Here is a 143,838-nt window from a genome sequence, read left to right as displayed (position 1 = left end):
TGGTGTAAGATAAGGGTTTAATTTCAATTTCTTGCATGTGGATAAGTGTTGGCAAGGATGTGAAGTAATTGGAACGCCGGAATGCTGTTATTAAGAAGGCAAGTGTGTGGCCACTATGGAAAATATTAAAAGAAAGTTTTTTCCTCAAAAAATTAATAATAGAAATATCTGGGTGCCTGGGTGGCTCAGTTGGTTGGGTGTCTGACTTGGGCTCAGTTCCCGAGTCCGAGCCCCGTGTCGGGCTCTGTACTGACAGCTCAGAGCCTGTAACCTGCTTTGGATTCCGGGTCTCCCTCTCTCTCTGCCCCTTCCCACTCACATTCTGACTCTCTCTCTCAAAAATAAATAAATATTTTTTAAAAAATTTTTAATAGAAAGACTGTATGATCCATCAATCCCACATCTGAGTATTTATCCAAATATTTGAAATTAGAATATCAAAAAGATACTAGCACTCTAATATTCATTGAAGCACTATTCACAATAGCCAAGATATGGAAACAACCTAAGTATTCATTGAGAGACGAACAGATAAAATGTAGCGTGTACATACAATGGAATACTATTCAGCCTTAAAAAAAGAAGGAAATTCTGTAATATGCAAAAACATGGATGAACCTTGAGGATATTATGCTAAGGGAAATAAGCCAGTCACAGAAAGATTTCACTTTTCTGAGGTCAGTAAAATAGTAAAATTCACAGAAGCAGAGAGTGGAATGGTGTTGCCAGGGACTGGGGGAGGTGGAAATGGAGGTTATTAATCAGTGGGCATAAATTTTCAGTTAAGCAAGATGAATATGGTAGCAAGAGAGCTACTGAACAACATTGTATCGAGTCAGTAATACTGTGTTGTACATTTAAAAATGTGTTAAAAGGATAGATCTCATGTTAAGTGTTCTTACCAAAATAAAATTTGCTTAAATTAATATTACAAAACATGCCATTGAGCTAAGAAAGATGTAAAGGGATGGGAAGCACACATAGTAAGGAAAGAAGATATGGTCTAGAAATTCAAAATTAGTACAGTGAGGGAAGTGGGGAGAAGGAGATAGCAAGTAGCAAGGCCTGGGTTAATGGGGAAGAAGCATCATCAAGAGACTTATGAATGAAAACAGTTCTTAGGAACTAGATGAATGAAAATGAGCAAGATCTGGCCTTTCAGAATTGAAGGGAGAAACAAGCAGGGAAGCTAAGCCTTTCTAAATAACAGGTAAAATTCAACTGAGTAACATTGGTATCAGAGAGACTAATAATTTCCAATGGAGAGATATTGCATTTTCTTATCATACCGTAATTTGATTCAACAAATACTTTTTGGGCATATAATATGTCAGACCCTGGCCTAGGTGCTGAGGATCTAGAAATGAAAGACAAACTCTATGCCCAGAAGGAACTCGTGGACCAGAATAAGATACAGTCAGGTCAGTTGTGCATACGGTTAAGTGCACACCTGTGGGGACGTGTGGAGGGTCGACTCGGTCACCCTACAGGTGCGACTTAGTCAGATGAAGGAAAAGGGGAAGGAGGCTTGGCACCAGGGTCAGTAGAAGTCAAAGCATGGTAGAGAAAGATTAGGTTGAGTTGCTTTAATACATTCATTTCATGAGTGCATATTAATTTTGTCTGTTTCTGAATTAAATGTCAATTATTTATCACCATTAAAGGATGAGACCAGCACTCAGTATCTTGGAGTCAAAAAAGCTGAGTATATTGATTTCTTAGATGCAGGAATGGTTAACTGGTGAGAGATACTCCCAGTGAACACAGCTGACTGATAACTCAGGATCGAGGGCAGGAGCTTATTTTGGTTTAGTGTTGTTACAAAGGTTGCTGTCACCTTTAGAAGGATGGATTGTGTCCATTACAGAGGCAGGAGTGGGTGGAGTCCGTCCTAGCAGAGGGGTCAGTTGAGTGAGTCGGCCTCAGATTGGCTTCCTTTCAGAGTCTGAGGCTCCAGCTGACTGACTGGTTCCAGAGACACATTCACAGAAGCAAGTTGTCATTGATTGATTAACCAGGTTGAAAACCACTTCCGATATTGATTTGTTACCCTGGCTCTAGAAGAGCCAGACTTTTCCTAGGAGTGTGGAAGTTTGATATATTCTCCCCCTCCCCTTCTGGTCTTCTCAGCCCAAGCACAAGGAGAGACCATCAGGGTTGGTCCGGACAATCTCCATTATCGTTGATCCTTCTTGAAGAGAAGGTTTTACTTGTGGATCAGATTTTAATTTACTTGTCGATCAGTATGAATTTGTCCTGTTTTTGTCCTCAAATCATTTGTCAAAACATGTGTTAGGACAGTGGCTGTGTAGATTTAAGACTCTGAATAGGGGCGCCTGGGTGGCGCAGTCGGTTAAGCGTCCGACTTCAGCCAGGTCACGATCTCGCGGTCCGTGAGTTCGAGCCCCGCGTCAGGCTCTGGGCTGATAGCTCAGAGCCTGGAACCTGTTCCCTATTCTGTGTCTCCCTCTCTCTCTGCCCCACCCCCGTTCATGCTCTGTCTTTCTCTGTCCCAAAAATAAATAAACATTGAAAAAAAAAATTTAAAAAAAAAAAAAAAAAAAAAAAAAAAAAAAAGACTCTGAATAAACACGTCAAGCTATGCGATATACAAGTGTGACAAGGTATTACAAGAAGAGAGTGGAAGACACTCTCATGGCACAATTTAGACTTTTCCAGGTCTGACCATCAAAACAAGGCCCAGCAACTCCCTGAGTCTTCCTTAACAGTTCTTAACAGAAATTGTTCTACCTCCCCTGCGATGTTAATCTAGGTACAAAATGAAGTGTCAGCAATGGCACAGACTCTTTTTGGTTAGCAATGGAAAAATCAAGGATTATGCTAATTCATGGCTCTTTGGGCAAAGGAAGTTTAACTGGTTTGTTTACTATTTTCTATATTGACCAAATCGAGGGAGAAATTTCCAAGGATCACTTGAGTTGAGCAGCACGTGGGGATGGGATTGTTACCCTCAGAAATCTGTCCCACCAATGTGGGAAGGGTTTCTATCCCTTCAAACTCTTTACAAGAAGACATAACCCCCAGAGGGTACTGGAGAGTTGTACACCTGGTCTAACTAAAAGACTGATAAAACAGTTGTCCTGGTCCTGGATCAGCATCAAAGAGCCTGGTTCCTACACAGAAAAAAGACGCTGAGTGTTGCAACAGAGACATGATCAGCGCTACTGGGGCTGGAGGTAGATTTGTCTTAAGGGCTCATGATAAACAATCGCTATCACATCCTGTTAAATCACAAAACTCAACCAAGTAAATCTGACGGTCTAACTGGCTTCATTAACCCATTCATGAATTGGGCAGCCCCCACCTAGCAGGTGGAGAGGCGCCAGAGGAGTGGGACTAAACAGAAGGTTGTTACAGCCCAGTGTGGGGACAAGAAAGTTATCAGCAAAAGAAAAGGATTATTTTATGTGAGGCAGCTTTCTGGGGCGGGGGAGAAGCAAAGTGCCCTATCATGGAGATGACCTCATCTTTCCTTGGGGGCCCTGAAAGGACTCCGGTGCAGACTCACTGGCAGGGACTGAAAAATTCTTGACTGACCAGCTAAGACTATATTTCTGGGGGAGGTTGAAACTGCAATTAGATGATGTATAGAGCACTGATGTGAGAACTTGGTCTAAATGACACCATTTTGGGCCTTGTGCTTTTTGTGGGTTGTTTGTTTTAAACAATCTCAAGAAAATTGTTATCCCTCTCTCTCAATGCAGGGACATTTTTTTTTCATTTTTTTTATCGTGTCACTATTGGTAACATCAGTTTGACATATCTGTATGCCATACTTAAAATTCACTGCAAAAGCAATAGTCTGGGAGAGGCAAATTAAAAAGTTAGGATGGCCACCAGCCCTTAGTAAACCAGTAAAGAGGGAAAAATATGGCCAAAGGGATAAAGAAGTACACAAAGAAGAGCCTGACAGTGGTTTTACTAAAGTCTTGTCTGTCCTGATGGTCTGAGTCTAAGTGATGCAGTTGAGTGGTGGTGGGGGTCCGGAGCTGACGGCCGAGAAAGAATTCTTGAGACGTCTTTGGTGCAACAAGGTGATTTTATTAAAAGCACAGGGGCAGGACCCATGGGCAGAAAGCTGCTCTGAGGTTATGATGGGTGACTGATTATAAACCTTCAGTTTGGGAGGGGGTTAAGGACAGCGAGAGTCTCTAAGGAATTTTGGAAGCAAGGTTTCCAGGACCTTGAGGGGCTAGCTGTTGTTAGGAAAAGGTCATTTATTACTGTTTAGTAAAAGTTCAGTCATGAGACCTTCAGATGTATGTCGGGGGCCATAAGCTTGGAGGATGATTGCCAACATATATGGGGAAGCGGGTAGAGATAAAGGAAATTTCCAAAGGAATATTTATATGTGAAAGTAGACTTACAGGATGCTGGGGGGGGGGGGGGGTTGGGTGTCGACATAATGTTAAGCTAAGGTTGCCTTTTGGCCTGAGCAAAGTGTCACCATCATCGAGGCAGCCGAGCTCCTAGAGGGAGGTCACTCTGCCTGTTTCAAGGACTTGCCAATGGGCTGCAGGCAGTAAGGGAATTTTTCATTTGCCTTTGTTTCCCACATCCTAAGGATGCTCCAAGGAGTAAATGCTTCTGGGGGTTGTCTGGAGAATTTCCCTTTAAGATCCCCAGTGGCTGGGTGTCCGGTCCTCCTGCTCTTTCTCTTTAAGAACATTCAGCCCATCTTAGAGATCTTCTAAATCAGCAATTTTTTAATTCCATTTTATTTTTCTGAGACTCCTGTTTCCACTCTGAGTCCGTTTACAAAGAGAGAGGACAAGGCTTACTTTACCCTAAATTGTTTGGAAGTTTCCTAAAATTTTTTTCCAACTCTCCTATTGATTCGCCTTTATTGTGTGGACAATTTTGCTATTACTCATCCGGCACTATTTAGGTAATTACGTGGACAAAGCCCCTATCCACAAAAAGTTTATTACCTTACTTGTGGAGTAAAATATACCTTTAAATAAGTAGATAATCCCCCTTGTCAGTCTATGCTCTGAGTGGTGCCAAAACTGTTTCCCAGGCATTGGAAAAGGAAAGAGTCTACAAAGTTACATTTGCCAAATAACTGGTGCGGGCACCTTTAAGTGCCAACATCTGATAACATTTTTAACTAGACAGAAAATGTTTTAGGTTATCACACTTTTCTCTGCCTCCTGAAGAAATTTCTTTGAAGGAAAGTAATTTGTGTCGAAGAATCACTAAATGCTGGTGCTTTGCATGTGTTGTCCGAGTTCTCACAATGTCCTACAAAGGTAACGTCTCTGCTTATTGTTATTGTACAAGTAGTGCGATTAAATCTAGGGTTCAAACCCAAATCTTCCCCATGTCAAGGTTAAAATAACTTGTACAGATCATCATGAGGAACATCAAAAAGTGTACCACTCTGTACGTGAGTGCCGTACAAATTGGCTGTGAATTAGGTAGGACCGTCCACCCCCCGAGCTAGAAGGCCAGCAGGTGCTATGTTGTGATGGTCCTTCCTTTCCTTCCCACTGCTCCGGTGCCGCTTCTTCCCCTCTCCTTGCCTTCCCCAAGTTGTGCCTGAAGATTGCTCGGGCAGACGATTGTGCGTTCACACAGATTGTGCGGCTGTGGACCTTTAACAATGTCTCCAGTTTTCTTCAGAATAGAATTCAAGGTCTCCGTCACAGCACTGCCATTCACTTCTCTTTACTTTGTTCAGCGTTGGTATTTGTGTTCTGGGCCGTGACTTGACATCTGGCTTCCTGTTAAATGAGGGGTTAGCGTGTCAGGTTAACTGGAGCCCTAGGGGCCTGAAAGTCCCAATAAGCATCTAACCACCCTGGGGAGAGATTTAGGCCAGGGGCGGGGGGGGGGGGGGGGGGGGTGGGCGGCATCTGGCTCATTTGATTAATGGCCCTTGCCTTTACTTTTTTATACTTTTACAAATCTGAGTTAATGCCATCTGTACAAAGATTTCCCAGGTTTCTTCTTTACCTCAAATAAGCCGTATAAAGGAAAGGTCCTTCTGCAGACAAATCCTATTTCTGCAACTTATTAATGCCATGCCATTTTGAGCAAGTTGCTTAACTGTTAGTCCATTTTCTTCATAAAATAAGGATAATAATAATACACCGTCATCTCATGCAGTCATGAAGCTTGAGAGTATTATGTCAGATGAGGAATACTGTGCCTGGCACATATATAAGTGCACAAGAAATAAGAGTTATAATGATAATTATTATTATTACTCGTAATAAGTGACAATTAACACTTTGGTCCCCAAAATGCTCAGCCCAGTCCTCCTAACCTCAGTAGCCTGAGCTGTCCCAGCTCCTCGGCTGACAGGTCTCTGTGCTGTGGCCGCAGGGCCCAGCTGGGGAACCATCTGGGTGCTGGGATCACTCTGCCCTCACGCATTGGGGTCAGAGGTCTGTTTCTGTCCACTTTTCTCATTCCCTCCCATTGTAAATACACACCAAACACACACTGCGTGTCCATCCAGCCTGCTTTTCTGTGTGGAGCAGGGACACATTTTCATGTGAGGGGCTCTTGGAGAATCCTGTCCAGAATGTATTCTTTCCATTTACATTACTGCACGTTGTGGCTGAGGCTGACCTCAAGGTCTGATAGGTGTTGTCAAGATTTCAGAATATTGGCTTCAGTTAACATCTGTGCTAAATTTTTGCATAAGTGTCTTGCCACAGATAATGAGTTGAATTTAGACGAAAATGGCTCCTGGAATGATGGCAAACTAGCCAAGAGGCATATTAGTCAGACACTGGATAGTTTTTCCTGGAAATCTATAAATTGCATTCTTAAAATAAAAATACAGGAAAAGATATGGCCAGATTGTTTGCTTAAGTGACTCCACTGTCCACTCAGTTACATGTGTATTTGGTCAGTTTTGCACACTGTCTTTGGCTCTTCTGTTGAATAACTTCCTGGAGAGCTTTAAATAATTGAAAGAGTCTATGTAAGCCTTATGAGTAAATGACACCCTATTGAAAGCCCAGGTATTTAAAACTGGCTGATTTTCATTTTGGCTTTTTTTCTGAGGGCTTCTGTGGAGCGTAACCATTTTTGTGCAGGAAGGAGCGGGCTGTGGGCTCGATGGCAGAACCATTTGAAACCCTCTGGGAAGAGAGCAGAGGGTGCTGTTTAAAGCCTTGCATTTTAAAATGCTGTTTAAAGCCATGCATTTTAAAGTGCTTTATTTTTCAAGAACAATCTTTTGTCATTTGTACTATGAATGCTCATTATAAGAGATAGTTAAGCTACTTTAATCCAAAATACATCCTAATCTGCCAGAAAATGTTCTTTAAACAGGCAGCCTTAAAATTTTAGGTGAACCTATCCCATCACTGTGAGAAAATGTTAACTCCTTGTTTTCAAGGTTTAAACTCATATTTTTATGAGTAATAAAGGAGGAGATGAATTAAATGCAGGCTCCTATTAGTAAAGTTTTGAGAAAGATGGAATCTTCCAGGCTCCACCTCATTAATCCCTGGTTATGAGCTCTTGTTGGGTGTCTGCATGACCAAAAAAAAAAAAAAAAAAAAAAAAATGATTTTAAATATGGTACCAGGAGTTGTCTTTGAGAAAGAGTTTTTGTGAAATAAACTAGCAAGCATTTTAGCTCTCCTGCTCTTAGTTAGGCTTTTGAATAAATTATGCTTGATTCTGAAATGGCAATGGATACTCACAAATATGGGATTCTGGCAAGTGTTTTTAAAAAGTCAGAAGTTGCTTCAGCTCGATGGGTCAGGAAACTCAAATATAGAAAGTGAGCACCCGCGTCTATTTGTGGAAAGGTTTGGACCTTTCCCAACCTGACCCCAGCCTGCCTGTGAAGCCTCATCCCCTCCAGCCTCTCCCCTCCCAGCCCCACAAAACTCAAACCCCAGCCACAGCAACAGTCATTTCCTGTCCACACCTCCATTGTGTACCTGTGGCTACTCTCCTCCCTCTGCTTCTACTGCCTCCTCCTTTGTTTCCCTACCTCCTACACATCCTTCAACACCTGGCAAGAAATGCCCTTCCCCTTGGTGGCTGTGTGGCCACTAGGTCCGGGTTCCCCACAGCATGCTGCTCTGTGGCTGTCATTGCCATCATCACGCTATACTCAGACAGACTAGGGGAAGAGACCTTGGCTCATTCGTGTCCACATCTCTTCCAAGAGCCAGCCCAGGGCCTGGCTTCTGTGACAGCGGCTTGATATACACTAGTTTACCGAGCTGACTTCCCTCATCTCTGTAGCCCGTCGTTTTCTCCCATCGTATGAAAAGCCACAAAAACAATCAGTTCCGGGTATCGTGGAGAATTTTTTAAAGTAGGACTCTTGGGGAGCCTGGATGGCTCAGTCGGTTGAGCATCCAACTTGGGCTCAGGTCATGATCTCACAGCTCGTGAGTTCGAGCCCCACGTCCGGCTCGGTGCTGACAGCTCAGGGCCTGGAGCCTGCTTCGGATTCTGTGTCTCCTTCTCTCTCTGCCCCTCCCCCGCTCATGCTCTGTCTCTCTCTCTCTCTCTCTGTGTCAAAAATAAGTAAACATTAAAAAAAAAATTTAAAGTAGGACTCTTCATTTTCCTGTCTGGGGAGCCAGCTAACAAGAAGTCTTCCCACACAGCTGATGTCCCAAACCACCAGGTATCACTTTCTCCAGGAGACCACTCTGTACCTCACTGGCTCGCTGAGGCAGCCATACTGTGCAGTCTCTCAGCTGGAGTGCCAGCGAGGGTGACACGGGAAGTCACACAGAAGGTTTCAGTCACTAGAGTAAATGCACTTCAGAGATCACGCTAGAGGTGAATGCTTTTATCAGATGGAAGCACTAAGTTTTATTATGGTAAGATTTTGCCTTTATCTTTCTTCAGATACAATTTGAAGCAACTTTTTAAAAGAGAGAAGTGGTCCTCAAATTACCTCAGTTATTCGTCAAAATGGCAGGTCCCTAGCCCTCACCCTTGGCAGGTTCTGAGCTAGTAGGTCTGAAGTGGGACTTAGGAATCTGAATTGCAGGAAGCATCCAGGCAGTTCTGGAATGACTCGTCGTAGAACTACCCTTTGAGAAATACAAATATGGTGAGGACAGAGAAGAGATAGTATCGTTTGGGTTGGAGTATCATATGCCCAGAATATTTACTGAGCGTGCATCACACAGGCCAGGCCCTGAGGCAGCTCTTGGAAGAGCTGCAGAGAAGAATGGAACCGCATCCCTTCCCCCGGGACAGCACTGTCTAGTCAGGTGTTCTCAGAGCATGTCAAGGTTATTTGGTCAAAGCATCCTGGCCGTCATAAGTTATCAAGCAGGCTGTCAGTGTGTTCTGATCTAATTCCAGAGTGTTCTGGACTGGGACATTTCTGAAGTCCAAGTGGCTCCCAAATTACAACTTAGCTATAGTAATTTTTATCACTGATATCCTGAAAGTTCACAGAAAGTTGGCAGTCCCGCATTTCTTTGTGGCAGTTAGTTAGAAATTATATTTTATGTGTATATTTAATTTATATGTTTATAATATATATTTTATTTATATATACTTATTTATTCAATCCATGTATAATTATAATGCTATGTGACTTGTGATTTCATATTTGCCTTTGGTTTCCCAGTAGACTGTGTCTTTTTTTTTCTTTAATTTTTTTTTTTACATTTACTTATTTTTGAGAGACAGAGAGAGACAGAGCACAAGCAGGGGAGGGGCAGAGAGAGAAGGAGACACAGAATCTGAAGCAGGCTCCAGGCTCCGAGCTAACAGCACAGAGCCCAACGCGGGGCTCGAACTCCCAAACTATGAGATCATAACCTGAGCCGAAGTCAGACGCTCAACCGACTGAACCACCCAGGCGCCCCCCCCCCACAGCCCCCAGTAGACTGTGTCTTAAGGACAAAAAAAAAAAAAGGTTCTTAAACGTATTATTCTCAGATACCTAGTATAAATACAAAGTGGATATCCAGAATATACTTATAAATTGCTTAAAATTAACTATAAATTTAAAGCACTTTTTTACTCTGAAGTCAAAATTGGAAGCTTCTCCAATGTGAAAGCCCCTGATGAGCAGTGGTGATAATGTTCTTGAAAGTGAGTAATATCTCTGGAGACTGTTGTCTTGGCCCCTGATTTAGCATAGTGTTCCACAGCCAAAGGGCTGTGCACCTAGACGTTCTATGCTTTGCTTCTATGAAAAGAGGTAAATTGCTAAAAGCCACACCAACAGCAAAGATTTGTTCATGAAAGCAAATCTTGGGTCTGTTTTTGCGCAGCCTAATGAATAGAGTCATCTCTGTATCTATGGCATATTATGACAAGTTGTATTGTTACTCCTGAGTCCTTGAGAAAATGTTTAATTACATTTGGTATCTTCAGTTCACTAAGGCAGAGAATAACATATGTTTTAAAACATAAAAGAGTAGAATGTGTTATCTTCAACGAGTTTATCCTGATTCATATATGCGATCATTTTTTTATCACTCCGATTCTCTACAAGTTCTTGGGTAAATATGGAAATGAGCACAAATTATGGTTTTCTGCAAATCATTTTATTTACACATGAGATAAACATGCCACACCCTTATTATGGCCTTTTTTCTTCAATAGTTACTCGACAAATATTGCCAAGATCCTCTAGGAAAAAAAGCATTATTCTTAGCACCTCAGAGAATATAGCAATACGCATACCTTGCCTTCAAGGATTTACATCCTGTGTGTTTACATTTTTCAGCCGGGGAATATATCTGATTCATAGTCCTCACCTCAGAGAAGTATTAGCAGAGTGTGGGCTCGTGTCCTGTCAGGTCAGGTCCAGCCCAGATTAAGAGAAGTTAACTGATGTAGGCAGGCTGACCCGGGGGAAGAGCTGAGCCCAACAACAACAGACTCACACCCACAATTTCTCTCAATACTTGGGCGGACATTCCTGTATCCTTAAGAAGACGATTTTTATAAACTGACAGGAAGTGAATTTTCAGCCCTTTGGACTCAGGGCTTGCCACATTCTGGGAAGCCAGTCATCGCTTTTTGTTTTGACAAAATGTGTAAGAAAAAAGATACCTGGGATGAGGGTGAGGAGCGGATCCATTTCTGCATTTAGTTAAATGTTTATTTCGTAACTATCTGTAAAAAGTGTTGAGGATACAGATGTGACCTAGACATTCTTCTGCCCTCAAGTGACTTACAACCTAATCTAATAGGGAAACATACATAAAGATAAATAAGAACAATATATGTTATATATAGAATCTGATTTCGGTTCAAAGGACAGTGGAAGCCCAAAGAAAGGAATGGCCAATTTTATGTAGAGACATGAAAGATTTTTTTTTAAGATTTTTTTATTCTTAAGTAATCTCTACACCCACCATGGGGCTCGAACTCACAACCCCGAGATCAAGAGTTGTGTGCTCTACCAACTGAGCCAGCCAGACACCCCTAGACATGAAAGATTTATTGATGGTGACTATTGAGCTGAGCCTTAAAAGAGAAGTAGGAGTTTTTGAAGTGGAGGAGGAGGACAAGGAGGGAGAGGAAGGAGGGGAGGAGGAGGAAGAGAGGCCGTTCTAGGCAGAGATCAGCCTAAGCAAAGGCCAAGAGCTACATAGCCTCACCTGTTTGGGGAGCTGCAAGCAGCCCAGCATGCCTGGAGCATGAGGTGATAGGAAGGCGTAGCACCAGGCAGTGGCTGGGTCATCAAAGCTTGTGTACCTTACAGGGAAGGGGTACATAGGAGACGTGTTGAGGAGGTACCACCAACGGAATTGGGTGACGGGTGAGATACAGAGGTTGCTGAATCAAGGAGGACAGTGGTGATATTCATCTGAGGCTGAGCCCTGTCACCCCTGACCTGGTGTGACATCTCTAGGTCACCTGCTAAGCTTGCTCCTACCCACCATTCCCAGGCTCTCTCTGGTTCTCCCCATAGGGACTCAGCCTTCAGACCTGTCAAGCCTGCAGAACAAGCTAGTGAAGAGGTGTGGGGAAGGAAGGAAGGAAGGAAGGAAGGAAGGAAGGAAGGAAGGAGGCAAGGAAGGAAGGAAGGAGGGAGGGAGGGAGGGGGGAGGAAGGGAGGGAGGGAAGGAAGGAAAGAAAGAAAGAAAGAAAGAAAGAGGACCCCAGGGCTTGAAAGAACTGCTGGGGTCAGGCCACGTATTTGAATATGTCTCACATATGCAAATCCACTGACTCCCAGGACTGGGTCCAGTAAAGCCCAGGGATTATCAGAATCAGGTGGGACAGCAATTTTGTAATTGCAGCTTATCTGGCACCCGAGGGCTCAGTGCCAGAACTTACTATTCAGCTGCCTACATTTCCAGTGGGAAGTGTATTTCTCTCTCTCTCTCTCTCTCTCTCAATGTGGAAATGTATTGTTTTTTAATTTTTTTTAGGTTATTCATTTATTTTAAAAGAAACAGACACAGCACAAGTCGGGGAGGAGCAGAGAGACAGGAGAGAGAATCCCAAGCAGGCTCTATGCTGGCAGTGCAGAGCCCAAGGCGGGGCTTGAACCCATGAGACTGTGACATCATGACCTGACCTGAAACCAAGAGTCTGACACTTAACAGACTGAGCCACGCAGGTGTCCCTGGAAATGTATTTCTAATTCCAGTGGAAATGTAAGACATTTCAAACACATGATTTGCCCTCAAGCAAAATCAAGCTTTTCACAATCAAGAACTTTTCAGCTCTTTCATTTGATTTTCAAGCTAATATGTTTTGAGGAGCAAATTAAATGCAGACAGATGATTGTTTTCTTAGCCTGGTGAGAAAAAAACTGGCAAAGGACAGTAAAGGGTTAGCAGGTGAAGAGAATGGCTTTATTACAAGTGAGGACTGTCAGACCATGTTCTGGGAGCCAAGGCACAACACAGATAAGCAGTGCCTGGCATCACACGGAATTTTGTGAACGGCAGATAAGCCTGCTTTCAACCCAGTCCTCAAGGACTTTTTTCTCAAAATACCCAAGATGCCTGTGTTAGACTAAGAAAGGAACAAGATCACATCTCCTAGGGTCTTAGGCTCCAAATCGGGAACTCTAAAATGAGAGTAGAAAAAAACTCGGAGAGCAGACAACTCAAGTGAGAACAAAATCGTCACAGGCATTCTATCAGCAGTGAATAGATCGCATTTGACACACAAGTCAGAAAGTAGCCCATCCACTCAGACGGGTGGGCCAGCTTCGCTCCTAGAAACCTGCTCACTGCAAAATCCTTTTCTGGCTTTTAGGATGTCACTTGATAGCCCCTGCCTCTCTCAGACATTCATGACCAAATGAATTCCTCTAAATCTTGTCAGGGAGCTTTTCTCCTCATGATGGCTGAGATGATGGCTCAGCCTACTTTGCAGCCCCCTGACCTCCTGAAGACGAAACTTTTAAGAGAGATTTGACCACACAGTCAAATCAACCATAGACGTAGCAAATAGTTAAATTGAGAAGAAGCAAACATAAGATTTCAGCAACTTCGGTGACCACTGGCTTACTTACCCAACATTGCAGAACATGCAGGAGAAAGAATTCACACTGCCTGCCAGCCACTTTGTTTACATACAGTACAGGAGAATAAAGAAAATTCCCATAGGAATGCCTGTGAATAGATACACAGCAAACGCAAGTACCTCCTTACCCCTCTTCCCCTTTACATAGTTATATAATAACGTAATCGTTGCCACAACTTATGACATTGGTATTATTATCCTTAATGTACAGACGAGAAAACTGAGGCTTGGGGAAATCATATTGACCCAAGTTACCAGCTAGTAAGTGGCGACCCAAGCATGTAAACCAGAGTCTGGCTGTTTCCAAAAGCCCACGTGTTTTTCCTGCGTCACAAGGGAGCTTACGACACCAAAGATATTTACTAAAGCTTGTTTCTAAAGCGTCTTTAGCAACGCAAGTAACTTTGGGAGCTTGTCAGAGCCATTACACAATCCCCTTCCTCTTTTGGATCCAGCCCAGGGAAGAATAGAGTAAGTCTGCCACCTGAAGGCTACCCGTCAGGGCAGATGCTGGGAGCCAGCCCCATTGCAGGCAGGGTGCTGTGGACAGGGAGTCCTTGGAGGGGGTCAGAGAAGTGCTACTCCCCTCTGCCCTCAGCCACCTCCCCGCCAGGCCACAGAAGAGAAGGAATCTGTAGCAGCCAAACCCAAGAAGAGCGGGTCTTCATTTTTGTAGAAACAAAAACGAGGAGAGGCAGAAACTGTCCTCTTCTATAATTTCCACCCACTGAAAAAACCCTAAGGAGTATAGTTTGCACTTGAGGTCGATTTGGGGGTGACTCCCAAAGCTGATTTCTATTCATTTGCCTGTTTTGAATAAAGAAAAGTCAGGCTGAGAGGTTCTGATAGCATATAAATTAAAGATATGGAGGTATCTCATTGAAATTCTAAAGATGTGCTGATCCTACCCTAGATTTCTCTCATCAAAAGAGTTCTCTTGTGGTGCTGCTGCTGACTTATTAATAAAGATCACGCTTTTATTTGATTATTTATCTAATCAGGATTCACCTTCAGTTTAAGCTCATTAAGTCTGCTGTTACAGAGTGACGCTCTAAGTGTACTTGATGGTGGGATTACATCCAAGTGAGACAGGGAACATATTCACGCGTTAATGGTCAGGAGCAAAGACAATGTCCCGTAAGCCATGTGGCACCCGCGAGCAGAGCGTGCACGCGGTCTGCCAACCAAACAGAAAGGGCACATGTCTCCAAGAGCAGAGTGAGGGCTGCACGCGATAATTAAGTGCACTTAGTACCAGAATAACAAAAATGGCAAGCGCTCCGATTATTCCAAAAACCAAGAGAATACTACCATTCTTCATACACATTATGTTGGGAAAGCTTTTCGAATGGGCTCTTAGTGAAACTTCTAAGTTCTGTTCAGGATGCTGGGTTCTCCGCCTGCCCCCAGCCTGACTCTCAGTGGCTCACATTTAACCTGCTTGCTTCCACTTGTTCATAAGTTTTCCAAAGTGGTTGTAATATAAACCAGCCTAATAATACCTCTCCTGGGTCTTTGCAGAGCAGGTAACTAAGTCGTCTCGTTCTTACCTGATGAGTAGTTGCCAGGTTTAGCTGCTGGTGATAAATCCTCTTCTTGAAGGCCGTCTTGCCCCACACATAGCAAATTCCACTTCTTGTTGGCCTAAGACACCTCTGACTACCACAGTGCCACGCTGAAAGAGGGCCCGTGAACAGCAGAGCCGTGCAGTTAGCCAAGGCCAGCACGTCCCCTCCTTGGAAACGCTGCGGCCCAGACTTGGCACTGGAATAGGCTAAATTATTTATCTGGTCGGATACGAGAGAAAGCAACTAGGAGCTTCCTGAGCTGATAGTCTCTGTCCCTGGATTCATACTGAGACAGGAAACAGGCCAGGCTCCATCAGCAAAGAGGGGGGATAAAAAAAATGGAATCTTCCTCCAAAGTCCTCTGCCATCACCTCTCCTGCCTGGCGTAGGTCCCGACCAGGGTGAAAATAATCTGTTCCCATCAATCTCCTTGAATTCTTTGAGCACTGGGTGTGAGGCACTGTGAGATATGAGGTGTAAAAAGCAACCTTTGCCCTCAGTGAGCTTATGATACATCCACGTGGACAGAGAAAGCAGAGGAAGAGTTAAATTTCTCATTCATTCATTCATTCATTCCAGGCACCCATGTGTCAGACACTGTGCTAGGTATGAAGAAAGACTGAAAAAAAACAGGCGGTGATGAAAATACCATCTGACTAGCACAACGATGGGCAAAAGGTGTGAAGTAACAGTGAAAGAAAAAATGCCATGAAATGGTATCTGATTAAATTCTCAGTAAGTGGTACGTGAGGTAAATGCCAGGAGATCAGAGCAGCTCAGTTTAGGTTTTTTGATACTGCTGTAAACAACACAGCCAAGCCTCAGCCAACACGACTCTTCTGGACCCCCGAAACAGGAAGGAGATTGGTCATGTAGAGCAGGGTTGTCAGATTGGGTCAGGATGGAAGGAGGTCACCCATGAGAGGAGTGTCTGTCCTTCCGGGAAATTCACCTCTGCCTCAGGAGCCATCCTTCAGGTCAAGAAACATGGCCCTGGCGGCAAAGACCTTTCACTGTGGGACTTCGGAGGAGAGAAAAAAAAAAGATCACCTACAAACGAGTGTTTCTTATTACAGTATATTAGAAATTCTTCTACGATTACTTTTCCCATGAAGGGCTGGACTTAAAATTATAACTATGTAAATGATATATCTGTTACTTGTCACAGACTCTGGACCTCTGAGTCTAATTTGTATCTCTTCTAAGTTACCTGTCATGATGTTGTCTACCTATTTATTTGCATACATGACCCTTTGTGTCTCGTTAATTTCATTTAAAAATTTTTTAAGGTTTATTTTATTTTTTAAGAGAGAGACAGAGCATGGGCAGGGGAGGAGCAGAGAGAGAGAGGAGACATAATCTGAAGCAGGCTCCAGGCTCTGAGCTGACAGCACAGAGCCCAATGTGGGACTCCAACCCACGAACCATGAGATCATGACCTGAGCCGAAGTTGGACATTTAACCCACTGAGCCACCCAGGTGCCCCTCCACCTCATTAATTTCTTACGAGCAAGAAACATGCCTTATTCATTTCCCTAAACTTCTTATAATTTAGCACATTGCCTTGATAAAATAGGCAACCAGTGAATAGCTGTTGAATGACCTGTATCATCCAAAAATGGAACAAGCCCTGGGCATTTGGGTATGGAGCCTTTCTTTGACCTCAAACTTGAAATTCATTAAAGGAGAGCCCTTCCCTCATGGGGAAAAGTTCATGCAACTTAAGAAGAGAGGAAGAGACAAGCTTACAATGATGAAGAATGGAAAGGATGCATCCCTACTAGCAGATTAGTGAAATCATTGCTAACAATCAACAGAAAGACAGATGTCAGAGTTGAGTTACCCTCACATTCAAACCTGAAATTCTTATTCTAAGGGCGATGCTCATTGTGTGAACCAGTGTTGGAAGTTGTAGAACATAAAAGGGAATCAGCCTCATGCATAGCACAAATATACAGAACACTATGAATAAAAATGATGTTAACTTTGGGTATGGAGTACGGAGCAGACATCACTATTGCTTGGAAATTATCTGAGGGGCACCTGGGTAGCTCAGTCGGTTCAGCATCAGACTTTGACTCAGGTCATGATCTCATGGTTCATGAATTCGAGCCCCGCGTCGGACTCTGTGCTGACAACTCAGAGCCTGGAGCCTGCTTCAGATTCTGTGTCTCTCTTTCTCTCTGCCCCTCCCCTGCTCGTGCTCTCTCTGTCAAAAATAAACATTAAAAAAAAAAAAAAAGATGGGGTGCCTGGGTGGCTCAGTCAGTTAGGTGTCTGATTTTGACTCAAGTCATGATCTTACGGTTCATGGGTTTGAGCTGCACATTGGGCTCCGGGCTGACGGCTCAGAGCCTGGAACCTGCTCCCGATTCTGTGTCTCCCTCTCTCTCTGCCCCTCCCCCGCTGGCACTCTGTCTCCCTCTCTCTAAAAAAATAAACATAGAAAGAAAGAAAGAAAGAAAGAAAGAAAGAAAGAAAAAGAAAAGAAAGAAAGAAAGAAAGAAAGAAAGAAAGAAAGAAAGAAAATGAAAGGAAAGAAAGAAAGAAAGAGCAAGCAAAGGAAAGAAATTATCTGAGAAGTAGCACCAAGCAAGGAAAAGTCAAAGGCCTGTAAATATGTGATACAAACTGTAGCAGGAAGAGGGTGCTAACCACGATGAAGGTGCAGTTCTTGGTAATCTCATTTCTGTGTATCATTCTCTGTAGGTGGAATTGGCTGTGTAGGTCGAGACAAAGGCCAGGTTCGAAAGTGCCTCGATGTGGTAGAGATCTATAACCCTGATGGGGACTTCTGGAGAGAGGGCCCACCTATGCCAAGCCCCCTGCTCTCCCTTCGAACCAATTCTACCAACGCAGGAGCAGTGGATGGGAAGCTCTATGTCTGCGGGGGATTCCACGGAGCAGGTACCAATCCAATTTTAAATGTTTTATCACCTCCGCTGGTGTTGGCTTTAAACTCCCTTAACTGACCCAGCCCCCAAAGGATAATCCAGACAGCAGGGTGAGCCCGGGAAGAAGCCTGGCCTTCAGAATTCAGTGGCCTGGAGCCTCTCACCGAAGCTCTGAACTGGGTTTTCACAGCTGCAAAATGGAACCGCCACCCCCACAGGCTATTTTAAGAGTTAAATGAGATCCAGTTTATAATGTGTCTAGCCTACAGCAGTCACTCAGTAAATATTAGCCGAATATGAGGAGAGGAGAAGTGGGAGAGCAAGTCTAAGGCCCGACTGCAGGGCTAACAAGAGATTTGAGAACGTGAAGACCAGGCAGAAATAGAGCCATGGCCGGACTGTTGGGTTTCGTCACTGTCTTTAATGACCAAGAGATCCCACCCTCAGAGGACACTCTTATTCGTCCTCCACGACTACCACTTGAAATCAATTGCTTGAAAGCATTTCTAAATACACACGTATTTATTACCACACTTAGTTCCCACGTACCAGATTGTAACGTCACTGCAAAGCACAGTATGGATTTAGAATTTTTAATGTAACAGAAATTGTTGAAATAGGCACCAATCTCATAAGCAACTGTCTCCAAGGTTATTTCGCCACACCAGTAAATACGGCAGAATGCAGGTATATTGAAATGACGAACTGTTCAATTCTAACCTCACTGATAGAAGCGCTAGGCCAGTATATATCCATGAAAAGCATGCCTCCAGAGCACTTAAAACTTTGGAAGGGGGCCAGATTAAAATAAAGCTGACACTGCAGCAGAGCAAAGCCTTTTATAAGCCCACCTTCATTTTTAATGCACATAATTAGACGTAAGTTAAGAATGAAGTTTTCATTACCAACCACGAGAGGAGATGGATAGACTGAATACAACAAGTGGGCCTTATTTGCCCCTTGATTCAAACAAATCTCCTGTAAAGAGATATTTTTCTGGGCGCCTGGGTGGCTCAGTCGGTTAAGCGTCCGACTTCAGCTCAGGTCATGATCTCTCGGTCCGTGAGTTCGAGCCCCGGGTCGGGCTCTGTGCTGACAGCTCAGAGCCTGAAGCCTGCTTGGATTCTATGTCTCCCTCTCTCTCTGCCCCTCCCCCATTCACGCTCTGTCTCTCTCTCTCTCTCTCTCTCTCTGTCAAAAATAAATAAACATTAAAAAAAATTTTTTTTTAAAAAGGATATTTTTCAGATAATCTGGAAAATGTTAATATGGACTGGAGAATTAGATGGTATTCGGGAATTGTTAATTGTTCGGTTATGATAATAATGGCCTCGTGGTTTTATATAAAGGAGAAAGGAAAAAAGAGAAATGTTAACAATTAGAGATCATCTAGAAGTATTTATGGGTGTCAGTGATATGCTGTCTGAAATTGGCTTTAATCTACTCCAGCAAAGACTTTTTAAAAAGTGATTGGGGTGAGAGGGGTGAGAACAGATTTTATAGCATTGGTAAAATGTTGCTAATTGGCAAAGCTCGATAATGGATACACTGGGGTGTTATTTTACTACTTTCGTGTATGTTTGAGTATTCCCATAATAAAAAGCTTTAATTTTCCTTTCTCTGTCTGTTCTTCAGAGGACTTTCCAAAGAGGTTTTTAAAAAAGTTCTTTTAATATCTTTTATGTTAAACTGCACATGCTTGTGTCATCTATCACAGTAGCCAAGAACCCTGGCTCAGGAAGGAGATGTATAAGTGCCCCCAGGTTCAAGCTCTGTGTGTAAGAAGGATACGAGTACGGAGTCAGGAGAGAGATTCCAGCTGCTGGATCCACACACCCACCAGGGCTCTCCTCCCACTGGGATCACAGGCCTCCTCTTCATCCCCTGGCTTTTGGCTTTCTCTTCACCAGGAGAATACAAAGGATGGCCTCAGAACATCCAGAGGGGTGGGTGGCAGTTAGTGTCTGAAGACCGAGAAGATAATTCTGTTTTGTCTCCTTTCTTTATCTTTTCATTCCTTGTATAATATTGACTTAGAGAACTGATAACCTCCAACTTTTCAAACGGTCTATCCTCATACTATGAGCCAACCTCTTTTCTTGGTACTACAGGGGACTAATAATGCTCTCAGCCAGAGGGAAAGGGATTTACCATATGAGCTCTCAAAGTCCATTTTAATTATTTGGTCCTAACATGATGGATTGTCTGGGATTAGCTGAATGAATCATTCCTGGGGTTTATGAAAAATAGAGCAATTGTATAATAGCATGCCCGTTATGAACCAGAAACTTCAGCATCAGATCTAAAAACAGGCACTGGATTTCCTCTCCTTGTGTGACACAAACCTAGTCATTCCATTTATTTATTCAGAAAACCACAGTCAAGCAACAAATGTCTCATAATCTGTGTAGTTGATTCAGGAAAAAGGCGATTGAAACATGAAGCTGAGACCATGAAGACTGGCTGGAAGCAAGGAGGAGCCAGTCTCCTGCCCCACTCTCAGTAGTGACACAGAGGCCCTGCTCACCCCAGTGGAGACCGAAGCTGAGGCCGGGAGTGGAGGGCAAACACTCGCTACTAAAACAGGCAGGCTGAGCGAAAATTGCACACTGAATATTGAGACACCACCTTTCTTCCCTCCCTGGCTCCCAGAATGTGGGCAGCCTTAGCCTCCAGCAGGGGGCCAGAAGACTTGTCTTCAGGACCTGACCAGCCCCAAAATAGAGCATAAGTCAAGTCACCCTGTGGAGAACCTCACAGAGAAAGTTTCCATGGCATTCCATGGCATCCCACTCTTTTTTTTTTTTTTTGAGAGGAGAGACAGAGACAGAGACAGAGAGCACCAACAGAGGAAGGGCAGAGAGAGAGAGAGAGAGAGAGAATCCCAAACAGACCCCACGCCCCGTGCAGAGCCCGACACGGGGCTCAATCTCGTGATTTGAGATCATGACCTGAGCCAAAACCAAGAGTCAGATGCTTAACCAACTGAGCCACCCAGGTGCCCCTATAGCAGCAGTATTTTTAACAGCCCAAAAGTAGAAACAACCCAAGTGTCTATCAACTAATGAATGCACAAAGGAAATACGGTACATTCACACAATGGAATATTATTTGACACTAAAAAGGAATGGAGTCCTAACATATACTACAACATAAATGAACCTTGAAAACATTATGCTAAGTAAAAGAAAGCCATCACAGATGACCCTGTACGGTTCCATTTCTGTGAAATGTGCAGAATAGGCAAATGCATAAAGATAGAAAGTGGATTTGTGCTTGTCAGGGGGAATCAGGAACAAGAAATGACTGCCAGTGGGTACGGGGTACAAGGTTTCTTTTTGAGGTGACAAAAATGTTTTGAAATTAGATGCTGGTGATGGTTGCATAGCTCTGTGAATACACTAAAATACACTGAATCACACATTTTTTAAAGATGAATTGTATGGCATGTAGATCATATCTCAATAATGCTGTTATTAAGGAAAAAGAGGCTCTTCCTCTCTCTCCCCCCAAAGTAATTGGCTCTTGTGTTTGACACTAATAAGGAGAATTAGCTGAACTGCCCACAGGAGAGTGCAGTGGAGGGGAGGGAGTTCTTTGTGCGGAAGAGGCAGAAATGGCTCTATCCCGGGACAGAAATGTTAAGTTTCCAGAGACAGAGAGACAGTGGTGGCAGGTGACACCTAGTGGCGGGAACTTATTCCTGCTCATAAAAGCCTCCAGGAGGAGATGGCATCGTGGCCTTAGGAACTTGCAAAGGATCCCTGTGTCGATGACACAGAAATCCTGCCTTTTTGAGAAAGCGCCAGCAGGAGAGGGACAGAGAGAGGGGGACAGAAGATCCGAAGCGTGTTCTGCGCTGACAGCAGTGAGTCCGATGCAGGGCTCGAATTCCGAACCGTGAGATCATGTCCCGAGCCAAAGTGGGACTCTCAACTCACTGAGCCACCCAGGCACCCCCAGAAGTCCTACCTTTCGAGGGACCAAGTGAGCTTGGAGAGGAAGCATCCCGTGTTTTCTAGCTCCAGTGAGCACCCAGGATTCTTGAATATCCCGGGAGTAGGGGCTGCTCCCAGGGTTCAGCTGGCTTCCTGCTGACAGAGCCCCCACTTTGGCTCTTGTTCCAGCTACTAGCTCTTTGAGACTCGCCTGCATCTTCCTCCCAGCCTCTGGTTTTAGTGTGTTTCCCCCTAAGTCTCTGGGGCAGGGTCCCCTCACCTTTTACCACTACAGCAGCCAGTTGGCACCTGCACTTATTTGCAGTCTGTAGCTACTCTTGCAATCCTTCCAAGGTAACATAGGAATGCCTTGAGCGAGCTGAGGGAGTGCACCTCTTCTCCACTTTGGCTCCATGCTGGCTGCCAGAGTGGGTAGAGCTCTGGGCAGAGAGTTTCTTCCAGAGTCCAGCCGTAAGGCCCTTCTGCTTCCAGTCCCCCTTAACCCACCTGACTCATTTGCACCATCTTCCCTGGATAATTCTAGGGGAGCCATGAAGCTGCCCCTTCTCTGCCCAGGACCAGAGAAGCTCTCTGCCTTTTCCCTGTCCCTGGCAGGAATTTCTCGCAAACCACCCCTCTGTCTTCTCTCATTCAGCACGGGGCCCAGCCCTAAAGGGAGAAAGGCTGCTGAGGACAAACTTGAGTAATCAAAAAGAGGAACCGCGTTGGGAAGTATTTCAAAAAATTAATTACCTCACTAACAAATGTAGAATCAAATGGACATCTAAGACTTACCTGGTGTTGACTTTGCGAGGAGCCGTTGTGAGCACTTTGCATATGTTAATTTATACAAATCTCACCGTGACCTGTCTGTGAGGTAGATGTCATTACCTTTACAGACCACTGGAGAAACAAGCCACCTAAAGAGGTCACACAGAGGGTACGTGTTGATTCTGGGATTCAAAATTCAGATAGTCTGGCCCCACCATTTGTATTGTGTTTTTTTAACCAGGAAGCTAAATTGTCTCTCCATGCCAGACAAGTTAAATCAGAATATTTGGGTCTGGGGCCTAGACATCAATATTTTTTTTAATTTTTTTTTCAACGTTTATTTATTTTGGGGACAGAGAGAGACAGAGCATGAACGGGCGAGGGGCAGAGAGAGAGGGAGACACAGAATCGGAAACAGGCTCCCGGCTCTGAGCCATCAGCCCAGAGCCCAACGCGGGGCTCGAACTCGCGGACCGTGAGATCGTGACCTGGCTGAAGTCGGACGCTTAACCGACTGCGCCACCCAGGCGCCCCAAGACATCAATATTTTTTAAAAGCTCTTCAGGGCGCCTGGGTGGTTCAGTCGGTTGAGCGTCCGACTTCGGCTCGGGTCACGATCTCGCGGTCCGTGAGTTCGAGCCCCGCGTCGGGCTCTGGGCTGATGGCTCAGAGCCTGGAGCCTGCTTCTGACTCTGTGTCTCCCTCTCTCTCTGCCCCTCCCCCATTCATGCTCTGTCTCTCTCTGTCTCAAAAATAAATAAACATTAAAAAAAAAATTTAAAAGCTCTTCAAAAAAACAACAAAAAAAAAGAGGTTAGAGTGGAAGAGAGCCAAAGCATAAGAGACTCTTAAAAACTGAGAACAAACTGAGGGTTGATGGGGGGTGGGAGGGGAGGGTGGGTGATGGGTATTGAGGAGGGCACCTTTTGGGATGAGCACTGGGTGTTGTATGGAAACCAATTTGACAATAAACTTCATATATTGAAAAAAATAAAAAATAAAAAAAATAAAAGCTCTTCAGATTGTTCTAATATGCAGTGGTTCAAATGAGAACCACTGCCCTGGCTGATGTCCATTGTTCATTCATTCAACAAACCTTTATTGAATGACTTCTAGATAAGCCCTAGAGAACCAATATATGCAGTCCCAGCCCTGAAGGGGCTAAGCGAGGACCAAATAGGAAGTTGCTACCTTAGTAGAACAATGCTTTCAGTCAGAGGCTTAGAAAGTAGCTGTGCTCCTTAGAGAAATAGCCGGTTCCAGGTGTGGAGCATAAAAATGGTGAGCTGAGCTTGGGATGTCCTGTTATACCAGAAAGCAGGTGAACTATCAAAGACTTAAGGGAGTCCCATCAAAAGACAGACAAGCCAGTGTAAAAGGGCAGTCCGTGGCCAAATTTGAAATAACTTGAATATCAAAAATCATAATTGACTATAATTGATTGAATGAATAATAAATGTAGAAGGAATGATAGAAGACTACATATAATAATTGGTTCTGGCAAACCATCAGCAGATGCTAAAAGCATTGATTGAAAGGTTATGAAGAACAGGATATGTACATGACACCAAAGTATTAGCCTAATAATACGAATAATACCAATACTAACCACAATTCTAATTAATACTAATTACAATGAGGAAAAATATATACTCTTACAGTGGTGAAATTGGATGGCTACCGTTGCAACCAAATAATCATCATTTAAAATGGGATAATTTTATAGTACAGTTGATCCTTAAACAATGTGGAGTTAGGGTACCAACCCCCCATGCAGTCAAAAATCCACATATAACTTCTGACTCTCCAAAAACCTAACTAGTAGCCTACACTCTTGACCAGAAGCCTTACTGATAACATAAGCAGTCAATTAACACATATTATGTATATGTGTTATATGCTAAAATAATTGTATTAAGATAAGCTACAGAAAATAAAATGTTAAGAAATCATAATAAGGAGAAGATACATTTATAGTACTTGCTATACTTATTGAAACAAGTCTGCATATAAGTAGTCCCATGCAATTCAAACCCAGGTTGTTCAAGAATGAGTGTATTTTCTTTCTGTGTAATACAGTGGGAAGGATTCTTGCCCACCTATCACCACCAAAATGATTAACTCCTGTGTAATCAAGCCTCTAAACTTCCAATCTATAGGGAATACAAGGGAGAAGAACAGGTTAAATGACCCTATGAGAAACAGAAAAATTCAGAATGTAGACATTCAACAAGAAAACTGGCCCAGATACTCAAAAAAGTTAATGTCATGGGGAAAAAAAGATGGTTCCATCCTAAGTGAAAAGAGATCAGAGGGACATAAAAACCAAATACAAAATGTGAGCATTTATTGGATTCTGATTGAAAAGAACGACAATGTAGACATTTTGGGGAAATCAGAACACGGACAGAATATTACTTAATGGGATAGAATTAATGTTTTTTCATAGGTATAATGGTATTGTAATTATGTAAAGGAATATCTTTATTCTTAGAAGAAGCGTGAAGGGGTGAAGTGTCATGTCTGCAACTAATTTTTAAGGGTTTCAGAAAAAGAAAGTGCGTGTTCATGTGTACACATGAGGGAGGCAGTAAAAATATGGAAAAAATGTTAGCTACTACTGAATCCGGATGTAAAGTCTGAAGGTATTCATTGTACTCTTCTTTCAACTGTTTCAAATTTCTCAAAATAGAAAGTTGAGAAAGGAACAAACAACTTTGGTCACAACTACAGGATGAAATTCTGTTTTATCCCAGGACTATCAACAGAGAGAGATACACTGTGATTGAATTTGTCTGTTTTACTATTGCTATTTCAGTCCTCCCTGGAAAAGTTGTACTGAACTTGTGATACCCTGAAGGAGAGTTGCTACCTCTGGTTTTTGCTCCACATACACCACATATTTATACTGTATATGTCATATATGCCATTTGTATTCCAAAAACAATGGAGACAATTTAAAGGATAAGTGTAGGTGCAATGAAACTACAAACATGCTTAGTAATAAGTAGAGGGGGTAATTTTATCAGAAAACCTAAGTTAAGAAAAATTTCCAGAACTTAGTTCAGCTTCTTGGCCACCAAGGCAAAGAAGGAAAAATGATGGTTTCTGAAGCTCCTATTGATAGAGGCATGTAAGTGCCTCCTTCTACTGCTTCTCATCCAAGTCTGCCTGAATCTTTAATCTAATGGGAGTTCTCTGTGTTTCATGGACTTTAATATCTGTGCCCTTCCCCAGATTAGGAACGTTTTCAGCTATAATTCGGTCACATTAACCTTCTGACCCTTTTTGTCTCTTCATCTTCTGGGACTCCTATGATACAAATGGTATTCCTCTTTAATAAGTTGCTGACTTCTCTAAGTCATGTATCGTGATCTTTTGCCTTTGTTTCCCTCTTTTTTTTTCTGCCTCATTATTTTCCATAATTTTATCGTCTGTATCGCTGATTCGCTGCTCTGCTTCATCCGTTCTTGCTGTTTCAGCATCCATTCGAGATTGCATCTTGGTTGCAGCATTTTTAATTTTGGCCTGACTAGACTTTAGTTCTTTTATCCCCGGAGAAAGGGATTCTCTGGTGTCTTCTGTGCTTTTTTCAACCTCAGCTACTATTATTACTATTTAAAATCATGGTTTTAAACTCTAGTTCAGACATCTTATGTATATCTGTGCTGATTAAACCCCTGACCGTCATTTCTTCTTGTTCTTTCTTTAGGAGTGAATTCCTCTGTCTTGTCATTTTGGAGGAAGAAAAAAATTAGTAACATAAACATTTTTTAATTTAAAACAAAACAAAAAAAAGTCAAATAAAGGAAGCTAGATCCTAGGTGTATTTCAGTTTGCTTGTTGAGGGAAGTGTGCCATGACTGACGGAGTCCTTTGTCTCTGACTACAGTTTCATGTCCTCTGCCAGAATCCTTTGTCTCCACCCAGAGTGACAAGATAATAAACTGCCTGCCTGATGAAGTGAAGCCAGGTTAATGATTCAGGCTCTGTCCTGACTTATTTTCTTTCTCTTCCACTTGTGCCCTTCCCAGAGACCTTCCATGATACAGGGCAAGATGGTGCAACAGCCATCAATTTTACCCTGTTCTGCCTCTCCAGTCATCCAGCACTGTTCTCTAGATGCTAGAGCAATGGAGTGGGCCTCAGTTCATGTTCAGGCCATCAGAAAGGTAATATCCTCCAACTGGTGTGACCTCCTGTCACTAGAGAGTGAGAGGCTGACATGTCATCCTGAAATCCTGGGGTTACACCACATCAGCTCCTGTCCTGACTAAGGGACTAACTCCTTGTTCCACATCAGCTTTTCTTTCCACACCATTTGGCTTAATTTTCCAATTAAGTTTCCAATTAATAAAAATAATCATCTGCCTTAGGTTGAGCTCCTCCAAAATATATGCTGAGACAGGATTTGAGTTTACATAGTTCTGGGAAGCATTAAGAGAGGAAAAAGATGGGAAAGTAGGGGGCCACAAGGGAAAATTAACTGACAGGTTACCGCCTTGGGCCACTGGCATTCAATCCCATTCGAAAACTTAGAGACAGTGTGGAACAGCCTCTGGGCTGTTCCTTACCAGAGGGTGCAGAATCTGAGGTATTTATCCTCAGATTGACTTCTTGGCACTCCCAACTTGCCGCACTTGAGTGGAGAGAAAATCCTCAGGCAAAAAGAGTAGCAGGTGGATGTAATCAGCGTGTTCTGGAACAATGATCACAGAGGGGATATGGCTGACAGCTGATATGTCAGTGATATTACTGACAGAGTTTTCTACACCAGCCTAACCACCCACCTTTAAACAAAGAGGGTTTATTACTTTTAACTAAAAAGATGCATCTGAGCAGATTCAGCTTCTGGTGATTTTAGCCGACTGTCACTGTTTTCATCTTGCACCAGCTTCTTCTTACCATGTAATCACTGGGTTCGCATTCTTTTTTCTAGAACACATCCAAGAATAGGAATGCAGCCTCTATGCTCTGTGCTGAGCTGGCATACAGATCTATATATGTTTTATAAGTTTTTGCAAGCTTTAAAGATTGACATTGATTTGTAAGCATGACATAAAATTTTCTCTCCAATCTCAGCAAGCTGGGAAAGGCTGGGGAAGACTGCTATCAGCTGGACTGCAGGTAGCAGAAAGGCCTAGGATCAGTTACTGCCATTTGCAACATAGATATCACAATGCCCATGACAGAACAGAATTTGGGAAACTGTTGTTTTTTGTTTTTTGTTTTTCAAATTTTTAGTTAAATTCAAGTTAGTTAACATATAGTGTAATATTGGTTTCAGGAGAAGAATCTAGTGATTCATCACTCACATACAACACCCAGTGTTCATCCCAACAATTGCCCTCTTTAATGCCCGTCACCCATTTAGCCCATCCCCCACCCACCTTCCTCCATTAACCCTCAGTTTGTTCTCTACAGTTAAGAGTCTCTTGTGGTTTGCTTCCCTCTCTCTTTTTTTCCCCTTCCCATATGTTCATCTGTTTTGTTTCTTAAATTGAACATATCTGAAAAAGGGTTAGTATGCACAATCTATAAAGAACTTATTAAACTCAATATCCAAAAAACAAATAATCCAGTTAAGAAATGGGCAGAAGACATGAATAGACATTTTTCCAAAGAAGAGAACTCTGTTCTTTTTAAAACTCACTTGGAGACAACTTCAAACTTACAGAAAAGTTGCAAAAATAAAAATAGCATACTGAGTACGCAGATTCACCTGTCACTAACACATTGTCCCTTTTGCTTTATTTAGCATGTGCTTAGTAATTGAATCCATCTGGCCATAGTTATGTATATATTCATACATGCTGACAGATACATAACTTTCTTCTCATCATATGCGAGTAAGTTGCAAACATCATGCCCTTTAGCCCTAAATACTGGAGTGTGTGGAATACGAAGAATAAAATATTCTCTTACATAACCACAATATAACTAACAATTTTAGGAATTTTAACATTAATTCCATCCTTTTATTTTCTTCTTAGTATTCTAATTTTGTCAATTGACCTAATAATGTCCTTCATAGAATTTTTTCCTCTCGACACTAAAAGCAGGTATTGCATTTTGTTGATATGTCTCTTCAGTTTCCTTAAATCTGAAATATTTCTACATACATTATTTTGCCTCTTATAACATTGATATTTTAAAGTGATGCAATCTTCCCCCTTTTTAAATAAAACATTCCTCTTCTGAGATCCAGCTGATGTTTCCTTGTGCTCAAACTCAGGTAATGCTTTTCTGGCTAAAATATTACATATCCACTATGTCCTTCTCAGGGCATGACAAAAAGAGGCAAGTCAAGTCCATTACCCCTCACTGGCAGTGAAGTTTTTATTTACCTGCTCAAGATATTGTCTAATTTCTCCAATGTATAATTCCTATTTTTCCCTTGCAACTAATGAGCAATGTGTGAGGAGATGCTTTAAAACCACACATTTAAATTTTTTCACTTAACAGTATCTCCCAGAAATCACTCCATATCAGGTAATAGAGATCATCCTTGCTCATTTTTACTGGCTAGTGTTCCATTGTGTTTATGTATCATAGGAACTCTGTTCTTTATTCTTTGCTAAGGCAACTCCCCAACATCTCTTTGGACCAAAAGCTAGGGCCATCTGCCTGATTTTAACAACAGATTGTAAACTGGGTTCCAGTCAAGATCAAGTAAGTGCCTTTCACCCTGTCTCTCCCACTGAATGCAAGCAATATCCCTGGGTAGAATGCATGGAGCAGCTACCTGAGAACTCTTGAAACTAAATGGTCATGAGCAAATTGGGGAAGAGAACCAGAACTTGCAATACTACCAAATCAGTAAGTTCCTCATTTGTTTCCCTTGTTACCCACTGGCCAAGACTCAAAAGCAATCTGAAACCTGGAACCTTGCACCAAGTGTGGAGAGAAAGAGCTCTAAGAGAAGCCCTTTATTTCTGTTTCAAGGAACAAGAAAGAGGACCCCATGGGTTAGAGGAAGTGGGGGATTTTTTCTGCTTCATTTTCCCTTCTCTCCCACCCCAGCCTTCAGGCAATGCCTGGTGGTGCCTGGCAGCTGCAGGGTCTGGGCTGGCATCCTTCTCTCCTGACCAGGGAACTTTGGTCCCAAGTATGTGAGGAAAGACCCCAATGCTTTTCTCTCTCAATCTACCGGTCACTTAGACCTGGAGGCAAACACATTCGAGGAACGTGTGCTGCAGAGCCAGGAATCTAAAGCCCCAGCTTTATAGTCAGAAGGCCAGAAAGGAGAACAAGGGAATCCCTAGGGGCAGAAAAGTGTCAGGAAGATTGCAGATAGGAGTGATCTAAAGAAAATGATCCCATAGCTTTGGGCTTTTGGCTCAGAGGAAGGGAAGGTGCAACTATCTTTCATCAACCCAAATCTGGGTTCATCTGATACCAGCCACCTCCACCACACCACCTAAGTTCAACACCAACAAGATCAAAGTCATATACCTGAGGTGCATGGGTGGGGCAGTCAGTGCCACATCTTCCCTGCCCCAGAAGATCAACCCACTGCATCTGTCTCCATAAAAGTTTGGTGATGACATTGACAAGGCAACCAGTGGTTGAAAGGGTCTGGGGATCACAGTGAAACTGACAGGCCCAGATTGAAGTGGGAACTTCCACGGCTGCCCCGATTACCAAAGCCCTCAAGGAACCAGCAAGAGACAGAAAGAAGCAGAAAAACATTAAGCACAATGGAAATATCACTTTTGATGAGATTGTCAACATTTCTCAACAGATACAGCACCAAGCTTTAGCCAGAGAACTCTCTGGAACCATTAAAGATATCCTGGGGACTGCCCAGTGTGTGGGCTACAGTGTTGATGTCATCAATAGTGGTGCGGTGGAATGCCCAGCTAGTTAAGGAAAAAAAAAAGGTCCCGTGAAGTTGGTTATGAACTCCTGAGCTCATGCCCAAGGTGCACATGGATGATTTAGCCATATATTTTGGTATACCAAAGTCTTTGAAAACTGATCTGAATAGTAAACCACTGCTCAGTTACTGCACAGCCACTGCATGGGCACACAGATGGAGAGAGCCCAGTAACATTGCAAGGGCTTTGAAAACTGAGCTGACACCAGGAGCATAGCCTGCAAAAGATAGATGGGAACATATCTCACTGGGTTAGTTTTCTGCTTAAAAAAAAATCAATATTTTTCCACAGGATTTAAACAACACCCAGAATCATACAATATTCACAATGCCTACATGTAATTCAAAATTACTTGACATACCAAAAACCAAGAAAATATCAATGTCTCACAAGGGAGAAGACAAGAGAAGATACCAACTCTGAGATGGCACGGATTTTGTCTTTTGGGGTTTTTTTGAAATACTTTTTTAAGTTTATTTATTTATTGAGAGAGAGAAAGAGTGAGCAAGCCAGCGAGGGGCAGAGAAAGCGGGAGAGAGAGAATCCCAAGCAGACTCCATGCTGTCAGCACAGAGCCCAATGTGGGGTTTGATCCCACAAACCGTGAGATGATGACCTGAGCCAAATCCAAGGTCATACACTTAACCAACTGAGCCACCCAGGCACCCCAAGATTTTGAAATAACTAGACAGATGCTTTAAAGCAATTATAATAATGGGGCTCCAAGAAGGAAGAGTGACTACTTTTGAAAGGTATGTAAAGATAGGAAGTCTCAGTAGAGAAGTAGAAGTTATTTTTTTAAAAAGAACCAAATGGAAATTTTGGAACTGGAAAATGAAATAGCAAATAGATTACTCAATGGTGTTAATATCACAGTGGAAATGACAGGAAAAAATGAGAAGTGAGTACATTTGAAGGTAATAAATAAAACTTACCCAATCGGAGTAACAAAGAGAAAAAATTGAAAAAGAAAAGTGAACAGAGCCCTGGGGACCTATGAGACAATATTAAAAGATCTAATACTCATGTCATGATCCCAAAAAGAAAGGAGAAAAATATGGGTGAATAAAAAATATTTAAAAGAATAATGGCTGAAAACTTGCCAAAATTGGCCAACTAAATACACTTACAGATTCAAGAAACTCAGCAAACTAAAAACAAGATAAACACAAGAAAACTTACACCCAGACACATCATAAGCAAACTTCCAAAACCTAAAGATAGAGGAAAAGATCTTGAAGAAGCCAGAGAAGAACAAAAGATAACATATGAGAGGAAAGTATTAGAATGGGTGTGAATTTCTCAAACCAGGCCAGAAGGAAGCAGAACAAAAACTTTAAGCTCTGAAAAAAAAAAGGAATCACCTGGAATTGTACATTCAGTAAAAATATCCTTCAGGAATGAGGGCAAAATTAAGGTAAGACATTCTCTGATGGAGAGGAACTAAGAGTTTCTTGCCAACAGACCTCTAAAAAAGAAAGCTGAAGCAAATTCCTCAGATTGAAGGCAAATGATGTAGAGAAAGTTGGAACCTCAGGAATCAAGGAAGAGCAACAGAAATGGTAAATACGTGGATATTCGTATAATCGACTGCTTTTCTCCTCTTCAGTTCTTTAGAATATGTTTGACAGTTGGCAGAAAAGATTTTTACATTGTCTGACAGCGTTTTCTTTTTTTTTAAGTTTTTATTTTAATTCCAGTTAGTTAACATAGTGTTATATTACTTTCAGGTGTACAACACAGTGATTCAACAATTCTGTACACCACTCGGTGCTCATCACAAGTGCACTTCTGAATCCCTGTCACCCATTTAACCCATCCCCCCACCGACCTCCCCTCTGGTACCCATCAGTTTGTTCTCTCTATATATAGACATATAGGAACAAAACAAATGAGCAAAGGGGAAATACATATTATATATATTATATATATAAATTCTTAAATATATATTTAAATATATATTTATATATAAATTTTAAATTTATATATTAAATACAGAGAGAGATTTCTTAAATTCCACATATAAATGAAATTATATGGTATTTGTCTTTCTCTGATTGACTTATTTCACTTAGCATAGTACACTCTAGCTTCATCCATGTCATTGCAAATGGCGAGATTTCATTGTTTTTTATGGATGAATAATATTTCAGGTGTACATTCATATATACATGTGAAGTACATTGAAGGTAATAAATATATAATATATATAATATCCATTCATCAATTAATGGACATTTGGGCTGCTTCCATATCTTGGCTATTGTAAATAGTGCTACTATAAACATAAGGGTGCATGTTTCCCTTTGAATTAATGTTCTTGTATTTTGGGGGTAAATACCCAGTAGTGTGGGTGCTGGGTGATAAGGCAGTTCTATTTTTTATTTATTGTTTTAATATTTATTTATTTTTGAGACAGATACAGAGACAGAGAAAGAGCACAAGTAGGGGAGGGGTAGAGAGAGGGAGACAAAGAATCCGAAGCAGGCTCCAGGCTCTGAGCTGTCAGCACAGAGCCTGATGTGGGGCTTGAACTCACAAACCGCAAGATCATGACCTGAGCTGAAGTTGGACACCCAACCAACTGAGCCACCCAGGCGCCCCCAAGATAGTTCAATTTTTGACGTTTTGAGGAACCACCATACTGTTTTCCACAGCAGCTGCACCACTCTGCATTCCCACTAGCAGTGCATGAGTGTTCCTTTTTCTCCACATGTTGCCAATACCTATTGGTTCTTGGGTTTTTGATTTTAGCCATTCTGACAGGTGTGAGGTAATAGATATCTCATTGTAGTTTTGACTTGCATTCACTGATAAGCGATGATGAGCATTTTCCCATGCGCCTGTTGGCTATCTAGGTATCTTCTTTGGAGAAATGTCTGTCCATGTCTTCTGCCCGTTTTTCAGTTGGATTATTTGGTTTTTGGGTGTTGAGTTTTATAAGTTCTTTATATATTTTGGATACTAACCCTTTATTGGATATGCCATTTGCAAATATCTTCTCCCATTCCAAGGGTTGCCTTTTAGTTTTGTTGATTGTTTCCTTCACTGTACAGAAGCTTTTTATTTTGATGTAGTCCTAATAGTTTATTTTTGCTTTTGTTTCTCTTGCCTCTGGAGACTTCTTTCTTCTAGAAAGAAGTTGCTACAACCAATGGTCTGATAGTGTTTTCAGTGTATGTTAATGTTACACAGAGAGGACCATTTCCCCAATGGTAGGGAGAGGAACTACATGGTTCCTATGTTCCACTTGAAATGATAATATACTAATCTGTTAAAAGTTAAGTATATGTATTGTAATCCTTAGAACTGCTCAAAAAACTATTTTAAAAAAGTGTGTAAAAACTCAAGATAAATTAAAATGGATATTAAAAATGTTCAGAGAATACAAAAAGAAGGAAAGAGAAAATCAAGGTACAAAAATAAAAGGAATCATAAAATAGTGACCTAAATCTAAACATATCAATACTTACATAAATATAATGGTCTTTATCAGGTAATTTCATCTCATAGACCTTCCACCTCTGCTTAAAGAAAGTGTAATCTCATTTAAAAAAATAAAAAAGATGTCTTCCTCTTGGGAACATGAAACTCAAAATATTTTCTTGAAAGAATCATTTCCTATTTTAACTCCTCCATGTAACTTTAAGCATAAAATGAATTCTATATTTCTTATACATAAACCCAGAATACTTAGTAGGAGTTCATTTACAAACCATTACATAGAATGTCAATTATCACTTGATCAAAAGGGGTTTTACATATCCATTTCTACAACTTGGTGGAAAATATAAAATCTTTGATTAACTAATTGAATTTATAGACAGAGAAAGAACGTGACCATGCAACATGATTTTATGATTACACTGATATCTCTAGAGGGCTATAGAGAACCATTGCTTCCCCGTCCACCTCCTTTGCAGACAGACAACTACGTATACTCAGCCATTCATTTGGGGTTTTTTTCCCCCATTTGAATGGACTCTTGGCTTCTTCCACTAGCTGAAGCCATCAGCCGCTGGTTATGCCTATTTGTGACATTTATGACCCTCCTCTTCCTGATTGAGTCAGGGGCAGTTAAGTGGCTCCTTCCACTGATATGTGGCCCCTTCACCACTAGGGTCCCCTCAGCGGAGGACAAACCAATTTAGCCTGGGGTCCATTACTCATTTTATGATTTATTATTTATTCACATACCCCTTCATTCAAAATGAAATAGAATTTGAGATGGCTTATAGAGATGCATACAACGCAAGAAGATAGAAATTAAAGTAAATCAGGTAATTGAATGAAAGGAAAATGAAAATAGAAAAAGAAAATCAAGCAAGATGAGGTGATGTCAGTACATAAAGGTGCCCGAAGTTCTTTTGCCCTGGCTATGTCTGGACTGCCAATTTATCTCTGATCTCACTAGAGGCCAGAGCAGAAAGGAAAGCACTCCCTGTCAGAGATGTGCAGTACCCTCACGGGAAGAACAAGCTACTGCTTAGAACGTACACATCTTTTAAACATGGGAGAAACTTCTCCCCATAGCCTCATATAGAGTAGTGGGAAATGCCCCCCAGCAATGCTCCCATAATGAATAAAATGGCAAGTTAGCATCTCACTGAAGAGTAAGTCAAAAGAAAACAACTCTACAAAGGTCTAAAATATTCTAAGTTTTTGGCTTTCTGGTAGTCTGATTGAATTCAAGGATGAAATTAAAAATTTTTTTTAATGTTTATTTATTTTTGAGACAGAGAGCATGAATGGGGGAGGGTCAGAGAGAGAGGGAGACACAGAATCTGAAGCAGGCTCCAGGCTCTGAGCTGTCAGCACAGAGTCCGACGTGGGGCTCGAACTCACGGACCATGAGATCATGACCTGAACTGAAGTCAGACGCTTAACCGACTGAGCCACCCAGGTGCCCCTCAAGGATGAAATTTAGACTGAAGTGTGCTTCTCAAATTTTTCCACTGATGTACCACCAACGACAGACAGCACCCCCCCTAAAATACATAGGGGTGCAATCCAAGGCAGTCTACCACATAGATGGAATTTCTTTGACAGCTCATTATTTATCTCAAAACTTCTATTTACTTCATGTAAAATAATGTTTCAGACCACTTACTCTTGGAAGTGTCAGGATGCAGGGAGAGTTTCTTGACTCCTTTAATAATTAAGTGTGTTTATTTTTGGAATATTAGCTGAATTGAAAAAAGCTGACATTGAGTTCAACCTCCAGTTTCTTTATCCTTGTTAGTGTGATAATGTTTCCAGAACCCAAACTCTCATAAATAGATAAGTACAAATGCCAACCCCTGATTCCTTGCTTTATGAGCTCTGTTAGCAGAAATTTAGGACAGCATCCAGGATGGCCCCACCAGAACGTGTGGCCCTGCCCAGGTGATTCTGGGGTGGGGGAGGGGAGGGGCAGCATGGCAGGGGTCTGTGCTCTTCCTGAGAGTTCAAGCCCCCCACAAGCATGCCTGTTTTCTAGAACACTAGTTCAGAGCTTTCATACTCAAGAGAGCTTACTGGCTGTATTCTTCACTTCCTTGCCACTGATGCAGTAATTTTCATTCCATATAAATAAAGTAAGAGATTTCTAGAGAAGCTGGTAATAGGCATACATGGTTTTTTTAAAAATGTCTCCCCAATAAACACTGCAATGAGCAGAAGGAAGCAAAATTAGTGAAGAAAACTGTCTACTTGGAAATTGTAAAAGGTCCCAGCCTGCATTAAGTTTCAGAAGGACACCAGAAGCCTTCACCCAGCTAAAAAAAAGCAAAAAAAAAACAAAAAAAAACAAAACAGTAAGCCAGATGTGGCAACGGTAAAAGACACATTCCAAGACAATGGTAGTAAGATGGAGAAGGCCATTTCATCTCAATAGGAGTAACAAGCAAGAAGATGGAACATTGTACTGGACACCTGTCATGTTTTAGGGGCTGACAGCATTTCCAGCAGCAGTGCCCACAGCCACAGCAGCCAGCCGTGTGAAGGAGCAGTGGTAGTGCTCTCCCCTGACAGGGCCTCCTGCCAAGCCTCCAGCTCTCCTCAATCTGTTGACCTACCTTCCTTGCAATAAATCCCCATTTTTGGAAAGCCAGCCCAATTTGGTTTCTGCTGTGGCTACCAAGAACCTGAACTGACACAAAGGGCATGACCCTTTTGTGTTTAACAACTTTGAAATATACATACCAGAAATGTATACAAATCATAAGACAAATGGATAAATCCACAAAATCTGCATGGACTTTAAGATACCTTTCTCATAAATGGACAGATCAAATAGGTATTGAAAAAAAGAAATCAAGGCAAAAAGAGATTTAGAGCTTTGTGTTAATTTAAGCTAAGTACAATTAAATAAGAATTCAAAATCAGTTCCTCAGTCCCACTAGCAATATTTCAAATTATTCAATACCACATGTGTCTAAAGGTTGCTGTGTTGGACAGCATGGATTATAAAACATTTCCTTCATCACAGTAAGTTCTACTGGACAGAATTAGTATAAAGAAAATGTGATACATACACACACACACACACACACACACACACACACACACTGGAATATTATTCGACCATGAAAAAGAAGGAAATCCTGCCATTTGCCACAACAAGGATGAACTGGGAAGACAACATGCTAAATGGAATAATCTGGACACACACAAAAAACCAAATACTATACCATCTCACTTATATGTGGAATCTAAAATAGTGATGTTCACAGATGTGGAGTGTGGAATGGTGGTTGCCAGGGACTTGGGGTGGGGAGACTGATGATGTTGGTCAAATGCTTTCAGTTATAAGATGAGTAAGTTCTGAGAATCTAACGTACAGCATGGTGACTACAATTAGCAATACTGTATTGTACACTTGAAATGTGCTTTAGTGTTCTCACTACACACATGCACACACACACAAAGGTAACTGTGTGGTGACGGATGTGTTAATTCACTTGATTGTGGTATTCATCTCACAATGTATACCTTAAACATATATAATTTTTGTCAATTAGCCTCAGTAAAGCTGGAAAAAATCTTCACCTTTACACCGAATTTTGTATTTGTAATTTTGTGATATTTTCCTTAAAGAGGACCACCAAATTTATATAAGCTTTAGGTCCCACTCATTGTCCTCATCAATATACTGTGGAAAATACAGTGATACCACGATGTCCCCCTTCATTCAATAGAGCTTAGTAGTTACGAGCACAGGTTTTGAGAACTGCGTATCTGGGTGCATATTCCGGGTCTGACACTTCTAACTGTATGCCTGTAGCCACAGCATTTAATTGCTGTAAGTTTTTCCAAATCTGTAAACCTGGAATAACAAGAGTACTGGCTCACAGGCTTACTATGAGGATGATATAACACAGTGTCTCAAATGCAGCCAGCACATAGTGAGCACAGTAGACAGTACACATACAATAAATATCAGTTTTTTACTATTTTCTGGTGTTTGGGGAGTGAAGAGTCTTTCAAGAAATGCAGGTGAAAAAAAGACATTTTCAGGGAAATGAAAGCTGAAGGGTTTGCAGTAGACCTCCTCTAAAGTATGTACTTTATCACAGTATATACTTTATCATACATTATCATAGATGAAGTCTAAGATGCAAAAAATAATGAAGAGCAATGAAAGTGTAAATATGTGGGTTAATTCTAAATGAGCATTTACTGTATAAAACAATAATGATAATGTCTTGCACAGTTAAAAGATATGTAGAATTTAAATGCACACCAACAGTTGCTAATAAATTGGGAGGGCAGTAAATATAATTAAACTATTCTAAAGCCCTCCAAGAAGAGGGTCAAGCATTGATTATCTTTAGGTCTTGATAAGTTGAGTATGCATGTTTTACTTTCTAGGATAAACACCAAAAAAAAAAAAAAAGAAGAAGAAGAAGAAGAAGAAGAAGAAGAAAGAAAGAAACAGGGTTTATAACTTCTGAATCAGTAGAGGGAAGGAAATGGAATAATAAAAAATACTCAGCCAATCTAAAAGATGGCATTAAAAGAGAAAAGAAAGAATAAGTGAGACAAGGACAATCCACAAATTAGGTGGTAGATTTAAATCAAAATAGATCAGTAATTACATTAAATATAAATGGATTAAATACTCCAGTTAAAAGACAAAGATCATTAGAATGGTTCTTGAAATCTGACTTTTTAGTATTTATCATATCAGTCAAAAGACTGCTGATGGAACTTATTCTAGAGTAAGAAGATCACTCATAATAATAAATTTATAAATGGTAAAATTTATATGTACTTAATAGCAGACTCAAAATGTGTATACTAAAAATTGACAGAACTAAAAGGAGAAACAGACAAATCCATAATCTTAGCAGAATATTTTAACAAAACTCTTTCAGTACCTGGAAGAACAAGCCCACAAAAATCAGTAAATACATGGAAGTGTTAGCTAACATGACCCAATGAGTGTATATGGGACATTGCACCAACTACAAGATACACATCCTTTACAGGCACATACGGACCATTTTCAAAAATTGATAATATGCCAGTATTGGGCACTTTTGTATATATTATCTCCTCTGATCATCATAAAATTATGAAATAGTCATCCAGACCAGGAATCTTCCATCTGCCCCTCCAGACTCACCCTGCCCCATTCTCTGTCATGCTCTACATCCTGCGAAGCTGACGTATACTGGGTGCATTCACAGACACCTTTCTCCTCTGGCTTCTGGTTGGGTTCAGCCAATGGGAGGCAAGAGCAGAGATTGTTGGGTGAAAGGAGGGTAGAGTCAGGGCATTTCCTGTCCCTGCCTCCTCCCTGTGGGGTTGCTGAGGATGATTGCTCCATCTTCCCCACCTATGTCTGCTGCAACCAGGCTGCACTCTCCAGACAGCTGCCCTCCCCAAGTCCAGTCCCTATTCCTCCCCTTGCTGCCTCTCAGGTCTAGGGGTGGTAATAGCCCTTGATGTTCTTAGCCCTGGAGGATTGTGCCATCCCTTGTGGGTCTTCTTGAACCCTGCCCACACCTTTCCAACAGACCCTTCACTAAATTCTCTTCAATCATCCAGATAGGGTGAGCCATCTGTTTCCTGCAAGGACCGTGGCTTAGTATTAGCATCCCTGTCTGCCTTTATGGAAACATAAACTCAGGGAGGTCAGCAACTCATACAAGGTCACAAGCTGTATCTCCCCTACAGGTGTAGAAATATGACAATTTCATCTGTAGCTCCCAACATTAATAAATTAGCAAATGTAGACAGTAGTCTACAGTAGTCTGTTAGTATGTCAAATAATTTCTGAATGTGAGTTGTAACATGGCCTTTGTTAGTTTCTTAAATGTCAGGGGCATTGTGCCTTCCATGTAAAGTATGTTTATTCAGTTGTTTTTTCATTTTGGTACTGATGCCTTTTAGAGGAAGTTGTTAAATAGAGTGAAAATGGCCTCTGAATTTAATACCCCCATGATATTTTTGTCTTCCTACCTTGCTATTTTTCAGATCGACATGAAGTTATCTCCAAAGAAATACTGGAGCTAGACCCATGGGAAAACCAGTGGAATGTTGTAGCCATTGATGTCCTCATGCATGACAGTTATGATGTCTGCCTGGTGGCCAGGATGAACCCCCGAGACCTCATCCCCCCACCTTCAGATTTGGTGGAAGAAGGCAATGAGCACTGAAGTCAGTGTTTGCTGTAGGACCTCCTGCTACGTCTGCACAGGAGGCATTAGGAATGGAGAGAGCAACAGGCCCCAGCCAGTCACCCTGGACATGTGTGTTGCAGGCATAGTGGTCCATGTGCATAGCAGCGTGTGCTTGGTGCTGTGATAGGGAGTGAGCAGAGTCTGTGCTCAGGGACCTCCAGTCGGCTAGGATGGACAAGACATTACAAGGCCAAGTGTGGCGACAGCACAGGAAGAACACAGGGTGAGTGCCATAGGAATAGGGTGATGGAGGGACCTCATGCTGCTGGGACTCAAGGACTGCACTGTCAAGGAGCAGGCCTTTCACCAGGGCCTCGGAGGATGAGGAAGAAGCAGTCCCATGGGTCCAGCTGATGGGGACATCACAGAAACAGCTGAGCAAAGGCCCAGAACTGGGTCAGGTTGCCGGGGCCATAGGCTCTGCTACTAAGGTTGGAAAAGAAGGTTACAGATAAGTGACCAACACCTGGAAAAGCAAGGACTGTGGACCTGGTCTCTGAGCAGGGGAGTTATCTCAACATCCTGTGATGTTAAAGGAAGACTTCTCTCTCTGCTCTGTTCTGGTTTCAGTCTTACAAAGGCTTTCTATTCTCGTGTATGATACTCTTCTACTGCAACAACATTGCCCAAAACGGGGCTAGCCGTGGACCACAAGTTGCCAACAGCTCAGACACTCAAGCCCAACCACAGTGAGCAGAGAGGAACTCCACCCTGGGCCAGGGCAGTGCCAGGGACAGAGATGGGGAGCCCTGCTACCCTGGCCCACTCAGGTTGGCACACAGTGCCCTGGACAACACTTATCCAAGCTGCCCTTGGCCGGCTCTCAAGTGCATATGACCTTCTGGACACTGGCCCTGGCTGCATGCAACTGGCCTAGGCCACCCATAGTCCAGGCCCTGGAGTGAAGGAGAGAGGAAGCATATCCTTTTGGCTACCTGCCGCCTGCCCTCTTACCCAGCCTTTGCAATATCTTCCCCAAGACTGGAAGGTAGGGATGGAGCTGCCTGCTTCAGCTCCCGGTTGAGCATCATCAGAAAACAGGTACTCCCAAGATATGCTTTAGGGCTGACATGTAAATGACACGTGGGAAATCCATCTATTTTCCTGGCCATCCAAACTCTTGGAAGCACAATGGATTCAAAGAATGCATTTTGGTAGCTTCTCCAGAGTGTCCCAGTGCACGGGACTCTTGCTTACACAGGAGTGGTCAGCAAATTCCCTAGAATTTTCCCAGAAGGAGACAATGCTAGATCGAGATGGCTCTTCTCTGGTGCAGAGCTATGTGGCCGTGATGCCCATCAGCCCATGTCGCCAGATTCCAGTGAGAGGCTACACCAGGCAGAAGAGCCAGGTCCATGGAAACTGGAGCCAGTTGGAAACCTGCTTCTGCCACCACCCAGAGGGTCCACTTAGACCAGCACAGGTTGTCCCCAAGTAGGCCAGGCTCTAGGAGGGCAGGGGCCGTGTCTGTCACTTTGCACTTTGCAACTGTGCTACTCGAAGCCCACGGTGAGCAAAGTGTGCTTGTAGGCAGTGAGGCGCAAACACATTCTCTGTGTTTATACAGAGGGTTCTAAGAACACTACTCACGTGAGTTCAAATGAGCTGATCCTTCTCCACAATCTGTGGATTATTTTTCTTGCTGCAAAGGCAGAGCAGTTCTGGGAGTGGGCAGTGCTGGCCATGGAAGCCATGGTTGCAGAGAGCCCCCCACAGGTCTGTTTCCCCAACTTCCTCTTAGCAGAACCACAGTGCCTGCTGCACACACACACTAGAAGCTGCCACATTTCCGCGTGTCAAGGAGGCCTGGTCGGCACGTCGTGATCCGTCTTCTAGAGGCACTGGGTTCAAGATCTCGGCCCTGGTGCCAGCGTTGCTACTTAGCCAGCCGTGTGATCTTGGCCAAAAATAACCTTTTCTAAAGCCTCATTTTCCCCAAATGAAGGATGGGAAGAAAAATCATTTCTAGGTGGTGTGAGGACCGAGTGAGAAAGTGCTGAGCACAGTCCCTGTTCGATACTAAGACAATAAACATCCTTCACCTGCCATTATTTCTAGTAGCATCGTCATTGTAGTCTGCATTTCCCAAAGCATGGTGCCCACAACAACCAGTACTTGAGTGGACTCGTGGGATTATAGGGGAGCCGTGCATGTGGTGTGGGGGGGTTCTTAGCTCCCCAGACCCAGCCACTCAGGCCCTCCAGGTGGTGTGCAGGTAAACAAGCAAGCCTTCGCTTTAGTGTCTATTTTAAGCCCGAGGTGCTTTTTGTCTGACTTTCATATTTGTAATTAAAAATAAGATGTCTCTGCCCTCCTGTTGGCAGATATTGTCAGAGATTCAGCTTTGAATTCCTACCGCTCCTTTCCTCATCTCAGCTGATGGCTGTCCCAGTATCTCAGTGGAGGACTCTCAGAAAACATGGACTCTTCGTGAGGCAGGACTTCCGGACACTGAGCAGCACACCATAGCAGGGAAATGATCCGGAGGCTGAGGCTGGCAAGAGGTGGCAGCCGTCAGCCCAGCCCCGTCTGGTCTGCATCTGCCAAGAAAGCGCCACTGTTCTCACTGATCGACTTTATGATGAGCAAATGCTTTCAGTTTGAACTTACAAAATAAAAATGTACGATAATGAACAATCACTTTTATTGTTTTTCATATTGCAATTCCATGTAGATTTCTCTTGAAGAAGGGACTCCTGTGCCCAGCAAGTACTGAGCATCCTGGGGAGGGCAGGGAGGGATGTCCCGCCAGAAGATCACGGGGAGCAAGCAAGGCCCAGAGGCCAGGACGTGTGAGGTGGGAAGGGGGGCAGGAGGTGACCCTGCTTCCAGGACAGTTGAAACACAGGAGGATGTCAGGAAAAAGAGATGAGGCCAATCACGAAAGGCCTTGAATGCCACACCAAAGAGTCAGTCGCTGCCTTGGCACCTTGGTTTCAGGCAAGGAAGTCCTTCAGGAACAACCCTCCAGGGTGCAGTGTGGATGGGCAGGGTGAGAGCAGACACGGGCAGGAGTCCCTGTCACCGAAGCTGAACTAACCTGGTAACCGCAAGGTTAGGACAGCAAGTCCATTGCACAGAAGCAGAGGGTGTGTGTGGTTTGCTAGCAGATTCAGAGAGCAGGGAGATGCTGGGAGCTTTACCACAGGAGAATGGCCAGTCACCCAAAACCAAAACCCAGAAAACGTTTTCAGGGGTCCTGCCCCCTCCACCAGTGACCCTTAAAGACAGCCACCAACCAGATGGCTTCAGCCGTTCACACCGGGCCCAGCCGGGAGTCATCAAGAGAGAAAAGAGGGTTTGGGGTGTAGTTGACTCATCCCACTTCTTTGCCAGCCCTAGCGGCCCCAGCTGGCCCCATCTTTGTTTGCAACAACAAGGAGGCTGTCCCAGCTCATCAGGAAGTCCTGCATGAAGCGGTCACAGAAGCCACTGCTTGTACCATAGCTAGCTTAACAGGCCATGTAGAATAGTCTCGGCCAAAGGGATCTAGAGGGACATCTCTGGAGGGACTTTTGGAAGGGTTTTCTCTGCCAAGTCTTTTCAAGTCTGTGTGCCACTGGGGCTGCAGCCACTGCCCTGCGGTGACAAGGAGACAAACAGAGACAGCTGCAGTTGACCCACAGATGGGGACAAGCCGGGGGCATGGAGAGACCCAGGTCCTGGATAACACGCTGAAGCCACGGAATGAACCAGCCATGGGACTTTTTGCCACATGCCACTTGTTTCGATAAATGTTCCCTAAGTTCAGACTTCCCTGAGTTCCTTGCAGCCCAAGATTTCCCAACACTCCAACCCTCCCCCACCAAAGCCACTTGCTCTTGGGGTGACATTTGCTAGCCCCGCCCAAGGGGAGGACTCAAACAGTCCAGTTGCTGGGATATCTGAGAGTGTCTTCATTCCCTCTGTGAGGGGAGTTCTGCATGCCTGGCCGATGGTTTCCGAGCTATCTCTCCAGTATTTTCCTCTCAAAACTCCAGTGTTTTTGTTTCCTACTAATCCCACCCGCCACCTGTTTTTGTGAATAAAATGTTCTGGGGGCACAGCCACACTCACCACGTACGTTTTGTCTACGGCTTTCCGGCTGCAGCAGCAGACCCAAGGAGCTGCGATGGAGACCTCCGGCCCGTGAAGCCCAGAATATTTACCATCTGGTCCTTCACAGAAAAGGTTTGCCAACTTCCAGTGCCTTCCATTAGATTCCCTTGACAAGAAATACTGAGCTAAGGAAATACATCCATTATAAAGGAAAATAGATGCCTAGTCTTTTGTTTTCACATACATACCATGGTTCTCTTCCATTCTGCTTTTACTCAGCAATATGGCTAAAAGAGAGGGTTTCACTTTCTTTTTTATGGGCCATATCGCACCTTATCACAGGTGTGACCTAATTTCTCTAACAGATCACCCAGGGATGGGGATTTCACAGTTGTTCCCTCCAGCTGTTACTTGAAGGGGTAGGGATCTGACCTGCTCTATTGCTGTGAGCTGTGGCACTCAATTCCAGACTGGCGGTTGTTTGGAAAGTGGGCTTTGCACGGCACTTAGGTTCTCTGTGGAGGCCGGGAGCCTGGGAGACAGATGCAGGGGCGTGCCCGGCTGTGCTGCATGTGGTCTCAAGCCACTCAGTGGCATCTGGGCTTATGGAGAGACATGACAGGTAGCAGCCAAGTTACGAAGCAGAGTGGATTCATGCAAAGGCTGGTCTGAGCCACACTGAAGGGCTCACGAGGAGGGCACCCAGTCAGCACCGAGAGGGGCACCTGATGTGTGAGCGTGGTCGCAGCCCACGTGGGAGGCCAGGCACCTCCCTCAGCATTGAAAGACCCAGCAGTGGGTCATCTCCAAGGGCCAGTGCAGCACAGGAAAAATGAGGTCAGAAAGAGCAACCGAAGCTTCTGGTGCCACACCAAACCTGGGGCTCTTCACCCCCAAGGGCACTTCCTTTGAGTCAGAGGCATGGTCTAAGGCCCAGCAGTGGCAATGATCGCCGGTTTCTCTGCCTTTGCAATGCTGTGGGTCTCCAGAACCATATTCTAAGGGGAGCAAGCCGACTCTGTGTCTGTAGCATCTGAGGGGCGGGACCTGAGAGGATGGACGAGGGAGAGGGCAGGATCAGGACATCCCATGGCACAGATCTGACAGCTCTGGCCCAGATGGAGCCACTCTCCCCCTTTCTCCACTTGGCACATTGGAGGGCTCAGCCCTGAGCTAGCGGGAGGCCCCTTGCCACCAAGGAGCTACTCAGAGGGGAGCCGTGCGAGGAAGATCAGAACTCACCCGCAGTGGGGAACCTGGTCTTTCTCACTTTTCTTGAGCCAGGGCTGAGCTGGGCAGAGATCCGTGATGCAGGGCCCTGCCCTCCACAAGTTCACGTTCTAGAGGAGAGACGAATGCATATACAGCAAAGGACATCTTATGAGGGGTTGGAGTCTACACATTTTGCACTCACTCTGCCCAAGTGGTTTCCAATCATTATGTGCACAACTTTCAGCCGGAAAAAAAGTCACTGGCTGGCTCAGTGGGTAGAGCACGTGACTCTTGATCTCAGGGTTGTGAGTTCTAGCCCCACATTGGGCATAGAGATTAGTTAAAATACCAGCACACATACTCTCTGATCGCCACCAAGCCCTACCAAAAAAAGTTTTCTGTCTCAAAAGCAGACCCACGCAAGCACCACCTTGCTGGCCTCTCTCATGGCCCAGAACCCCAGGTGCAGGTAGCTGGGTGCAGAGAAAGCGGGGCCAACCAGTTCCCATCCCAGCCCCCACGCCCTGCTGTGTGACCTTGGGCACCCCTCATCCCCTCTCCTACCTTTCTGGTCCCTACCTAGACAGTGGGACTAATCATTTCTACTCCACTTGCAGGGTGTTGGAAAATCGAATGAAGTGATTCTCCCCCCTTGGAGGAGAAAATTTCGTAACCTGGGGGAGTGACCCTGGGGCCTCTCTCTACCCACAGCTCTCCAGGGCCACATCCCACACCACCCACCTTATGTGACCTGAAACCTCTCTGCCTCAGTTTCTCGGTCTGAGAAAAGAAGGGTGAGAAAGAACAGCATCGGTCTCAGGATAGCTGTGAAGACCAGACGTTTGGACCAGACCGTTGTTCAGAGCTATGAAGAGATTAGAACAGTCTTCTGTTGCTCTGATTTCTCCAGCTCCCCCCACAGCACCAAGAACTCTTCACTCTTTTGACACACTCTTGCTGAGTATCTACCATGGTCCATGCACTGCTCTGGGAACTCCCCTCTTCAGTCTCTCCAGAACATAGAAAGCTAAGCCAAAGGAAAAAAATAAATAAAAATCAGGGCACCATTAACCCCGGAGAGGAAAGCTAGCCACACCTTACCAAGGCTCAGCTATGACTGGTGTTTACATCAGTTTACAAGAACGCAAAGCCTGAGCTGGAATTAATGACTAGGAAGGAAATAGGGGCAGGGACATGGGTGAGGACAGGGACGAAAGATCCTCAACAAGCAGGTACCCTCCACTCCTATGCCGGGTGTTCTCCATTATTGCAGGAAAGGGCCTTCCATGCCCGAGTCACTGAAGAGCCTCGGCAGGGCAGCGCCTGGTTCTCAGGAGCTAATGGACCCACAGTTTGGAGGCCCTTGAACCAGCAAAACTCAGAGCTGGCCTGGACGCACCACAGGCCCAACCTCTCACCCGCCAGAAGGGGGACCCCAGGCCCAAGCTGGGAAGGACTCTTGCAAGGCCACACCAGGAGCTCGTGGCAGAACCAAACACGACCCACTCAGCTGACCCCGGTCCCCTCCCCACTCGCTCTTGTGCATGCACGTGGTGGAGAACGTCACTGCTTAAAGACCACGAAACAGCACCAGGTGTGGCCCTCGGGGCCTCTCTGCGCCTCTGTTGCCCCATCTGTAAAATGGGGGTATAGTAGTATGCAACCCTTAGGGTATGGGGGTTAAAAGCACGCATGTAGATGAAGCGCCTAGGGGAATATTGGCTCACCTAAAAGTTAGGGGTCTGCATTACCATTAATTATTGTTGATTCCTCTACCAGGAAGAGACAATCTCTGTGGTGCAATGTCAAGTGAAAAAGGCAAGATGGAGAACTAAGTATATAACCTGGTTCCATTGGCGGGATGTGGACAAGGCCATGAGCACCACCATACATGTCTGTGTCCATGTATGCATGTGTGTGAGTGTTTATGAGAATGTTATGTGTGTATGCAGACGCATGTGTATATGTGTATAAGAGCGTGTGTGCCTATAATGTGTGTATGGCGGTGTGTGAGTGTGTATATATGTATGAGTGTGCCCTGTAAGGGTGAATACAAACCTAAAACTAGAGAAATTGAGTCTTATCTGGTGCATGACAGGAAAACCAGACCCTCTCCCACACTTCAGCATTTCCTTTAGAAAAGTTGACATTGTAAATGCTATATCTCTGTCTCCCTGAGATGTATGTAAACCTCTCTCTTTTTTTTAAGTTTATTTATTTAGAGAGAGAGAGAGCAAGAAAGCAGGGGACAGAGAGAGAGGGAGAGAGAGAATCCTAAGCAGGCTCCACACTGCCAGCACGGAGCCCCACGTGGGGCTCGAACTCACAAACTGTGAGTTCATGACCTGAGCCCAAATCAAGAGTTGGACACCCAACCAACTGAGCCACCCAGGTGCCTGGTATGTCACTCTCTTTTAAAGTTTAATAAGGGGGTGCCTGGATGGCTCAGTTGGTTGAGCATAAGACTCCTGATTTCTGCTCAGGTCATGATCTCAGAGATCATGAGATTGAGTCCTGCATCAGGCTCTGCACTGACAGCATGGAGCCTGCTTGGGATTCTCTCTCTCTCTCTCTCTCTCTCTCTCTCTTTCTCTCGAAAATTAAAAAAAAAAAAAAGCTAAATAAGGAGGCACCTACCTGGCTCAGTCAGAAGAGCATGTGACTCTTTTTTTTTTTTTTTTTTTTTTTCAACGTGTATTTATTTTTTTGGGACAGAGAGAGACAGAGCATGAACGGGCGAGGGGCAGAGAGAGAGGGAGACACAGAATCGGAAACAGGCTCCAGGCTCTGAGCCATCAGCCCAGAGCCCGACGCGGGGCTCGAACTCACGGACCACGAGATCGTGACCTGGCCGAAGTCTGACGCTTAACCGACTGCGCCACCCAGGCGCCCCTGAGCATGTGACTCTTAATCACAGGGTTGTGAGTTCGAGCCCCACATTGGGTGTAGAGATGACAAAAAAAAAATAAATAAAATAAACTTTTTAAAAATAGATAAAAGCTAAATAAGCTTCTTGATGGTTTTGCATCCTGGGACTGGCTTTCTCAGAGTCAAGCCTCCCTCTCTAAAATGTAAACATTCAGAAGGTTGGTGCCTGTCCCCCCTCTTGCCAGGTCCCAGGACGCAACTGCCTGCTTGTCAAAGGATGGGAGGAATTTCACTTTTCCTCTGGGTAAAGACAACTAGCACGTGGGCAATGGCTTGTGTCTGCCAGGCTGTATAAAAAGGTAAGCTGTCGTTTTCTTCTTTGCAACCTCTTTAGCGGATTACCCATGATGCATGCAGTCTGGTTCAATGCTTATTCAATAACAAAACTGTTTTCTTTCTCTTCTATCTTCGTGGAGAGGTTTTCTGGGTTGGCAAGAGATTTTAATTATTTTCCCAGCGGTATGTGCATGTGTATACGACTGAGTGTGTGTGTATACATGTGTGTGTGCCTGGGTGTATATGTAGGCATTGGAGGGTGTGGGGGTATATAGCAAGATTCCTAAGAAGCTGGTACACTGCACCCCTCCAGGACTCTGGAACTGGGAGACTGGGGTCAGACAGGGAAGGGAGAAACCAAATTTTTTTTTTAATTTTGTTTTAACGTTTACTCATTTTTGAGAGAACAGAGCGTGAGCTGGGGAGGAGCAGAGAGAGAGAGAGAGACATAGAATCCAAAGCAGGCTCCAGACTGAGCTGTCAGCACAGAGCCCGAGCCGGGGCTGGAACTCATGGACCACAGGATCACGACCTGAGCCGAAGTCAGATGCTTAACCAACCGAGTCACCCAGGTGCCCCTGAAACCAAATTTTTTCTATATACTCTGTGTGGCAATTGAACTAAGCACATGCATTGTCTTTCAGAAAAAGACATAATTTCCAGTCACTTTGCACTGTCTGCAGGAGGGTTTTCTCTATATGACTAATGACAGTTAACCCAACCACAGCTCCCTACGGGCCCTACATCCTTCAGTCATTTAACCTCCAAAGCACTTGGCAGACCTGCCAGCCAATCGCTGCTGCTGTGATCACTCCCATTTTAGAGACAGGAAAGTGCTGTGATCACTCCCATTTTAGAGACAGGAAAGTTGATGCTTGTCCAAAGTCAGGGGGGTGGGGGCACACCGGGGTGGGGAGTCACACCCAGACCTGTCTCTGTGTGCCAACCACGTGCCCAGTGTCCCTCCAGCGCAGGGGTCCGAGTGGCGGCACCCACAGCTGGTCCCTGGGGACCTACAGCCCTCAGTCCTGCGTCCCTGGCTCTCTCCCCTGGGAGCCACCCGGCCAGACACCCCCCCCCCCCCCCCCCCCCGTCAGGGCTTTCGTCTCGCAGGATTCCGCCGCCCCCGCCCAGCCCCAGTCTCGCCTGCAGCGGCTGCGGCTGCGGGTCAGACAGGACCCGGGTCAGACAGGCGGGGTGTGAAACTCAGGGCAGTCAGGACTCAACGGCCAAGAACACTGATTACATCAGGCTCCCCCGAGGAAGGAGGTCGAGCTGCCAAACGGATTGCTCTTTGGTCCACTTAAACCCAGGAAGGATGAAGGATGGTAGCAAATGGAGCGGGAAAACAGGGCCACCTGGAAAACGGCCTTGGACCTGGTGGCTCCAGCCGCAGCCTTCGGGTCACTGTCCCGTGGACAAGGGCTGCCCCGCCCAGGCGTCAGGTGCCAGCTAGCCAGGGCCGCCTCCTTCAGCGCCACCATCAGGGGGGCTCACCCTGCTTTTAGGGTCAAGGCCACGCCCCTCCTGGGGCGCCAGCCCCGACCCACCCTCCTTGCCCCTCTCCCGGAGGCCGCGTTTCCCAACGTTGCGGCCGCGAACTGGCGAGGATGTCAGGGAAGCAGCTCCTCCCCCTGGTGGCCGGACCCGACAACTGCCTGCGTTGAGGCGGTGGGCCCCCGCCCTGCCCCCGGGACCAGGCTCGCTCCCCAGGCCCTAGCAGGGCCTGCTCCCGACACAACCCGGACAGCAGGGATCCGGAGATGCAGGAACCGCATCGGCAAAGTCCCTTAGACCTGGTTTAGAAACAGGGTACCTAAAGAAGGTCTACAAAACGATAAGCAAAAAAAAGCAGGGGGGGGGGGGGGGAGATGAGCAGCCGAGAAGACACCACTCCTCACCCCTCCTTTGGCAGAAAGCAGACAAGAGCGCCGTCCTGACCCGGCCTGGCCGGGACCCTCTGCCGCGTGGAGCACCTCAAGGCAGCCTCTTTGGAGAATGGCTTGGCATTACTTGGTAAAGCTGAAGGTGCAAACGCCCTGCCGCCCTCGCAGATGCAGAGGGAAGAAACCCTTGCCCCCAGGCCAAGGGAGGTGTAGGCATCCGCGCCAGGCATTCACAGCAGCGTTTTCTGTAATAACTGGGAAGGTGTCAGAAAATGAACCCAGCGCCCCTCAACAGAAGAATGGATGGCTACTCTAGGTGCATTCGTGCAACGGAACCATCTGCAGAAATTAGAACAAACCAGAATATACACATCTGTGTGGATAAATCTCAGAAACATAACATTGAATGACAACAAGCATGTAGCCAGATTATAGATCCCGCATGAAACCACAGGGTAAAACATGCGAAATGATGCTGTGTATGAGTTAGAGATGTGTACGGATGTAATAAAGTAAATAACGTGGATGACAAAGATTCACAATGACCTCAGACAGGGTTATGTGTAGGAAGAGAGAGAAATGCGATGGAGAAAGGCCCAAAGCTGACTTCGGTTTCATCAGAATGTCTCCAGGACCTCAAGGATTCCCAACCAAGTAGAAGGCAACATCAGGATTTGTTCTAGCCCTGTGATCTTCACACAGATATCTGTTACATTGTTCTCTATTCTTTCCTACATGTTTCCAATATATTTTATAAAGAGCCACACAGCACTCCATGGTTCTAACCCCAGCTCCCGCACCACTGGCTGTGTGGCCTTGGCCCAGTCACTTAACCTGTCTGAATCTGAGCTTCCTTATCTGTATCAGGAAAATAGTAAGAGCTACCCTGTCAGGAGAAATGAAGGAGTCGGGGCCTGGGTGGCTCAGTCAGTTAAGTGTCCAACTCTTGACTTTGGCTCAGGTCATGATCTCATGGTTCATGGGTATGAGCCCCACATTGGGCTCTACACTGACAGTGCAGATATATATATATATATATATATATCATATATATATATATATATATCGTGAGATATATATATATGATATATATATATGATATATATGATATATATATATCATATATATCATATATATATATCATATATATATCATATATCATATATATATATATATCACGATATATTTCCATTCTGCCATCAATCAACACATAGTTTCCAGTTTGGGAAACTGTTATGAAGGGTGCTATGAACACTTTGTCCATGTCCTTTGGTGAACATATGCAATCATTTCTCTTGAGTATCTTCCTAGGAGTGGAATCTCTGAGTCGTAGCATAGGTGTATGTGTAGCTTAAGGTAAACTGTTTTCCAAAACGGTCACACCAATTTCCACACCCATCAACAATGTACCAGAGGTCCTATGGCTCCATGAGCTCACTGTCCCTTGCTGTTATCAGACTTGTTCATTAGCTAGTCTGGCACATGAGTGGTGATAAGGCAGCTTTGAAAAACCTAGCTCCATGCCAAAACACACATAATCCAATTTTTAAAATGGGCAGAAGACATACATAACATTTCTCCAAAGAAGACATACATGTGGCCAACAGACACATGAAAAGATGCTCATCATCACTCATTATCAAGGAAATATAAATCAAAACTACAATGAGAGACCACCTCACACCTGTCAGAATGGCTAAAACCAACAACACAAGAAACAACAGGTGTTGGTGAGGATGTAGAGAAAAAGGAACTCTTGTGCACTGCGGGTGGGAGTGCAAACTGGCGTAGCCACTCTGGAAAACAGTATGGAGGTTCCTCAAAAAATTAAAAATAGAATTACTTTATGATCCAGTAACTGCAGTACTGGGTATTTACCCAAAGACAACAAAAACACTAACTCAAAAAGATATATGTACTTTAAAAAATTTTTTTCCAATGTTTATTTTTGAGAGATAGAAAGACAGAGTGTGACCAGGGTAGGGGCAGAGAGAGAGACATACACAGAGGAAAAAGGTTCCAGCCTCTGAGCTGTCAGCACAGAGCCCGACGTGGAGCTCGAACTCACGAGCGGTGAGATCATGACCTGAGCTGAAGTCGGATGCTTAATTGACTGACCCACCCGGGCACCCCCAGACTCTTAATTGCAGAAAACAAACCGGCAGCTACCAGAGGGGAGGTGAATGGGGGGATGGGTTAAATGAGTGATGGGGATTCAGGAGTGCACTTGTCATGATGAGCCATCGAGTGATGTATGGAACTGTTAAATCAATGTATTGTACACCTGAAACTAATATGACACGATATTAAATATTAAATATTAAATATTAAATATGAAACTAATATGACACGATATTTAAATACCAGTATAGTATTTAAAATTAAATTTAATTAAATGTTTAAAAATAGCTCCATAACATGTCAAAGGTCACAAGGAGCCCCCTAAAAAAAGGCCCCATTGTCCAAAGATGGGAATATTTGAGCATTAAAAAGAATTATTATAATTGATTAAAACCCATCAAATAAAAATTCACAAGTTTATAAGCATAATCAAAATAAGGGAAAGCAAAAATAAATCTAATTTGCCACTATTGAGTATCAACTCCTTATTCTCAAAATTATTACGGGGCATAATTAAGCGTGATTCCCGACTTACCGGTACAAACTGGAATTCCGGGTTACCAAGGGACTCCAGCTGATGTGGGAAAGCTCTTCTGTGCAGAAGCATTCCATTTATAAATGTGGAAGTAGGGACAGCTTTAAAATCACAATTGAAATAACTGATCCGGGCTACAATCATCAATGAATGCCAAAGCCGTGGGGTGATAGCCACAGGCTGACAAAGTCTCATCCCCTAGGGAAAAATCCAGAGGAAAAATATACCTTATAAGGGAGAGCAAGCTGTCATTATCTGGACCCACTTATCAGTAAGAGCAAAACAAGCAGACATTCTGTGCCATCTGACATGATACGGAATGAAGTACCCAGCACCACCTGTGAAGGATTCTTGCCAAAAATGTTGTAACTACATCCAATACATCCTTCAATATTACTTTAAGTTGTTAGGAAACAAAAAATGGAGAAGCAGTTAATACAATACCTCAGGGGAGCAAGCAGATCAATCCAGAGAAAGGGACTTTCTACAGGAAAACTGGCCCCATCTCTTCCACGGGTCCGTGGCACAGGGAAAACTACAAGGAGGAGGGGCTTGAATCCCTTCACTGATTGTTCTCTCGTCCACGGCAGCCCTCTGGCATCCTTGCCCACCCAGGCTGAACTTCTCAGAGGTAAATACGAGTTGGCCCCGTGGATCTTCAAAAACAGTTTTGGAAGTATGAGTCATTGCTGGTGGAACACTTCATTTATCCCTAACATGAGAGAATAAAGATTTTCTAGTAAGCATAATTCCTAGGCCAACAGTATTCAACTGTCATGCTGGAAAATGCATTAAGTCACATATGTGACTTGATCAGAGTAAAGTGCACTGTGAGAGGTCTGTCAGTAATGATTTGCTTTATTTAAATCAGATCAAACTCATCATTTGCACTTTAAAAGTGGCTTCTTGGGAGGGAATGAAGGTGTTACAGGGAGTACCAGGAAGGTACAAGCAAGACACTGCATACAACCCAAGGGACTGCTTGCAATAGAACTACTACCGGTCAGAGACATCCCAGCAGAGAACAACATTGGGACTAGCTGTTCTGGGGGTTCAGGGTTTATCCTGTGATCAACACACTTTTGTATAACGGGACTTGAATATATGCAAAATACACCTTACAATCCCCTGTAAGAAGGACTAACTACTGTACCAAACTGAAAGCCCCCTTTTAGGTCTCGTGGTCATCACTGTGACTGTCATATGCTTCCTTATGCTTGCCTGGGGCTTAGCTCGCTCTCACTTTTCTGTCTTTCCCTCAGAACGGATCATCTCAATTGTTCTATCTTTATGTTTGTTGATTCTTCCTCCCACCTGTTGAAATCTGTTATTGAGCTCCTCTGGTGGAGTTTTCATTTCTGTTACTGTATTTGTTTTTTTACTCTGTAATTTCTATGTTTGTAATTTGTAGCTCTTTATTGGTATTTTCTATTTGGTAAGACAGTGTTCGCATACTTTCCTTTAATTCTTCATACATGCTTTAACTCTTTGTACATGTTTTGGAAAAGCACATTTAAAGTTTTTGTGTAAGGAGGCATTCAGATGGATAAAAAAAAAACACAGGAAAAGATGCTCAACATCACTCATCATCAGGGAAATACAAATCAAAACCACAATGAGATACCACCTCATATCTGTCAGGATGACTAAAATTAACAACACAGGAAACAACAGGTGTTGGCAAGGATGCGGAGAAACGGGAACCCTCTTGCACTGTTGGTGGGAATGCAAACTGGTGCAGCCACTCTGGAAAACAGTATGGAGTTTCCTCAAAAAGTTAAAAATAGAATTACCCAATGATCCAGCAATTGCACTACTAGGTATTTACCCAAAGAATTCAAAAATAGAGATTTGAAGAGGCACAAACACCCCAGTGTTTATAGCAGCATTATTAACAATAGCCAAACTATGGAAAGAGCCCAAGTGTCCATCAACTGATGAATGGATAAAGAAGATGTGGTGTGTGCGTGTGTGTGTGTGTGTGTGTGTGTGTGTGTGTGTGTGATGGAATATTACTGAGCCATGAAAAAGAATGAAATCTTACCATTTGAAACAACATGGATGGAGCTAGAGTGTATTATGCTAAGCGAAATCAGTTACAGAAAGACAAATACCATATGATTTCCCTCATAGTTGGAATTTAGGAATCAAAACAGATGAACATATGGGAAGGGGAAAACAGAGAGAGGGAAGCAAACCATAAGAGACTCTTAATGGTAGACAACAGACTGAGGGTTGATGGAGAGAGGTGGGTGGGGGATGGGTGAAATGAGATGATGGGTATTAAGGAGGGCACTTGTTTTGATGCCCTTCTCATGTGTTATATGTAAGTGATGAATCACTAAATTCTACTCTTGAAACCAATATTACACTATATGTTAACTAACTAGAATTTAAATTAAAATTGGGAGGAAAAAAATTAAAACATAAAAAGAACCCTTACCTCACACTTCACACTGTACATAAAATCATTTTCCAGTGGGTCAAAGACCTAACTACAAAACATAAAACAATAAAAATTCAAAATGTAAGAGAAAATCTTCATTCTTTTGAGGTATGCAAATAATTTTTTAAACACTAAACTTACAGAAGTACAGAAACACGAACTATAATATAGAAGATTTATAAATTCTTCTTCATTGAATTTAAGAACTTCTCTGTTTATTAGCAGATATCACCAAGAAGTGAAAACTCAAGTCACAGAACAGAATTATGTTCACAATAATAGAGCCAAAAATAAGGAAATCCTGCAAATTAACAAGAAAAAACAACCCTGAAAATTTCATGTAAAAAAGACCAACGATTTGGACAGACATTTCATAACCAGATAGTAAACCCATGAAAGGGTGATCAACATCATTAGCCATCTAGGCTAGTGCAAATTAAAAGTACAATGAGAGATCACAACATGACCACTAGAATGAATACAATTTAAATGAGAAAAAAGGTAAAACCAAGGGTAGACAACCGTACAGATCAACAGAAACTCTCGTTCACTGCTCATGGGAGTATAAACTTCTGGAATCACTTTGGAAGTCTGTTTGGCAGTGTGACATGACCATATGATAAGCGATTCCATTGCTAGATACCAATGAAAAAGCATAGATATATGCAGCAAAAGACATGTACAAGTGGGTTCATAGCAACACTGTCCAATATAGTAAAAGATGAAAAGCAAACCAAATGTTCCACAACAATAAAATGAATAAGAAATTGTGCTATATTGTACAATAGAATACTACCAGTAGCGAAAAAGAACAAGGTCTTACTACATGGAGCATGGATGAACATCACAGGTGCAATGTTGAATGAGAGAGCAGAGACAAGAGAATACATATTGTTTAATTCTATCTACATGAAATTCTAAAAGAAGTAAAACTAATATATAGTGATAGAAGTCAAAATAGTGGTTCTATTTGGTGAGAAAGTCATGACTGGGAGGGTGCATAAGAGAGGCTTCTGGATGTTGGTGAATTAGATCTGATCATGGTTAACAAGTGTGTATGTAAGTAAAATTTATTGAGCTGGCACAGATTTGTGTATCTTATAGTATGTATGCTGTATCTTACTAATAAAGCAAACACACGGACAGGAGCACCTGAGTAGCTCAGTTGGTTGAGCACCAGACTTCGGCTCAGGTCATGGTCTCACGGTCTGTGAGTTCAAGCCTAGTGTCGGGTTCTGTGCTGACAGCTCAGAGCCTGGAGCCTGCTTCAGATTCTGTGTCTCCCTTTCTGTCTCTGCCCCACCCCTGCTCATGCTCTGTCTCTCTCTGTGTCTCAAAAATAAATAAATGTTAAAAAAAGTTTTAAAGTAAACACACTGACAAATAAATGAATCATTTAAACATACATACATACATACATACATACATGTCATTGTGTATTAAGTCCAACATCTAGGCTTCCTCAAGAACAGCTTTTATGGATTGCTTCTACTTACCATGTATGGGTCATATTTTCTTTCTTTCTCTCTTTCTTTCTTTCTTTCTTTCTCTTTTTTTCTTCCTTTTTTGGGGGGCATGTTTTCAAATCCACATTGAAAACTGGACATCTTAAACAATATAATAGGGCAACTCTGGAAGCCGATTTTGTCCCCTCCCTAGGGCTTACTTTTATCATTGTTATTGTTTGTTTGCTTAGTGATTTATTTGGACTAATTCTGTATCCTTTGCTGTGTGTGGCCACCGAAGTCTCTGCTGAGTTAGGTTAGTGATCACCTAATGATAAGATGGAGATTTCCTTAAACACAGGAGACCAATATTCTCCTAACATACACGGAGGGGTTCACTGCCTGAGCAAACCCTCAACACTCAGCTAGTCAGTAGAGCCTCCAGGTCCGCCCCATGTTAGAGTCTTTGCTGGGCACATGCATAGCCGTAAGCATGTGTGTGCTCAACCCATGCATGTGGCCTTCTAGATTTCAGGAATGTTTTAGAGCTCTTCGGAGCTGCTATGGATGCCCATTCTCCAGTTCTGCCTTTTAACCTTTTTGGCTAACTTATTGTCTCAAGCATTATTTGCTACTTCAGGCAGTTGTGAAGGCAAGTTGAACCCTTGCCTACACCTTTGCCTGCACGTGTTATTGGCAAATGCCCCTGGGGAAAAGGCTTTTTTGCACTAGGTGAATTCTGAGCTCCAAATCAAGTCAAATAAAGTGGGGTCTTGCAAGTGGGGTCTTCCAGAGACCCTCCGGACAAGTCAAGTAGTGCCAGTTCTCTTGGAATGGGGCTTTGAAGCAGCTCCACCCCGCTCTGCACCCTCTAGTGACTGCCAGGCCATCGGTTTTCGCCATTTGCACCTGCTGCTCTTCCGGAGGTACCGCAGAGCTGGGGGCTGTGGGGAGAGGACAGGGCAGGTTCAAACACCACAAAGTTCACCACTTTCATCATGATTCTGCTGTTGTTCTTGAATCAATGCTCACCAGATTGCCGCAAGGCTTTGGCTACCCTTCAGAGCTCTGAATAAGTCGATTTTTTTTTTAAAATCATTTTTGGCAGTTTTCTTGTTTCTTTTATGAAGGAGAAAATGGGCGAGGTCCTCACTCTGCCAACTGCACTGACATCAACAGCAGTCCAGTTTTAACTACTGTGGGTATTGTTTTTTCAGGCAATGTCAGGTTGGTAAAGGGGACAGGAAATGATCAGAGAAAGACACTGGCACCAAGAGGAAGTGAGAGGTGCCACAGCAAGAAAAGGCAGAAATATCACCCTGGGCCAGCAGTGGAGGGGGAGGAGGGGGCATAATAAATGGCTCCTATCTGTCAATTGCCCTTGAACCTACTCTTATTTCACCCCAGCTGTATTAGTTTGTTAAGACTGCCATAACAAAACGTCACAGACCGTGTGGCTTGAACAACAGACATTTACTTCTCACAGTTCTGGAGGGTGGAAATCTAAAATTAAGAGGCTGACAGAGTTGGTTTCCTCTAAGGCCTCTCTCCTGGGTTTGCAGATGGCTGCCCTCCTGCTGCCTCTTCACGTACATGACCATCCTTCTAGGCATATTCATCCCTGATGTTTCTGTGTGTCCACATGTCCTCTTCTTAAAAGGACACCAGTTGGATGTTAGATGAGGTCCCCCCCTCATGGCTTCATTTTAACTCATTAACACTTTCGAGGTCTTATCTCCAAGTACAGTCACTTTCTGAGGTCCTAGGGGTTGGTCAGTGCTTCCGCATAAGAATTTTGTAGGGAAGGATAGTCTTGTCAACCAATGGTGCTGGGCCAATTGGACATCCACATGCAAAGCAATAAAGTTGGATCCCCACCTCACACCATATACAGAAATTAACTCAAAATGGATCTAAGAGCTAAAGCTATAAAACTCTTAGTAGAAAATGGCTGTAAATCTTCTTGACCTTAGATGAGGAAATAATTTCTTACGATATCCAAAACACAAGCAACAAAAGAAAAACAGATAATTGGATTTCTTCAAAAGTAAAAACTTTTGTGCTTCAAAGGTGACCATTAAGAAAGTGAAAGGACAGGGGCACTGGGTGGCTCAGTCAGTTGAGTATTCAATTTCAGCTGAGGTCATGATCTCCCAGTTTGTAAGTTCGAGCTCCACATCGGGCTCGCTGCTGTCAGCGTGGAGCCTGCTTTGGATCCTCTGCCCCCTCTCTGCCTGCCCCTCCCCTGCTCTCTCTCTCTCTCTCAAAAATAAAATTAACATTAAAAAAAAAAATAAAGTGAAAGGGCAGTGCTCAGAATGGGAGAAAATATTTATAAATCATATATTTGCTAAGGGACTCATACCCAAAATATATGTTAAAACTCTTGCAACTCAACAGTAGAAAGGCAATTCTATTTAAAAGCGGGCAAAATGGGGCGCCTGGGTGGCGCAGTCGGTTAAGCGTCCGACTTCAGCCAGGTCACGATCTCACGGTCCGTGAGTTCGAGCCCCGCGTCGGGCTCTGGGCTGATGGCTCAGAGCCTGGAGCCTGTTTCCGATTCTGTGTCTCCCTCTCTCTCTGCCCCTCCCCCGTTCATGCTCTGTCTCTCTCTGTCCCAAAAATAAATAAACGTTGAAAAAAAAAATTAAAAAAAAAAAAAAAAAAGCGGGCAAAGAATTTGAATAGACATCCTCCAGGTAAAATATATGCAGGACCAATAAGTATTAAAAAGAAAATTCTCAACATCATTAAAGATGCTCACTTCATGAGCCATCAGAAACGGAAATCAAAACCTCAACCAGATACCACTTCACTCTAAGATGACAATTAAAAAACAACAGACGATAACAAGCACTGGGGAGGATGTGGAGAAATTAGACCCTTGTATGCAGCTGCCAGGAATGTAAAATGGGGTAGCTGCTTTGGAACACAGTTCGGCAATTCCCCAAATAGTTCAACATAATGGTACCATATGATGTAGCAATGCCACACTATGTATACATAACCAAGAGAACTGACAACAAATACTGACACAGAAACCTATACGTGAGTTGTCGTAACAGCATTATTCATAGCAGTCACAAAGTAGAAGGAATTCAACATCCACCGACTAATGAAAAGGTGAAAAGTGCTATTAAATACCAGACAACGGACTATTATTTAGCCATAGAAAGGTATGGAATACTGATGCAGGCTCCACCATGGATGAACCCTGAAGACATTATGCTAAGTGAAATAAGCCAGTTACAAAAGACCACATATTATATAATTCTACTTAAACAAAGTATCCAGAAAATGTAAATCCTTAAAGACAGACCAGGTGGTCGCCAGTGGCTGGGAGTTAGGGGTAAGGGTGGTAGAATGGGGATCGACAGCTAATGGGGGTGGGGTTTCTGTTGGGGGTGATGAAAACGTTCTGAAATCAGATAATGATGTTTGTGCAAACATGCAAATATACCAAAGCCTCTGAGTTGTACACCTTACGTGGTTGAATTTTATGGTATTTGAATTGCATCTCAGAAAACAACTACATACGACCGTACCTCTAGAAAAGCAAATAGGTTCTGAAATGATTCTTTCAAGAGTAAAGTGAGCCCCAGGACGCCTGTGAGGGCCATCTGGGAGTCTCCTTTGATTTACTCTCAGCTGTTCTCTTGAGAGCTGAGGTTGCCATTAAGTTCCCTGAACAAGCGAGGAGTCATGCTGAGCATTTTGTAAGACTGATGTTGAGCACCACGCACAGCCTGCTGGCCTTGACCTGACAGACGGCCAGCAGGTGCTTCCCCAAAGCTAAACATCGAAGGCCACTGAAAACCACTGCGAGTTTTGGCAAAACCTCTCATGAAAGCCTATCAAATAAAAAATTGGGTTTATTTGTGATCTATAAAATATTTTCTTTCTTTTTAAAAAATATTTTAAAGTTATTTATTTTGAGAGAGGGAGAGCATGCACGCATATGAGAGTGCAGAGGAGGAGCAGAGAGAGTGGGAGAGAATCCCAGGCAGGCTCCACTCTGTCAGCGCAGAGCCTGATGCAGGGCTTGAACTCAGGAAACGTGAGAACATGACCTAAGCTGAAATCAAGAGCTGGACACTTAACCAACTGAGCCACTCAGGCGCCCCTAAAATATTTTCTTAAAAAATATCTCAAATTTATTGTTTTGAAGTAAACAAATTTGTGAGGACTCATGGCCTTCGGAGAGGTGTTAATCAAAACCTTTTTAAGAGACAGAAGACAACTAACTCTCTAACTCTCTCAACTAACTCTGAGGCCAACGTGGTTGGAGCAAAAGTGCTTGAAGTCCTTTCCAGAATTACAAGCATGTATTTTCACATGAAAAATCCAAGAAACGGCACCATCTGACTTTGACAGGACCCTGGAAGATACTTCTGCTACCATATCCCGAGCATTATCCACTGAGTAAATAAATAAACCGCATCGTTCCAAAGCTTGTCGATCTGACACATTTCACGATTGCTATAATTGCTTCAAATTATTTGGAGGAGGTAGAAGATGCTCCAGACTGTTTATGTTTCTGTCCCTTTCCTAAAGGCTAGGGATAGTAAATGAGTCAGCTGGCAATATTCTCAGCTCCAGGGTTCTGGTAGGCGTTTTTTATTGGGGGCGGGGAGGGGAGGTTGGAGATGGTTTTACAAAATGAAATGGTCTGTCCTCTCCCTCTGCCTCCCCTCCAGTCCCCTCAGTGGAGGACTGTACTCATTGTGGATCCTGAGATTATGCTTATAATGCCACAGCAAGGTATCTCCGAAGGGTACAGTTTCCATTGGTTCGTGTCACTTAGTCGTTAAATGACATTAGGCAAGTTCCTTAACCTAAGTTACAAAGGTCTTTGTAAAATGGGTTAACAATACCATCTTCACAGGACCAATGAGGACTGACTTAGTACCTGTAAATAGGACTGCTGCATTGCCACCCCCAGGGGGCGCCATCCTCATTGGAGTCTGTGATTGGCCAGATGGGGAGCTGTGCAGCCCAGTCTGTGTGGGCTTGTGAGACAGTCCTATCTAACAATGCATATGGTGCACAGCAAACAATAGGTGCTAACAAGTGTGATAATTATTAACTCACTTTTTTTTTTTTTGCAAGAAAGGTGAACTTGCCCCTGGATGCTTCAAAGAGGCTTGAATTAATAGCAAAAAGGAAATTTGCAAACGTTAGGCCGTCCAGGCCCATTATTTTGTTAGGTGTCCTCACCTGTGTTATTCCACTTGACCTTCACAACAAACCCATAAGAACATTAGCATCTCTCTCTGATTAAAAACTGAAACTCAGATTTTAAATAACTTATGTGACTATCAAATATTTGAACCAGAATGGGAATGTGAGTCTGTTGGACTCCATATCCAATGCTCGTTCCAGTGGCAGGTTGTGGACAGGTAGGGATATGCATATTTTTTGGCTCACCCAGGATCTATTCCTCCTTCTTCTGGAAGGGGCACCCTGATTTTCCACGATACAACCACCCTTCGAACATTGTCCATCCATTATGGTTTGGATGAGATTAATCTCAGGCCTGACCAATCAGTTTATTTCATCCCATATAGTCACAGGGACAGCTCAGGGATGCACACCTGGTCCAAATCAATCCAATGATACTCAAACCCAGGACTTTTGTAAGAACTGTGGGAAAGAGAGAATCTCTCCTTCTGGGGGACTTGAACCGGGAAGCCTGGAACTTTGGAGAATCAGTCTAAGGCGGAAGCCTATATATAAAAGACAGCAGAGAAGAGGTGGAGAGAAATTGAGTCTGATGACATTTTTTGAGCCCTTAGACTCACCTATGGTTAGATGTACATCAGCTAAAAAATTCCAGGATTGTTTATTTTTTCCAATGTATTCAAACTGGGTATTTTTTTTGTCATATACAGCTAAGCCAAGAGGGTGAGGAAATTAATGCAAGGGATTCTTAAATCCACTGAAGCACCCAGCCTTGTCTGTGAACAATTTGTTGACAATGTTAATTGTGAGCGGTAGGAATAAGGATGTTTGTTTCATTTTTGCATGCCTTTTTCAACTTGACAAAAAGATTAGAGAGGTTGGGGCGCTTGGGTGGCTCAGTCGGTTGAGCGTCCGGCTTCGGCTCAGGTCATGATCTCACAGTTTGTGGGTTTGAGCCCCGTGTCAGGCTCTGTGCTGACAGCTCAGAGCCTGGAGCCTGCTTTGGAATCTGTGTCTCCCTCTCTCTCTGCTCCTCCCCTGCTCATGCTGTCTCTCTCTCTCCTTCAAAAATAAATAAAAACATTAAAAAAAATTTTTTTAAATAAAAAGAAGAGGCAACACAAATTGCATTTAAAAGTAAAATTTTTAAACATAATAAAATAAAATAAAAACAGAAAGGAACAATTTCCCCCACAGAAGAGAGAAAAAGAACAAATTCCGTTTGGTAGCTCTCCAATCTAAAACCTAATTCCTAGACTTCTCTCTGATGGTAATTCCTATATTAACATCCTATGCTCAGGCTGTCTCCCAATATCCATTCTCCCTTTCTTCCACGGTAATTCTGATTTTTAGCCAGCACATAACGTTTCAAGATAGAGACTACATTTCCCAGCCTGCTTTTCAGATAAGTGTGGTCATATGACTAGGTGATAGCCAATGGGATATGAGCAGAAGTAATGTGCTCACCTTCCAGGTTGTGTGTTAAAAGGAAGGGCATGCCAAAACGTAGACACAGTGGTGTGCCATGATGGATTTTGTAGGCAAGGACACCACCCTAAAGGGAGAGAAGTGATAAGATATGCAGAACTTGAGTTCTATACTGCTACCCAGACTTCCTCTGGTTTATTGTACTGTGTTTTTTTCGGACTCTGCAGCAACAGCCAAATTTACATCCTAAGTAGTACATCAACAAACTTGCCAAAATAACACGCCCCCTCCACTCAGCCTTTCTACTTCTTGAACTACTGCTCTTCCTCCTCGCTACCCTTAAACATGGGTGGCGCTCTCACTTTCAAGGTCTTTCCTTAAATCTGGTTTCTCTCCATGTTTCCTTCCTTGGAAATCTCATCTACTGTCATTGAAGAGGACTTCAAACCTTTCTAAACCTAACCCATCTCTCAGCATCAGTTCTGCTTATCAGACCTCTCTTCCCTGATGCATTACCAGCACATCAAACTCTGTATGTTTAAAATCAAGCCCACAGTTCTCCCTCTCCTTCATACACACACTCACCACAGAGCTAAGGGTAGACAACTCATTCTGTTCCTGATTCCTCTGATTTAGTAAATGGAGTAGATGACACCACCATCCAGCCAGTAGCCCAGGCTTAAAACTCTAAAGCAGGGGCCACAATTTCAAAGGCTTATGGGAACTGAAGAGTTCATGACCAACCTAAAAAGAGCAACCACTATGTGGCTGAGTTCTCACTTGTAGGAATGTAGGCACAATGTTGTAAGGTCTTCTGATTTTTCAAAGTAAAAATTTAATTTTATGCTTTATGTACTCTCCCTATATTTATTTAAAAAATAACAACAAAAGCTATCTTCCACAGAAATATTGAACTAGCAATATTAATATATGGATCAATATGTAAATGAAAAACTTAAAACACATCTTACGCTATTTTCTAGATAAACAATATGTATTATAAAATGGCTAGTTAAATAATAAAATTGTAGCAAAAATAATTCATCAGATCATTCCAGTAAGGGTAAATCATTTGTTTATATTTGGAAATTATTTATCTTTTGATGCAGCTGTCACTAAATTCTGTCATGATTTGACATAGGGAGCGACATCAAATTCTTCCAACAACTTCCTCATTAAATTGATAACCACTAGATGAGTTTTTTAAGTAGCCAATCTTTCTTCACATCAGTGACAGTGTTGAATTCTCAGCTTCTGATGAATAGCAATTATATTTAAACATTTTCCAGACTTATACTCTGAGGCTTTTACATATTCAATATTTCTATTATTGACTAAATCACAAAAATCATTTATTGAAATGCCTTTTAACCAGTTGGCTTAATTTACTACTTCTTGTTCACCCTCAATCTGCAGAACTGCATAAACCAGTTGGCCAAATTTCAGAACTCAGTAAATTGAAGCAATCAGAAAGTTCATTACATTTTTCACTTTTGTCCTCAAATACGTTTTCATACTATCTGTGGGACAATCTTATAGTTTTTTTTATTGAAATTGATTATTTAGTTTCAAACAGTATATCTATTTTTTTCGTGTCTGTATCTTCCACATCTGTTTCACAATTTCCTTTATTTGTTTATGTTATGGACTGAATGTGTCTTCCCCAAATTCATACTAAAGTCTTGTCCCAGGGCGCCTGGGTGGCTCAGTCGGTTGAGTGTCTGACTTCAGCTCAGGTTATGATCCTGCAGTTTGTGGGTTCGAGCCCTGTTTTGGGTTCTGTGCTGACAGCTCAAAGCCTGGAGCCTGCTTTGGATTCTGTGTCTCCCTCTTCCTCTGCCCCTCCCCTGTTAACGCTCTGTCTCTCTCTCTCAAAAATGAATAAATGTTTAAAGAATTAAAAAAAAAAAAGCCATGCCCCCCCCCACCACCAATGTGATAATTAGAATTAGATAAAGTCACAGGGTGGGAATCATAACGAATAATGCTCTTATAAGAGTCACTAGAGAGCTTGCTTCCTCTGCTCTGCTCTCTACCACGTGGGGACACAAAGAAAAGTCTGTGGTCTGCAACCCAGAAGAGGGTTTGTACCAGAACCCACCCTGTGCTGACACCGTAATCTGACTTCTAGCCTCCAGAACTGTGAGAAGTTTCTGTTGTTTATAAGTAACCAGTCTTTCATATTTTATCATAGCAGCCCAAACAGACTAAACAGTTTACATACGTTCAGCTGTTTCATTTATGGAGTTCATTAAAATATCAGCTACAATAATGAAATCACTTTTCTCATTAAACTGAAATGAATTTTGACATTCCCATGAAAATATCATTTATTAAGGCCAACATGCTTAAAACATGTTTTTGAAACAGTTAACCACTCCGTTTGTTTCTGACAGTGAACAAACGTATACACAACTTACTGATTCCCAAACTGCTTTTGAAGTTCTAGGGCTTCAAGCTGTCTATCAAGGTTCCATTTTCACTCTGTAATTTGCAGTTCTTTCTGATCTTTATTTGATGTGTGATAGTAAATATAGTGCATCAAGCAAAATATGAGAATTACTTGACTTGCATCTTGTATATTGCTTTATCCAAAATTAATTAAATTTGGTAACTTAGTGCCAAGTTAATACATCCAAATTTTTTCTAAACTTTTGGCTGAAACCCCAGACCCTCTAATATTACACTAGTACTTTTTGTACAAAATCCAATGGCTTTTTTTTAATTGCTGCCAAATACTCCAATGACATTTTTATGGAAACATTTTTCAGTGAAATACAATTTTTCTTACCTACGAACAAAGTTCTTTACATTGTATTAAGTGTGGCTCACATCATAAGGTCAACAAAAACCATCATCTTCAAAATCTTGAAATTTGTATTTTAAGCAAATTATTGAAACACTTTAAGTAAAACAAATGAAGTTTCTTTTTTTCAAAATATTTTTTTTTATTTTTGAGACAGAGAGAGACAGAGCATGAACGGGGGAGGAGCAGAGAGAGAGGGAGACACAGAATCGGAAGCAGGCTCCAGGCTCTGAGCCATCAGCCCAGAGCCCGACGCAGGGCTCGAACTCACGGACCGCGAGATCGTGACCTGAGCTGAAGTTGGACGCTTAACCAACTGAGCCACCCAGGAGCCCCTCAAAATATTTTTTTAATGTTTATTTACTTTTGAGAGACAGAGCATGAGCAGGGGAGGGGCAGAGAGAGAGAGGGAGACACAGAATCCAAAGCAGGCTCCAGGCTCTGAGCCATCGGCATAGAGCCCAACGCAGGGCTCAAACACATGACCTGCGAGATCATGACCTGAGCCAAAGTCAGACACTCAACCAAATGAGCCACCCAGGGGCCCCCAAATGAAGTTTCTTTGATGGTGATTTAAAACGATCTGCCTGGGGCGCCTGGGTGGCTCAGGCGGCTGGGTGCCCAACTTCAGCTGAGGTCATGATATCGCTGTTCCCGAGCTGGAGCCCCACGTCTGGCTCTGTACGGACAGCTCAGAGCCTGGAGTCTGTTTTGGATTCTGTGTGTCTCTCTCTGCCCATCCCTGCTTGTGCTCTGCCTCTCTCACTCTCAAAAATAATAAAATAAACATTAAAAAAAGAAAGAAAAGCCTCCGACTTCAGCTCAAGTCGTGATCTCACGGTTCTGAGTTCAAGCCCCACATTGGGCTCTCTGCTGTCAGCAGGGAACCCACTTCAGATTCTCTTCCCCCCCCCCCCCCGCCCCTCTGCTGGCTCTCCCTCTCTCTCAAAAATAAATAAAAACAGGGGCGCCTGGGTGGCTCAGTCGGTTGAGCCTCCGACTTTAGCTCAGGTCATGATCTCACAGCTCATGAGTTCAAGCCCCACGTCAGGCTCTGTTCTGACAGCTCGGAGCCTGGAGCCTGCTTCAGTTCTGTGCCTCCCTCTCTCTCTGCCCCAACCCACTCACATTCTGTCTCTGCCTCCATCAAAAATAAATAAACATTTTTTTTTAAATTTAAAGGAAAAATAAATAAATAAAAACATTAAAAATATATATAAATAGGGGCACCTGGGTGGCTCAGTCGGTTAAGCATCCGACTTGGGCTCAGGGCATGAACTCGCTTTTGTGAGTTCGAGCCCCGTGTCAGGCTCTGTACTGACAGCTCAGAGCCTGGGGCCTGCTTCGGAATCTGTGTCTCCCTCTCTCTCTGCTCCTCCCCTGCTCATGCTCTCTCTCAAAAACAAAGATTAAAAAATTTTTTGTTAATATATATAAATAAAAAAATAAAACGCTCTGCCTTGGGGGAGAGGCTAGAGGTTGAAATCAATTTGCAACGGCTGATGATTCAATCAATTATGCCTATGTAATGTAGCCTCCATAAAACCCAAGAGGACAGGGTTTGGAGAGCTTCCCTGTTGGTGAACACATGCAGATTTGGAGAGAATGGCCCACCTGGAGAGGGCACAGAATCTCTGAGCCCTTCCCACATACTTTGCCCCGTGTGTCTCTCCCATCTGGCTTTTCCTGAGTACACTTTTTATAATAAACCGGTAATCTAGTAAGTAAAAAATTAAGTGCACTGCCTTCATTTATGTTTGTCAAAAAGTTGTTTTCTCATTTAGGTACATCTATGTTTTGTAACGAGTGGGTCCATGGTACCCATGTCCATATCAATAGCAGTCCTTTAGAAGTCCTATTAGGGGTGCCTGGGTGGCTCAGTCGGTTTAGTGGCCCCCGTGAGTTCGAGCCCTCGTGTTGGGCTCTGTGCTGACAACTCAGAGCCTGGAGCCTGCTTCAGATTCTGTGTTTCTGTCTCTCTCTCTGCCCCTCCTCTGCTCAAACTCTGTCTCTCTCTCTGTCAGAAATAAATTTTAAAAATTAAAAAAAAGTTCTAAATATTTTCATAAAAATGCCCAATTATATAGTACCAAAGATTTCACTTGAACAAGTTTTAACAGCATCCTGCTGAAATACACTTGCTTAGTACTTTAATGTTTCAACACATAACTTTCGAGCACTATTTGCATCCAACATTTCTGTCACCAACAAGAAGTCATATTCTTGCTTGGAAAAAAAAAATCAAGTTCTTTTTCACTCCAGAACTATAGATTTTATATGATAAAGTTTATTTAATACAAGTTTCATTTTGTGCAGATTCTCATACAGCATCGAAACAAGTCTCAGGCTGGGATTCACTGCTCTTAGAATTCCTTCTTCTGCAGATGGACAAGATTCATGTTTATTATATTTAAAATAAATATATTTAAAAATGTATCCAGATTTTTTTGTCTGTTTATTCTAGGTATTTTTTAGTATTTTATACTAAAATCTTACATGTATAAATACGAGACGCTGCACAGCTACTACTTTGAAAACAATCACAAAGTGCCAACAATAAGATTATTTTAACTAGTGATTCTCCTAAAGCAATTAGCGTTTTGTTAACATAAGTAACTCAGCCAGTTCCTTCAGTGACACAGGCCAAACTATGTCATGACTATTTCTCAGATGTAGTTACATCAGGAGGCCCATTTTCAATGGTACTAATACCCTAAAACTGTCACCAATGAGTTTATATTAAATTTATATTAACTAACTATAACACATCACAATTAGTACAATACAATTTACCCTTATGTATTTCAATATTAAAGAAAAATTTTTAATGTTTATTTAAAACATTAAAGCATGAATGGGAGCAGGGGGCAGAGAGAGAGGGAGACGCAGAATCTGAAGCAGGCTCCAGGCTCCAAGCTTCAGCACAAAGTCTGACGCAGGGCTCGAACTCATGAACCGTGAGATCATGACCTGAGCTGAAGTTAGATGCTTAACTGACTGAGCCGCCCAGGCACCCCTTGTCTTTCAATAATTTAACCATCAGTGTGGTACAGGGTGCGGGCTGGCTAAACCAGCTCTGGCCTATCTCCTGGATTTAGACCAGGAGCTGCCAGTTTTAGCATTTGGCCGCCACCCCAGAAAAGACTATCAATGGCTCCTTGATTGGAAGATGAGGCTGCATTTCAGAAGCACCTCTGAGAGTCGTGCATGGTCACTTTTTTGTGTGGGGGGATGGATATCAAGTGATGTCACACCTGGACCACTTCACTAATAATTGAAGTCACCTGCCTGCCTCTTGCAGTCATTGTAATTTGCCACCCCCGGGTTAGGTTCTCAAAAAAAGACTTCCTGTCCCAGCAAAATTGCTGAGGCAAGAATTTGCAAATCTTGGCTGAGTGGGGAGGGAGGGGGGAAAGAGAAATAGCAACCCTAAATTAATATTACAAAAATGCATCTTGCCACATCTGCACCTCTAACTTATACCAGGTCCAGGTCACGATTTAGCTCACTGAAACCCTCCCTAACCCCCAGCCAGCATAGCCCATCTCCTCTTCCTCTAAATGATCACAGCATAAAGTCTCTCCCTCAGTGCTACCCTTTGAGTATACATGGCTCGGAAATAAATTCCAAACTCCCCATCTAGCATACCTTGCCCCACCCATTATCCTCCAACGCACATTAAGTCATATTGTTTCCCTTCATATAGCCTTTGCTCCAAACAGGACATTTTCCCCTATAGATCTTTAAGGCAGTCACACCGCCATGCCTTGCTCACAAAGGTTTTCTCAACCTGGCGCACTCTCCTCCCTCATTTCTCATCGGCAGTATCCCTCAAGGTGTGGCACAAAAGCCTCCTCTGGGAGGCCCCCCTGGATTCCCTAGCAGGCCAAACCATTTCCTGAGCTTCCCAGTTCTTCTCTGACCCTCTGTCTCTCCAGGAACTCCTCCCATTCGTCCTGAGATTGCAGGGACCCGACAGGAATCATTTCTGGGACCCTGTGCCCAAGCAGGCCTCCGGGTTTGCTAAATGACTCAACAAACGAGGGTGTGCCTACGGCCCCACCAGCCGGGTAACCTAGTAGGAGTCGGGCACTGCGGTCTACGCCGGGACACGGCTCCTGATTAAAGGAGGTTACGCTCTATTCATTAATTCAGAATTATAAGTGCTATGAAGGGTATAGAAGTGACCTGGGACTTCGCCTTGCTCACAGGGTTGCGGCGCAGACGGGTTCTACCCTTTGCCTCAGTTTCTCCATCAGCCGAACCCGCCGTCCCCCCCCCCCCCCCCCCCCGCCCTGTCACTTTGCAAGGTCTGCGCAGCCGCACGTTCCCAATCCCGGCGTGCCCCACCCAACCCCGCCGGCGGGCGCCCTCTTCCCGGCAGGCCCCGGGAGCCCCGCTGTATGCCGGGAATTGTGGTCTTGGCGGAGGCGGTGCGGCGCCACGGCGCGTGGCAGGAAGCGGAAGCGGCCTGCGACCCGCCCCCGGCCCCGCCCCGCGCCGCGCCGCGCCGCTCGCCGCGGTGCTAGCACTGACGTGTCTCTCGGCGAAGGTGCTGCGCTCCGTAGCGGGCTGGGCCGCGGGCAGTGTCACCTCACTCGGAGTGGAGCGGAGCAGAAGCGGGACCCGGAGCCTGAACAGCCGCCGCCATGGCGAGTGAGTCCCTCGGGGCAGCCGCGGCAAAGCCGGGAAGGATCAGATCGCCCTTCCCCTCACCGGTCCGGGCGAGCGCCCACCCCCCGGGCCCTCCCGGGTCCCCTCAGAACGAGGCCCGCGTCCCCTGGCCCCCTCGGTGGTCCCCGCGCGCGGTCTGCTCCCCTAGTCCCTGCTCCAACTCGTGCTGGGCAGAAGGCTTCCCCAGGGAGCACAGGAGGTTTTTACGTGCCCTAACTCTGCTTTTGTTTCTCCCATCAAAGTCAAATTTCTGGAAGTCATCAAGCCCTTCTGTGTCATCCTGCCGGAAATTCAGAAGCCGGAGAGGAAGGTAAGTTCCCCGTATCGCCGTCAAAGAAGGTTTCGTGAAACTGGGCGCTTGAAGTTTACAGTACAATTAAAAATGGCTTCAACACGCCAGATGGAAACTCTGTCTCCTGTTCCTTCCTCCTGGAGTGTAGTTGTGTGTACTCCTGAGCTTTGTTGAAAGGTGACCGGGTTGTGTGGGAGTTTGCACCGAAATCAAGTCGTGCTTTATTTGGAGCATCTCTAGGGAACAAAGCCTTCGGTTTGCTCTGTCCCAAAAAGGGATCTCGGCTGTGAATGTATAAGGCCTCGAAAGCCTCAGGATATTCGGACTGGGTTACCCACCCTTCCTTCTTCACCTCCACCAGGAGCACTTTATGGTTGGTGTTTTCCTAGGAGAAGATCTTAGTATGCATGTGCTAAAAGAGGCTAAGAGCGGTCTCTTTTCCCCATATAGATGAGTTTGTATGTAGACTGTCACAGCATTGAGGGGGGGGAAAGGCGTTTTAGGAACCCTACTTTTTACGGCAGACACGTTAAAGATAAAATGTAGAGAAGATAAAAATGTAGACCCTTTATCAGAATTTCTGCTCCTGCACAGCAACAGCCCAGGATAGCGAGTGTGGCCACTGTTAGTAAAGCTGTTAAACAATGAGACAGTTTTATTTAGATTCTTGCATTGAAAAGAATGAATAGTGAAATATTTTTGTTTTTAGATTCTTTTCAGACTGTTGCTCATGCATTCACGTGTATGTGTGTGTAATTGACAGCAGCGTGGACACTTACTCTTGGAGTCTCCTTTTTTTTTTTTTTTTTTCTTCTAATCATTTTGTGTAAGAGTGCTCCATATGCGTGCTGCCTTCAGGGGGCAGAATGTAAAGGTGTCCCCTCCACCCCACCCTCCTGGCCTAGTAGAAAGGGTATGGCTCTGGAGGCCGACAAGCTTCGGACCTACCCTTCACAAACCTCTTAAAAGCTGTCCATCCTTGGCCTTGTGACTAAGTGTGGTAGATGGAGCAGTGGAAATACATGCAAGGAGTAGCAGTGGCTCAGGAAGGATTAACTGTGGAAGATGTGGTTTCTGATGGTGGTTTTAGTGGAAGAATAGAAGTTTTTTTGAGGAGAGGAGAAGGAATTCCAGGCATAAGGAATATATGGTGTGCAAAGACCAGGAAGACGAGCAGGTGGGAGGGTGTTAGCTATAGATCCACATTGCTAGAACATAAAAGATGGTGGGGAGCAGTGGAAGGGCCAGATGATTAGAAACTTGCTCTGGAAGTAGGTAGAGAGGAGAGTGGTCTAGAGGCTTTTGCAATAGAGGGTGTGTGGGGTGGGCTAGGAGACAGGGTTTCAAGAGGCTGTTTCAAAGGTCAGGTAGATAGGACTGGGATAAGTGCTTTTGAAGTTTTGCTGTTGAATTTGGCTGCGTCCAGGAGAGGAGACTTGGTTATTAAGAAATGAGGAGTCGGGGCACCTCGGTGGCTCACTCGGTTAAGCGTCCGACTTCGGCTCAGGTCACGATCTCGTGGTCCGCGAGTTCGAGCCCCGCGTCGGGCTCTGGGCTGATGGCTCAGAGCCTGGAGCCTGCTTCCGATTCTGTGTTTCCCTCTCTCTCTGCCCCTCCCCCGTTCATGCTGTGTCTCTCTCTGTCTCAAAAATAAATAAACGTTAAAAAAAAAAATTAAAAAAAAAAAAAGAAATGAGGAGTCGGGGCACCTGGGTGGCTCAGTTGGTTGAGCGACCGACTTTGGCTCAGGTCATGATCTCACAGTCCGTGAGTTCGAGCCCTGCGTCGGGCTCTGTGCGGACAGCTCAGAGCCTGGAGCCTGTTTCAGATTCTGTGTCTCCCTCTCTCTGACCTTCCCCCGTTCATGCTCTGTCTCTCTCTGTCTCAAAAAAATAAATAAACGTTAAAAAATTTTTTTTTTTTTAAAATGAGGAGTCTTCTAAAAATTATCTACTCTTTTTTTCCCTTAAAGAATCATTTCAGTACAAGCATGTTGCATTCCTAGTTAGCCTGAAGGGATGTCGCCTTCCCTTGGCCTAATTTCTTGGTGCAGCGAGGTGCCAGGTGGGCAGGGGAGCATTCTCAGGAGGAAGAAGTGTTCTGGGAATTCAGCTCAGCTTCATGTGGAGCGTGAGACACTGTATGCCCATCACCTTTGTGCTGCGACCTCGTTGGGGCCTGCCAAAAGGGGTAGTCCAGGAAGACCGCAGCTTCTGTTCAGACCAGAGAGCCAGACTCTGACTCGGAGCTCGCTTAGGCTTGACTTCTCTTCCCCTCCGGTTGAAAAGTAGGTTTTCAGAACACAATTCTGTTCACTTAACACTGTTGCTCGCAAAGTATTTTCCCTATCAGAATCCTCAGCTCACGCAATAGTTATGGTGTTTTTCAAGCCCTTTGAAACCTTTCTTGCAGTATAGGCAGCAAGTACTAGGGAAGGCAGTTGTAGAGGCAGAACACCTGGAAAAGCTGCCACTACTTTGTACCAGAGGGACCTTGGGGTGGTGGGTTCTAAACTCTCTAATGATACTTACAAGTTATCTATGAAATGATTCCTAATAGTCACCTGTCCTACCTGTGTACCCAAGGAAATGTGAAAAAGTCTTAAATAGGTGCCATTAGTAGGCAGTGAGTAGGTTAGAGGTGTCTTCCCCCCAGTATTGTTTATTACACTGTTTTACGCTTAATTCATAGCAAATACACTGTTGAACGATCACAAATTGCAAATTAGTTACCTACAGAATTGCAAGATTTTATCAATTACAAAAGCTTTTCGAATGAGAATTGATTGTTCACTGGTTGTAAGGGCGTGTCTGGTTTCGGAATCCCTTTCTGTCGCAACAGTCTTTGATCTTGGGTCTAATCCTAAAGTGTCAATGCTGGTGGTTAAGAGCACGGTTTTGCACTCAAACTCACTTCAGCTGTGGGATTTGGGACAAATTAGCTTTCCTAAGACTCCGTTTTCTCATATGATAAAGACAATAATGCCATGTGGTAAGAGGATCAAATGAGATAGTACATCTGAAGGTCTCTGTATAAGTGTCTTGTACGTAGAAAGCATGCAGTACACGTGCTTATGTTTTATGTTTGGCACGTAGTTTGGAGGGTTCAGCGCTCACTTGTCTGGTGAACCAAGAAAGGGGTCCGAGTAGAGGTCACTTCTATTAATTTGCTTATGAAAATACCTTCTTGCCTGAATTCATTTTCTTCCATTACAGATTCAGTTTAAGGAGAAAGTGCTGTGGACCGCAATCACCCTCTTTATCTTCTTAGTATGCTGCCAGGTAAGCACAGCTCACGTCCCAGAATTGGAGTGGGGATGAGAGCAGGCTGGGGCTAAGTGTGCTGACTCCTTCTCTCCACTTGTTTCCAGATTCCCCTGTTCGGAATCATGTCTTCAGATTCAGCTGACCCTTTCTATTGGATGAGAGTGATTCTGGCCTCTAACAGAGGTAGGACCCTGGCCACCTGCACTTCCCTGCAGTGTAGACCTGCCTGGCCTCCCTCAGTTAAATGACAGGCTTTGGCTTTATGCGGAATTCAGAGGGCTTCAGAGCGTTGGGGAAGAATGTTGGCGTGCTGTGCTGAATAGCCTTAGCAAATGCCAAATTCCGCACCGAGGCCTAATGTCACATTCGGAATTGTATTTGAATGCAACACAAAACCTGTACTAACAAGATTAGTCTAGGTCGTAGAGGATAAAAAACCATGGAAGAACTAGAATGTGTTTTAAACAGCTGAAATGGCGACATTTGTACCAGTCTTTCTCCTGTTTTGATAACATTCTTTGGAATATGTCATTTATTTCCCTGCAACATTTTTTTTCGTATGTATAGGTTACATGTATGTGTCAAAGAAAATACATAACGGTGTTTTGTGTACTTGAACCCATTACCTATGGGGGGAGGATTTTGAACACTTATGTTGATACTGCTTTTGATTAATTCATTTTTTAAATACAGTTCAAATTAAGTTCAAATTCCTTGGAAGTGTAGCTCATTTTAGCATAATGGAAGTAGACGTTTATTCCCATCTAGATACAGTGGTACAGACCTTCTTTCCAAACTCTGGAAATTATTTGAATGTTATCCTGTTTTTATTAACTGATGAAGAGACGAACCTTTCTTATCTCTGTAAAGCCAGAATGAATCTGTTTATGGTGAATTCAGATGCATTCATCTGTTTAAATGCCACGTGACTTCCTAAACAGAATAAGATGTTGCCTGACAGACTGAATGGAACGAATTGAATCACACTCTCATCATTGATATTGGGGGATTATTCTCGAAATTAACTGCCACTAGCAAACTGAAACACATTGTATACGGTGTTCACAGTCAAATTTTGTTCATTCAGTTATTAATAATTGGTTGCTTTTCCAAGCTCATACTGGCTGTGTTTTGCCTCCCCCTTCCTTCAAGGCACATTGATGGAGCTGGGTATCTCTCCCATTGTCACCTCCGGCCTCATCATGCAGCTCTTGGCTGGTGCCAAAATAATTGAAGTCGGTGACACCCCAAAAGACCGAGCTCTCTTCAATGGAGCCCAAAAGCGTAAGTGAGATTTTGAGTAATGTTCAGATGTCTGTAGTTGGGAATTCAAATTTTCTATAAACAGGTTTACAAAAAAAAAAAAACAACAGGTATTTTTGTACGAGGTAACCTCCTTGGCCCACCACCTTGTTAGGCTTTGTTAGTGAGAGAGAGCACTTGGATGGGTGGGATGAGGCAGGGGAAAGCAATGTCACAGGCCCCAGACACCATGTGATCAAGTGGAAGGAGTGGGGCTTGGAGGTCTCACTCTTCCTTACCACTTAACCACTTCGAAGGAGATACTTCAGAGCTGTTGTAAGAATTCAGTTGAACAGTGTGTGTAAAACCTCTCTCAGTGCCTGGCACACAATAGTTATTCTACAAGTGTTGTTTTCCTTCCTCTGGGAGTTTGAAAGGATTGAACTTAGGGGAAAAGGATCCTCTCAGTCCAACTCTGCTATTTCCTAGCTCTGTGGCCTCGCACAAAGTTAGGTGACAGCTCTGAAGTCTCAGTTTTTTCATCTGTAAAAGTAAGCAGAATATTGGTGTTTGCTTTATGGCAAATAACGTGTTACTAGCAACAGTTAGTGGGCCTCAGAATTAACCACATTCAGCCTCTGAAGTGGAATGTGTTAACTAGGAAACGACGTTTACAGTTTCCTCTGCAGCCATATTTCTTCCACACCAGCATGTTTTACAGATCTTAAGTTAGGAGGTTAAGTGACTGAACAAGAAAGACTAAGCTAATTCGGACATGTCAGTTTCAGACACAAATCAGGATTGAAAAGGATATACATAAATATTTTTCAAAAGTACAAACCAGCTGTTTTCTCTTCAGTCTTGGACAATTTTTTGAAATTTTTCTGTCTTAAGACTTCAGTTTTATTAGGCACTTTTAAAAAAGTCCAATGGAAACTATATCTGATAGGTACTTTGAAATAAAATTGTATTTTATGTGCAAACTAAGCAGAAAAGGGAAATTGAGTCCCAAACCCATTTGGTTTCATGGAACCAATAAAAACAAATGGATTCCATTGTGCCTAACAATGGAGTGTCATGAGGTACAAGAAACAAACGCGTCTGCATACAAAAAGAAAAGTGTCTTAGGCCAGAAGACCTTTGTGGCAGAGGAAACCGGTAACTAAATTGATGGCACTGTGAAGTTTTTCCTTAAAAAACACATGAACTACAAACTGGGAAGGGGTCACTTTATTCCAGAGTTAATATTCAGTGTTTTGGACTCAGACCCAGATGAGCCTGGAGAAGGCCCGGGCATGTACTTCAGTTAAGGAGCTCTCCCAAGCCCCAGCGACCTACCCTGAGTTCGGGTGCTTCAGGTCAGCACCATCACCAAATCAGGTGTCTCTGGATGTCATCTCCCCTGATTCCCTGACACCTTTTTATCAAGAACTAGATTTGTCACGTTTCAACTTTTCTCCTGCCCTCACTGAAAGGAAAGTGAATTTAGGAGAAGCTGAAATTGACGAGCCTGCGTGCTTTTGTTAGAAGGCATTTGAATTACCTTGTGCTTTGGCCATGGGGCTGTTGAGTGTTTCCTGGACCAATCTCCTTGCAGGCAGTATCCATATTCTTCCTCTCCACCTTTGTCTTCCGCTGTGCCTGGCACAGAGTTGGTGTTTAGTAACTGTTCTCTCCTGGACCATGCAATTTCCCACTTTGAACACCGTTTTCTTTTCATTTCCAGTATTCGGCATGATCATTACTATCGGCCAGTCCATCGTGTATGTGATGACAGGAATGTACGGAGACCCTTCTGAGATGGGTGCTGGAATCTGCCTGTTAATCACCATCCAGGTAATTGCTACTCTGACATATGCCCCCTTTGGAGTAGTCCCTCACACACACTTAGACTTCCCACGTGACAAATCTGAGGCATGCCTAAAATAAGCAGGAGAGGAAGCCGGAGCCCCTGTGTTGGCCTTTCTGAGTTCACCGGAGGAAGTCTGTACTCTCCGAGGCCTACTCTGCCTTTAGCATTTATATCAGGGAAGGTCGTTACTGCAGAAGGAGAGAACTATGCCCATGAAGAACAGAAGTGCGTAGTCTGTTTGGATTTTTAATTTTTTTTTTTTCTTTTTTAAATTTTCACAGCTCTTCGTCGCTGGCTTAATTGTCTTACTTTTGGATGAACTTCTGCAAAAAGGGTATGGCCTGGGCTCTGGGATTTCCCTCTTCATTGCCACTAACATCTGCGAGACCATTGTGTGGAAGGCGTTCAGCCCCACCACTGTGAACACCGGCCGAGGTAAGAGCCCTGGCCTTCTCTGGGGATAGGGTTCAGTAAAAAGTACCAATGTGTGCAAAGCAGGAAACAGTAGTCCCCCCGCTTCCAAGGAAAAATTTTCGGTTTTAGGTACATCTCTTCTGATTTTTCTCTGTGGATCTGCAGAGTTGTTTTCGTTGGTTTGGTTTGCTTTGGTTTGGTTTAGAGTAACCTCTATCTGTAGAAATTTTTAAACACAGATAGGTTTGTGCTCATAAACACAAGTAATTTGCCTTTTTCATGTGAGCGTTTCATGGACATTTGCCATGCTGGAATAAATAGCTCTGGCTCATTTTCCTTGGCACAGTGTGGACTTCTGTTGCGAGGATAAAGCAACACTTGTCATAACCAGTTTTTTTCTGATGGACACTGAGGTTGTTTCCAGTTCTACTGTTGTTACAGCACATCCACACACATTCATCTTGACGTATCTTGGTAGTTGCTCACAGTGAATACGTTTTTAAAAATGAAATTACTAAACTAGTGCACTTGGTCATGCAAAGGGCAGTTTTGTGAGAGAGGTCTGAACTTGGAGCTCACCGGGGTTTAAATCCTGGCTGTTGCTGGTAGTAGTAAGTGGCCATGGGTGCCAAGATTAAGTGAGAAATAACATGAACTCAGTGATATGTGGCTCAAAGTAGGTGCATATTGCATATAGGTGTTCCACGTTATACCTATAAAGAATGGAAATCTTGTTACAGGCAGTGTTTTTAACAAAACTTCTAAACATTTAGGGAAGTTTAGAAAAGGAAACTTCCTAGAAAAGGAAAATCAAGTTTTTTTCATCACTAAATATGCTGTTCACTTGGGAGAGTCCCATGAGAAAATATTCATGCATATTTGAGTATTTTTCTTTGAACTGACTGCTGGAAACAGTCCCTGGCCTCCAGAGACCACATGGTCTCATTTGTGAGACTGAAAGTAGGTCCCTGGACAAATGAGGGCCACTTGCATCCCATAGATTACAAGGAAAAGAGTGTAACTGGACATAGGAAATGTCAGAAGGGCCTCAGGAGTACAGGAGCAGACTTGATTCCTCCCTGGGCACTTCCCGGAATTTTAGGAAATTCAGGGCAGATTAGGAGAAGCTGGAAGGTGGGAAGGAGGTCAGGGTTTTTCAGGAATGGGTGTGAAAAGGCAGGACGGTGAAGGGATAGTAGAAGCCACCAGCCAGGGCTTTCTGGCCACTGTGCCACCCTCTATTCAGGAGCAGGCCATGAGGCACTGAGAGTTGGGGTGTGGAAGGAATGATTCACCCTGGACTGGGGGAGACGGGCAGAGAGCAAAGCCAGGGAGCTAATCAGTCCTTCAGCTTTGATGAGCCAACCTGTCGTAGAAAACATTGAGCGAGGGCACGAGGAGAACAGCATGTAAGAGGTGGGACAATGGAGGTTCTTTCAAGGGTGACGGAAAATTGTGAAGCAAAGTCGGGTTTGTTTCTGGTTTTAAAATAAAAGTGTCATGCTGTCAGCTGGTAGTTTTGGGACCGAGCTGGAGAGACGATGCAGCCAGGAAGGGTCACTCCACAGCCACGTGTGTAGGCGGTGAGTGTCACCGTGGGAGCCATGGGGTGAAGGGAACAGGAGAGGGGGTTCATGAGGACTGGACCCTGGAGGAGGGCACAGGTCACAGAGGTCACAGGACTGAGAAGGCAGCATGGCGGCACATCTGAAACTGTTGGGCACATGGAAATAGGTTACTTACGGTGACCCTCTCAGGTCTGGGAGAATAACCATTCCGTGGGCAAGTGGGGACAGCACAAATGGGATTAGCAGGGACCATGAAGGTACAAAACTGCCTGTGCCCTCGAAGTGACACTTCGCCCTTGGAAACCCGGTCTTGTTCCCAGAGATTCAGCAGGTAACGAATTTTAAGAAATGATTGTATTAAAAATTAGGAGAACTACAGCTTAACCCTGGCATCACCCTTCACTGAGAAAGTATTGGCCAGGCATCTATTAAGGACCAGGCGCTGTTCTAGGCACTGGGAATATGAAGGGAGCCGAGTACTGTGTAGGTTAGGTGTTGGGACAGGTACCTTGGGGAAAAACAAGGCAGAGGAAAAAGATGGAAATGCCAGGAAGGTTGTCGCAGGGTTAGTCTGGGTGATCAAGAAGATTCCCCCACCCCCACCATGTCCATCCTCCCAACCCTCCGTTGGAACAAAGTCCTTTAGAGGGGAGGGAGCCCCGTGACTGTGGGGGAAGAATGTCCCATGTGGAGGGAACGAGCAGCTACAAAGGCCCTAAGGTGGGAATGTAGCCGGTGTTCCAGGTCAGCTGGCGCAGAATGAAGAAGGGGGAGAGGAGTCAGAGTTGAGATCAGAGGTGTGGGGGTGGGGCAGTATTGACAGAGGGCAGAGGGTGTTCCCCCTTCCTGGGCAGCTGGAGTGTCCTCTGTGAAGTACGCGCTTGTCCTGGCTCCAGCTTTAAGATCCCTGAACTCTGTGCCCTAGGAAGATGGGCCAGTCACATGACTGAGGACGGCATCATAGGGTGAGGGGAGGAATTCCTGACAGTTGGGAACAAGTGTTGCTTCCATAGAAGCTACATCCAGAAGGTCAGTGGTGATGCCCATTAGATGGTTGACCTAAAATGTCGTCTCAGAACAGTCCAGGAGAAGCCAGAGGGAGACGCGACGTGTGGCACCAGTCACCACGCGTCAGAAACTTGAGCAAACGCTGTCGCAGCACAGGACCAAGGCGCACCACATGCCACTGTTCCCAGTATCCGCTACCGGTCCTCGGAGACCGTGGCCTGGATGTGGTACTAGCTTTGTGCATGAGTGCCAGACGTCTGTCACAGGATAGTTAGACTGTCCTGGGTCAGCAGTGGTCAGTCACAGTAATGCAATGCTCCCGTTTCTGGCGTTAGCTTTTGTGTGTTCAGTTTATGTAAATTTCCTGAAAATGTATACACCCCTAGGCCTTGCCGCTGCCCCGTGCACCCAGGCCCTCTCATTTGCCCCTGTGCTGCCTGCTCCTCAGGTCAGGTGCCCACGCTTGCTCTTTTCCTTCGGTGTCGGGGTAAGCTCAGTCTGCCTCGGGGCCTTGGTTTCTTGGCCCTGTGACCGGGCTGCCTCCTTCCACACCCTCTCAGGGTAAGGCGTGAACTCGGATTCGGATCCGCCATGTGGTAGGCACACGTGTGGTCCTTTCCGCTCAGCCGTCCGTGTAGGGAGCAGAGTCCGAGCCCTGCCTTGTCAGGGCCAGCCTGCTCCTCGTGCTGCCGGCGTCTCCAGGAGGAGGATCTGACAGTTGGGAGGCCACTCTGCAGTGGAGACCCCTTCAGCGGGAGTTCAGCAGACCCTGCCGGTGTGATTTCGTAATCGATCATCATGCCAGGCATCTGGTAGCCATTGACTCCTATATGTCGAAGACTTGAGATCAGTTAAGTCAAAAGGTAGAATGGCCCATTTCTGCAGGTTACAGGATGAGAGAGGTGTGAGAGAACTCTCTCCCTGTGGTTATAGGAGCAGGCACTGCGAATGGTAGGGCTTACTCTTATTGGCTACCAAGATCCTTAGAGCCAAATTTAGTTGGTGGTTTGTTTCTTTACCACATGCGTCCTCTCCTTCGCCAACAGGAATGGAATTCGAAGGTGCCATCATCGCACTGTTCCATCTGCTGGCCACACGCACTGACAAGGTCCGAGCCCTTCGAGAGGCCTTCTACCGCCAGAATCTCCCCAACCTCATGAATCTGATTGCCACCATCTTCGTCTTCGCAGTGGTGATCTATTTCCAGGTGCGTCTAGATCCGGCCACGGCAAGTTTTGATGGACTGCATTTAAGTTTCAGAGCGCCTTGGTGTGCGTGTCCCCCATCCACACCCCAGGGTGGCGCACATCCCATTGCGTCGCACTGAAATGAGATGGCGTTTGAAGGGCACGCGTTCCATGTGAGCGGCACAGGTTCCTCCCACTGAGTCAGAACTTGACTGCGCTAAACACAGTTTAGGCAGAACGCTCCTGAAATCGTGTTCCCTTGGGTCGGGCCTGTCAGCAGACAGAGAAGATCTATCTTTAGGTTCTTAGTTCAGGGGAAATGAGAAGTAACCAAGCTCTAAAACCTCGTCTGTGTGTTACCCAAAGGTTGTGTAGTAATTGCAGGCAGTAGCCTCATCTTGGAAAAGGCCTTCCTCTTACCTTCCAAATTATCAGTCTGTGTCACACGCGTCTGCACGAGGGACTTGAACTGCTGGGGGTCAGGTTAATCTTTTTATTTTTTGATTGGCTGCTTTGTATTCTGGTATTTATCGATAAGGAGGGACAACAGTTGAGGAAGCAGTCGAAAGGGTATTTAAACCAGGCAAATGCTTTTTCTGAGGGCTTAACAGTTCTGGTCCTTCAGCTGAGACTCAGAAGCCTCGTTACTAACAAGTGGACTTATTGGGGGCTTGGCAACTACTTGCACTTGGAGTGTGAACATTTTATTTGAAATCGTATGTATTCTGAGCCCTGTTCTAGGCACTGGGAGTTTGTGAAAACAATAGAAAAGAAACCCTTTCTCTTCTCAGGGGTTTCAGAGGGAGAGGCTGAATTCCTAGAAGAGCTTAGCTTTTCTGTTTATGATCAGAAATGTCCTAAAAGGCTGTTGTGGGGAGTGAGGCAGAGGCCGTGGTGGCCACAGAAAGCACAGGTGAGGGAGGCGCCCCTGGGACTCAGGCGCACGTCTCTCTGGATTCTCTCTGAATCCTGCAGAGAGGTGAATGTGACGTGCTGGACTTTGGTTTTTGACAAAAGTGGGATTATTTCACTCTGCTGGGGTTTGGTGCGTGTTTACGCCAGTGTTTCTAGGAACCTTCCGTTCAGGTGCCCCCAGGTGGGGAGGCGGGTAAGGCAGGGCCACAAGAGCCCCGGAACCCATGCTCCGGGCCGGCTCTCTCGAGGCTGTCCCCGGCTGCGCCATGCCGGGCCGTCCTGGGCAACCGGCCGGATGAGGCTCTGAGGGCCATTTCGCTCTGTTTGGCTCTTCAGGGCTTCCGCGTGGACCTGCCCATCAAGTCGGCCCGGTACCGAGGCCAGTACAACACGTACCCTATCAAGCTCTTCTACACCTCCAACATCCCCATCATCCTGCAGTCCGCCCTCGTGTCCAACCTGTACGTCATCTCCCAGATGCTGTCCGCCCGCTTCAGTGGCAACCTGCTGGTCAGCCTCCTGGGCACTTGGTCTGTAAGTACAGCTGCTCGAAGCAGTCTGTGTCAGTGCTGTGGCAAGTGGCAGTGTGTGCGTCCGTGTGTCTTGCTCTTGACCAAATATGTCACCCAGAGGTTTTTCCTAATCGTGCCTTTTACAAATTCAGCGCGTTAAATTTTCTTGTCCGTGCGTGAACCGCACTGCGGGCACTTGAGCAAAACTGCCTTCCGTCTGCTCGGAACTATTTGTGTCTTGATGCTAAGGTATGACAAGGTGGCACCCATAGGTTTTCCGCGTATTCTTTCCAGGATACTTCTTCCGGGGGTCCCGCACGTGCTTATCCGGTTGGTGGCCTGTGCTATTACCTGTCCCCTCCAGAGTCTTTCGGCTCCGTGCTAGAAGACCCCGTCCATGCCGTGGTGTACATAGTGTTCATGCTCGGCTCGTGTGCGTTCTTCTCCAAAACTTGGATTGAGGTCTCGGGCTCCTCCGCCAAAGATGTGAGTAGAAGTTACAGTAGGGTGCTGGACAAGCGGTTAAATGGGGAAGCAGTGGCCGTCACCCCTTAGTGGCATACAGAGTCTCCACTCCTCACCTCTTCCTGAGAGAGCGGTCTGTGAATGCCTGCATACCCCTTGTCCTATTGCGGGGCAATTGTGAAGCGTTGATGGCCAGAGATAAAGCCCAAAAGTAAATGAGCACTCGGTTTGGGAAGCTGGAGCCAAACTGTGGGACTTGCCTTTGCAGCAGGTGTCAGGGTTACCCGTGTGAGCGCTGAGGGGGGTGGAAACGGAAAGCGGTGAGGGCCGAGTGCCGCCAGGAGACTGCTGCCTTCCCTTCAATTTCAAGTTTAGAGTTTAACGTTGTCTCTTTGGTGGGCGTCACACAGGTTGCAAAGCAGCTAAAGGAGCAGCAGATGGTGATGAGGGGCCACCGAGAGACTTCCATGGTCCATGAGCTCAATCGGTGAGTGCTGGCCCCAGGTCCCCAGACTCTGTGTTTGTGGTTTCCTTACACACTCAGCATCCTGATCAGGCTTAGGGATTTCGGGTTTATTAACTCTTACCCTTGGGTAATGGGATAGGAAAGACCCCTGCGTCTGTAACTGTGAGCTTGCCAGCTGCTGGAGACCGGAAATAGAAAAAGTAAGTGCGTGTAGCCCCTCTCCTCGGAGAAGGAGCCACCAGGGAGCAAGGCAGCGGCACACGGCCCCACCGTCACAGGACAGTGAGCTGGCCACTGGGGCACGGGAACCCCGCTTATGCTCTGAGTGCAGATGAGGGCCAAGGTGGAGGTGAGGCTAACAAGGCCACACAGGGAAGGGGCAGCACCCCGGGTCCCTTCAGGAAGCTCAGCGCTGGAGGCAGACCCACCAGAGGGAGGTGAGGCTGACTGAGAGGCCGCTGTGGGAGTTTGGGTGAGCATGGCGGCACGGGGTCCCGAGTGCCGCAGGGACTTGGGGACGTGGAGGAGAGGCTGGCTGCAGCGCTCGGTAACCAGCTGCAGGAGGAGGGTGTGGGCGTTTGGGGTTGGAGAAAGCTCCAGGCTGGCCCCTAGGGTGCTTAGGCATCACCGTGCTGTCTGCACTCCCTCTTCATAGACAGGCGGTTACAGTGTGAGCTGTCTCTGGGGGCTGCACGGGTGTCTCAAGCTTTTCAAGCCATTAGCCTCTGTTGTGAGTTATTACTTCTTCCAATGCCTCTGGGAAGCAGCCGTGCACAGTACACGAATGAAGGAGGCTGTGTTCCTGGAAAACCGTTCACAGAATGAGGTGGCCGACAAGGTTTGTCCTGTGGCCGGTAGCTTGCTCACCTCACCTAAAGGAAGCAACCACAGGGGAAGCCAGTGCTGCAAGTTTCGGATTGTTTCCAGATCTCTAGCAGGGCAGATCTCTGAGCCCTCTGCATTGATGTCACTGTTCAGTCATAATAGGTTGCAAGCCACGTGGGAAATTTTAAATTTTCTAGCGGCCACCTGAAAAAAGTAAGAATATACCTGAAACTAATAAAATGTCGTATGTAGACTATATCTTAAAAAGAAACTGGTGAAATGAAATTTCATGGTATATTTTATTTAATCCAGTTATGTTCAGAATATCATTTTGTAACTTGCAGTTAACATAAGAAAAAGCATATTGAGATTTTACGTTCTTGTCTTCAAAACCTCACGTGAGGCCTTTACCATCTCGATCTGGACTAGTCCCGTTTCACGAGCCATACACGGCACTCACTGGACAGCACAGCCCCAGTCTAGACCAACAAGCCATGACGTAGGTGAAGGTTCAAGGAGGTAGTGGAGTAGCCTCTAAGGAGTCAGGGTCTTGAATCAGAGGTGGGCATGTCGGATGGCCCGGCCGGGGGACTCTGCATGGTGCCACGTGGCTGACCGGCCCCCCCTGCTCCCCAGGTACATCCCCACCGCCGCAGCCTTCGGCGGGCTGTGCATCGGGGCCCTCTCCGTCCTGGCCGACTTCCTGGGCGCCATCGGGTCTGGAACCGGGATCTTGCTCGCGGTCACGATCATCTACCAGTACTTTGAAATCTTCGTGAAGGAGCAGAGCGAGGTCGGCAGCATGGGGGCCCTTCTGTTCTGAGCCCTGTCTCCCCGGACCAGGGAGAGGGGCCGTGCACGGAATTGTGGGGGAAGGGAACAGCGAGACCTCACCGTGGGGTGCTCATCACAGGGAGTGCTGCTACGGCACCGGGACTTTTGTTTAATAATGGTTTTGAATTTCATATTCTTTCATTCCACTTTGTAAAGTGCTAGAATTTTTCCAGTTTGAAATTTTGCTTTTTATTCTGGCATTGGCAGAAAGAACGGTAGAACTGAGGTTTTATTGAGCTGACTGCCAGAGGTGGGGGTGGTAAGTGACCGTCCCCAAGTGTCCATGTAACTTTTGTTGTAACCTTTGCACCTGCTCAGTGCCGTAGGCGGCTGCAGTGGTCTGAGCTGTTCCCCCACCAAGGGAATGTCCTGTTGGTTAGAAGCACAAACCCTGTGGCAGTGTCTACGTCGTGGCCACAGGGCACGAGGCTGAGAGCAAATCATGTTTTCTGGAGGACTCACTAGTGAGTCCCTTTCACAATCAGGGGTGGGAATATCTGGCTTAAAACTGTTTTTCTGGAAGACACAATTGTCTTCCTTTTTTGTAAGTAGTTTTTTAGGACCAAGCTTCTTCCAAAAGAAACGGATGGATTTTCCAGAAGACGCTCTTGGGCCGTCTGTTAATTTTTCTGCATGTGCCTGTTGGCTCTTCTCATTGACTGTTCTAGTCGGGCTTTGAGGCTGAAAAGCACAGAGTCGGCTTGGCTCCACCATGTCTGTCTGTAGTCGGTTTGTGTCCCCTGATCGAGCGGGGCCAGGAGTCACCAGCTTTTATGGCGTTGTGGCTGACCCAAGCCAGGTGGACGTTGCATAGAGGTCCCTTGGAGTGATGTGTGTCTGTCCAGTCCTTCTGGTTGTCGCCGGACGGGCCTCCCGCTCACCCCTAGGGAGACGCACACAGACGTGGAAAGGCAGCAGCTTGGCTGTCGCAGCACCGCTGCCTTCCAGGCTGAGGACTTCCTATCATGTTTTTAGCACTTTTTTAATTGTGCCTGGGACCAAATGCATGTAAAGTAAGTGACTAGATGCCACCCGTCTCCTGTCGACTTCCATCGGGACCACCCAGCAGAGAGGAGGACTCGGGCCTCAGATCCATGATGAGATCCGGGTCAGAGGGCTTCGGGTTTTTGGTGTTTGGGTTTCGTTTTGTTTTGTTTTTTTGTAAGTGGCTCCAGTGTGTTTGGAATGAAAAGACTCACAATTATGTCTAAATTAAGTTCTGTTTGCAGTAACAGAGGACCTAGATTTTAGGAATTGGAACCTTTTCTGAGGCCTTTAGGAAGGCTCCTCAGGGGACAGGCTGTGCTTGGCAGCAGGGACAGCAGAGTCGGGCACCGCAACCCTGAGGGGTTCTCACCGGAAGACGCCCCAGTTCTAAAAAGGGAGCACCTGGGGCCCTGCGGAAGGAGACGCCCCACCAGCAGCAGGCACACAGCGGCCTTCGAAGCACAGAGCCATGGTCATGACTCAGCAGAGGTGACAGGGCCGGCGCCCGTCTGAGTCGGAGTCCTAGGAGACCTCACTAGCAGCGCTAACCAGGAAACAAACCGACCGAGGGACAAAAAGCGACTTGCCTAAAGCCACCCGGCAAGCCAGCGGCAGAACCAGGATGGGCGCGGCAGGTCTGTCGACCCCCAGTCCAGGGCATACCACCATATCACACGTGGCCTTGTCAGACCTAGTCCTGAGCAGAGACTCCATGCCTCCCCGCGACACACAGTCTGCGCGAACCCCTGCGTGGCAACGCCGGGAGCGCCCGCCTCGTGGGTGGGGCCCCGTGGGGCTCGTGCTCTGTGGTCCATGATCATGGTGGGTGGGGGCCGACCCCAGCTTCCAGGGGACTGTCACTGTGGACGCCGTAATGGCATAACTGAGTTAAGGTGAATAAGTGACAAATAAAGCCAACTTTTTACAAGCCACTTGGTCACGTTCTCTTGGTTTACAGTTCCCAGGAAGGCCGGCGAGAGAAGAGCTGGGTGCCCTTCGGGTGTGTGTGAGGCGTGGTTGAGTCCTGGTTTTGCACAGGGTGCCCCAGTCTCCACTAGACGGAAGTCCCTCCCCGGGCGGGCGTAGCCCCTGGGAAACGTGCTTCTCCTGGGGGTGTGTCAGCTGCACGCCCAGGGTTTTGGTGAAGAGAAACACGGGTGAAGTGCCGGGTCCTCCCAGAAGTGAGGGAGTAGACGGGTGTCACCCCTGTGAATGCAGCCCATCACGCCGTACCCACGCAGCGCCCTCCCGGCCTGTCCAGGCCAAGGGGTACTGTTGCCCTAGGCTGTGACGGCAGACATCGCTATACATCCAGCCACTGATCAGCCGGACCTGTAGCTAAGCCAGGAGGGTCTCCACCCTGTCCTGGACCCCAGCATGACGCGGATGGCGGGGGCCGACATGATGACTGCTCCCGTGGGATGGGCGTGGGGAAGTCTTCCCGAGGGATTCCACCCTGAGGAGAATAGCGCATGTTCCCAGGGTGATGTGAAAGGAAAACTTCCCACTTGCCTGCCTGGTTTTGAAGCTGACAAGCTTCTCCTGGACGGTGCCTCACCCCGAACCCTCTGCCACCACCACCGGCCTGGTGCTGCCTCAGTGACTCTCGAGTGACCGGTGGGCAGGACCCTTTCTCCTTAGCTGGGCTCCAGCCTCAGTGTTCCAAGGACAACCTTAGACTTTGTCTTGGAAAACTGATTTCTGGGGCACCTGGGTGGCTCAGTCGGTTAAGTGTCCAACTCTCAATCCCAGCTCAGGTCTTAATCTTTGGGTCATGAGTTCAAGCCCCACATGGGGCTTCACGCTGGATGTGGAGCCTACTTTAAAAAAAAAAAAAAAAAACAGAGAACTTCCGATTTCTGAGATGGGCTTGGGCCAGGGCAGGATGTCCCTCTGGGACCCCTGGAGGGACAGGTGTTGGAGCCTGACCCTGCAGAAGCCCCCTGTCAGAGCTGGGCTGAGGCTGCGCCCAAGATGGGGTGTGTGGCCAACCTGCCCTGTGTTCCCTCCAGACTGCTGGCTGCCGGAATGGGCTGAGACCCCCGATGGGAGCCAGGCAAGCAGGTAGGGTCCCCGGCTGTGACATCCAGAAACTCAAGTCAGAGAAGCTCCCGCCCCCAGAGAGGCACTGCACCCTCTCTCGCTGCCTGGGCGATTTGGCTGGGCCTGTGACCAGACCGGCCTCAACCTGGGAGCCGAACAAGCGGAGCCCATGTTGGAGCAGCCGTGTATGTGGCTCGGGGTGCCAGGCTCTGCCTCGGCTCACGTGACGCCAGGCGGGACCCTTGTGCCAGGAACTGTCCAGCAGCGCCTCCTTCTAACCGCCTGGTAACGCCTTCTTTTCCCCGTGGGGCTGGTGCTGTGCTAGCCCCCTTACACGTGATCTCATTCTCTGCCCCTCGACCCGGTCAAGGCCTGGGAGGGAGAGAAACAGTTTGCCCCATTTGGTGCAGAAACTGAGCTCAGGGAAATAGAGTGTGACCCGAAGCCACACGGCCACTCTGTGGCAGAGCCAAGACTGAAAGCCCAAGGCGCCGTTCTTGCCCCAAGTTCCTGCTTGGCTGCTGGGCCTGCCCGCCTGTGGGTTCCTCTGCGAGGGGCATAGTTGGAACCAGGGATGGGGGGCTTCGGGAAACCTGCTGCGCTCCTGGGAGCTTCCCCCTGCTGGGAACCTGTGCAGACCCTGCCCTTGGCTGGGCCAAGAAGCCCGTGTATAGTGGGGAAGACAGGTGAGCATCCTGTCTCTGCCCCAAGAGGATAGCCATTTCCTAGGGAAGAGCACAGCTTCCCGACATGAGGCCCCAGGGGTGGGCAGGTGACCCCTGTCCAAGGCTCAGCAAAAGCCCTAGTACGAACTATAATATCCACCAGTACCTGGTTCTGGAAAGTCCCAGGAGTGCCCCCTGGTGGCGATGCCCACCTTGCCCCACTGCCCCAAACTTTCTGGGACTTTCCATCACTCTGCTCCAGAACCTTTGGCCAGCACACGTCCACATCGCCCACTCCTTTCCATTTGAAGCACATTATCGAGCCCCCGGGGGTAAATGGGGCAGGGGTTGATTCTATGCTCAGAAAGCTCACCCCCCCAGTGACAGGTTCTGCAACATCTGCCTAGCTTCTGGGCTCTCCCCAGTTTCCCTCAGTTTTTGTCTGCCTGACAAACTCCTGTTCATCCTTCAAAGCCCAGCTCAATGAAGCTAGAAACCTTGGAATGCCCATCGGAATGGGACTGGATAAATTACAGCCCCTCCCTCCCATGGAACGGAACTAGGAGAAAAGTCTATATATGGTCTTAGAGGAATCTCCAAGATGTGCCCTTGAGGGAGAAAAAAAAAAAAAACCCTAGAAGCAGCAGTAGCATATGTCACTATTTGTATTCTAAAAGTTGGGTCAGGGGTGGAGCGTCTGGGTGGCTCCGTTGGCTAAGCGTCTGACTTCGGCTCAGGTCATGTCTCCAGGTTCGACAGTTTGAGCCCCGTAGAGTTTGAGCCTCTGTTGTCAGCCTGGATCCTCTGTTTCCCCCTCTCTGTCTCTCTGCCCCCTTCCACTTATGCTCGCTATCTCTCAAAAATAAATAAACTTTTTTAAAGGTTGGTGGGGGGTTAAAAAGCACACTGTGCATCAGGAACAGGTCTAGCAATTTCTCATGAATCTGCACCCAGCTGCTCCACTCCCGGGTATTTACGCAAGAGACATAAAAATCTATGTCTACACAAAGACTTTTATGCAAGAATGTCTGGGGCACCTGGCTGGCCCAGTCGGTAAAGCATGTGACTCTTGATCTCTGGGTTAATTCAAGCACATTAGGTGCAGAGACTACTTAAAAATAAAACAATCAGGGGCGCCTGGGTGGCTCAGTCTGTTCAGCATCTGACCTGGATTTCAGCTCAAGTCATGATCTCACTTTCGTGAGATCAAGCCCTGTGTCAGGCTTCATGCTGGACATGAAACCTGCTTGGGACTCTCCCCCTCTCTCTCCCTCTGTACCCCCCCCCACCCCCGTCCTGCTTTCTCACTCCCCAAAAAATACATATATTTTTAAAAATAAAAAATAAGACTATATACATCACATGCACGTTCTGTACTGCCATTCACTATTTTGTGAGAATATATTTGCTGAACATTGGAAAAGAGAATTAAAGGCAACTCTTTTTTTTTTTAAACGTTCATCACAGCTGATTCATAGTAGCTGAAATGTAAGATTGGGCCAAACAGCCAACGGCAGGTAGGTGGACGAGGAAACAGTAGTACACTCATACAGTGGCATCTCCAGGAATCAAAAGAACAGTGATAGCACAGCCTGCACGAATCTCAGAAGCGTGGATCTGTTTGAAGCGGACTCAAACGAGTCACAAGAGAATGCAATCACACTTTTAAGTACTACCCCATTTTTAAGTCCGAGAGCAGGCAGAGCTGATCTATGGTGAGAAAAACCAGAACAGCGTTGTTTTTCTCTAGCGTGTTGGAGTCGGCCTGGCCTCAGCCTCCATTGCAGGGAGCCTGCTTGGAGGCTCAGGGTCCGCTCTCATCTCCGACCCTAAGACCAGGTTTGGCCACGCCCCGTGGGCGGGGCGCTGGGAGCAGGGCGGGCACACGGGAGGCAGGCGCTGTGCGCTTCTGACCGCGCGGGGGCGCTGTGGCTTCGCAGTCACGGGCTTCGCGCCGCCGTGGGGAGGCGGTCAAGACCCCCGGGAAGCGACAAGGTAGAGGGACTGGCACTGTCCTCGCAGTCGCTCGCCTCTGGGACACCGCCGCCCACCGGATAGGCCGCAGCCGGGCCCCTCGCCCTTCCCCTCGCCTCGCCCGCGCTGTGCTCAGCCACTCGGGCTTCCCGCCTACTACCCGCCTCTCCCCCATCCCGGCCTGGGGCCGCTGGCCTCCCCTGCGCTCCCGTCGCTTCCTCTGGGAAGCCCTCCAGACGCCTGCCTGAGCACCTGACTTACGGCTCCTTTCTGTCAGTTTGTCAATGGGTGGGTAGGCTGGCGTCTGTCTCCGAGGCTGACCGTCCCAGGCAGCCTGGCTCTTTCCCCAGCAGAGGCCTGGGGACGGGTCACCTCGGTGGGCATCTGTGGACTTTGGCGCTGGCGGTCCGCAGGCTCTACTCAGTCACCTGGTGTGGCACGGGCGGGGCAGACGGGGTGAACCCAGGACGCCGGGCTGGCGAGAGGGCAGGGGTCAGGGAGCTGGTGGGACACCACCCGCGAGCCTTGTGATCTGTCCCCTGGGCCGTGGGGATCTATGAAAGGGTTTTGAGTAGGGGCCTGACTGGTTCAGGTCTGGAGTTTCCAAAGATGGCTGGGACAGTGGGGACAGGCCTGCAAAGGCCCAGGAGGCTGGTGGCCCTGGTGGCAGAGGCCTGGAGGAGTCTGAGAGCAGAGGTCACATTAGCTGTCCCCCCTACTCTCGGCCCTCCCCGCGCTGTCAGACCCGCACTCCGCCACCCCCTCGGTGACCCCTGTGCCCCAGTGTGAGAGGGCGGTGTGCTGTGCGCGAGACCCGCCGCAGGTGGCACGGCGGGCTTGGCGGGCCCCTGGGGGCACCCCCGCCGCCGGCGCGTCCCTCCGCTGCGGGGTCCGCGCGCCCGCGCCCTGGCGCCCTCCCCGCCGCTGCCCGCGTCCCCATTAATCACGCGGCGCTGACGGCGCCGATCTGCGCGCGGGCGGCGTGACGGGGACGGTGACGGCGGGTGACGGAGCGGGCAATCCGCGGGCGCCCATCGGCCCATCTTATCGCGCCGGCCCAGCCGCCGCCCGCCGCGCGCCGCCCATTGATCGCGCCGGGCCGGGGCCGGGGGTCAGCGCGGGCCGGGCCGGCCTGACAGCCGCATCCATCGCCGCCCAGACGCGCGCTGATGGCGGCACGGGCGGCGCGGCCCGGCCATTAATCACCGCGCCTGCCGCCGAGTGACGGGGAGGGGCGACAGGGCCAGCCGGGCCGACAGCCAGCCCCCGCGGCCGGCCCACCCCTTCCCCACCACCCGGCCCTGCTGCGCGCCTCTCCCCGCACCCTGGGCTGCCCGGTGACCCTGCCCGGGCCTCCGGCTGGTCCCTAGGGGGCTGCTGGCCGCGGGATAAATGGGAGGGGGGAGGGGTATGGAGTGGGGAGCGCCGAGCAGGTGCGCCCAGGTGGACCCTGCTCTGCTCCTGGGCTACGCGGCCTCCCAGAGACCAAAAGGGAGGGCTGACCTGTCCTGACAGCCGCCAGTGCTTGGCTGGAATCAGGAGGCAGCCATTTCTGCCCTCTGGCTGCTCCAGCCCTGGCTGGGCCTCTGGGGGTGCAGGGCCCAGGGGCCCAGTGAGGGGCAGCACAGGCTTCGGGAAGTTGTGAACACTGAGGAAAAAGCTCCTGCCTTTGCAGGTTTCCAGAGCCCTGAGCAGGGCTTGTCCTTCCGGGCCTAACAGAAGAGTCCAGCCACCTGGGATTTCTAGGCCTTGCCAAGGGCCTGCTCCTCGGATAGGGAGGGGCAGAGCCTAGCCAGCTTCTGCCTCCCGTTGGGCAAAACCGTGACCTTCTCTTCTCCCAGGAGATAGGGAGGGATCCGGCGCTCCTTCTGAATTTTACTTACCTGGAGCGCCCGATGCAGCCACACATCACTTAACCATGTCCCCACATCCATCGATGGGACACGGCTGCCCCCATCTCATAGATGCGGAAGCCAAAGCTCAAGGACCAGAGGGACCACCCCCATCGGGACCAAGGGCCTTACCCAATCAAAAACACATCCCTGTGCATCATGCCCCCAGACCCAGATGCTCTGGACTCCCACCTGTCACCTGACCGGGATCCCTCAAGAGCTGCTCGGGCCGGACCAGCTGCCCAGGCTCTGGGGGCCGCCGAGGACTGCTGGGTGACCAACGTCTGCTGCTTTCCTGGCAGAAGCCTGCTGACGCTGGGCTCAGACATGGGGGCCACCAGGGAGTCCACCCCCCACCGCTGTGCAGCTCTGTTTTGCTTCTTGTTTGCTAACCAAGAAGTCACTTTCTGGTGTGACACCATCTATCTGTTCAGTCCTTAAAAAACATGATATCCTACGAACGAATGTAGGAAGCGCACCCTAAGAGGTGTGTGTGGCCGGGGCAAAGGCATGTGGGCTGAGAAAATGGAGGGGGACAAGGGGACTTCCCAGACAAGGGACGCTCTGTCTTTCAGGAGCCCTTCCAGCTCTCACATGCATCTCTGCATCTCAAGGGCCATTAGCTCCCATCGGGGAGCTGGGATTTACATGCCAACAACTTCCCCTCAGCCACCCAATCAACTTGGGCAAGCCGGGAGGCCCCCAGGAGAGCCTGGGCCCAGGGCTCTGAATATCAGCCGACCAGCCCCCCACCCTGCCTCACTTTAATATTACAACAATTTTTCACACCGGAGCTGAAATAGTGCAAAAAATGGGGCTGCTGTAATTGTTGTTAGATTGTGTGTCAGCCTGATAAGATGTAACAAATATTTTCCTCCCCACCAGGGTCTGTTTCCCTCTTGGTAATGGATGGAGAAACTTCTCATAGTCGGCGAGGGATCGGTCGTAAAAACTTCGCCTGGAAGATTAATGTAACAATCACGGGCCTTGCTGGAAAAAAATAGGAGGAAAATTAAAATAACCCAACCTTCGTACCTATCCAGAACCATCTCCCTTACTGGAGCACAGATGAGGGAGGTGGGCTAGCTCCCTGGGTGGCTCCAAGGCCAAGATACCTGAGGAGAGGAAGGCTGTGACACCACCCCCCCCCCCCCCCGCACCCCCCACTCCTCAGCGCTCTGGCCATCGGGGGTTCCCTGAGCAGTGGGGAGGGAGCTGTCCTAACCCGGTCCTGAGAGGTTTGTCAGCACTGCTGCTCCTTAAACACTGGAAAAGGTTTGGGGGCCAGGGGAGGAGGTCCTGCAGGGGCAGAGCCTGCTCTCGGCCTCTGGGACATCTGAGGCAAGTCACTGTCCTCACACCGGACCCTGCTTGCCTCACCTGCCTGGTACAGAGGTCAGATCTTGGAGGCCTCCCCAACAACTCCACACGGAGCAAGGTGGTTAGCCCACGGGGGTTAGGAGCACGGACTCAGGCCAGTCTGACCGCAAATCCCGGTTCCACCTCTTCCAGGCTGGGCTACAGTAAGAACGTGGATGGAAATGGAAAACAGTTACACGGGCTCCAGTACTAAATAGCTCTTGCCACACCTTAGGTGTCATTTTTTTTTCTAACGTGCCTTGAGTTGGGAGGCCAGAGACACAGGCACAAGGTCAGAGGATATAGGCCGCAGGGACAAGGCGCAGCACTCAGCCCCGACTTCTGGAAGCCTCTCGCCACCTCCCGCCAAAGCCCTTGTCCTCACCCGCCCTCCCCCCCCTCCAAGGTGGCACCTCCCTCTGGGCCAGGCCCACCACTCTGGCAACAGGGACCAGCTGGGGCCTTCTCGGGGCGTGAGTGTGGCCAGGGGACCCTCGGAGGGTTAGATGAACTCCCACACAAGACCTCAGCCCTCCTGCCCTCAGTGTCCCGGACATTTTCAGGTGGAGATCACTCGCGGGAAAACAGTTGTGCCTGCCCCACAGGGCCCTCATGGCTAAGTGGGATTAAAGCCCTGATTGGATCAACATTCCCATCATGGTTGGTCCTCTCTCTGGCGTGTATGAGCACGGAGACATGGGGCACCTGGGTGGCTCAGTCGGTTAAGTGTCGACTTCGGCTCAGGTCATGATCTCGTCGTGGTCTGTGAGTTGGAGCCCCGCACCGGGCCCTGCACTGACAGCTCCGAGCCTGGAGCCTGCTTCGGATTCTGCGTCTCCCTCTCTCTCTGCCCCTCCCCCACTTGCGCTCTGTCTCTCTCTCAAAAATAAATAAACGTTTAAAAAATAAAAAAAGGAGCACGCAGACCCCGCCCGTGTCGGGAACCACTTCAGTGGCTAAGCTGGCAGACGAGGACCAGGCTGGGCAGGCAGAGTGTTGTGCTCATCCTACCAGGCGAGAACATTCCACCGAGGTATCTACCAGGGCTGCCATTTCCCCTTCCTCTCAAGGGGCGAAAGCCCCACTCGGTGCACTAACGTGTCAAAGGGACACAGGAGCCCACCGAAAGAGCTCTCAACGGTCGAAGCCGGACCAGTGTAACAGAATAAGTAACGTGGTATTGGATTATAACCCCAAGTATAGATGAATATCCCTCCCCGATCCACACCGATATACAGGATTGAGTAAACACGCAAGTGGGAGAGAATGGGGGAGAACAGGTATCTCCCATGCAGAATTCCAGATCATCTCTGTAGATCCCCAGCCCTCGAGGAGGTGGAGCAGCCCCCCTCCCCTCCACTTCCAGGTGGGCTGCACTTAGTGACTCCTTCCAAAGAGGACGATATAGAAGAGGGATGAGACAAAGGTGACAAACATGACCGGAGCCAGGTGACTGCCGGGAACGGCCCTGCACCTCCGTGGTCTTCCACAGAGTGATGGTGAGAAAACCTCAGACAAACGCGGAGGGCTGATTGACACAACGCCTGAGCGGCACCCCTCAACCTGTCACGGTCGGCAAAATCAGAGAATAGGTAAGAAACCGTCACAGCCAACAGGGGCTGAAGGAGGTGGGCCGGCTAAATGTAGTGTGGTGTCCTGGGTGGGATCCTGGGACAGACAAGGCCATTCCTTAACCCAGGAAATTTGAGCAGGGCAGGACAATGCGAGCCAATACTGGCACAGCAGATGTGACAAAGGAACCACACCAGCACTGTGGAACGTTAACAATGAGGGAAGCGGTGTGCGGCACACGGGAACCTCCTGCACTGTCTTCACAACATTCTGGAAATCTAAAACTGTTCTAAAACACAAAGTTTATTTTTAAAAAATTCAGAGAGAGACACGGCATCAAAATAACCTACAAGGGTTTATTAGAAAACATTCCAGGTGAAGCAGGGTTCCTTCAAAGCAACCACAGAAGTTATGATAACTTAAAAAGAAACACTTTCCACGCTGAACTGATGTCGTTCCCGACCGCGGCTGAGTGGGGACAGAGCCCAAGCGCAGGGCGGCCTCCCGCCAGACCCAAGGCCAGGCTCGCCCGGAGTGTCTCGCAGCCAACTCGGCCGTCTCACTTCATGTACTTATCCTGCTGGTCAGCCAGGATTTTGGCCGAGGACTTGGCATCATAGAAGAGCTCACTGATCTCCTCCACGTGCTCTTTCTCGATACTGTCCTTCCCATTGATCTTGGCCAGCAAGTTGGCCGGGGTCAGCAGCTGCACCGAGTACCTAGAGTGACAGGGGCCGGGGCAGGAGTGAGACGGGGCCACATCAGAGGAGGGCCACAAGCCACAAGCCACATCCCAGCCCCCAAATCTGTCACAGTCTGAAAGTTCTCAGACAGGCTATAACTGCGCTGCTACTCGAAAGAGCACAGGGGCGCTTGGCTGGCTCAGTCGGTGGTGCGAGACTCTTGATCTCAGGGTTGTGAGTTCGAGCCCCGCACTGGGTATAAAGATTCCTTAAAACTAAAATCTTTGAGAAAAATAAAAGGGACCACAAACTGTGGTGGACACAGGTGCAGGCGAGGAATGCTAAGGCCCAGACTGGACACTGGACATGGCAGACGGCAGGCAAATGAGCACACAGTCAACCAAAAGCATGTTCCCCAAGCAAAGGCACAAAAATCCTGGAGTTAAGTACCGCTCCACCCAAAGAAAACATCTTGAAGTTCTGCTTCAACCTCCGAGCAAGGAACAGACTCAAAGGGAAACGGGGACTGGCTGGGAGCTGTGAGGTCGTGATTTCTCAAGCAGTCGGGACACCAAGAGGGACATCGTCCACAGGCAGGTGGCTCTGGGCCACTGGCGAACAGTCAGGAGAGCAATCTGTGTCCATGCTCGTCCTTCCCCCTCCCCTGCACCCGCCACCCCCTGCCCACCACAGCCTGGAGAACAGAGCCAGGGGGAGGGGTCAAGCGGGGCCTGGCCAGTGAGCCCTCTGCCTCGGACCCTGGTCTCCGGACTGTCCATCTCCTCCACTAAGGGAGCTGGCAAGCTCTCCACACAGGGGAGCATCCACTGTAGGACAAAGGGACCTAACCTGTCACTCTAGCTTTATGGGCGCCGTCACTTAAATGTTCCGCGTTCTAAATCGCAGTGCCCAGGACGAGACCCATCACAGCAGTGAGAGCAGACGTGGTCCTGTGCCCTTGTGAGGGACCCATCAGTATGTCTCAGAATGGGCCCTACGGAGGCTCCACAGGGCAGATGGGCGGGGAGTAGCTCCGGGCAGACGTGCTCACCTCAGAGTCGTCTTGGTGCCAATCTCTCCCAGGTGGTTCAGCGCCTCCTCACTGATGTTGATCCCTTCTGTCTGGGCTCGGATTTTAATAATCTTTTGGAGGAGAAAGACCATGATCAATAGTGACTGACCTCAAGTGTCCCCTTTATCAAGTGCTTTAAAAACAATCTTGTCCAGCGTGTCTTGCCTGGCATCAACCGTGCCGAAGAGGCCCAAATCTGGGCTGGAAGGGCAGAGAGCTGGCCTCCACCCTGGGCTGCTGGCCCTGCATACCTCCGGGGTGCAGTGTTCACGGTGACCAGATGGCGGCTGGTACCCTTGGAGGTGTGGGCTAGGTAGCTCGGCTCCTACCTCCCCACCCTCCTCGCGGCAGTCCCCAAACCTAGAGAACGTGGGCCTCTCCGACACCTGCCCAGGCTCCCTCAAGGGCTCTAACCTTCCTCCCCAGCATGGGTACCACCACCTATAAGCACTCAGGCAAGAGGAGACATTTTTTATTTGTTTGATAAATACGATGGTTAAATAAATCAAAAAAGTTACTTTTAAAGATTTACCAGCCCTCATAACATCACTGGGAGATATCTAATCTATCACAGAGAGGCTGACGCTTGTTGCGGTTGGAAGATCCTGGTGAAGTTGGAGGGGAGGCAGGCTGGCGGCGCGGCCGCTGGAGTACAAGTGGCCCCGGCATCCTGCAGGCGCACCGGCGCTGAGTGATAAGGGGCAGCTGGGATAATGATGTTGTGTGTTGGGGAGCCGAGATAACTCGAGGACTTCGAGCCTCATATAATACAGGAATTTTTCACTTTGGCAGCTTCGTAAACAAGATATCAAGAAGCCCTTGTTTAAATTAAAGCCATAAAAACACCCGAGGTAGAGGCATAGGAAATGGGAAAGACTGAGCCCCCGGCTCAAGCCCTGCATGGGGAAGAGAGGGACCCGGGGTTTAGGAGCCGGGCTCTTCAGACTGGCCTCACAGCTCCCGGGCAGAGACCCGCAGAGGCAGGCAGCTCAGCGTCGGGGACCCCGGGGAGGGCACCCAGCACGTCGGCTGCCGTGAACGGGACGAGTCCTGCTCGGTAGGACAGCCAGGCCCTGCACAACTGGACCAGGGCAAGAGCCAAGGTGGACGAGACCGCGTGAGCCAGGGCCGGTGGCCTGTCTGTTGCACGCCACCAGTGCCACCGGGGCGGAGGGCAGGGAAGTTTCATTTTGTCAGGAGAGACTCAGAACTTAGACTTCTGTGTGAAATGTTCTGATGTCTAAATGTGGGCAACCTGTTCGAATAATTCACAAACACGGCCCCGGCCGTGTAGAATTCTTCTGTTCAGCCAGTGAGCGGGCTGCCAGTGTGACCTCTGTCAAAAGACTCTTAGCTTGTGCAGGAGGAGCTCCACCGTCCACCGTCTAGGGTGTGAAGCTAAAGGCACCGGGCAGAGGGAAGTAACCGGATAGGCAGAAGGGTGGCTGGCAAAGGAGCAGGGAGAGAGATCCTGCTCCTGGCTCCGACCACAGGACGCCCCTCCGACCACAACAGCCAGAGCCAGACAGATTTGTGCAAGAGGGCTTCTCACTGACAGCTGGGGATTAAGGAAACCTCCAGGTCCTGCCAAGAAAAACGTCCCCTGGGGGCCTTCGGAAACTCTAGGGAGATGCAAATGTTGAATCCTGGAGCCCGCTCAAGGTGAGAGCTTCAGACCAGAGCATCCGGCTGTCAGCAAGCCCCACGGCATTGGACGTCGGGCCTCGGGAATGTCAGGGACGCTCTGCTCTCACTCTCTCTCGAGAGCAGGTCAGAGCAATCCCAAGCGCTCCTGTTGCAGACTGCTCGGAAACGGACAGTTCATAAATTAGATCTTTAATCATTTAATAACCTGCAGGGATAGTTTATGAGGGTGTCGGCACTGATGGCAGGGTACACAAGTTACATTTACTTTGTTTTTTTAAAAACCCACCCCAGGCTCCCGTAAAAATGCTGAGGTTATCCCTTGAACCCACAAGAACAAAGCAGTGCGCGTCCCGGCAGTTAGTCTGACCTCTGCTCACCCCAGAGAGAGAGCCTGAGAAGAGGCTCTCCTGGCTGAGCCAAGAGGGAACCAGCCCTCTGGAGGAGCCAGAGGCATGGGGTGGAACGTTTCCGGAGAGCCCAGACCACGTGCTCCACGGTGAGCTGGCTCCACGTGAGGTCCTACCTCTGAAGCTCATCTCTGTGACCTGGGGATGCTCGCTGTTCCCGAGCCCCGAAGCCTGGTTACTGAGAGCTGTTGTGAGGACCCTGGCAGGTGACTGTGAAGTCCCCGCAAGCTGTTAACAGCCATGATAGTAACCGCAGTGGAGCGGGGCGGCCGGCCCCATCCCTTCCCTCAGTCAGCCTCGCTGTCTCACTCACTCCTCACGACAACCTTGAAAAGAGACAGCAGACCTTGTGCCAACTGCTCTAGTCACTCAGCCAGGAAGTACTGCCAGCGTGTGGGCTGCCTCCCTGGCACGATGACGCGGTGCCCCCGTCCCCAGGGTAAGGATGGGGGCGCGACCGGCTTCTCCTTTGCTTTTGCCTCTGCTTCTGTTCAGTGAATGCCTTGGCTTCAACCCGGCACTCGTCCAAGGGCTGGAGACCATGATTTGATGACAAGGCCCCCAGCCACGGACACCGTCCCCTACACAGCGTGCCAGCCGCTGCTCTGCACCCCTGTCAGTGCTGGTCACGAGGAGGTCTCTGGCTCCCGAGTCTCCACGGCACTCACGGGCGCCGTCGACCACAAACACCAGCAGGGCTGGGCCCCTCGGGCCACGGCAAGCGGAGTGCTGCCAGGGAACGCCAGGAGAGGCCTTCAGAGCTCCAAAGGGAAAGGCCCTGCCGACAAACTGCCACAGGGAAGCCACCCCCAACCGGGACCTTTCTAGCACGTGGGAGCTGGTGGCACAGTGATGAAGACCAGGGGCTTCCAGACCAGGCAGCCTGGACTCCAGTCTGTCAGTCCTGTCACCCACTGGCCACTGACAAGCTCTATGAGCTTGGGTGGCTTAGTCAGCCTCGGTCTCTGGGTCCTCACCTTTAAGAATGACAGTGTAATAACTCTCCCACCTCACAGGTACCGGGGATCAAACGGAAGCGTGTTGGCTAAGTGTGTCCATGGGCTCAGCATGACATCTAACAAAGGGGGCCTGCGCTCTGTGAGAGGAGAGGGTCCAGGCAGGGCCTGTGGAGACACACACTGGTGCAGCCCTGGTCCACACGGACCCACAGTGAGGGACCTACACCAGCAGTAGGACCATCTGGGGCAAGGGCGGGCAGAGCAGGGCAAGAGCACAGCCGCGCTGCCCCGGTGGGCTACCAACCTAGGCCACAGGCTGCCACTGAGCACGTGGCCTGGGCTCTGCAGGGTACTGGCTGGCTCTGCATGTTGGACTTGTCACCCAGGGACTGAGCCATCCGCAGGAAGCAAGGGTGACCAATGACTACCTGGAAGTACGCATAAGGGGACTAGAAATTCTAAGTGTAAAGTGCCTGGGCACGTGGCGCCCCAGGTCCAGATCAAGCACGAGGTAGTCCCTGTGCAGAGAGCCGGGGCAGTGCCCTTTGGGGTAAGGCCCAATCTCAGACACCCATGTCATTTTCCACCCCCAGGTCTAACGCAAATTTGGCTCACGTGGAATGTCGAGCATACACTCTGTGTTAGGTACACTTCCTTCAGCCTCATATAGGCTGCTTTTAGGACCTCCACTCCCAGGGGCCCCTTGAAGCTGTGTGACCCTGCTTCACCAGCTCTCTAGGCCTCCGCAGCAGCCTCAGGCACAGCCTCCAAAGCCCCCAGGACGGCTACCACTAGTCACGTGGGTGGCAGCAGATACGCTCTCGCCCCCCTCCAGCTTCTGTGCCCTGCTGGAGCCAGCCTGTGTGGGTCCTGGTGGGACAGAGCTCTTGGCTTCGCCTACTCAACAGAAGAAGCCTTGGAGGGGGCGTGGCCTAGATAGCAAGAGGCTACCACAAAATCATATTTTATTGCCTCTTTCCTAGAGCTGGTAGCTTCCCTAAAGGCTTGTCATCAAGTTGATTTTTTCACTATCCCTTTCCTAAAGTTTATCAGAAGGGATATGATAGAAGAGACAACAGCCAAGACCCACAGGCAGCTAGGGTTTGGGAACACCTCAAGCAATGTCTCGTTAGCCCCCCGTTAGCCCACCCATCTTTCAGACGTGAGGACTGAAGCTCTGGAGTACTGTGACTTGCCCAAGGCCAGGAGCTAAGTGCCGGGACGGTGGTGGGAGCCAGGTGCGCTCCGTGAATACCTTTCTACACAGCATCAGGGATGCTGGGGCAAATGAGGGGAGAAGACTGTGGAGAGGGGGAAGGGGGACTCACCTGTTTCATTTCCTGTGGGGTGTACAGCATGGTCCGGATGATCATCACGCGGTCCAGAAGGTCAAGGGGGATGCCGTGAGGAGAGGTGATGTCCTCAGTACCCCTGCAAGGACCAAAATGATCACATCACCCGGGCCTCTCTGAGACCAGAAACTAGACACCGGAAACATGGCTGAGGTGCTCACAATGAAAGAGCAGCCAATTCACATCCTGGGCCGAGCCGCGACCACAGAATAAATTAACTAACATTCAGGTGGTGTCAAAAACAGCTTCGTTATTTTAGCAAATATCAGTATCATAGGATATTTGGGGAAGAGAAGAAAAAGACACCTAAAATCCTATTAAAAATATTCATATAGATATTTACCAAATTTTCATATACATGCCTTTATAAATTACGCTAAGTATGTAGATTTTTGTTTTGGTTTTGCCCACACTGCTTCTGTCTTAATAACCTATCAAGTATTTTACTTAACCCAACCTGTTGGGGATTTAGCTGGTTTCCAAGTATTGCTATTAATAATGATGTCTGATAAATAATTTTATGCATACAGTCATGAACATTTCCTCAGCCACTCTCAGAGTGCCTGACACGACCCTGAATATCTGTCTGAAGGAATGAATGTCCTAATTTACACAGCTACATGAGTGATCCGATCTCACTGCACTGCAGCCAGCACAGGGTAGTCTAATTCTTAAATATTTTGCTGCTTTCATGGTTTAGAAAAAGGAAGGGTGACACTTTGTTTGAACTTACAGTTCCTGGATTACTAGCAAATCACTTGAACGTCTTCCCTTAGGTGCATTAATTATTTTCTTTCCTTTTGGAACTAATTGTGTCCTTGGTGCCTACTTTTCTCTCGAGTCCTTAAACAAGTCGTGGGAGGAGCAGCCCAGGAGGGGAGTCCTGCCGACCCACCAGGCCCCAAGACTCCAGGTGCCCGATAGGCCGTGTGCCCGGCAGACCTGGTCGCAAATGAGGTTGGCCTCAGCCATAGGGTCCGGAAGCCCGACATGCCACGGGCTCCCACTGCAGCCACTGGCGTCAGAGCGGCCGTAGGTCTACATCGGCGCTGTTCCTGCGTCCCTAAACCTGCACCAGGCTGCAGAGTCCATGGTCATAACTCATCAACAGAACAAAGAACAAGGAAGGTCATCTGGATTTAGCTGTTAACATCAGAGTATTCCGTTTCAAACATAAGTGAACATTCAAGAAATACAACTTTAGTGAAGAAATCTTTGTGTTGAAATTCTATCAGGTCGTCAGTCGAAGTATAAATGTATATTTATCATTGCAAGAATAAAATGTTCTGATGCACACTACAACAGGATGCTAAGTGAAAGAAGCTAGTCACAAGAGGGCAGATACTGCAGGACCTCACTGGTAGGAAATACCTAGAAAAGGAAAATTCATAGACACAGAGTAGAGTAGAAGTTACCAAGGGCTCGGGGAAGGGGATGATGGGACTCACTGGTTAATGGGTACAGAGTTTCTGTCTGGAGACATGGGAAAGTTTTCAAGATGGGTGGTGGGATGGTTGTACGACTCTGTGAATGCAATTAGTGCCACTGAACTGTATACTCAAAAGTAACTAAAATTGCAAATTCCATTATATACATTTTCTCAAATACAAACAATTCAAAGAAAGAACAAAATGCTATCCTTAAGGAATAATTGTTAAATCTAATATTAAAAAACAATTAAGACCTTTCAAAATAAATAGGGAAGTCAACTAATAGCAAATATAAATATTAAGGTAACTTCAGAGAAAACAAATCTTTTCCACCAAAAAAAGATTTCCAAAGTAACAAGGAAGAATTATAAAGAGTAAATTCTATCATGATTCAAATCTCAGTATTTGGTATGCTTGCAATCTTTACATGCAAAATTAAAACTACAATTAATTTTGAAGTATCTGATTCTGTTTAGGCCACAAGTTCAGTTTTTTTAAGTCTTACTTTGGATTTCTCTTGGGAATTCTCGGGAACTCTTTAAAAGATCTCAACTTTGCCATGTTAAGATATCCCAAATTCTGTAACACTTGTGGTAAATAACTCTCCATTCAGATATAATAACAAACATAGAAAGTATAAAGAAGAAATGGTTAGAGGAAAAGATGAAGTACTCCCTAATTAAACTTCAAAAGAACAGTATTTATAACAGTGCACTAAGAATTTCTCGTGGAGGGGGTGCCTGGGCGGCTCAAGTACGTTAAGCATCTGACTCTTGATTTCGGCTCAGGTCATGATCTCAGTTTGTGGGATCCAGCCTCGCATCAGGCTCTGCACTGCCAGCATGGAGCCTGCTTGGGATTTTCTCTCTGTGCCCCGCCCCCACCTCACTCGCCTCTCTCTCTAAATAAATAAACTTAAAAAAAATAAAAAAGAATTCTCATAGGGACTTGACCCACGGCGGACAAGTGGACCAGCAGCAAATCCCCAGCACCTCAGAAGAGCCCCTGGGTCTCCGCAGGCTCAGCCTGGACATGTGACCTTACACAAAGATGAGAAATGACAGAGAGCTTTGAGGCAGATTATATGCTTATGTTCAACATTTAAATATGGTATCAGGAGATGTGGGAGAGACGGCGACTACTACAGAAACTGATGAGGACACATGCAAAGAGACATAAATCGGCGAAACGGAATATTCCGATGCTCTTTGTCCGGGAAGATGGTGTTGTAGTAGTTGCCCAACCACTGAGAGTTGGCTGAAACAAAGAACTGACCGCGGGACATAGGAGAGTCTGTAGGAAGGAGTGCCTCCTTAACTACAGAAGACACTCAAAAGAGAAAACTGCGTAAATTTTGGTATGAAGAAAAAACCAAGGATTCCTCCACTCCTGAAAGGAGTCGATTTGCAGAGAACCCACAAATTCTCAAGCTAAAGGGCATTTTTATTTTTCTCCAACCCTTCCAATAAATGTGCTCACCAAAACATAGAACTCTTTTCAGTTGATCTGCACCATTCTTTTGTTTTTTTTTTTTTCAAATTATTTCTATTTTTTAAAATTTAATTTGATTGTTTTTTACGCAAAAAAAAAAGGAAAAAAAATTCTTATAGTTTTGAGTCCACAAAACTAAAAATTTAAACAAAAAAGTCTGTTTAAAGACTGCTAAGCATTTTTAGGAATTAAAGCCAAAACATTTGTCCAAGCTACGAATCTTAGGTACAAAGTTTCTTTTAGAAAACTTATTAGTGAAAAATGGTTTCTGGAATTCTGTTCTGCAAAAAGAGTCCATCACACTAAGTGGGCCAGGAACGGAAGCCTCTACTTACCAGCTCCTGCCCAGGTGGTGAGCCCAGAAGGAGCTCTCCGTGCAGAGCAATCACCGTTTGACAAGGCTGCCATAATTGCACTATTAGATTATGAAATTGCTAATAATAAGCTGTAATAACTACATTTGGCTAAAACTGCAGATTTATTCTTGTACCCAGAGGCTCATTTCTGGCTTTGGCCCCAGCCCGATATTGATTTCACCATTAGGCCATTTGACAACTGTTCAAATGGTGTTAACGCTGTGCCTCTTCCAGGCACACGATTTTGGGCTGTGACGCCAGACGCCTAATTCTCCTTCAAATCCAATATGGTGTATCTGCAAGAACAAGGTAACTGCACTTCTATTTATCCTATAGCTACACCTACAAGTGTAAATAAATGGTTGACTCATTTGTGAATGCTTCCCTCTTACTACAACTCAGAACTCCTCCACTGCGACGCTTTTGACATTTCGGATCAAATCAATTTTTTGTAGGGGACTATCCCGTGCATTGCAGGATCTTCAGTGGCATCCCTGTCCTCTACCTACTAGATGCCAGTAGCACCATGAGTTGTGACAAGTAAAAATGTCCCCAGCTGAGAACCACTGCCTGACTGCTTCTTTATATAACCCTGTAACTGCGGGGACACAGATAACACAAAGCTTTTCTGATGACAGGAAGTGCAGTGAAGGACACCTCTCTGGTAATGTGAAGGGTAATCCCCATAAGCACACTGAACCCTGGCTCAGTGGACACAGAAACAGTGTTACGAAGAAAACCATTTGAGTTTTTGAAGAGGCTGCCAAGACAATTCAATGAAAAAAGAAGTCTTTTCAATAAATGGTCCTGGGACAAATGGACATCCACATGCAAATGACTGAAGCTGGACAGGCCTCCTCCTTGACCAAACACAAAATTCACTACAAATGATCATAAACCTAAACCTAAGAGCTAAAACTATAGAATGCTTAGAAGAGATCACAGATGTAAATGTTTGTGACCTTAAATTAGGCAATGGTTTCTCACAGATGAGACTAAAAACACAAGCAATGAAAAAAAAAAAGCAGAAAAACTGAATTGCATCAAAACATAAAAACACCATCAAGAAACTGAAAAAAAAAAAAAAAAAAAAACCAACCCACAGGATGGGAGGAAATATTTGCAAATCATACATCTGGTAAGGGTCTAGTGTGCAGAACACATAAATCTTACAACTCACTAATAAAAAGACAAATAACCCGGATAAGATAAGCGGCAAGGACAGTAATAGACAGTTCTCCCAAGAAGAGGTACAAATGACCAATAAGCACATGAAAAGATGCTTAACATCAGTAGCCACCAGGGAAAAGCAAATCAAAACCACAGTAAGCCACCACTTCACACTTGGAAAGCTATAAAATAAAAGACAGACAGTAACAAGTGTTGTCAAAGATGTGGAGAAACTGGAACCCTCAGACACTGCTGTGTAGTGGTGAATGGTGTAGCCACTGTGGAAACAGTCTGGCAGTTCCGCGAAAGGTTAAAAAGAGTTCCCATCTGGGGGCGCCTGGGTGGCTCAATTGGTTAAGTGTCTGACTCTTTGATTTCGGCTCTGGTCACGATCTCACGGTTCCGGAGTTCAAACCCTGTGTCAGGCTCCATGCTGACAGTGCAAGGTCTGCTTGGGATTCTCTCTCTCCCTGTCTCTCTGCCCCTCCCCTGCTCGCTCTCTCTCTCTCTCTCTCTCTCTCTCTCTCTCTCTCTTCCTCTCAAAAATAAATAAACTTAAAAAAAAATAAAAAGAGTTCCCATCTGACCCAATAATTCCACTCATAGGTAGGTACCCAAGAGAATAAAAACCTAAGTCTGCATAAAAAGTTGTACACAAGTGTTCATGGCAGCATTATTCATAATAGCCATGAGTAAAAACAACCCAACAACCAACCCAATGTCCATCAACTAATGAATGGGTGAATGTGCTATTAAATATTCCACAGTATGGAATACAATTCAGCCTTAAAGACCAAAAAACACTGACACATGTTACAACATGGATGAACCTTGTAAACATTATGCCCAGTCAAAGAAACCAGGCACAAAAGAAAACAGATTGTATGGTGAAGTTTATATGAAATGTCTAGAGAAGGCAAATGCAGAGGCAGAAAGTAGATGAATGGCTGCCAGGGGCTGTGGGGAAGGGCGATGAGGGAAAAACTAAGTTGGGGGATGAGGCATGGCAGGTAACTGCTGATTGGCATAGGACTGCTTGCTGTGGTGATGAAAATACTCTAAGACAGATAGTGGTGATGGTTATACGACTTTGTGAATATACTAAAAACCCCTGAATTGTACATTTTAGATAGGTGAATTATGTTGTGTGTGAATTCTATCTCCATAAAGCTGTTTTCTTAAAAAATTGCCATTTTAGGACACCTGGGTGGCTCAGTCGGTTGAGCGACCGACTTCGACTCAGGTCATGATCTCACGGTTTGTGAGTTTGAGCCCCACGTCGGGCTCAGAGCCTGCAGCCTGCTTCTGATTCTGTGTCTCCCTCTCTCTCTGCCCCTCCCCACTCATGCTCTGTCTCTTTCGGTCTCAGAAATAAATAAACATTTTTTTTAAATTGCCATTTTCTGCCACAGGAATACACAGAATGGAGACCACGCTGTTTCCTAAGTCTTGCTCTTTGGTGCAACAAAGTGGAGAGAAACTCCTCTGAAGACTTCTTAGCCCCAGGGGGCTCTTCCCCACAAGAAAAGAAGACCTCCCAAGTTTTGGGAGCTGGGATGAAGGTCAGGCTCTCCTTTAATGGCTGAGGGTCCTGGCACAGAGGGGACTTCTTAGGGAAGCAAGGGAGGGTGGAGCTAAGGCACAGCAGTACAGGTGCACCTCCTTGGGGACCCAGGGGTGTCATCTCCTCCCAGGAGGAGCCTAAGGCCTCAAGGAAGAAACCTAGTGTCAGATGCTGCTGTAGGAATGGCTCCCCCTCCCCTGTGCACAGGGAGCCATGACCTAGAGGACGAGGGGGCCACTCATTGGCGGTGGTCAAGGCTCGTTGCACCAGCTCAACCTACCACCCCTCCCACCCCCCACCCCCCACACACACACTGACCAGAAGCAACACAGGAGAACAGGGGTAGCAGGAGCTCTGGAGCCAGCCGACCCTCAGGCCTGTGGCCCACTCATGTCACCTCCCGTGTGCACCTGGAAATAACATCACCTGCTCACAGGATTGTCAGATGCCCAAGACTACATGGGATGACCCATGTCAAGTACTTTGGACAGTTTCTGGCACAGAGGAAGCCCTCAGTTACTGGGCGCTTCCTCCTCTTCCCTTTTCTTTCGAGCTCTGGAGGTCACAGAGGGTCTCAAGGGCAAGGAGGCTCAACAGCACCCCTCTAGGAAAAAGTCTGCTGGGAAGCAAGTCAGATATTGCCAACACTGTGCCAACGTTCCAGAAATTTCATCATTTCACATTTAAACTCAATCAACACTGGATTCAAATCCCAGCCTTCCTTCTGTGCTGTATGACCTTAGCCAAGTCCCCCATCCTGGTGGAGCCTCAGTGTCCTCATTTGAACGGTGAGAACCAGTCCCTTCCTCAGTAAGTTGAGGTGTGAACTTCTGTGCTTGGTGCACAGAAGGACTCCTCGATACACGTTAGCTATTATTTTTATTGTTGCTAATTTGACACTATTATTATCAACACCACGACAACAAAATTCCTACTAGGGCTTAGCACCACAACCCGCTTTGAGAGCATACACCCCAACTCTGGTGGCCCCAGCAGAGAGCTTCACACCCCGAGCATCTTTTTCCCAGGTGGGTGACTGCGGTCTGGCGGCAGCAGGCAGCCACAACCTCTAGCAGCCCTTGATGAAATCAGTCTGGAGGGGCTGAGGCCAAGTATCCCAGGTTTCAGGCGGACCAGAGCTCCATGCCCATTGGGCATGTTCTGAGATCAGAGCTGCCTCACCGTGCACTCTTTTTCTGAACGGGCTGGGTCTGAGAGAAGGTACTCTGAGTCCTAAGGGATTCTGCTCCTGTCAGAAGCTGCCAGGCTGCTCAGCCGTAAGGGAGAGGAGCTTGTTAGCAGTCCCCAGCAGGGGGAGCCATCACTCCAGGCTGAGCCTTTCACCAACTTTCAGACCGAAGCCAGGCCTCCCCAAAGCATGCAAAGTCCGGCAAACCTACAGGGTCTGTGCAGAAGGGATGCCAGGCTCACCGGGCACCAGGCCACATCCCCATTTCCAGAAGCTGCCCAGGTAGCCAGCTGCTCTCACCAATGGCTGGCCCAGCCCTGGAACAAGCTGCCTTCTTCCCAAGGATGCAGAAAACACCTGTGATGATAATCTTGTCAAGACAGCATTACAGGGATTTAAAGAGGGACTATAGGCTGCTGCTACATGAACTTGAATCACACTCACAAATCCTAATTCGGAGCCAGAGTGATCACCTGAGAGGGGAGCTTCCCCACAGCCAGCCGCACAGCTTCTGAACAATCTCAATGGAGACAAAGCTTCTCCGTCAAGAGTGAGCTAAATGCCTGGATCTGACCCGCCATCACTCAGAGGCAAGTCTAGGTGAATCAGCAATTTGGGTTCCTCACTTGGTTTGGCTCCAGCTCTGTGCTGAGACAGTCATGGGCCTGAGGGTCTCTTTCCTACCAGCCCTGCTGCCAGGAGCTGGCAGCCTCCAGGGCTCTGTTCACCCACACGACTTCGCTGCAGGCTTCAAAAGGGCTCCTTGCCACCCTACTTCACGCCCCAGCACTGCTGGGACCAGGCCCCAACATTCAAACAAAAGAGCAAGAAAACAACCAAGTCCAGGGCCCTTGAGAGCTAGGAAGACAGTGTGTTGTTCTCAGGGGCTCATAAGCTTCCAGAGTAATCAGGAGAAAAAGAACCTCAAGAAAGTCCCCGGTCCCAGCCCTGGCAGGGTGGAGCACCATGTGGGCATGTGCCTTCCGGGCCTGAACATCTACCCCCTTCCCAAAAGCAGGCCAAAGGGGTTGGGAGTGGGTGCAGGCGCCAGTGTGGCTCCAAGAAGATCTGGGATAGAGAGAAAATACTGGTTTCATTATCAGAAAGATCTGGATCCTCGGCCTATCTTTATGACCAGGGGCAAGTTATTCTGCCATTCTGTTTCTTTATCTAAAAGATGAAGCCAAAAATACTTACTGCCCATAGCTAGTATGAGGATAGAAGTCAACATATGTAAGACCACTGGAGGCCAGCCTGTCTGACCTGATCTCTGCCCACTCCAACTGAAGGACCAAATCACACCACACCATAGCCCCAGAGACCATGTGGGAGGCCCTCATATTCAGCAACAGGGTGACTATTGCCTTTGATGGCCATGATGGTATGAGGCTGATGCATGAACTACCTGTGAAGGCAGAGGCCATTTTGACAGGTTTCTCTCGAAATGAACGTGACCTCCTTCATCTCCATCCCCACTCATGATATTACGGGTTTAAAGTGATCCCAGAGGAAAACACGAACCCAGACGGAGGGTGAAAAAGCCTCATGGCTGGCAGGTAGCCACCCTACCTGATGACACAGTTGCCTCGGTTGGATGCAAAGATGACGATGGGGGCGATAGAAGATTCCAGGGCCCGGTGCAGGTAGGTGAAGCACTCGATGTCCAGCATGTGGACTTCATCAACAAAGAGCACACCTGGAACCAGCTCAGCAATGCCCTGATCGATGTACTTATTCACCACCTTGTTAATCTCCCCTCGAAGTTTGTCTAGGAGAGAGCAGGAGTAGACAGGCAAGGTCAGGTGGCGGGAGTGGTCACCTTTTCTCCTCATTCCCCCCCCCCGCCACAAATTTGACCCAAACCCAAGTGTGGAGCCCAGTTTTACTGCTGGCTGTGTGACCTTTGTCAGGTTACATCCCCGCTTCAGTGCCATCATCTGAAAATAGGGATAATCACCACGTAGAAGTCACAGAACTGGCAGCTTCCCCTGCCAACATGTCCTGTTAAGTCTGTAAATGGCTTTGAGTTTTGCATGTCTTCACAAGGGCACACATCTCCCCCCAGTCGCACTTCTCACCTTTTGCCTTATTGCTCACATCCACCCACCTAGTGCCCTGCCACATCCCAGAGTTGGGGAGCCCTGCATGAAGTGAGTTTTCATATGCAAATTTTTCCATTCTGCACTCGGGAAATGACCCTTTCTTTTGGCCCTGTAGACAAAGCTTAGGTTAATTAACTTTCAATCAAGTGCCTAGGCGAAGGAACAGGGTGCGTGAACAGGCCTCTCACAAGCCTCTCTGGCAGGAAATCTGGGAGAATTGCAGGCTCTGAGGAAAGGTCCCACTTCAGAGATCTAGAGGGGCGGGGCTCTCAGCGTCAAAGAGGACCATCTAAGGTCACGGTTCTCATTCTCCTGCCCAGCCCCTGCACTAGCATCAGGAGGGAGCAGCTCACAAACACAGAAAAGGAAGATCAGATGCCACATCTGCCACCAGAGCCTTGAGGCAGGGCTGGTCAGAAGAGGAGGCATGGTGAAAATGATTACAGCACAGACACTGGTCTTGGCAACTCTAATAGAAAGGTCTCAGATCATTCCATGGGCTAACGTGAAACAGAAAACCTTTCAAGGTGACAGAGCCATAGGTGGTAATTAGAAAAAAGAGGGACGTACCAAGTGAGAAGGAGAGGCAGGGTCCTCACCAGGGTGAGAAGAGAGGACACCCAAGGTCCACAAGGGAGCAGCGACATCCCTGCCAAACTCTGGGAAGGGCCCAGGAGGCTGAGCGGGGCAGGCTGGGAGCTGTGGGGTGGCTGCAGGGAACTAAGGCGGCAGGGCTTGCCGTGCTCGGGGTGCTCCGGCAGGAGCTGTCCTGCACGGCTGGCCCGATACAACCCACGTTTCTGGGACCTCAAAGGGACAGGAGATTGTGACAGCCCCCATCTCACAGACGAGTGCAAGGATACTAAGTGCATCCAGGAGGCCGTGCTAGCACTTGGGGCCAGACAGCACACAGTGTGCTTTATTTACAACTGTCTAAAGCAGCCACGGGCTGGTCAGGCTCTGAATGAAGAGGAAGAAAGAACCTGTCCCAAGGCATTTCCTCAGGTTCAGGGATTCACTCGAAAAGCCTCTCACGCTATGCCAGAATCCAGGGCCCTACAGCTCAGCATCTTGCTCACAGGCCTTACTATTTCTCTTACCTGTGATTTCGGTCTTCTTTGGCTTCATTAACTGGCCCATCATAGACAGGATGTCTTGTCCGCCCTGCAAAACAGAAGATTTACACAGTCAGTCCCGCTCTCTAAGGCACCTGCAGAAGTCTCATCGTCACCACCTCCATCACACCAGTTACCACTGTCAACTGGACACAGGGTCCTGAGGCGTGGAGAAGCCAGACCGCTTCTCCCACCCCTCCCCCACAACGGAAAGCGTGAGGAGCGTCCAAGCAGAGGGATTTTTAAGAGGCTCCCCTCGGCCTGCAAGAAGGAGCAAAACCCTTCGTGGGAAGTACCAGCTCTGTGGGGCCCGGCCTAGTCTCCCTCTCCAGCCATTTCCTTTCCAATCAGCACTCCCTGATTAGCCACACAGGACTGTACCCTCCTCTGAACACCCACGTTCTTTCCGTGCTTTGGCATACTCTAGTTCACCTGCCAGGAAGCACCATCTCTTTTCTGGGAAGTGCCAGTTACCCGTAAAGTTCAGGTCAAAGGCCCCTGCCCTCTGCTGATGCTCTGGTTCCCTTGGGGACACAGGGATTGTGGAAGGAAGCGTTAGGACATACTTATCTACGTTCCTGTGTCTCCTTACTAGACTCGACTACACAGTCACCTTAACGTAGTCCTGGTCTGGAGCTGCTCACCACCTGCCCACTGCTGACCGTCCCCCCAGCCCCTCCCAGTGCCATCAGCAAGAGGTGCTGTTTTGTCACCTGCACGGGATGAAGAGATCCCATTGTTGCCACGCCCTGCGACACAGAGGTGCTCGCTAAATGTTCAGCTGTAAAATGTAGCAAATGTTTCCTGAGAACCTACAACACTTGATCCTGCAGGACAAGAACTATAATGCCTTCTTCACAGAGGAGGGAACTCAAAACCAGATAACCCTAAATCACGGAAAACCCGGGGACACAGAGGGACTAACTGGCTGAGCTCATTAGTGTCGGAGTGATACAATCCCTGACTCCCAACTCTTGGCCAAACACTCTAAGGCAAACACTCCCAGGAGGCTGGTTTGGGGACAGCCATTCTAACACTGAGGGACCTGGAGGTCCGAGACAATTCTTCACCAATCTCTTGGCCAAGGCTCCAAGGGGCAAAACACCAAGGGTCAAATTTCAAGTTAGAAAGTCTATTCCCTGCTGGTGAGGAGGTGGACTCTCTTAAGATCAAGAGGAAATCGAACTGAAAGACCAGCAGCAGGGAAGGGGTGGGGTTTTAAAATCACACATTTCCCAGAGATGTCAAAAAGTCATACTATATTTCCCCCACGTTTATCAGTCAAGGCGTAAGTATCCATCTTGTCGGCATGAGGAGCAGACACAATTCCTGCTCAAAGCGGAAACACTGAAGATTCTGCTAAGCAGGGGGGAAGACACAGCTTTGTCGGGCTTTCTGAAATCCTGCAAAGGTCTCAAAGAACACTCCTGCCCTCCACCGTTAACACCCAGAGAATCCCAGGCATGAGCGTGAGCCCGATGCTGGAGAGAAGCCACAGAAGAAGCTGGCTAGCTCAGGGCCAGAGGCTTGGCTGGGATAAGAAACAATACACACGAAATCATCTGTGACTAGAGCATTTGAATTGGAACAAAGGAGTCGCTCGTAGCTCATGTCGATGTTAATTGCTGAACATCACAGATAGAAAAGGACCGTCTGCCCTAAGAAACGGGCAGCAAGAGTCTGACAATTCATTCCCAGGGCTTCCCAGGGCTTCCGTGCACACACAAAAGGGCTCGTGTGCCAGGTCACGCCGGCATCGAGGCAGCACCTGGGGCCGTGCATTGGCCACATCCAAGTCATGCAAGGTCACATCCTGGATGATTTCTTTCTTCTTGTGCACATCCCCCTTTGGCAAGGGGACATACTCTTCAGCTTCAAGGTCGAATTCTGTGGCGTAGGTATCACACCTGCCCTGCCTCTGCAAAAAGAGAGAAACCCGAGTGCCTGGTGAGTTTTCACTGCCAAGTCCCCAAATGGCACAGTGCTAAGTGAGATAAAAGTCTCAGTTCCCAACCGCAGGCCTGACAGCCTACTTGACAAACTCCAAATATGCCCCACTCCCCTGCTGCCAAGAGAAGGAAGCTATCTGCTCATCACTGGGCTCCAAAAACCCAGTTGAAAAACACCTGATACTTTCTCCAAGAATCTTTCCCCCCTCTCTTTCTTTTAACTGTATGCAATTCCTGATAAAGGGCAAATCCAGTAGATTAACTGGAGACGGAGGGAGCTGTTCAGACTCTTTTGTAGGTGGGTGATTTATCGTATGATATGAAGTATTATGCTCATCCATTAAACAGTGAGGAACACTGTACAGGACACTGAAAATCAGATATAAAAAGAATGCCAACTAATGCAGCATCCCCTTCCACATGCATATATCTTGGGAAGAAAATACCAAAGAGATAAAAGGAAGATTAAATACGCTGCACATTTCAATTTGAAAATGACTACAGTTGTTTTGCTTTCTCACCCTGTACTCCCCCTCTACGCAGGTTTTAGTATTTTTCGAACAGACTGTCTGTTTTAATCATGAGAAGGTTAAAGCAGGAAGATAAAGGGAAAGCAAACTTTATTAAACCTAAAGGGGCAACTGCTGACCTTCCATCAGCATCGTGCCAGATGCCAGCCCCCTCCCGCACCCCGCACCCCCTGAAGAAAACAACCCCCTTGTAACCCAGGCCTCCTCGCGCAAACCAGTCATAGCATCACCTTCACAGCCCCACTGTTGGCTTCGATGTAGATCACATCTCCAGCTTCTACTCGCTCTTTCTGCAAACTTTCAAAAATGCTGGGATCCAGCTTTAAAAAAAGAAAAAACCCAAAAACATGGGGCTCAGAGAACTGTAATACAATATTTATTTCCAACTCACCGTAAGGTACCTTTCCACAAGAGGCTTGTAGCTACCTCATGACTATATGGAGAAAGTATATTTGTGTGCGTGTGTGTGTGTGCGTGTGTGTGTGAGTGGATATAGGAGAACACTGGCTTTGGGGATGTGTGTCCTAGAGATAGCAGGAGAGTGAGGGCACCCAAGGAGAACACAAGGGGAGATCTAGAATTCTCCTTCCTTTTACTCCTGAGGTCGCAAAATGGCAAATATGGCTCTGACTGCTTTTAGGTGAGGTCTACGCTGTCCAGGGGACCACAGGCCCTAACGCCCCCTTTTGGGGTTGCTCTCCCTGCTTCAATTCTTCTCCTCCTCACCTCAGGTGGGGGTGGAACTTCCTGCAAGTGAAGCACCTGCTGGAACCTGCTTGCTCTTTACGGCTGGCACTTTGTGGTCATGATTTTAGACAAGGCTCTCTGAGCCTCAGTTTCCTCATCTACACAGCAGCACCCAGGTGTAAATATCCAAAGGGAAACACAAACCAGGATCTTTCCCAGGCCTTTTAATTCAAATCCATGTCTGTTCTCGGACCTGCCTGCTTAAATCTCCAGAAAAGGAGAGGAGTGTATTTTGCAGACTGCTGCTTTTCTCCGGATCATCCAGATTCAGGCTACCTTTGATGTTAATATTCTAGGACAGCATCTTTTGTCAGCAGTCAGGATTTAAACATAAGTTTCTTGGGGCACCTGGTTGGTGAAACGTCTGTCTGACTTGATTTCGGCCCAGGTCATGATCCCAGAGTTGTGGGATTGAGCCCCGCGTCGTGCTGAGCATGGAGCCTGCTCGGGATTCTCTCTCTCCCTCTCTGCGTGCCCCTCCCTGCTCATGTGTGCTCTCTCTCTCTCTCTCTCTCTCTCACAAAATAAATAAACTAAAAAAAAAAAAAGGAAGTTTCTCTCTGTTAAACTTCAAGGACACCTGTTTCTCAGTTAAACTTTATATTTTATAATGCGAAAAAAACTTTGTCTCAAAATTAAAGAGTAAAAATCTAGGACTCCGTGAAAGAACCCAGACACAAAAGAACACATGCTTGTATGACTCCATTTACATGAAATGTTCAGAAAGGACAAATACACAGAAACAGAAAATGAATTAGTGGTTGCCAGGAGGTGTGGGTGGGAATGGGCACTATTGTCAATGGGCATGAGGTTTCTTGTGGGGTGCTGAAAATGTTCTAAAATTGGACAGTGGTGATGGTTGTACCACTGTAAGTAGATTAAAATTCCTAGAGTTGTACACTTAAAATGGGTGAATTTTATTTAAAATTAAATCTCAATAAAGCTGTTAGAGACAGTAACCACAGGAACAAACTCGGGGCTTTGTGTCACTGGCGTGGTGAGGCCTGGTAACCTCCTAGAGCACAAGGAGCAGAGCTTATGACACAGGCCTGGCACGAGGCAGGTACGATGGCAAATACGGTATTCTCCTTCACAAATCAATACCTCTACCAACTATTTCTCTTTTTTATTCTTAATTTTTTAAATCTTTATTTATTTTTGAGACAGACAGAGCACAAGCAGGAGAGGGACAGAGCAAGAGGGAGACACAGAATCCAAAGCAGGCTCCAGGCTCTGAGCTGTGAGCATAGAATCTGATGCGGGGCTTGAACTCATGAACTGCAAGATCATGACTTGAGCTGAAGTCAGATGCTTAACCAACTGCGCCTCCCAGGCGCCCCCCTACACCAACTATTTGAGCTCTGTTTGTCCAAGTATTTTGTACATATGCTCAAAGGACCTAGAAGTACTCATCTGGGAAGAAGAAAAATTTATTTTCTTTCTCATGTTATTTTCTTTTTTTTTTTTAAGCTTTATTTGTTTATTTGGAGAGAGACAGAGACAGCATGAGTGGCGGAGGGGCAGGGAGAGAGGGAAATAGAGACTCTCAAGCAGGATCCCTGCTGTCAGCGCAGAGCCCGACGTGGGACTCAAACTCACAAACTGCGAGATCATGACCTGAGCTGAAACAAAAGAGTTGGATGCTTAACTGACTGAGCCACCCAAGTGCCCTGCTTCTGTTATTTTCTTGAAGAAACTGTGCAAAGTGGCCTGATGGAGGGCAGGAATGTAAACAGCAGGCCTGACTTCAGCTATCCTACAATGGGGAGGGGTCCTTTTTTTTTTTTTTTTTTTGCCTCAAGCACTTTAATATCGGTTAATTTCCCAAATGAATTGACTGAAGATGTAATTACTGGAAAGGCGGCAGATCCTACTAAGAAATCTAATTAATACAGAATGGGAGAGATGAGGGGGAGGTTTAAAAGAGATATTTGCAGAGGCAACTTCCTGAGATGGAAACCCTGTTAGGAAAAAGAAAAATGACCCTCTGAAGAAGTGACATTTTTATGATCTCCATAAAGCAGTGACCAAGAAACCACCTTACAGGATCAAAGAACCATAAAATCGCAGAAGAGAACGAAGATGGAGACATTATATGGTCAACCTACCACAGTTCACAGATGGGCACCCAGAGGCCCAGAGAGCTCAACTGACTCCTGAAGGTCACACAGCAAGTTGGAGGGACAACATAACAGTTGGGATGCAGAGTCTGCTCTCCCTGTTAACAGGCTGTAGGACCCTAGGACACCTGCTTATTAACCTCTTTATGCAGGCTCAGTTCCCTTATCTGTAACATGAGGGAAACTATACACGTGGCACATACACATGTAGAAAGCTATAAATAACAACAAATGAAGTATTTGTTAAAGCACTTAGCCGGGGCCTGCCACATCCAGTAAGTAAGAGCTATAATGCTTTTATAACTATTATAATACTGTTTATTATAAATAGCAATAAGACAATACCTACAATCCCAATCGTCCCATTTCTCTAACTGAAGGCTCTCACAGTAACATCAACAGCTACCACTTCCTAGGTAACTGGGGCTACACCCAAAGCTACAACTTTTATATCCTTCTAAGAACTCCATGAGATAGGCAACCATTATCCCCATTTAACAGACAAAGAAACTACTGCTCAGAGATTAAGTAACTTGCCAAAAGCCACACCGCTGTCAGCAGCAGAGGCTGGTCTTTCTTTCAGACTTTGTCTGCCTCCAAACCACACTCTTCCCCCAGGTGCCCCTGCCACCCGCATCCTCAAGGTTGACAGACAAATGTCTGAGGAGCATAATCGAGGGCCCCACACTGCCACCACTATGGTTTCTCCACAAAGCTGTAGCCTGAGCAGAACCAACCGCTAAAGCTACTATAGGTTTCGGGGCCCTGACTCCTAAAAGGAATTGGCAGTCAGGATTCTGTGTTTGGCCCCTTGAGACGTCCATTCGTCATCCTACACGACTCTTACCAGATTAGTCACCGCTGCTTCTTTCTCGAAGCATGGGCACTGATATCTGAAAAATTAATCCACAGGTTCAGAGACAGGCCCGTGACCTTTGACACACGGTCACAATACAGGATACACGATGGCAGGCACGCAGCTCATGTCTTAATGCACAGTTTCACAGGAGTGAATGAGAAAAGCAAGAGCTATCTTTATTGAGTCTCCCTGTGTACTTGCCCTATTCTAGGTACTGCTCCGTACACGAAACATCCTCAAACGGCCCTGTGACGTATCATCACCCACAGCGCACAGAGCAAAATGGGACACTGAGCGGTTATGCCACTTGCCCAAGGCCATGCAGTGCGGAGAGATTCTGAGGCAAGAGAAAACAGGACAAACACATACTCACTTTCAGCTGTTTGGTTCCTTTGGCCGTTTTTAGTCCTATGATCACATGGCTAATGGTCTTCCCGTATCCCCCCATGGGGTTCTCTGTCTCACACGGAGTCAGCTCTGTGACTTCGCCTTCATAAACTTCTTTGGTCTCCTTTATCCGCAGCCCTGGAAGAGACGGCAGGTGAGCTCCAGTAAGAAGCAGAACTCTCTCTCACAGATTCGTATTCCCTCTCTCTCTTACGTAAGTCCTTAATAGCCTTTTTAGCCACAAACCTTCCATGTCACAACGACTGACAAGTCACCCTTACTAATAATGTACATCCAAGGGTAGAAAAGTACTGGATAGGAAAATACTGTAACTGTAAACTGGAGGAGCTAGTCAGAACGCAGACAATTTTATTTCAACTTTTCAAAGGGACTTCCTCGGTTCAAATCTAGAATTAATTAGACAAGCTACAATTCTCAAAGTTGTATCCGCCATCTGTTCCACCCCCAAGGGGGTGAAATTGAGCTTTAACCTCTAATCCAATTTCTGAACCCCAAGCATTCTACTCCACTAGAGCAGCAACTACATATACCCTTGTTTCTTGTGTTTTTGATTCTTGAAAAAAAATTTCAGAACCAATGGAATAACTCCTTACATCCCTTGTGTCACCAACAGACCTGAGCTAGGTATGCTATGTTAATTAGAGGTCCGTGCCAACAGCAAGTGATATGTGACCTGCCAAATGTTCTGGGCCTCTGACTGACCCTTAGTGCACACCCCAAGAAGAAATACCCAGTTGTCATTCAGCATTTGCAGTGGGTTGTTCTAGAAGTTTTCCAAGGCCACAACCCCAAAACGACCCCCCCTCACCCTATAATAAAGCATTCAGTTTTCAGATTAGAATATTATAAGTGAAGGCAAATGTCTCTCCTTGTTCGAAACATCAACCACATAAGCTAGTCAATAAATGTTGTTGGCAAACAAAGAATTGTTACCAAATTAATTTTTACAACATGGTCTCAGTGCCTTTTTATATAATGTTTTTGCTGCCTAAAGTACTCTTCCCTCCTTTCTGGCTTTGCCAACTCCCCAGCTGAAATACTTACTCCTTCTAGAAAGCTTGCCTGACACACCCTTCTTCTTTACCCTCCAATGACTCCCATGGCAACCTGTGCCTCCCACCCAGCACTCACACATGGGATTGCAGGGACTCTGGAGACCTGACTCCCCCTCTGCTAGACAGTCAATAGCCACACACAAAAATGGATGAATGCAGGAAGATACTCAAGGGGAAAGGGAGTGCCATCAGGCAGACCATCCGATACCTAAGAAATCTGTCTACAGATATTTCTGCATATTCTCCGTAATGCCCAAGATCTCTAAGGAAGTTGCCATGTGATGCAATAGCCCAGGTCCACCATGACACCCCCAACCCTGAAACCCAGGCCTCATCTGGATCAAAGGTTTTTTGCCTCCAAAGTCAACACAGGCATGTCCCTGCAGGGAAGAGTGACTGGAGGGGGCACAAGGAGCTTTTGGAGTTCTAGTACTGGTCTTTTGATCTGGGTGTAGGGTACATGAGTATGCTGACTTTATGAAAACTCACTGAGCTATATACCTATGATTATGTTTTCTTCCTGTGTGTATGTATGTATCAACATACATACACACACACATATATATAATGCTTTAATAACACATTAAAATAACAACAAGAAAATTGGGTTTTTCTTTTCTTTTAAACATTTTTTTAAGTTTGGGGCACCTGGGTGGCTCAGTCGGTTGAGCATCTGACTTCGGCTCAGGTCATGATCTCACATTTCCTGGGTTCGAGCCCTGCGTCGGGCTCTGTGCTGACAGCTGAGAGCCTGGAGCCTATTTCAGATTCTGTGTCTCCCTCTCTCTGCGCATTCCCTGCTCATGCTCTGTGTCTCTCTGTCTCTCAAAAATGAATAAACGTTAAAAAATTTTTTTAATTTTTTTAAGTTTATTTATTTATCTTGAGAGAGAGAGAGAGAGAGAGAAAGAGAGAGAGAGAGAGAGAGAGAGAGAGAGAGAGAGAGAATCCCAAGCAGGCTTTGCATGGTCAGCACTAAGCCCTACGTGGGGCTCGAACCCACGAACCGTGAGATCATGACCTGAGCCGAAATCAAGAGTAAAACACTTAACCGACTGAGCCACCCAGGCACCCCATGAGTTTTTCTAACAAAGCAATAATTACTAATAACTAAAGATTTTCTTCGTTTTTTTTTTTAAACTCTGCTAAGATTTTTGTATGTATGTATGTATGTATGTATGTATGTATGTATGTATTTATAAGTAAGCTATTTATAAGTAAGCTCCACACCCAGCATGGTGCCCAACACAGGGGCTTGAACTCACCATCCTGAGATCAAGAGTGGGACATTTAACCGACTGAGCCACCCAAACACCCTGCAAATAAAGGTTTTCTTAAGACAGGAAAACAAACGCATACCACTGAACACGGTTGCTCTGAAAGCACACACACACACACACACACACACACACACACACACACACACGCATGCACAAACTCTCCCAAATTCCTAAAGTCTGAGTCTAGAGATACAAATGGCTTTCTCTGAAACCATGCCCACCACAGGTAAGTTAACAGCTAATGCATCTGTTTTCCAAGAATTCTACATCAACAAGAAAATAATTTTAAGTCACTGTACATGTCATCGGTTCAAAGACAAGGAGGAAAACATCCTTGGGTCATACTAGTTGAAGATGGGTACAGAAGGAGTCCCTACATTTAGGAAAGCCGCGGGCCACACCAGTAGGAACATACTATTTATAGGTTTACCTCTGGCTGTGGCAGCCTCTTAGCCCACAGAAGCAGCCCTCCTGCCAGTCTGTGGAGGGCTTGCATGTCACTGCCTCATTTGATCCTGCACTGGTATCGTGAGGACAAGAGGAGGTGCCACCACATCCCAACCTAGCCCCGTGAAACAGCCAGAGTGAGGACTCTTTAGATCATTTTACAGAGGGGAAGTCAGCTCCGGGAACTGGAGCAAAGGGTCCTTTCCTCCCTTGTGGTAGACCTGGGACAAGTGTGCAAGTCTTCTGGTTCTGAGACCAGCTTCTTCCCACCACACCACACTACACCACAGGGCCCCAGCTCACTGACTGCCTTTCCCACAACACTTGCTCTGTCCTTCCTCTTCCAGGTAACATGTGCCCATAGACCTCAGCGGTCCTTTCTGCCAGCCCTTGGGTGTGAGCCCAGTCTCCAGCAAATTCATGTTTTGCCCCAAGGAAAGAACACAAATGTAAGGGAAACCCATAGGCTAAAAAGATAGAAGACACATATCAACTAATCTATCATGCAGATAGATTGTGTCCTGATTCAAACAATAATTAAAAAAATCTTCAAAAAAGAAAAAGCACACTGTGACACAAGACAACTGGAAATTTGAATACTAACTAGATATTTGATGATACTAAGGAATATATTGTTTATTCTAGGCAGGACAGTGGTACAATGGGGTTTCCTTTAAGTCCTTATTTTTCAGAGACACATACTGAAATATTTATGGATGAAAAAGCAGGTCTGCAATTAACTTCAAAAGAATCTGGGAGGGGAATAATGGGGGCTACAGATCAATCAAGATTAACTATGAGCTGAAGCCTGGTGATGAGACCATGTGGGAAGGTCAGCATTTGACCACTTTTTGTACATTTGAAAATTTCCAAACTAAAAAGAAAAAAAACCAATGAAATACTATTCGACAACCTCAAGAATCGTTACAATTAAAAGGATGACAATTCCAAGAGTTGGTGAGGACGCAGAACAGCAGGAAGGTTTGCACTGCGAATGGGAGTATAAATTGACACAAATGCTTTAGAACTGACGTCTCCTAAAGTTGAACACATGAATATCCTGTATCCCTGTAATTCAGCTCCTAGGTATATACCCACTAGGTATGGGCGCGCGTGTGCACCAAGGGACATGGCCAGTAACGGTCATAGCAGCATTGTCCATGACTATCAAACACTGGGAAAACTCCAATATCCGTCAAATGTGGAAGAGATGCCTAAATGTGGCTTATTCACACAATAGAATATCACAGAGCAGTGAAAAAGAATTATTCTAAATACAACAATACTGATGAATCTCACAAACATAACTTTGTGGAAAAGAAGCCAAACACGGAAGAATACATACTGCATGACTGTGTATATGAGGTTCAAAAACAGGCATAACTACAACCATAATGTTAGAATCAAGACAGTTGTTAATGTGGGGGGGCGGGGAGGAAGGAAGAATGGAGATTGGGGGCAGACATGAAGGGCACTCTGGGGTATTGGCAATACTCTCTTTCTTGACTGGATGCTGGCGGCATGGGTTTTCCATGTACGACAATTCAGAGCTATACGCTTAACGCTCCCGTGCACTTTACTGTATGTGCACACAAAAGTACCACGTCATTTTAAAAAGAAATATTTAAGTACGTAAAACTGGTAAGACCTGGCAAAGGAGGAACACTGCTGGCTTAAGTTTTGGGAACACTGCTCTAAACCTCAGCTGGAGTCTACATCATGGCTCTCACCCTTTAGAATCACGAGAGGTTTCTACTATTTTTCCTGCCCTGGCTGTACTCAGACCATCTGCCTGAATCTCAGGGGTTGGGACTGCTCCCCGGATGATGCCAATGTACAGTCACAGCTGAGAACCACTCATGTAAGAAGGAATGAAGAACTCTGTTCTGCTCACAATGTAGAGACACAAACCACTTGTGATGACAGGTAGCCCAGATACGGTTTGGGTGTCCTCACCATCAAGCCACCTCTGTTCTGATATGCAAATAGCCCAGCGGCACAAAGAAACACCGCCAATGGGGTCAGACACTCTCCATCACTTCGCATTTTTAAATGTGGTCATTATCTTATCTTTGGAGCGGTTGCCTTCTTTCTCCAGAAACCCAACCAGGACAAAGACTCTCTCAGATACTGAAGTTAAGGAAAAGTTCTACTCTACCTTCAGTCAATCTGATAGCCTACAAATGGAAGTTTTGGAACAGCCCCAAAAGAGATGTTGTGTTACATTTTGCCTTACCAAACTCTCAATTCCTGAACATCAAGACAAAAATTTTCCAAACTACATGAATGTATCAGAAGCCTGTGACATACTTGGAAAATTCTGTACTTTTAAAATGAACTTGGATTTTTTTTTCAATCAACAATTTTATATCCCACAGAGATAAATTCCTTCCAGTGGAATGCTTCCCTCTATTTCCTGTTAATGACCATGACATGAAATTCCTTGAGTGGGGAAGAAAGGCATTCCCGTCTCTCACTAGTGCCCGTATTTGTTTAGAAGTCGCTCTGTGCTGACAAGCAGGCAGGGGATGTGGGTGACGGACAATGAAAGCGGCTGTTAGCCAGGGAAGGGGCCGAGCTGGCGCTATCTCTGGCACCGGCAACACAAATGACACAGGTTTCATCTGCTGGCTCAGGTTTCTAAATCCCTGACAGGGACCTTCATCACGTCAAGGAAACAGCACAGACTTCTTGCTTTTTATTTCTGGTCAGCTTACCGCTTCCTCCCCACCCCTCTGCCAACTTCACAGGAATTCAAAGGCAGAGGAAGATGGGCAGGGTTCCTTTTTGAAGACAGTCAATGGCCTGCCTTTTTATTCTGTGGCAGGATCAAGAAATTCTCTTTACCTCACTGCCATCAAAAGAACTACGCTGCCCCTCCCCTCAAAAATGGCAAATTGCAAAATAGATACCTAGGAAATTTATCTTTATTTTTTCAAACTGCAGAGCATTAAAGTTACCTTCATGCAACCTAAACGCACGCACGTGTGCGAAAGTCAGTTTTGTCAGATTTTATCAAGGGCAGAAAAATATTTCTTTTTAATAATTAACAATACATATTGAAAGTGCTCAGGGATTTGGGCCAGTTGTAGCGTCTTAATTAGTGAGTTAAATACGATCTTTGCCACATGTTCATTAAGTTTTTAGAAGGCACTCAGAGAAAGATTTTATAAACCCTGGGTCCTGTGACCCATTTCCACCCTTATTCCAGATACGATGCAAAAGTCCAAAGACGGCCAAACATGTAATGACACCCGCTGAACCTCACAAACATCAATGCTGCTAAAGGAACAACACCTAAACCAGGTTCCATTTGGAAGACGTTTAAAGGGCAAAATACAGGGCACCTGGGTGGCTCAGTCAGTTAAGCGACCGGCTCTGGGTTTCAGCTCAGGGCATAATCTCATGGTTTGTGAGTTCGAGCCCCACGTCAGGCTCCGTGCTGACAGTATGAATAAGCCACATTTAAGCATCTCTTCCACATTTGATGGATATTGGAGTTTTCCCAGCGTTTGACAGTCATGGACAATGCTGGTATAGGATTCTGCACCTCTCCCTGCTCAATCTCAATCTCTCTCTCTCAATATAAACAAATAAACTTTAAAAAAGAAAGAAAGAAAAGAAAAGGGCAAAATTCAGCCACACTGCTGTACAGGCTCTGATGAGCACAGAGGCCGTGGCCACACAACCCTCGCACTCTGTGGGTTGGCGTGGGAGAGGGGAGGGGCTGTGGCCAGCCAGGGCCAGAATGACAGCTGCGGTGCTGGCCCTGTTCCGTTCCCTGAGCTGAGTGGTGACGGCATAAGCGTTGACCTCATAAGAAATTGTTAAACTACAGGCATGCTTTACATACTTTTCTCTAAGTATGTTATATTTCAGTTTATAACAACCACCAAAAAAATTCAATGTTTCACAGTAAAAAAGATTTCCAGTAAGAAATACTTTACAGTTTAAAAAAAAAAAAAAAGTCCATACCTACACAACACAAAGCCTACAGACACAGCTCACAGGGTCTCTGGCTTAGAACAAGAGTCCCACCCTCCAGCGATCGCAGGGACCTGGTGCGGGTGAGCGCCTGGCGGGCGACATGAAGAAGCAGGGCCGGTGTACCAGGGACGGCGGCAGGCTGGAGGGCGAGCCCCGCTCTGGAAAGGGGCCCTGCTCAGCCCCACCCGACTGCTGCTATGTGGGAAGGAAAGCTTCTCTCAGGAAGCCAGAAAGAAGGATTTCATAGGACATTTCCCAATTTCTAAACACTGGCAACCAATGCAACATTTATTTTAAAAAACCCTGTGTAGACCAAGCGGAGTATGTCTATCACCAGACACAGACTGAGGGCTATCTTTCTTCGGCTAAAGGCTTCTGTTTTCTACCTGCTTTAAAAGCCCAGTCCCTTCTCTCATTCAGAAAAACTTCACTGAGCCCCACTATGTGCCAGGAACTGGGGCCACAGGAGATACTCTGTCCATAGCAGATGTTCAATCAACACCCAGTCTGCTCTTCTCCAGACTTTCCCATCTCCCAAAATGGCCACCTCTCTTTCTTTACAGCCCCACATCTAATCCTCTGGGCAATCCTGTCAGCCCCACCATCCAACTAGATCCAGAATCTGACCATTTCTTATCACCTCTGCCACCACCACCAGGTCCAAGCCACCACCATCTCCTGCTCAGGCTCCTCACAGTCTCCCACTGTCCCCTCACTCTTCTCACTGTCCACTCTCCATGCCCCAGCCAGAGGGATCCTTGGACAACCAAAACCACTCTCTAATTGCTTCCCTTTTCACTCAGTGACAGATGCAAAGCCCTAATCATGCTTAAGACCCTACATGATTTCACCCCTGACCTAGACTTTAGCATTCTTAAGGCAAGCATTCTGGGTTAGACAAATCCACTCTTGCTTAAACTTTCGTCATTTCCTCCAAGCTTTCCAGTAAATTTCCTTCTGAAGAATGCTCACCTTGTTTTGACAACCAAAGGGCCTGGAAAACTGTACAGGCGCTATGACAAGGGTTCATAACCCATGACTCAGCAACTGTATCCTAGAGATAGGCTCCCACATGTGCAGACACACATTAAACAGTTTTTAGTATCTTAAAAGGAATAAACTATTTCTAGATGTGAGGGACACTGGGATTTTCCCTGAGCGAGGGCAACAAAAATGGGGCAGGGAGACAGGCCCAGACCTCCTAGTGGAGAAGACGTAACTATTTGGGAGAGGCCATTTTCTTCTCATTGCAGGTCTTCAGAGCACAGGCTCTAGAATCCGAGAGCTATAGGTTCAGACTACAGTGCTGCTACTCACTAGCTGGGTCACTGTAGGCAAGTCGTGTAACGTCCTGAGACTCTGTGTCATCATATGCAAAATGAAGACAGAGAATTCCTCTTGGGGGAACAAAAGGCTATAATCAATGTTGAGGGGGGCCCTGCCATGTAACAAGCACCAAACCCTGTAAGCTCAAACCTCTGCCCGTCCCCCCCACGGTTTCCTCACTCTCTGACAGGCCACGATTCTTCTGGCTCAACATCCAGGACCGGGGACATTCTAGCATCGCGACACACAAAGCTTATGGCATAAGTCCAAACCTTCTCACTGGACAGTCACCTCTAAAAGCATAATAAGGCTGCCGGGAAAATCTGACTTGTTTTTTAAAAAATCATTTTATGGCCACATCTACTTTGTCATGTGAAAAACCCCAGTCCCGTAGCCAGGGTCTACATTTTCTGACTGCTAAAACACTTCAACTAGAAAAGTTGGGTTTTTGTTTGGCTTGCGAAGATAACACTAATGGTGCCAAAAGAAAAATGGTAGCACGACAAATACAAGCTGTAAAGGCGTTTGCACAACGAAGCAGCTTCAGCGAACTGGGCAAATGAGAACAACTCTTGCCACAGACGTGATACTCACCAATGGCCCTGCGGAAGTTCTCCATCAGCACCTCCGTCTTCTTGATCTCCGTGGAGTAAACTTCACTCCCCACCATTGGGCAGAAGGGGACCTTACTGCCCAACTCCTGAGCAATAGCCAGAGCCAGAGCTGTCTACAGAGAACAATGGGAATGCACTTGTTTTACATTCTTGAAAATATGATAATTCAGAAACATATCCTATCAGAAAATTATGAATCAGGAGTAACCGAAGATCTAGTCCTTTTAGTTTCAACATCATTTGGCATGTTTCACACAATAAATGCTGAATGACTTTTGTGGACAGTCGATTTATAACCTAAATGGCACCTTTAATCATCCCTGTAATTACCACAGTTATCACTCACTGACACCGGTGAGGCCCGACTCTAAGTGCATCACGTGACCCTCCCACTTGCCTATGAGCTACACAATGAACTTTCCCCACTTTACAAATAGGGAAACTGAGACACAGGAGAGGTAAAATAACATGTCCTGCGAATCATAATCTAGAAAATGGCAGAGTGGGAACTTGAACTCTGGCAGTAGTAGGGTTCCAAAGATCGTTGTTGCCATCGTAATTAGTAGACTTCCCAAACTGTCCCCTCGATATCAAAACAGGGCTCGGAACACCGCTCCAGTCTCTGAGATACTACTCTCTGTTTTTACAGGCATGGGAGGACACCAACCTGGAGAGCATCAGAAAACACTAACCAAAGAATGAATTACGTGACGTTCGCTTTGGATTGAGTGGCCCACACACGGTGAAGAAGGATGTGGGAGCTAGATTCTCAAGCTATGAGCTGGTCCCAAGTTACACTTGAACATGCCCTAGTAAACTACAAATTGATTCTGTAGATAACTACAAAAGATAACTACAGCTGACAAATGGTAAACACAAGCAGACCAAATAGATGTATCGTCAAATATCAAGTATGAAAAGCCGATGCTTTAAAGCTGGTACAGGACAGGGAGATGCCACAGCATTTTAATGCTGTTTTCATCTTTCCTCAACTTTGAAACAAGAGCCTAAGTAAGGTCAGTTCCCAAGGGGTCAGGGCTAAGCAAGAAAACAAGCTTGCCCAGAACAACAAAGTGCACCCTGAGACAGTATTTTAAAACTGGCCCAGCAGAGGTTCCTCTCAGATTTTCTTTTCAGTGCCATTTTGGTGATAGTTTTAAGATGGTAGCATCTGCTAGAGAAGCAGCATGTGATGTAGCACAAAAAGCACTGGTGGAAAGGGCAACAACTGGGTTGTAGTGCTGGTTCGGCAACTAATTATTACCGTGACCCTGGGCCCATGGCAAACCTCTGCTGCCCTGTTTCCCCACCTGCCAAATCAAGGTCCTGGATTAAATCACAAGTTGTAAACTCATTGCCCACAGCCCAGTTCTGTTTTGCCCTGCTGAGTGTCATGTGTGTTTTTAAACTCAATCTGTTGCCCATTTTTTAATGTTGGGAAATTTCATATAAAAATCGAGGTATCTGACCTAGGAATAAATCTAACCAAAGATGTAAAAGATCTGTATGCTGAAAATTATAGAAAGCTTATGAAGGTAATTGAAGAAGATATAAAGAAACGGAAAAACACTCCGTGCTCGTGGGTTGGAAGAATAAATATTGTTAAAATGTCAGTATTACCCAAAGCTATCTACACATTCAATGCAATCCCAATCAAAACTGCACCAGCATTCTTCTCAAAGCTAGAACAAGCAATCCTAAAATTCATATGGAACCACAAAAGCCCCCGAATAGCCAAAGTAATTTTGAAGAAGAAGACCAAAGCAGGAGGCATCACAATCCCGGACTTTAGCCTCTACTACAAAGCTGTCATCATCAAGACAGCATGGTATTGGCACAAAAACAGACACACAGACCAATGGAATAGAATAGAAACCCCAGAACTAGACCCACAAACGTATGGCCAACTAATCTTTGACAAAGCAGGAAAGAACATCCAATGGAAAAAAGACAGTCTCTTTAACAAATGGTGCTGGGAGAACTGGACAGCAACATGCAGAAGAATGAAACTAGACCACTTTCTTACACCATTCACAAAAATAAACTCAAAATGGATAAAGGAACTGAATGTGAGGCAGGAAACCATCAAAACCCTAGAGGAGAAAGCAGGAAAAGACCTCTCTGACCTCAGCCACAGCAATTTCTTACTTGATACATCCCCAAAGGCAAGGGAATTAAAAGCAAAAATGAACTATTGGGAACCTCATGAAGATAAAAAGCTTCTGCGCAGCAAAGGAAACAACCAACAAAACTAAAAGGCAGCCAACGGAATGGGAAAAGATATTTGCAAATGACATATCGGACAAAGGGCTAGTATCCAAAATCTATAAAGAGCTCACCAAACTCCACACCCGAAAAACAAATAATCCAGTGAAGAAATGGGCAGAAAACATGAATAGACACTTCTCTAAAGAAGACATCCGGATGGCCAACAGGCATATGAAAAGATGCTCAACGTCGCTCCTCATCAGGGAAATACAAATCAAAACCACACTCAGATATCACCTCACGCCAGCCAGAGTGGCCAAAATGAACAAATCAGGAGACTATAGATGCTGGAGAGGATGTGGAAAAATGGGAACCCTCTTGCACTGTTGATGGGAATGCAAACAGGTGCAGCCACTCTGGAAAACAGTGTGGAGGTTCCTCAAAAAATTAAAAATAGACCTACCCTATGACCCAGCAGTAGCACTGCTAGGAATTTACCCAAGGGATACAGGAGTACTGATGCATAGGGGCACTTGTACCCCAATGTTTATGGCAGCACTCTCAACAATAGCCAAAATGTGGAAAGAGCCTAAATGTCCATGAACTGATGAATGGATAAAGAAATTGTGGTTTATATACACAATGGAGTACTACGTGGCAATGAGAAAGAATGAAATATGGCCCTTTGTAGCAACGTGGACGGAACTGGAGAGTGTGATGCTAAGTGAAATAAGCCATACAGAGAAAGACAGATACCATATGTTTTCACTCCTATGTGGATCCTGAGAAACTTAACAGAAACCCATGGGGGAGGGGAAGGAAAAAAACAAAAAGAGGTTAGAGTGGGAGAGAGCCAAAGCATAAGAGACTCTTAAAAACAGAGAACAAACTGAGGGCTGATGGGGGGTGGGAGGGAGGGGAGGATGGGTGATGGGTATTGAGGAGGGCATCTTTTGGGATGAGCACTGGGTCTTATATGGAAACCAGTTTGACAATAAATTTCATATATTAAAAAAATCGAGGTATCTGGCTTCTTTTGAGGACCCAGAAAGTCTAGCCACAATGGGCCCTCATTACTGCGTGGCAGCACCGGGTGTAGACCTCAGGAACAGCTGCCACCTTCAGTGACGGTGCGCCGCTCTGGCCCCCACAGCCACCCTGCCCCTTCGTGCTGGTGCCCAGGCACCTCCCTCATCCTCACAGCCTATCTGAGTGGGCATCTGAGTTTGTGACCTTGAGACTGATGCCCCTAAAACTGTTATTCTCTGATACCCTAAAGCGAAGGAATAATCTCTGGAGCACGACAGGGTACAGTGTGAGGAGCAGACTCCAGCACCACGTCCACCTGCTACCCAAACTTGCCACCTTCTCAGTCACTCCTCTTTCTCACCCAGGTATCTCCACGGGCCCTGACTCCACACCCTCAGTTGTGAACATCAAAGACAGTGACTGTATCTGATTCGGTGACATCTCCCCACCTCCAGCTAATACAGACGAGATGATCAGTATCCTTCCACTAAAATATGATAAATACTTGGTTAAGAAATGCTTCCGGCATGTCTAGTTTCTTCCTTGTAAAGGTTCCCAGAAGGCGGGTATACAATATAGCTATTATACCCACACCTGGTATATAGTGCTAGGTCACTTGCATGAGGTCTCAGTGGATCCTCCCAACTAGCCTATGAACTTGATGATCTAGTGTTTGATGTCTGATATCGTGTTGGATAGATTTACAAACTGAAACACACACGTTACTAACTCACCCAACGTCAGTTAGCACGCAGCAAAGCCAAGATGCAAACCCCAACCTCTAAGACATTATTTCTTTGTGACTACCCCTCATGCAAGTGGCAAGTGGTACACAAAAAAGAGGTTATTGCCAAAAGAAGACTGAAGAAGTCTGCTTCATTTCCCATCTCATTAGAACACCACCTTTCTCTAAAACCTAAACATAAGGCCCTGCTACGAACAGTGTGACATCCTCAAGAGAACAGGTCGTCCATACGAACCACTTTTTTGTTTCTCTAAAATAAGCACCACCATATTCCTGCCTCCACTTAGTTAAGCTGCCTAAACCGTGGGGCCCATCAACGCCCTGGAAAGCAGAAGAGTTACCACATGCCTTCATGTAAAGGGACTGGACAAACCAGCAGTGGTGAGAACTTCCCGTATTTCCTGGAGGAAAATGGTACAGTACTACAAAAGGAACGAACGGTTTACTCTGCCAGGAATATGGCACACTAGAGAGAGTCATGGAAAATCCTTCCTGTTACAAACAGCCAGAAATAAAGAAATAATAAAAAATCCAGAGTAGTAAACTACCATCGCCTTTAAAGTTTGGAGGGTTCTGGGGCGCCTGGGTAGCTCAGTCAGTTAAGTGTCCGACTTCAGCTCAGGTCATGATCTTGCAGTCCATGGGTTCAAGCCCCGCATCAGGCTCTGTGCTGACAGCTCAGAGCCTGGGGCCTGCTTCGGATTCTGTGTCTCCCTCTCTCTGCTCCTCCCGTGCTCGCACTCTGTCTCTCTCTCTTTCTCTCTCAAAAATAAACAAACATTAAAAAAAAAAAAGTTTGGAGGGTTTTGACAGCAGAAACCTCAGCAAGGTACTACAGTGGTAAGAGAAAAACCCCCGAATAAAAAGGAGGCTTGAAGGGCCATGCATGAGTAGAAAAGGTGAGCCAAAAAAAGCCCAAAAACAAACAAACAAACAAACGAACAAACAAAAAACCCCTGACATACAAGGTATAAACTTGTAGGTCCTGCCTGTGGCTCTGGGTGAGGAGAAAAGTCTCCACAGCATGCTCTCACACGACTCTAGGATCAGTCTTTACGCTGATGACCAGAAAACCCAAGCCACAAAATTCACAGCAAGTGCCCTGGATAGTGCAGCAGGGCCCCTCAGAAGCACTCTCAGGAGAAGCCTCGCAGATTTGACCAGCCAAACATAAGTTCACAGGCAGACCAAGAATACAGAAAAAAGAAACTGATTCATGAACAAGGAATAAAAGGCTATCAAAAATAGCCAGACTTTTTAAAATCCAGATTAAAAAAAATAGAACTTGTAAGAGTGGGATGCTCCTTATTTACAAAGAACAAAACCAAAAGCAAGCTAATACATGTAGAATGACAGATTTAGAAAATCACTGTTTTGCAACTACCAGTGTGGTAACTGATACAGCAATAACCATCAGAGGGAGCACTACACCCTTAGGGTGAAAGGGTATTTGCAACATCTCCACAGGTCACTTCACTTCCAATTACTAATTAATTATAAAGGGAACCAGGACCTTCCCGTTGAATGTGGCCTTATCCCCCTTTCCTGTCAGCCTCCTGCTGTGACACAACGGGACACGACATCACCTGGGCAGTGTTTTTCCAAGTGTTTAACTTCTCCTACTGACAAAACAATAAGATGATCTCTGTAGGACAGCTGTAGAACCTTTTTACAAAACAAGTGTCCAGGACTCTTCCAAAAGGTCAATGTCAAAAAAGAAAACAAAACCAAAAAAGGCTGGGGAGGGTAACTGATTAGATAAAAAGAGACTAAAGAGGGGTGCCTGGGTGGCTCTGTTGGCTCAGGTTGTGATCTCATGGTACGTGAGTTTGAGCCCCACATGAGTCTCTGCACTGACAGTGTGGAGCCTGCTTGGGATTCTCTCTTTCTCTCTCTCTCTCTCTCTCCCTCTTTATCTTGTGTACACATGCTCTCCCGCTCTCTCAAAATAAATAAAAAAACTTAAAAAAAAAAAGAGAGAGACATAACAATGTGTGCAGTGTATGATCTTTGATTGTATTCTGAATTTACAAATATAAAATATGAAAAAGCCCCCAAAAAGACCAACTGGGAAAAATTTTAATTTAGACTAGACATTAGCTAATATCGTTAGCAACATTAAGTTTCTTGGGCGGATGATAGTATCTTGGTAACAGGAGAATGTCCTTGCACTGACTTTCAAATAGTTCAGAAATAGAGAAAATACAAATGTCACCAAATATTTACAATTAGTTATTTACATGCAGGGTAGAGAGGGGATCATCATACCATTCTTCCAACTCTTTTGTAGGTTTCAAATTTTTCAAAACGAGGAAGAGAAATATATTCAGTGGGTTGGATTAAACAGCAGCTTAGTCATAATCCACAAAACAATTAGACTGGAACAGAGGCCTAAAGAAATTACCCACAGTGCAGCAAAGCCCAAGAGATGGAAAACATGAAAGTGAGGTTGCAAAAGAAAGAAGACAAAATGAGAAACTCTGGCGCAGGGTTTCCCAGCCTTGGCACTACTGATATTTTGTGCTGGGTGTTTCCTTCTTGTAAGGACCGTCCTGAGCACTGTCTAGCAGCACCTGTGCGCTCCACCCACAAGATACCCGCTCAACCAAACTGTGACAGCCAAGAATGTCTCTGGACATCACCAATGTCCCTTGGGGGGTGAAACTGCCCCAAGTTGAGAACCGCTGCATTCAAATATCTGACTGGAGGGGCGCCTGGGTGGCTCGGTCGGTTGGGCGGCCGACAACAGCTCAGGTCATGATCTCGCGGTCTATGTGAGTTCAAGCCCCGCGTCGGGCTCTATCCTGAAAGCTCAGAGCCTGGCGCCTGCTTCTGGTTCTGTGTCTCCCTCTCTCTCTGTCCCTTCCCTGCTTGCTCTCAGTCTCTCTCTCTCTCAAAAATAATAAAAGAATAAAAAATTTAAAAACAAACAAATATCTGACTGGAGTTCCAAAAGAAGAGCACAAATAGGGAAATGCAATATCCGAAGAAATAATATCATAGTCAAGAGATATCAAGAGATAACGTATCATAGTGAAACACCAAAACCAAAAACATCAGAAAGAAAAGACAAAACCCTCAAAATGAGACTTCTCAAAAGCAAAGAGAGAAGCCAACAGGTAGCAAATATCAAGAGAAATAGTACCAACGGAAAATAGCTATCAACAGACTTATATATCCAACATAACCATCTTTGAAAACAAGGGCAACATGATAAATACAAGCCTGACTTGGCCACCAACAAACGTCTAGAAGCAACATCTAAATGATGTACTTTTCTTCTTTAGAAAGAAGAAAAATGGAGGGAGAGGGAAGGCCTAAGATAGAAAAAGGAAAGTAAGCAAATACATGGTAAATACAGTGGACAACCTGATGTCGTCTGCAGAGAGATAATTAAAGCTCATATTTATATGGCACTTTAAAGGTTAAGATAGGCTTTTTCACAAATACAGCACTTCTTCTATTTTAAGACACCGACATATGTAAAGACACCACCAATTCAATTACATGATTTCAAAATGATAATTACAGTCATTATCTTACAACTGACCGGTTGGAATAACTGTCTGAAATGAGGCATGTGCTACTTCAGAAAAGGTGGAGAAACCTGCCTTGGGTCCCATGGCAAGTCAACACCAGAGCTGCAATTTAAAGCTTATTTCCTTACAAACACAACCCCAAGCTCCTACGCTCCTGTACTAAGTGGCCCTTTGGAGGAACGTGCATGACTCAGATTGGGGACACTGATACGTCTCAAGTATCTGGCCAGTGCTCTCACAAATCTCAACAAGCCATACTGCCTCCTCTGCCTGGAAGGCCCTCTTCTTCCCTGTGAAGCCAAATGCTCTCAAACACTGCAGGCCAAATGTCCAGCAGAGTTTTACCAGCTTTTACCAACCCTCAGTCCCACCTCTAGCTCAAACTCCAACTGCATTTAAGATCAGTCAGCACCTCGCAGCTGAGTGTTCAACTGAAGCATTTTGTACTGTCATGGTTTCCTCTCTCTCCCCCAGAGAGAAGCCCCTTACAGATAAAAATCGTATCTCTGATTCCGTTCTTCTTTCCTTTTCCCCCATCTCTCACACAGCCAGAATAGCACTAGGCAAAGTTAGCATTCGGAAAAATGGTCGCTGCCTGATTTTCTTTCCCCTTCAAGTAAGATGTCATCCCCAAGATTTAATGAAGCCCTAGGCCAAAAGAAATGTATTTCCAAGGCAAAGGAGACTAGAAAGAGATAAAGGACAAATTCTAGACACAATGAGACCCCTCTGAGGACTTCATCCTCTCTTCTCTGGAGGTCAGCCAGGATAATTTGAATTTTAGAGGAGCATGGATTTTAGATACTCAATTGTATCACTGCACATTAGTTTTTCAAACATACATGTAACGAATTTAGCTAAACAAAGACTAGTTAAGACACGAATTCAATTTGGCTTAAACATTAAGATCATTCTCTTGGGTAGATTTAGAAAATGAGAGAAAATGAGTACCTTGCCAGTTCCAGGAGGTCCTGCCAACAAGACAGCTCTTCCAGCCATTTTCTTGCTTTTGATTAATTCTACTATCACACCACATGCCTAGACACCACAATGGAAAGAAATAATAAATCAGTATTAAAACGTTTCACGTGGGGAAAAATTCCGGTTTCTGGTTCAAACAATTCACATACTCATTCAGCCAACGATGAGTGCCACTACACTACAGGCAGCGTTCTAGGTGCTGGAAGCAGTGGAGGGCGACAGAAAAGAAAGCCTTGTGGTCATGGAGCTCGCCTGTGGTCTAGTGGAAGGGACATACACAAAAACACTGTATGAGATCGCTAACGTAAAGAAAAAAGGGTAATGATCTGGGGAGGCCTCTCTGATGACATTTTATTTGACATGTAAAGCTCCAGGCAAAGAGGAATCGGTGTTGCAGACCAAGGAAACCCCAAATTCAAAATGCAGGAATGACCTGGATATATCCAAGGGACAGAAAGGCCGCAGTGCCCAAAGCATAGCTAACAGGAGAATGGGAAGATCAGGTCGAAGAGGCAGGCAGGGGCCAGGACTCAGAAAAGAATTTTAGTAAAGTTTAAGTTCATCTACATAGACTATTCATCCCAAGATGATGATTTCTTTTTTTTTTTTAATTTTTTTTCAACATTTATTTATTTTTGGGACAGAGAGAGACCGAGCATGAACGGGGGAGGGGCAGAGAGAGAGGGAGACACAGAATCGGAAACAGGGTCCAGGCTCTGAGCCATCAGCCCAGAGCCTGACGCGGGACTCGAACTCACGGGTCGCGAGATCGTGACCTGGCTGAAGTTGGACGCTTAACCGACTGCGCCACCCAGGCGCCCCAATGATTTCTTTTTTAAAAGACCTTGATGGTTGCTGTGTGGAGAATGGATGGTAGGGTACAAATGGGAGCAGTGATTTTTAGCCTGGGACCAGGGATAGACTTCAGAGGCCCAACACCTCCTGAATTTCGGAATTAAATTGAAAACAAAATTGTGTGTATATGTTCCCATATGCATTTTTCCAGGGAAGAGAGTCACATCTTTCATCAGATTCCCAAATTAACTCATTAAGGGTTAAAAATCAAGGCATACACTACTAGTTGGCCATCGGTTAACTCCCAGAATGTTGCAAATGCTGCACGTGAGGTGAACACTAGGGTGCTGTAAGATGTGAATGTCTTTCAAATCCTCAAGAGTAAACTGCCTGATGATTTCGTAATACATCTCTGAATTCTAACTTCATTCTAACTCTCTGAATACTATTAAATCATTTATAGCCATATGTACACATACACATAGATATATAAATGTGTGTATATATAAATTCCATAAATGGACTACTGATTTTTATATGTTTTAGGATATTAACTATAAAGAAGGCTGAGAGTCACACTTACTGAACACTTACATCCCAGGACTATCAGGTTTCTTACACTGATTTAACAACCTAACATATAACTGTTAAGGGTGCATCTCCTTGCCTTAGGCCAGGCTACCACTACTTCCCGTGGACTGTGGAGAAGTACCTTGGTCCCACACTTAGACAGCTACTACAAAAATGTGGGTTCAATGGTGCCTGGGTGGCTCAGTCGGTTAAGTGTCCAACTCTTGATTTCGGCTCAGGTCATGATCTTACAGTTCACAAGACAGAGTTGGGCTCTGCTGTATCAGCACAGAACCTGCTTGGGATTCTCTCTCTGCTCCTCCCCCATGCTCACTTATACACACTCTCAATCAATCGATCGATCAATCAATCAATAAATAGGGGCGCCTAGGTGGCTCAGTCGGTTAAGCGTCCGACTTTGGCTCAGGTCATGATCTCACAGTTTGTGAGTTTGAGTCCAGCGTCGGGCTCTGTGCTGACAGCCTCCAGGCCTGCTTTGGATTCTGTGTCTCCCTCTCTCTCTGCCCCTCCCCTGCTCACACTGTCTCTTAAAAATAAATAAACATTAAAAATTTTTGTTAAATAAATAAATAGGTGGATTCAAAGTGTGCATGTGGATGGGCTATATTCCATTTTTGGCTCAGTTGGAAAAGCAGTGCCCTGAACAGAGCCCAGAAGGTATTCTTCAGATATACTGCATTTCTAAGAAAATAGAGCCACCCACTATGGTCTTCCTTAATAATGGAAGCTCATAATCCTCTGTACTCTTTGGAAAGAAACTTTCCAAACTGTCGATGTGTACTCTTACTGACACACTATGAGCTCTTCCATTTCTCTCCCTCGCTTTAAGCTCCAAATTCTCTCCAGTGACATGTATTTAGTGAATTCTAAAATTCTAAAAAAAGAACTGGAAGGGCCTTTAAAAGATTGCCTCATCTAACACTCAGATGAGTGGATGTTAAGCACCAGGGAGACTGCTGATATGACCAGAGTCATGCAAGAACCTGGAAGCTGCAGCGGGATGCCTATTAATTCAATAAATAAATAAATACTGCGCCCCGTTAGTGAGTAAATATAATCATATTTAACCATCTCTATTCTCAGGAAACTCATATTCATAAGGAAGCATAAAGCATCAGAATTATGAGCATGAACTCTGGAGTCAAACAGACTTGGGTTTAAATCTTGTCTCTACCACTACCCACTGAGTGACCTTGGACCTACCTACCTAACTTCTGTGAATCCAAGTTCCTAATCTGAAAACACAGTTCATGACTGGCACACAGGCTAAAGGGTTTAGGGGTAAAGTGTACTACAGTCTGCAACTTACTTTGAAATGCAACAGTGGATTGGTGGATGGATCAATGAACAGATACAGGATAAACCAGACGAGTACAATGTTCATTGCACAATTGGGCACGCAGGTGCCTATACAAGTCTTTTAACTTTTTTGTATGTCCGAAAAGTGGCATAGTAAAGTAGGGGACAGACAATTATTAGGGTGGAGGTGAAACAAGACACTGGAGATAAGAGCTGCCTGGCGCAGAGCAAGCATTCAACCAGTGTTAGTTAGCTGTTTTCAGTAAAACGTCCTCAGTAAGCAGAGAGGGGCTGGATAAAGAAGCTTCAAAGTCACCCTGACCTTGTCAATATTTCCTTTTAGAAAGACGATGCTCAAAAGAGAAGCCAGAGGCTTTTCTTTGGCCCTTTCTTTTAGCACAATCAGCCTAGGAGGCAATAGCTTTAACCTCACATTAAGTGCAGGTTTCTATAGCTGCTAAGCTATGAAAGGCCTTGGCATGGATCTGATCTTAGAGCACAGCAGGCAGAAAAGGGGCTGTAATATCACAGAAAGAGCACTGCTTTGAGAGTCAGAAAGACATGGGAGTACAAATCCCAGCACTACCATTGCTAAACAGTGGCAAGGGGGTAAGTGAAGTGACCTCTTCCACCCTCAATTTATTCATCTGCAAAAAATATAATACGAAGAGCGTGAATAGTTTCGCGATTATAATGTAAGTGAAATGACTTGGCATCACTGCCACTTAAAAACAAAAAGTGGATTTGACTGGAACGGTCAGAAAGGATGCTCCTCTCCCTAACTCCCGCTTTCCTCCTTCAGCTGCCAAGGCCTTGGAACGAAAGTGAGTTTTCTAAGGTTGATCACTCCTCTACTTTAAAGCCCCCATTGACTCCCACTGCCGTTCACAAAAATCCAAATTCCTTACCAGGTCCGACAAAGTCCTGCAGGACCTGACCTCCACCAAAACGTAATGATTATTTTATTTACTGGTTAAACGTTTATCGTCTCTCACTACACCAAAATGTAAGCTCCAGGAGAGCAGGGACCTTAACTATCTTCTTCCCCGCTTATCCCTGCGTCATGGCACAGTGGACGGGGCTCAATCGACACTTGTCAATGAAGTGAAGCAGTCAACCGTCCCCGTGGGGGCGGCACCTGTTCTCCTGGATGGCCCCTCTCCCACTCCCAGGGTGCACCTCCCTCGTCGACCCTCGTAGCCCATTCTCACTGCCCTACGGAAACTTCGGCGGGGCATCCAAGCGCGCACCCCGCCCTCAGCCCCCCACTTCAGCAGCCTCTCAACTCCCAGGCCGGCCCGCCACACCTCTCGTGCGTTCTCCTGGCCCACGAGCCCCGAGGCCGCCTGCTTGGCCAGGCCGCTCTCGTCCAGCCCCAGCCCCTTCACGTGGCTGTGGGAGGCGATGCGCTGCGTCTTCGTGGTGCTCTTCACCTCCTCAATCTTCATCCTGCAGACGCCGGGAGCCACAGCCTGCGTGGAAAACCGGGAGCAAGTACCACACGCCCAACCCCTGGGTTACCATGCGGCTGTTACTAGGGCGGTTTGTCAAGGCCCGCCTCACTCGGCGTCCCATTGGCGAGGGCGGGAACGCCTCCGCTCTCCCATTGGCTGGTAGCCGTGCCCATCGCGACTGCCGGCAGGGTTCCGCCCACCCACTTCCGGCTGTGCCGCGCGCTTGGCTTTCCCCGCGGCCAGCGCTTCCTGCCCTGACCCTAGGATGAAAATGCAAGGGGACCTCCTCAGGAGTTTGGCCTTGGAGTGGGGCGCTGCACCAAAGTGAGGTCCTGGAGTCTGGCTCTTAATTGTGCCACTATGTATTATCTTATTTGAAAGTCATACCCTTCTGCGGAGCTCAAGTTATTACCTCCGATTTGGAGATGGGGAAAAGGAGGGACTTATCTAGAACTTAGGACGCCTTGCATTAGGGTTGAGGCAGACTTGAAGTTAAATGCTACTGTAGTAATTTCTGACTCTCGCATCTATACTTCAACATTATTTTTGAGTCTAGGTTTCTGTTTGCAAGATTATTAGGTCAATGTTTGTCTCTCACTAAACTGCAGGCATTAGGAGCGTGTAGACCATGTTTGTGTTCATTTTAACTCAATTGCTTAGCACATAGCCTGGCTCACAATGGAGTCTTCTTATGAATCCAAATAAGGTTCTAAACCACCACATACACGCTTGAAATCATGTAGTTTTGCTGCATGTATTTTATTTTTTATTTAAAATTAAAGAAAAAAAATTTTTTTTCAAGAGAGACAGCCCAAGCGGAGGAGAGGGGCAGAGAGACAGAGAGAGAGAATCTCAAGCAGCCTGCATGCTCAGCACAGAGCCCAACACAGGGATCAATCCCATGACCCTGAGATCATGACCTGAATCTAAATCAAGAGTTGGATGCTCAACCAACTGAGCCACCCAGGTGCCCCTTACTATTATTATTATTATTATTTTGCATGTATTTTAAACAGTAGGTTTTATGGGACTTAGTAATGGTTTCTGTCAGTGAATGGAAGCTTTTGGAAAATCCTTGGAAGGCTTGAGTTTGTTACAGGTGGCCTATGATTCGTCAACCCTATGACACTGAGAAGGTTGCTTAGCACCTCATAGACTTTTTCCTGGTCATTACCCATAGGTGAGGAGCAATTCTTTCACCCTGTAAAGAGGAAAACTTTCCCCCAACTAGTAGTCGAAGTGAGGTACTCTGTGGGACTTACTTCTTTGTGTATTGTTCAGTTAGGAGAGAAGACCTTTCCTACATTTAGTATTTTAAGCCCCAAACTTAGCACGAAGAGAAGGATTTCCTTCCGGCTGATATGAGTGGCGAGGGTTGGGGAATAAGGATTTGAGAGCTCAGGGGAACTCAGTAGGATCACTTGATCCAATGGTTTTCAAACCACATTCCCTGGGGTTGTAAAATTCTTTTGTGGCCAGTAGGTGTGTGGAAAGGGAAAGCTGAGAGGCAGGATGCCAGTCCAATGCCCCCACCTCCCCTTCTACCAGAGCTGTTCCATCACAGATCCGGCCTAGCCATATCCTCATTTCACAGATGAGGAAACTGAGGCCCTAGGAGGGGTCAGAGTTTGTCCAAGATCACAAATTGAGAAGTGCCTGGCAAAGCCTAGACCCACATCTGGTGTAGAAAAAAGCTGGGTCTGGTTGTAGAACCAGACGGTTTCTTTCATTTCAACAGAAGACTATGCAGCAGGCCATTGTCCAAGATACACAGGTGAGTAAAGGGGAGGTGAAGCCCACAGTAGTGGACATATGTTGCCTACCCAGCGTCCTCCTGCTTCTTCTGGCTACCATGAGTCTAATTTTCTTTTGAGAGCCACCCTTCTTTGACTTTGAGTCCAAGTTGTTTGGATGGGTTGACCCAACCACAGCTTTGTTTCAGGAATGGATATGGGACCCTGGCCTGGCCTATCAAAGTATCCCTTCTCCCCACCACAAAAATGATGATTGGTTCAGCAATGTGAGCAGACAGTCCAGTGACACTGAATCCCGGTCCCTTCACTGGAAATACCAAGAAAGAGACTTGAGTCATGGTGTTCCAGGTCATCTTTGCCACTTCATGGGAAAACTGCCTAAGAATAAAGTCAACACAAAGGAGAAGAAAGCTGGCCAGACATTCCTGATGAGATCTTTTACATTCCCAGGTACAGCTCTGCCCTACTTGCAGTGTAAATGGCACTGACATTGGGGCTTAAAATAGTTTGAGTTAGGTCTCCATCCATGGGTACTGATGAAAGTCCTTATCAGTGTGATGACATATATACAAGTAACTATGTGGACTGCTACATTCCCGAATTGTGCTGGATGAGACTCTCAGACCTGCCAGCTCTCTCATTTTACTTCTGTGACCCTTGTTCTTTCATCTCCAGTTTCTCATCTCCTCTTTTCTCCAGTCCAAGTTTGATGATCTCAGCTAACTGTTTCTCAACCCCTTCTGCTTCTTCTTTGCTTTGACTTCTTTCACACCTGACCTTTGAACCACAAGCCCAGATCAAACCTACCTCTGCCCTCACCACTGCCTCAGGAAGGCATAATAAAGAGTAATAAGCCCTCATATATATGGTCAAGGGTGCCAAGACCATTCAATGGGACAGTTGGAAAGGACAATCTCTTCAATGAATTGTGCTGGGAAAACTGGATATTCATATGCAAAAGAAAGAAGTTGGCCCCTTATACAATACACAAAAATTAACGCAAAGTGGATCCAAAACCTGTGTTGAGGACCTATAAAACTCTTAAGAGAAAACATAGGGGTAAATCTTCATAATCTTGAAT

At 46.2% G+C, this 143,838-nt stretch overlaps 3 protein-coding genes, 1 long non-coding RNA gene and 1 pseudogene across 4 annotated transcripts in view; 3 read left to right on the top strand and 2 right to left on the bottom strand.

Moving 5' to 3' along the window:
* KBTBD12 (kelch repeat and BTB domain containing 12) overlaps positions 1–42,803 on the top strand; it is a 77,032-nt gene extending 34,229 nt beyond the window's left edge. Inside the window, exons 5-6 of the mRNA XM_047849651.1 lie at positions 17,748–17,945; positions 39,984–42,803. Of these exons, the coding sequence (XP_047705607.1) occupies positions 17,748–17,945; positions 39,984–40,165 (380 nt within the window). The 3' untranslated portion in view covers positions 40,166–42,803. The remainder of the gene's footprint in view (positions 1–17,747; positions 17,946–39,983) is intronic.
* Positions 42,804–57,534: 14,731 nt separating this feature from the next.
* Positions 57,535–70,742, bottom strand: LOC125147968 (uncharacterized). The gene is made up of 3 exons (XR_007145366.1): positions 70,701–70,742; positions 63,725–63,812; positions 57,535–58,020 (listed from the first exon to the last, which is right to left on the bottom strand). It is a non-coding gene; the product is annotated as an uncharacterized LOC125147968 (long non-coding RNA).
* A 241-nt stretch (positions 70,743–70,983) lies between these two features.
* On the top strand, positions 70,984–87,926 carry SEC61A1 (SEC61 translocon subunit alpha 1). Its single transcript, XM_047841965.1, has 12 exons — positions 70,984–71,147; positions 71,408–71,475; positions 74,673–74,738; positions 74,828–74,906; positions 75,876–76,007; positions 77,692–77,801; positions 78,099–78,252; positions 81,854–82,014; positions 83,246–83,443; positions 83,716–83,907; positions 84,297–84,373; positions 85,814–87,926. Exons 1-12 carry the CDS (start codon positions 71,141–71,143, stop codon positions 85,998–86,000), a joined length of 1,431 nt encoding a protein of 476 aa, XP_047697921.1. The 5' UTR covers positions 70,984–71,140; the 3' UTR covers positions 86,001–87,926.
* Positions 87,927–96,839: 8,913 nt separating this feature from the next.
* On the bottom strand, positions 96,840–141,094 carry RUVBL1 (RuvB like AAA ATPase 1). Its single transcript, XM_047841969.1, has 11 exons — positions 140,857–141,094; positions 136,835–136,921; positions 128,343–128,475; positions 119,619–119,770; positions 115,750–115,839; positions 114,809–114,958; positions 113,026–113,089; positions 111,393–111,591; positions 102,600–102,702; positions 98,238–98,329; positions 96,840–97,222 (listed from the first exon to the last, which is right to left on the bottom strand). Exons 1-11 carry the CDS (start codon positions 140,995–140,997, stop codon positions 97,063–97,065), a joined length of 1,371 nt encoding a protein of 456 aa, XP_047697925.1. The 5' UTR covers positions 140,998–141,094; the 3' UTR covers positions 96,840–97,062.
* LOC125161102 (U6 snRNA-associated Sm-like protein LSm3) lies at positions 102,768–105,314 on the top strand (annotated as a pseudogene).
* Positions 141,095–143,838: the final 2,744 nt, after the last annotated feature.

The sequence above is a fragment of the Prionailurus viverrinus genome, chromosome A2 (assembly GCF_022837055.1).
Source record: "Prionailurus viverrinus isolate Anna chromosome A2, UM_Priviv_1.0, whole genome shotgun sequence".
Taxonomy (NCBI): Eukaryota; Metazoa; Chordata; class Mammalia; order Carnivora; family Felidae; genus Prionailurus; species Prionailurus viverrinus.
Note: the sequence above shows the minus strand (reverse complement) of the source record. Positions and strands in the feature narration are given on the sequence as shown.

Excerpts from the sequence above, each read along its gene's own strand:
- RUVBL1 (XM_047841969.1), bottom strand. The coding sequence starts at position 140,997 with ATGAAGATTGAGGAGGTGAAGAGCACCACGAAGACGCAGCGCATCGCC. Across the intron at positions 113,090-114,808 it reads TGGCCAATGCACGGCCCCAG|GGCGGACAAGACATCCTGTC; the intron begins GTGCTGCCTCGA and ends TCTGTTTTGCAG. Across the intron at positions 97,223-98,237 it reads GGCACCAAGACGACTCTGAG|GTACTCGGTGCAGCTGCTGA; the intron begins GTGAGCACGTCT and ends CTGTCACTCTAG.
- SEC61A1 (XM_047841965.1), top strand. Across the intron at positions 74,739-74,827 it reads TCTTCTTAGTATGCTGCCAG|ATTCCCCTGTTCGGAATCAT; the intron begins GTAAGCACAGCT and ends ACTTGTTTCCAG. Across the intron at positions 83,444-83,715 it reads GCCTCCTGGGCACTTGGTCT|GATACTTCTTCCGGGGGTCC; the intron begins GTAAGTACAGCT and ends TATTCTTTCCAG.